The 144,179-nt window shown below is 38.6% G+C and overlaps 1 protein-coding gene and 1 pseudogene across 3 annotated transcripts; one reads left to right on the forward strand and one right to left on the reverse strand.

The window, feature by feature from the left end:
- Positions 1 to 12,113: 12,113 nt before the first annotated feature.
- Positions 12,114 to 12,735, reverse strand: LOC105815363 (annotated as a pseudogene).
- A 35,946-nt stretch (positions 12,736 to 48,681) lies between these two features.
- ACTR3 (ARP3 actin-related protein 3 homolog (yeast)) lies at positions 48,682 to 116,355 on the forward strand. Of its 3 annotated transcripts, none has more exons than XM_012650522.1 (12): positions 48,682 to 49,074; positions 71,837 to 71,892; positions 76,254 to 76,378; positions 86,107 to 86,217; positions 89,764 to 89,859; positions 92,114 to 92,221; positions 97,564 to 97,707; positions 99,438 to 99,611; positions 109,213 to 109,305; positions 109,511 to 109,636; positions 113,871 to 113,954; positions 115,116 to 116,355. In XM_012650522.1, exons 1-12 carry the CDS (start codon positions 49,031 to 49,033, stop codon positions 115,209 to 115,211), a joined length of 1,257 nt encoding a protein of 418 aa, XP_012505976.1. In that variant the 5' UTR covers positions 48,682 to 49,030; the 3' UTR covers positions 115,212 to 116,355. The 3 variants fall into 3 exon arrangements, with proteins under 3 accessions (XP_012505976.1, XP_012505978.1, XP_012505977.1); XM_012650523.1 differs by lacking the exon at positions 48,682 to 49,074 and adding an exon at positions 49,366 to 49,561; XM_012650524.1 differs by lacking the exon at positions 76,254 to 76,378.
- The last annotated feature ends 27,824 nt before the right edge of the window (positions 116,356 to 144,179 follow it).

Raw genomic sequence — 144,179 nt, forward strand, 5'->3', positions numbered from 1 at the left:
GACATGAGTACTCATTTCCTCAGGTCATAGAATGATCCCATTAAGAAAAATCCTTGCATTTTGGGGGATGTCTCTTCCTTCATAAACTGGGAAACTGGGAAGTGAGGACCTGGCAGTTTCACTGACTTAAAATTCCCTCTGCTCTCTTTCTACTTCCACATGGCAAATAGAGTTCACCAGGACTCGGACTATTGGCCTATTTGCTAATATTTTATTTGGAAGTCTTTCATCTTTAATTATCTTTTCTTGTATTGTCCTTGCCCCATCTTTGGGTTAAAGGTAATTATAACTTCATAAAATAAACTACATGGCTTTCCTCCTCCTTCTCTTTTTCCTTGTGCTTTAAAACTCTAAAAACTTTGGATTATCATGTCTTTAAAGGCTTGTTAAAATACACTGTAAAATTGTACCTCCTATCTTTGTAAGTGGAGAGAGGAGGGTTGGAAGATACTTAACTACCCTCTTCACAGAGTGTTATTTCATGTAAAATTTTGGTAATTTTTGTTTTCCTAGAAAATAACTTCAAGTTTTCAAATTTATTGGCAAAAAGTTCTTTATACTATTTATAATTTTCTAAATCTCTTCCACATCTCTAATTATGCCCTCCTCTTTGCTCGTCTCTCTGTCTGTCACATTTTCATTCTTTGTGAATTTCTCTCTCCACTGATGTTTTAAGAAGTGTACATTTTTTTTTCTTTCTTCTCTTTTTTTTTTGAGACAGAGTCTCACTCTGATGCCCGGGCTAGAGTGCCGTGGCTTCAGCCTAGCTCACAGCAACCTCAAACTCCTGGGCTCAAGCGATCCTCCTGCCTCACCCTCCCGAGTACCTGGGACTACAGGCATGTGCCACCATGCCCGGCTAATTTTTTCTATATATATATTTTTAGTTGTTCAGCTAATTTCTTTCTATTTTTAGTAGAGATGGGGTCTCGCTCTTGCTCAGGCTGGTCTCAAACTCCTGACCTTGAGCGATCCACCGGCCTCGGCTGAGCCACCGCACCCGGCCAGAAGTTTACATATTTTATTAGCCTTTTCAAAAACCAGCTTTTGGTGTTGATGATTTTTGTTTGTGTGTTTTCTACTGCATCTATTTCTATTCTTATTTTTACCTTTCCCATCTTTTTTCTTTTGGGGAGTTATTCTTTCTTTTCACTTATTAAATTGAATACTGAATGCTTAATTTGCTTACCTTTAATATTTCTTTTATATGTAAATACATTTTAAAGGTCTATCTCTTGAAATGCTCCTTTAGCTGAAGGCTGACATAGAAGCAGATTTCCTCACTTTGAATTCCAGCTCTTTCACTCACTAGTTATATGATCTTGGGAAAATTATTTCATTGCTCTGTGCCTCAGTTTCCCCTTCTTGTTGTTCAACTCAGCTCTCTTTGTTCCTTCCTGCCTCACCATCTTTACCCACTTTCTATATTCCATCTTTCTCCTAACATGGTCAAATTATAATTTGGGGTAGTTCACTTATCTTAGTCCATTCAGGCTATTATAACAAAATACTGAAACTGGGTAATTTATAAACAACAAAACTTTATTGTTCACAGTTCTGGAGGCTAGGAAGTCTAAGATCAAGGGACCTGCAGATTTGGTGTCTGGTGAGGACCCATTCCTTATAGATGACGCCTTCCGTGTGTCCTCACATGGTGGAAAGGGCAAACAGACTCCCTCAAGCCTTTTTTATAGGGGCACTAATACCATCCTTGGGGGTAGAGCCCACATGACTGAATCATCTCTCAAAGACCCTACCTCTTAATACCATCACCATGGTTTCAACATTGGAATTTGGTGCGGGCGGACACAAATTTTCAGACTATATCATCAATATTCAATGTGAACTGACTTATTTACAACTAAGTAAACACTATTTTCTGCTGAATCTGTTGCAAACTATAGTTATTTTTATTTGCTTTATTTATTTATTTGGTTATTTTTACTTGCTTTTCTTTGAATTATTGAGTTAATTATTGCCTATTTTCCCTATGCTTAGTTATCTTTACAGTTCTCATGAATTCAACATCAAACTCTTTGACAGTTGTCTAAATCTTCTCTCAACATGTTCAGACACATCAGGTACATTTTTATCAATTTTGATCTTTCTAAAGAATTTTCTCCTGGAAACTTCTGGTGAGCTCTGTGGTACATTGATAACAGAAATGGCCAGCAACAATTCCCTTTGCTGGCTCTCTCTTTTGCTACGACAGTGGGTTCGGTCGTCATCTGTGGCAAAGGGGAAATTTGGACACAGGTATGCACACAGGAAGAATGCCACGTGAGGATGAAGGCAGGGATTGGAGTGACGCATCTACAAGCCAAGGACCACCAACGCTTGCCCCCAAACCATCAGAAGGTCAACATTTCTGGCTCTGGGAACAGGGTTCAGAGCAACACCCTTCTGACCGTCCGACATGCCTCCCATTCTTGGCGCTTAGCCAGCTCAGAACTCCTTGTATTCTTCTGACACCGAGAGGAACAGTTGAATGCGAGAGGCGTCAGCTCCCGGATGACAGGAACACCGTTAGACCTGCTGATCCCTGGACCAGCACCCAGCGAGGCGCTGGCACACGGAAGGTGCTCAGTGAACTTCTGTGACTGAGTAACCGATGACAGCAGGACAAGGAGCAGGCCTTGAAGCTGGGAGGGAATCTCTCGTCCTATCTTCAGACCCGCTCCTTTTGGTATGGGTGAAACAGGGCCTGGAAAAGAGGCGGCAGGAGAGGAAAAATGCTGCTGTAGATTCTGTGTACACAGAAGCCAGTGGGCGTGGAGGACATGAGCCGGCCCATCAGGAAATGGACGGAAGACACAGAAACTCGGCACTGACCCTGCTCTCTCAGCCAGCACGCCAGCTCCCACCTGGGAACAGGAGAGCATCTGCCAAGTTTCCTTAGAGGCGCTAGTCACATGACCTCGATCTGGCCAATCAGCAGAGCACATCGTCCTCACACACAGTGATTGGCTCAGGTCTGGGCATGTGACCGATCAGGTGCCAACGGTTAGGGTTTAGGGTTGGAATCTTGGGGGAAGAGAAGGTCTATTTCCGTTGGGTGGCCCGGGGCTGTTGGTGCCATCTTGTCGCCTTGAAGGAAAGCCCGCCTGACAATGCCTATAATACAGAAGGAAGCGGTTAGGAGAGGTAACTCCTGGTGACAACATCCAACACCCAGCTGCAGCCAAGGGGAAGTTGGCTGGGCGTATTGTCACTGACGGTCACCCAGGAATGTCAGCAGAGCAACTCCAATAGTTTTAGTACCCCTAGTTAGCATAATTTGTAGTTAGTATTGTTAATTTGTGTTCCTGGTGAAGTCTTGTAGTTAATGTAACTAGGAGGTCATGATGGGGTATGGAAATCATGAAGACCCTGAATCATCTGAACATGAGCAAGTTCTTTCACAACATTGACACTGGACAGCCTATGCTCGGTCGTGGAGTATGCCAGTAAAGGAGAGCTTTTTACCAAATACACCACCACGGCTGCATGAAGGAGGAAGCCCGAGGGTAGTGCTGGCAAACACTTTCTGCCCTGCAGTACTGTCAATGAAAAAAGACCATCTACCAGGACCTGAAGCCCCAGGACATCCTTCCTAATGCCAACTATAATATAAAAATATCCAGCTTTGGCGTTGGCACCACGTTTTCCAAAGACCAAAAGTTGGGCACCTTTGTGGAATTCCCCCTCATTCTGCCCCAGAATTCTCCCTGGGCCACAAGTGCTATGGACCTAAGGTGGACATGTGGAGCCTCAGTGTTGTCCTCTATGGCATGGGGGCAGGGGCCATTTGTCAAACAGAGCTTTTGGGACCTTGGGAAACAAGTACTTGTTGGCAGGTATACAATTCCATTTTACTTTTTTAATGAACTGGAAAGAGTCATAAAAAAAATTTCTTACTCTTGACCCCAGGGAGAGGCCCACCCTACTGCGACAATGAGGGTCTCATGGATCAAATAATGCCTGGGGAAACTAGGGCCATACATGGAGCTGCTCCCACAATACCAGGACTCCCAAATGACCCAGCTCATGGTGGCCACGGGCTTTGATGTTGAGCACATCAAGGACTCCTTATTAACAAAAAAATATAATGAGACCATGGCCATGTACCTAATGCTGGATCACAGAACACCAGAGGAGGAGAGCTCCATCCAAGTCATCCATGTGAAGCCCCTGACTTCTGGGGGTCCCACCAGTCTTTCCCCATCCCCAAAAGTTCAGTCCACCTTCCCTGTCCCCCCGAAGAGGAGGAGCCTCAGCCAGCCTCATTTTCCACCAGTTCCTTTATTACAGCTGAACTTCTGCAGCCTGAGGAGAACCGGGAGTCTGGACAGAAGACCAGGAAAGTCATAGTACCTGCCAGTACCCTGCCCAGCCTGCAGGTGAGCCCCACCGATCCCAGCACAGTCCCCCAGCATGGCCCCATAGCCCCCCCTCCACCCACAGCACCAGCAGCTGTTGGGGAGACCCAGGGGGAGATACCTGTCCCTAGGGAACATCCTGGGAAGCCAACTCCCTCCAGGTTGGGCAGCCAGATGGGGAGACCTCAGCCCCTCCTCGTAAAAAGAGCCAGGGCCAGCAGGGGCCACTGGGAGGTTTGTGAACTTTAAGAACTTTTTTGCTTCCTGCCACCCCAAAAGACCTTCCATGAATGGACAAATAAGACGGCTCCAATGAATGTGGTGGACAGCTGAGGCAGAGACAGGAACCAAATATGTGGAGCAGTCAAGCTGCCCTCCCTGCATTTTATTTTATTTTATTATGGTTATGTTGATATTATTTTTAATTGACAAGTCATTGTTGTATACATGTATGGAAACAATGTAAAGTTTATATATATGTACACTATGTGGAATGAGGAAATAAAGCTAATTAATGTATCTGTCATCTAAAAAAAAAAAATCCCTGTCCTGTATCTATGCTCCCTTGTTCTGTTACTTTCAGTGCTCCTTTCACTTTGTCTCTGGCCTTGACCACACGACTTGCTTTGGTCAATGGAATGTTAGCAAACATGACGCAGCTGAGGCTTGATGAGTCCTTGTGCTTTGGGCTCTTGGACACCTGCTGCCATGTGATGATCCAGGCTCACTTTCTTGAGGAGAAGGGAAACACAGTCCAGTCATCCCCATCATCTTAGCCAGTACCCAAGACACATGTCGGGTCTTTCAGCATGGACTAATCATAGTTCCCAGAGAAGACTTTATATTCTACCTGGAGGATGAAGATCTAACTTTCAGGGCAGGAAAAGATGGATGTGGCAGGGGTGTCCCAGAAGCTAACATGCATAAATTCATATAGTCCACTATTTTTAGCATAGTTCTCTCACACCAACTGCACTGGTGTTCTTGCAGTGTAGAACCATCTATTTTAGCCCGTTCTGAAAGTAAACCATCACTTTTGCCAGTTAAAAAAGGTGCAGTCTCTGGGATGATGCACAAATCTAGGGAAGAATCTAGGGATCCAATCCAATTCCTCCTAAAGAATACTTCCTAGTAGTCCTCCTTATTCATCCATACTCCTTTCACCCCACTTCTGAAGAATCTTGCTGCCATTAGTTTCCAAGTCTTTGGATATGTTGTAAATCAGATTTGTTTTTCGTTTTCTCTACTGCCTGATTGGACTCAATTTTCTCAAATCTGTTCATTCTATCACTATGTAGTCATCTGTTTTCCAGCTTCCACAATTGTCACTTCTGCTGTCTACATCTATTGGATTTAAGCTTTAAAATATCTCTTCACTGGTAGTTTTACTGGGATTTCCAGAAGGCGAGAGGATAGAAGTGCATATTAAATCTCCTATCTTTACACAGAGCCTGCTTTTCATTTTCTATTTATGTGAGGTGTGTTAATGAAATGACTTCATAATTGAATGTAGCTTATAATTTATGTGTGATAGTTCTAAAACTGGTTAATGAAAGATGGCTCCAATTATAATAGGCTTAAAGCAATTCCTACCTCCTTAAAAATACAGAAAAGAAAAAGTATTTCAGCACTAACCCATGAAGAGGGATACATAATTATAAGTCAAGATTAATATGCCTGGGAGTATTCTTCCCATGCATTTGTATGCTCTTGCTAAAATGCAGATTGCACAAGAGCCTTAAAAAGAAGATTCCTAAGCCTGTGTAAACTTGTGGGAGAGGTACAGTCATACATAATCTCACGCTGAAATCTGCCAAGGCAGTGAATACTACGGAATTCACAACCTCAGTTTTCGTTCCACCCAGTAGCTCAGAGCTTGAAACATATGTGCTTATGAATCTTTGTCAAGTTAATCACTTTTCCCTGTTGCATCAAAAATTTAATACGGGCTTCTTAACAACTGTCACTAGAATAATCTGTTGACTAATCATATGATAAATCACACTCAAGGTAACTTACTGCTGTTCTGTAAGTTAATGTTGCTCTGTTAATTGCAGTCATTTTTTCCAGAGTTGCACTCTCCTGCAGCCTATTGGGGATGGCTGGCTTCCATACTCAGAATTAACCCAAGCAGCAATGCACTGTAACAGTGCAAAACAAAAATAAACAGGAAAGTGTATGGAGTGAGCTATTCTGTCTCCCTCTGAAATGGCTCCTTATTTTCTTCATGAAACCATGTTCTACTCTCCCCACCTTAAGAAAATCTTTCCTTGATTCAGCCACCTCTTGAAAGTTGCCTTTGACCTTCCAGTGGTCTTTTCTCATGTCCATCTTCTTTGATCCCTTGGCAACATTTGCTAAGATGATTTAGACCCTCTTTACTGAAAGACAGCTTACAAAACAACATACACATAGTGAGCCTCCGTAGGAAAGCTTCATTCCCCATCTTAAACCCAAACCTTCCCCCCTTTAACCATATCCTAATGGGTAATAATAAAGGCATATATCAAACAATTATTTAAATATTATGCTAAGTACTTTACATACATTAACTCTTTTCATCATCACGATAACCCTATGAGATATAATCTATTATTATATCCATTTTTATAAATAAGAAAACTGAGTCCAGAGAGTTTATGTAATTTGCTCAAGGAAAAACACTGGTCAGTGGCCGTCCATGTATATAAATGGTACCACCATTCATCCAGTTGCCCACACCAGAAACCTAGGAATCAGCATTAATTCCTTTTTTTCTCTTTCTTTCTGCATACTTACCATCTTAGGCCAGGCTACCACCATTTCTCACCTGAACCATTGCACCAGCCTTCTAATCATTTCCATTAATGTTCATTTATAGACTATTCTCCATAGAGCTGACATGTGAATTGGATAAATATACAATCATAATGAGAGATTTTTAACATACCTCTTTTGAAAACTGACTTCATGCAGATAAAATAGTCATATAAATAAAGAAGATTTATCTTCATTGTATGGCTAACACAATCAACTAACCAAATCTGATGGATTTATGTGGAATACTAAACACAGACAAAAATAGGGAATACACAACAACACTTGGAACATTTTACAAAGATCGACTATGTCCTTTGCCGCAAAGTGAGTCTCAACAAATACCAAATAATCATTGTCTTATAGACACATTCTTTGATCACAATACAATAAAATTACAAATCAGTAACAAAAAGATAGTTAACCTCCTTGTGCTACTTTTCCCTTACTCTTTCCCCTATAAAAAAGGGAGCAATAATTCCTCAGCCCCCTTAGGCTCTGGCATCCTGGTAGTCTCTGCTAATGGGAAACACTGACAGCACCGATTGTAAACTGGGAAGGCAGAAGGGGAAAAGGTGGGATGTTTCCTACATCTGTGGGTTGCTGCTCTTGGCTCCCAGCTTTTGTTGGGCAGTCCCCACTTTAGCTCTAACTGATTCCAGATGGCCTCAGGTGGAATTCCGCGCAGGTAAGGCTATCTCCTTCTAATTTCCCTCCAGACCTAAGAGTGGTGGTGGCAATGGCTTCCTGCTCTTGCTAATCTCTGGGTTGCTTCAGTGGCCCCAGTTGACTTTCCAGCTTCTCTATGATCCATGGAATGAATTCTCTGTATTAAATTTCCCTCCAGTTTAATAGACACACATGTGTGTGTGCACACACATATATACACACACACACACACTATGAGTGATATAACTTCATACATTTGGAAATTACATCTAAAATTCCAAGGGTCAATATTTTCAAATGAACAGCCACACAAACTACATATGAACATTTTCGGACACAGGTAGAATATTCCTCACAAAGAAATTTATATCCCAAAAAGCAAGTCAATTTTGAGCCTCCTCCTAGTTTGGCTGACTTGTTTGGACTGTGCTCACCAATCTTTTTTTCTATCTTTCACCAATTTTGCATAATTCCTTGATTCTTGAAGCATCTGTAGCTCTGTTAGGAGCCTCCACTTGCACTACCCTGCTACCCTGGAAAACAATGCTTCCATTCCTCATGCCTGCCTCATTAACTGCATGCTGGCAGATAAACTCTAGAACACATCTCTCTTGCCCTGACTTTTCCCTTGACCTTCCAACTGCAATTATTTTGTCAAATTTAACTTCATTCCCATGTCTACAGTTATGTACCAGACATCTCCACTATACATTTTCATAATACCAAATTTAACATGGCTAAAACTCAATTCATCATCCGTCTCCCTCTCTCTGGAATCTGTTGTTCCTAATGCTGTGCCTGACCTCATCGCCTTCCCAAAGTCTCATGCCTGAAAACCCAAACACCCTCAGGGTGCTTACTGACTGCATCTCTCCCCTAGCAATGGCTTTTGTTCCAAACACAGAGCCTGGCACGTAATAGGTATGCAGTAAATACTTTTTGCATGATTGTAAGACTCCTCTCTCTTTCTCACTCCATATCCTTTATAATTGTCATAGCTCTGTGATGCCCTCTGAGATCTGTTCTCCTCTTTCTATTTGCGCTGTGACGAGTCCTCTTGGCTGCTCACCTGGAGAGGCAGTGGGGAGGGCTGTAACTCTGAGAGTTAAATTATAACTAATCTGATAACGATATTTAACAAAAGCTGTGTTAAAGGCAAAATGCGTCCTAGCCGGCAAGAGGTGGGAGACCCTCCTGCAATGTCGTGACGCTGTTAACACACTCAGGAAAGAATACGTGGATCAGATGGGGGCGGGCGGAGGACACCGCAAAGGCTAAGGCCAGGAGGGTCTTGTCAGGTTTGTTTGGGAACCTTCCTGTTTTGATTATTTTGTTGGATTTAACTTCTCTAGAACCAAACCTAACCAACCCCTACATTTCGGGCAATCCCACACTGTTCCTTCCTTCAGGGATCCAGGCTCAAAATGTAAAACTGATCACTGACTCTTGTTCCCCTCTATTCCTCATGTCTGGTTGATTGAGCCTTTTTGATGCTTACCTTTCCTTTTTCTCTCTCTTTTTGTGCTCCTCCCTCCTTCTGGCCAACCATAATTTATCAGGTTCTCGTTAAAACGCACCCAGGTTAGTCCTTCAGTTAGATCCCTTTGCTTCTTCCAGAACCTCCCAAGAGTCCTACCCGTGGCCGCCAGAATCTTCATGCTGGTGTTGCCTTTCGTTCTGTAATGACGTAGATCCAGGGCGAACGAGGACTCTTAGGGCCTTTCCATCTTGGTGTTTAAGACAGGGAGCCCCGTGCCTCTCCCCAGCCGCCCGGCATCACGTGGGGCCGGGGAGCTTTATGCTGTCCCCTGAGCAGATCGTGCTCAGACCTGCCCCCTAGGCTTAGAGCTCAGGTGCCCCGCTCGGAGTCATGCTTCAAGGTCCCAGTTCCTCCCCGACTCCTTTGCTGAAATGCCCTGGTTTACACCGATTCCTTCCTGGGTTTTCTTTAGGCCCAAGGACATTTAAGCCAGGTGGATTGACCATGAAGCTAACGAGGCTTGCACTTGAGGGCCCCTTACTTGGACAGTCCCCTCCAAGACTGTGTACCTAATTTTTATTTATAATTTTGTATTTTTAAGAAGATCCTCCAAATTGTAAAAGCCTCAGGCCCCACATAATCTGGATATGCCCCTGAATTTAGACATTTATTTAAGCATTTTCTAATTGGTTATTGTATGACAAACCGTGTAGTGTATAGTGTGCTGATTAAAATGGTCATGGTGGGGTCCCACAGACCCGTGTCCAAAGATCACCTCTGCCATTTCCTAGATAAGTGGCCTTTGGGCAAGTTTTATTTTTAACTTCCTTGAGCCTCAGTTTTCTCTTCTGTTAAATGGGAATGATTATAGTAAAGACCCCATTTTTGCCTTCGTGGGCCCTCTTTCTCCATAAAAAAAGATTACAAATTATATATTTTGTGACTGTGTTGGTAGAAGGACTAATATAATTCAAGGAGATTATATTCCTTTATTTTCCCTTCTGAGTCTAAAAGGAAGAAAAACATTTTTTCTCTCTTCTCCTCTCTTCTCCTCTCTTCTCTTCTCTTCTCTTCTCTTCTCTTCTCTTCTCTTCTCTTCTCTTTTCTCTTCTCTTCCGAGACAGAGTCTCATTCTTTCACCTGGGTAGAGTGCAGTGCTGTCATCATAGCTCACAGCAACCTCAAACTCCTGGATTCAAGTAATCCTCTTGCTTCAGCCTCCCAAGTAGCTGGGACTATAGGCACACACCACAACACTCAGCTAATTTTTCTGTTTTTAGTACAGATGGGTTCTTGCTCTTCTTCAGACTGGTCTCGAACTCCTGAGTCCAAGCAATTTTCTCACCTCAGCCTTCCAGAGTGCTACGATTACAGACAAAAGCCACCTCATCCGGCCAACAAAAACATTTTCATGAGCCCCTAACAGTACCATGGACACAATACATTGTGCCTAGTGAGGCTAATGGATAAGTTGACCCTGATTATGGTCCACACAGAGAAGTCTGGTAAATAATAAATGAGACAATGCATATAAAACATTTGACAAAGTGCCTGGCATATATTAGGTATTCAGTGGATGTTAGCTATTATTATTTTTGTTATTATTTTATTCCTCCTTCATCTCCTTCATGGTGAATAACAGAATATAAATGCTTTTGAAATTGATTTGAATAGGCATTTTTTTTTAAATTTTAATTTTCCAGAAGATGGGGTCTCGCTATGTTTCCCAGGCTGGACTTGAACTCCTGGGCTCAAGTAATCCTCCTGCCTCAGCCTCCTGAGTAGCTGGGACTACAGGCACACTATGCCCAGCTTGAGTAGAGAATACGTTACATTAAAATTATTTGTAGCAACGGGAGTTGGGAAACAGAGATATCACTTTCTTGTACATCATAATATAATATCTATTAGAGCTCGTCTGTGTTTCCAGACTTGGTGCGTACTCCCTATTTATGAGCAGTTATTGCCTGCCCAGTATGTGCTCAGATGCCTTCAACTTGAACTTCCTAGCAAAGGTCCTTAAACACTGGGTTCTCAGACTCTACCCAAGAGATTGTGACTCAGTGTCTCAGGAGGAGGATCTGAAAATATCTATTTCTATAAAATCTTACTCCCAAAGTGATTTTGAAGAGCAGCTGGATTTGTTAGAAACCACCATCATAGACAAGCCCAGTAGAGGTCAGTGGCAGCTGAAATAGTTTTCTAAGGGGGCTTTAGCTTACCTCTTCCCAAACTCCATAACACCCACCCTCAATCATTGCAAATAAAATAGTGTGTCTGCTATGCAAATTCAGCTTCAAAACAAGTCCCTTAGGCACTCCCTTCCCAACCAGACCAAGAACCTCAGCCCCCTTAGGAAAGAAATCCTGGAGTGCCCAACAGGAGAGAAATAATAATCCATATTGTAGCTTTCAAGGAACTTCCAGGTTAGATACCAACACAAAACCAGGATAGCATACTTTAAGACTTTAAGGATCAAGTGAACACTGTAGACATTGAGCATTCATTCAGAAGGGGAAGCAGTCACGATAGGCTGAGTCGCTGGGGGAGGCCTCGTAGTGAAGAATGACTTGAGCTGGATCACGGAAGAAAGAGGACCTGGGGCATGTCATGACAGAAAACAGGAATAGCAGGCTAGCGGGGCCAGGGATCTAGGAATAAAACGGGTTTTGCCATTCCCTAGTTGGGTGAAAATTAACATATGAGAAAATATAAACCTGTCAACATCTATTCCTAACAAAAGAAATCTGGTATGAAAATATTCATACTTGCAAATAGGTCTTAGAAATCATCCGGCAGCTGGACAACTCTTAGATCTTATTCACCAGGTTGCTGAACTGTTCATTTTTCAGAGACCTAGATACCATCCCCAAATTTTCTGATATAATTGTTGTTGTTTTAATAGTCAAGCCTCCAGATGAGACTGCTATGTGTGTTTTTAACTGTTTGGTTTGCTGAATCAAAGCAGCTGACTTTGAAACAAACTCAATGTCATTTCCTTCAAGGCTTAACTCATCTTTCTGGGCTTGAGATACTGAACAAGCAATGGCTGACCTCATCTAAATCCTATGGATGTATTTTTCACCAAGGAAATATTATATTTCAACAAGAGACCCCTTCTCCTTGATAACACATTGATGGGGAAGGGAGCATACACAGACCCCATCTTGTAACGGAATCCCACTGTAACATCCTTGATCATGTTCTGTATGTGACAGTGCGAACACTAGCTACTTTCTTTCTATTTCCCCATCGTTTGTCTGCAGGAGCCCCTTCTTTTTCTTTATGAGGAGACTGAGTTTCTACACTGATATGATTGAAGTCCCTCCTCAGAGTTCCTCTGGGGCCCTTCACAATGACCGTGCGTCCCTTCAGAGCGATGTCCACATTTTCTGGAATGTCAGCAGTCTGATTGCTGGGAATGGTCTTCATTCTCACAGTAGATACTGCAAAGATCTGTCTACCATTAAGTGGGAAAAAATAGCAAAATGCAAAATAGTTTATATAGTGAGCTATTATTTGTGTTTTTAAAATGGGGGAGGAGTGGCAAATATAAATATATGCTTGTATGTGCCTAGAATGAGTCATCGGCAAGCTCTGTGAGTCTACCTTCCGAATAAATCCTGATTCCAACCATAACTCGCCCCTGCATCGCTCCCACAATTAGGAATGCTGTTTACTTCTTGCAGACACTAGGGCAGGATTCCTTCTCACGGCTTTCCTGGCCTCCCTGCTTCTACCCTTCATTCCAGTCTCCACACAGCAGCCCACGTATCCCAGTTAAAAAACAAACAAATCACATCACCCCTTGTTTAAAACCCTTAGAGTGTTTTTCCCCCCAACACGTCAAATAAAACAAGACTGACTGTTCAGCAGGGCCTCTATAGCCTCACGTGATATGATTCTGACCTCTTACTCATCTCGTTCTAGTTCATTCTTACCCCACACTCTTTGGAACTCACGGCCCCTCTGCCTAGACTGCTTCCCCCGATATCTGCCAGGCAGCTGCTCACTTACTCAGCTCTCTGCTCAAAGGCCTTCTCCTCAGAAAGGCTGTGTCTAGATCCTCTCTCTGCACCCTCCCTCTCCTCACACTACCTACTTATCATTGTACCTGACTGATTTTTTCTTGTGGCACTTATTATCACTTGAACTTTAATTATATGTTTAATATTCAGTTGTTTATTGGTCATCTCCCCCAACAGAAGGTAAAGTCCCATAGAGGCAGCCATATTTGTCCCCAAGCACCTAAAACAGTGTCTGGTGCATAGTAGCTATTAATAAATTTCTTTTGAATGAATTAATAAGTAATGAAAAATATACACAGAAAAAAAAATCCAGCTATTTATAGTGGCTGCTTTGGGAAGGGAACCGGGAACTTGCATGTCAGGAGTGGGAGATCAGGAGAGACGGATTGACTTTCACTTCTTTAGGTCCCCCTGTCCCCCAACTCCTACAGCACCCGTGGTCCAAGCAGTGGTTTCCACAGTGCTGCACACCCATGAGGATCCCCTAGGGTGTTGAAGGGAAATGTGAGAACATCTATTTCTATTGACTTTTTTTCTAAGAGAAAGAAGGCATTATAAATATTTAATTCATAGATTTTGAGTACATGCGTATAATTTAGAAATTATATTCTGAATTGCATGTTCAAAGGTTTTTTTACTGACAAGGGTATGCAATCAAAGAAATTTGGTCTGTGAGAGTTTAGTCACAAACTGATAGCCTGTAGGTCTTATAAACAGCAGGCGTGTTTGATTTGCCTCATATAGTTTTAAAATTGTTTGAATCAACTTTAAAATCCAGAGATTTCACATAAAATTCTACACTTCTGGCTTTTTTGAGACACTAGAGGAGCCGGCAATACCAGTCCTATGATTCCTGGAGTCTGTGAACACACATGTATTTAGAAGGTAAGCACACACACATGTGTGTGCATGTTTCTGTGTGTGTGCACAAGCATGCGAGTGTGTGTGAGCATGTGCAAGCATACTCTTGTGCACCGAGGTCTTTTCAATGGCTTCCTGTGGGTTCTCACATTCAGTTCACCTCACTCACTTGTCAGTCTGGCCCCACAGGCATTTTAGTCTATAGACCTTTTCTGACTCTGTCTCTCAACCTCAGACAAATCATTTGTACCCGACAGCAGTGAAAATGCAGAAATTTGCTAATAATATATTTTTTAAAAAAAGATTGATTCCAGAGCTATCCCTACCCTAACACTACACTTTCTTTCAATCTTGAGTGAGAATAATAGGGCACTGTGAATATTTGTTGACACACCAGAAACTGAGCTTAACAGGGGAGTGTGACCTTGTGAATCACCATCCCTCGGGTGTGTCCTGTCTGAGAGCAGGCTGAGAACCGGATCTGTAGTCTACAGTTTTGTACCTTGATATGCTAATTATTTACAGCTGCCCTTTGTTACATACGTCTCTACAGCCTCATATAAATTTCCTGTAAGGACTGCTTTTTGTACAGTATTTCTGAGTTCCTCGAAGTAGCCAGTGCTGGGAATATTTAATAAAGACTTTAGTTGAGTGATTAACATGAAACAGCACAGATACTGCCAGTAACTTATATCACCATAGTTTGCAGAGCTAAATATACAGAGATAGTAAAAGGAATACACACACACACACACACACACACACACACACACACACACAGATGTAGGTATATACAGTAAAAGCAAGAAGAATGTCTCATTTTTGTTTTCTGGGCTGTCCCTAACATCGTTTTCTCATTTAATCCTTACAAATAGTCATATGTGGACAGTTTTTTCTTTTTTATCTTAATTTTATAGATGAGAAAATGAGGTTTAGGAAAGTGAAATAAGTAGTCCACAGACACACAACTACTAAATGGCAGATCCAGGATTCAAAATCAGGTCTAATTCCAAAGCCAATAGACTTTACTAAGCAATACTTCCCCACCCCTCAAAAACCAAACCAAACAAACAAAAAACTCTTGATAAGATGTTGAAATTTCTCTCTCCAATAAATATTCCCTAGGAATCATTTAGCTGTCACTGAGAATAAACTATAAAATCACCATGTTCTACACCAGCAAATGGAGAAACGTTAAAGATGTCTGGAGCCAAATGAATAGAGAGAAAACAAAGGGCACCCCCAGAGCAGAATTCAGGATGGTTTTAAGTATGTGGCCAAGAAAAGTTTAAACCGAAACATTTTAAAAACCTAGCCAGAGGGTAGAGATAACCTTTAAAAATAGTATGCGGTTAGGAGTTATTTGTTTCAAAAATGGGAAGCTACTTCTTGACCACAACTTCTACTTGTTGCGGACAAAATGTAGAGGCTGAACCAATTTTGTTTTTTAATACAAGATCAAACCGCCAGTTTCATTCATTCAGTGGGAGCATGGGAGCATTTCCATCATGAGGGGCACTGCTGGGCAAAAGACTTAGCCCAGACTGGTTTGAAGACTTAGCTCCACTCGCGAGGAGTTTCTCATTCCCTAGAGGAGCCGAGGAGCCTACTGCTGGCAAGAGAGCATTTGGTCAAGTGGGTCCTGCCAGCCAGGCAGAAAATTTTGGACTGATGGCTGTCAAAAAGGGAGCTTTGAGGCCTTTTTGTCACGACAGGGGCCCAATCATGATCTGTGGCAAACATATCTTGCTCTGCAAACCTATCTTTCTCTTCCTCAATAAACCTCGTTTTTGGGTTTAAAAAAAAAAAGGAGCTATGAGGCAGCAAAGAGGGGGATGGACACGCTTGAAGCTCTGACTCCGGTGGGGGGCAAGGGCAATATACGTAACCTAAACATTTGTACCCCCATAATATGCTGAAATAAAAAAAAATTAAAAAGAAATTTAAACTATCCAACTTTAGAACAAAATCAAATAGCACAAATTAAAAAAAAAATTGTAATTGGGACAAATAAACTGTACTTCACGAAGTCTATGTTAAAATGGAAAATAATTATTCAGCATAGAAATCTTTTAAAGACAATAAGTACTAATCTGAATTTATTAATAAAACAAACAAAAATATCTTTAAAAAAAAGACAGCAAAAAATTAAGAGGTTGCATGTAACACCACATTGTGCACGTGCACTGCTGAGAAACAGAGATGTGGCAACCAGAGTCTTCCACAATGAGATAAGATAAGAGGCTCGAATAAATTAATCAGAATGGTTCTGAACAGGATAAGACAAGGGGTTTAGATGAGAGAGGGTAAGGCAGCCGTGTAAGAAGAGATACACACGTTTCTCCATCAGAAGCAGGTTATGGGCTGGGCGTGGTGGCTCACGCCTGTAATCCTAGCACTCTGGGAGGCCGGGGCGGGCGGATCGTTTGAGCTCAGGAGTTTGAGACCAGCCTGAGCAAGAGCGAGACCCCGTCTCTACTGAAAAATTAGAAAGAAATTAGCTGGAAAACTAAAAATATATATATATAAAAAAAATTAGCCGGGCATGGTGGCGCATGCCTGTAGTCCCAGCTACTCAGGAGGCTGAGGCAGGAGGATCTCTTGAGCCCAGGTGTTTGAGGCTGCTGTGAGCTAGGCTAACGCCATGGCACTCACTCTAGCCCAGGCAACAAAGCGAGACTCTGTCTCAAAAAAAAAAAAATAAAAGAAGCAGGTTATGCAATTCAGGGCAGCTTGTATAATGGAAAGGAAAATATGTTACTTAGAAGGAAAGTGGAGAGTCTATATGGGTGTATGTCTGTGGTGGTGGCAGGGGGCAGAATTATAGGTGAAAAGTCAAAGATGAACTCCTAAGCTGGGTGGCAGAGCATTCATGGGGTGATATAAGGGAAAGTTTTTGGCTTACTTTTAAATTTTTTTATTTTTTCTAATTAAACAAATAATATGTGAATATATTTTCCTTGCAAAAATTATTAAATTTACAAATCAAAGTCCCCTTTGACCACCTCTCAACTCTACACTGCCAAATCCCAACACCTTCCTGATTTACACTTTTTTGAAATTTGAAGTACAAGCACATGTAGTATCTGAGCATGATGACAATAAATAAATGAATAAATAAATAAAAAGAAAGAAAAAAAGAAAAGCTTGCCGTAACAAAAACACTAACACACTTTTATTAAGCAGGGGCTGTGCTACTCTGTTTACATACGAGGTATTAGCTCATTCAGCAAATGTGCTGTGAGCAACTACTAAGTGCCAAAGACTGGGAATGCAACAATGACTTCAAAGAGATCGTAATCACCTCAGGCTTGGCATCGTTTGCCACAATATATTGATAAGGAAAGTGAGACTCATAAAAATTATGCAACTTTCCAAGGTTGCTGGAAGCTAAGTGGTAGTGCCGGGATTCAAATCCTGCCCTGCCTTCTTCAAAGCCTGGGCTTCCTTCCACAACTATCCAATGGTTTTCAAACCATTTGTTTTAATTTTTATTTCTTTTATTTCTCCCCACCCCCATAAACCATTTGCTTTAAAAGCAGAAGTCTTTAAAATTTTTTAAATGAGAGTACAATTAAATTGTTACAATGTAGCTCAATGCAGAAAAAAACCTAAAAGTGAAGGCTCTCCGGTTCATTGAAAGCGGCCTGCTAGTAAAGATGAATTTGTTTTCATCGAGAGGAGTGGATGGAATTGCTTATATGAAATATCTCAAAGGCCCAAGTGTCCCATTGTTAAGCAGCTTTAGGGACAACTACCAAACATTAATGTTGGCTACAGATCATCAGGGCCAGTGAATTCCAACTGGAAAGTGCTGGGAATTACAGATTCCTGTCCTCTTCCTCCCACTACTTATGACCTTCTGCTGCTAATCCTAAACTCATGGGGCCACAGCTATCTGTGGTTGTTAAATTTCCCCTTTGGGGACTCTGATGATGAGCCAGGTTTTCAAAGCAGTTCTAATACATTCCTTTTTCCTGCTTAATTCATCTCCTTTAGGGATCCTTCTTCGCCACTTCATCCTCCACCTGCTCTCCTGATCTGGAAATATTTGACCAGACTTGTACAGTAGGGACACTATATAGGATGCCCAGCATTTGTGGATTATCATCCTGAAACGCCTTGCCTTCTATGCTTCTACCTGGATTTTTCATTTCTCCCCACCCTTCAGTTATGAGCTACATAATCCTTTCGCGAATGATGCAGGTCTCGTTATTCCCGGCCCCAATCTTATCATTGCTTCCTAGTTACTGCTTTAACTTCTCATTCATTGTTGGTGAAATTTAAAACTCCCAGGTAACACCAAGCCTATCTGACTCAGCATCTAGGGTCCTCTTTCTGATGGTTGTCCATGGGTCAACTGTGGGCAGTCAAGCACTCAGTGAAAAGAGCCCCTGTACCAGCTGAGTAATGAGAAAGAGTTTCTCTGTCAGATGCACCCAAGGTGCTATCCCCTGAACAAGGCCTTCTCCCTGCTCCACCAACAAAGGCCTGACTTGTAACTTGGGAATGTCCTGTGCCCCACACTCACCTTGCCAATCAAATGGACCCCATCACCTGCCCTCTGACCACTATCTTATGAAAACCTCTTCCCGAACTGACTCCCCTTACCCCCATCCAAGCCTTACCACTAATCTCTGTTGGTTTTGACCTCTATAGGGTCAACCTTAAACATGTTCCACAACTCCCCTGATCTTACCTGAATGGGTTCTTGTTAACCTGAACGAACAGGGCTCTTTCCCAAAAAAACACATTTTTAGGAATTGACTGAAAACAATTAATTGGTGGCAAGCTTTCATATGTTTTGAAATTAGGAGAATCTGAAGTGGGAAAACCCTGACTAAACTGTCAAACTTACATATTGAGAATGTACTACTTGCAAAGTGCTACACCAGATATTATGGAGATTCAGAAAGTGGGAGGTGTGGTTCATCTTCATCTCATTTGGGAGATAAAAGAGAACATAAGAAATTAACAGCATAAATCATATGTAAAAATTTAATATGACAAAACAAGAAAGCACATGGCTGATTGCCAATGAATGATAAGAATAATAACTTCTACACAAGTTCTAGGACCAAATCACTGTGAATTTTTGGTCCAGGAAAGTTCCTAGAGGAGAAGAAAAATTTCAATACAGATTTTAAAGTATAGGCAAGGTCATAGGCTGAATTTTGTCCTCCCAAAATTTAGATGTTGAAGTCTTGACCCCTAGTATATCAGAATGTGACTGCATTTTGTGTATTTTGAAATAAGGTCAGCTATGGTTTGAACGTGTTACCTCCAAACTTCAGGTGTTGCCAATATGATAGTATAAGAGGTGAGCCTTTTTAAGAGGTCCAAAGGCAATCAATTTTTAGATAGGTTTATGGCCTATGAGGTGGTTTAGCACAGAACCTCTGTTCAAATAGGGATACTATCAGGTCAAGCAGATACTATCTCCTAAAAACGTGACACAGAACTGAGAGATTGTGAATAAGTTGAAGTTTTGAGTTATCATAAATGATGCGTGAGCAATTACGAATAAGCAGAAGCCAAAGGTAAGCTGAGAACAAAAGACATTCATAGGAGAGTCGAGAAATCAGTAGAAATAGGAATGGTCGTAGTATAGATGGAGGGATGCTGAGTCACCACATGTATGGGATTCCTGAATCGCCAAGCAGCAAGATGACTCAGATTAGTGAGTCTTCACTGGATGTTTCTAGTTCCTGAGTGAGTTCCAGTGTTCAAGAGGCCCAGTTCAATAGATTTTCCTGATATCCCAGGAGGTCCTTAGAGTCCTTATTTCCATGAATACCCCTACTCCCATTGCCCAACTGAGCCACTGTTCTTTGTAGTGAAATGATCCTAACAAATAACTCAGAATAACATTGGCTAACATTTATTTGATACATATGACGTGCCAAGCACTGAGCTGTTAATTTTACACATTCTAGCTCGTTTAATTTTCTCAACAGTCCTATGAAGCAGGTACCATTATTCTTATCAACTTGTGGCTGGAGAGCCCTAACTTAGAGAGAGCACCTCAACTGCCCGGGTCACACATCCTGTGGGAACACTAGATGTAAAGCAGATCTGCACAACTTTGGAGCTCAAGTGTGTAATTATATTTAACTTCTGTCCAGTAACTCCATTTCTTCGGGATCATTTTGGGAGCAGATAGTGCAAGTCTACTGCTCTAAGTCATAAAGTAAAAAATGTAGCAATCAGAACAAATAGGGAAAAATACCCATTATGATTATTATCCATTATAAAATAAAATAATCATATATCTTATTAAAACTTCATAAAAAAGAAGTTCTAGAAAGTTCCCCCAAAGCAAGAAATGGTGAATGGACATTAATTACTAATGTTAGAGACACAATATGTGCCACGTGTATTGTCTTATTTAATAAATGGTTGAAGAAAATATATATTTCTAGTTTAATTATGATCTTTATCTCCCTAATTTTCCTCATAAAGTCTTACACTTCTTAACAATGAATTCTCCTACAAAGTGGTTTTAAAAATCGCACTTGGGTGTAGAGGAGAGATTGCTTTGCATAAAAAAAAAGTAATGAAACTTTAGAGTTTGAAAAATGTATGTATAGGAAAAAGAGACTGGGGAATATGAAGTGCAAGATTATGACTCTTATAATTATGAAATAATAACTAAAATTTATCTCTCAAAAATTGGGAAATGTAGCAGAAATTTATCTATTTAAAAATGAATAAAAATGTTGACTATATGTTTGCTCTATGAGGGCATAGATTTTTGTGTTTCCTTCACTGCTGGATCCTTAGAAGCTAGAACAGCCTCTGGCATATAGTAGGTACTCAATAAAAATCTGTGAAATAGAATGAATAAATGACTAAATTCAAGAGACTCAGGTTATTCTCTGAATTCTGTCTCTGTAATATATGAGCAAGTCATTTAGCATCTTTGGATGCAAGTCTTGTTTATTTGTGGGATTTCTATTTATTTATTTAAAAGATATTGTAAGAAGATGGAATTTGTTCTGCTAGATATAAAAACTAACAGCATGGTGCTGGTTTAGGAACAGGCAGTAAATCAATGGAATAGACTAGAAAATTTAGAGATAGATTGTGTATATTAAGTATAAATATGTATATTTAGTATTCCACAAAGGTAGAATACAAAATTGGTATATAAGATAAAATGAATTGGTTTATGAAACCTGGCTATTGAGTAGGAGAAAGAATAATGTTAATTCCCTCTCAAATCATATGCCAAGCTAAATTCCAGATAGATCAAGGACTTGAGCATTTTTTAATAAAAAAGCAAATTATAAAACTACTAGGAACAAAATTCACAGAAATGTTTTTATAACCATTTTTAAGAGTAACACCAAACTTAAAACTATAAAGAAAACAGATTAAAATGTAAACAATTATGTACTCTAGAGTGCAGGAGAAAATAAAAAGTGTTATGGAATTAAGAGGAAAAATTGGATGCATGAATATGGTACCACACATTAGGCTAATGACGTTACTTTAAAATATTTCTTAAATTATGAAAATAATATCACATTACCAAAACTTTAGAGAAATAGAAGATAGAAAAATACCCCCAAGTATAACATAATGACTATCATTTTCATTTATTCCTTTGCAATTTTTTTTTATATTAAGATATTTCACATGCCATAAAATTCACTCCTTTAGAGCAGCAGTCCCCAATCTTTTTGGCACCAGGGATCGGTTTCATGAAAGACAATTCTTCCGTGGACTGGTGGGGGGAATGGTTTTGGGATGATTCAAGTGCATTACATTTATTGTGCAGTCAAACCTCTCTGCTAATGATAATCTGAGCTAGCATCACCACTTCAGCTCCACCTCAGATCATCAGGCATTAAATTCTCATAAGGAACACGCAACCTAGATCCCTTGAATGTGCAGTTTACAGTAGGGTTGGCACCCATATGAGAATCTAATGTCACTGTGATCTGACAGGAGGCGGAGCTTATGTGGTGATGCGAGCGATGGGGAGCGGCTATAAATGCAGAAGAAGCTTGGCTTGCTCGCCTACCACTCACATCCTGCTGTGTGGCCTGGTTCCTAATAGGCCATGGCCTGGTATCAGTCTGAGGCCCAGGAGTTGAGACTGTGGCTTTAGAATGTACAATTCACTGGATTTTAGTGTATTCACAAAGACATGTAACCATCCCCACACTTTAATTCCAAAACATTTCCACCGCCACCCCAGAAAAAACAAGCATTAGCAGTTACTTTTCATTCCCCCTCTCTCGGCCCCCAAGTCTGCTTTCTGTTATCTGTGTGTCATAGGCATGTTTTAAACACAGTTGAATCGTAGGAGCCTTCCTTGTTTCATTTAACATTCTATCGGCTTTCCATAAATGAATAAACAGTCTTCAAACTTTTGTATAGAGAAATCATTTATAAAATGTTTGCAGAGGGCAAAAAATGAAAGAAAGAAAAAAATACCAAAAAGAAATAAGGATAATTCCAGAATACTAATTAAAAGATGAAGATACAAATTATTTATTAGCAAGTATACAACACAGGTCAAGAAGTGAATAGTCACTTGGTCAGATTATTAAAGAGGGACATTTTCTTGGGTCCGATGGTTTTACTATTGCGTTATCTTAAAAAATTTTTGTTTTTAATCAAAGCAGTGCATGTATCATTTACAAAAAAATCAACAGTGCGGAAGAGCTTGCTATAAAAGGTAATAATGCTTTGCTGCTGCACTCCCCCACCCCACCCCTTTGTCTTCCACCCAAACCCCAGACCAAGTCTGACTTTTTAACAGCTACAGTTTTTTTTTAAAACTTCTGGGTGGTTACTTCCCTATCTCTAAATAATACAGTCATATCGCCACTTCTTTATTTATCAGACTGACTTTATCTGCGGATTTCCTTCCTATTCTGATAGCTGAGAACATAGCCCACTCTCACCTTCCTCCCTCCCAGTATGGACATCTCATTATTTTTAGTTCCTCTATTGTAATTTTAGATGACTTACTTTAGTTCCTCTTTGAAACTGTCTTAATATATGAACCTTTGCTTCCTGTTCTGTTAACTATAACCTGTATCTCTCAGCTCCCCACTTTCTATAGGTCCTCTCCTCTTCCACTTCCAAAATGCTCTCACTGATGTTTTCTGTAAGATTTCAATAAAAGATGTGAAAAAGTTCAAATGATCAGCACAATGGAATAAGGAATTTCAACAATGACATTTTTAAAAACATTGTGAAATTATTCATGCACACAGGCGAGAATTGAAACTAATATAGGAACACACATCCGTCTACCACTTAGCTTATTCAAATTTTAGCATTATAACGTATTTGTTCCCATTTTAAAAGACAAAGCATTGCCGATCCGCTGAAAGCCCATGTACTACTGACTGACTCTATTTGTCTTCCACCTCAGTGTTTATATTATGTCAAAACCTCTCTCATTAACTTAGTATTTATCATTCGACTGCATGATTTTATATTTTTGACACTACTTTGGCATCCATAAACATATATTAACAATGATATTTTCAAATGTAAAATGGAAGCTACTGGAAATTGGGAAGCACTAATATTTCTAAATTCTCAGATTTTTTGGTAAATATTACTGCAAAGCAAGCGAAAAGTTCCCAGAGCATGACTCACCAGGCACAAAATATACTGAAAAAGGGCAAAAAAAGAATAACTTGGTGGCTTAAGAAGAATTATGAAATACACCAAAGGAGGGAATTAGGAAGATTATTTTTAATTTTGCACCAAGATAGATTTTAGATTGGGCCATCCATGCACAGAAAAGAAGGGCTGACACTGAGGAGGATGCTACCCAGTAGGGTCTCCTCACCATACATGGGGTGGGTAGAGAGAATCAGGGAGTCTGAGGCTGATTCTCATCGTGAAGTGTCGGTACCAAGCACACTGCAGAGAAATGAAATTTAAGGATGAAGGGACCAGCATTTGCGCACTGATCCCACTTTCAGCTTATGCAGAATTTATAGCTAGAGTCTCTAACAGAAGCAGCATAGCTTCAAACTTTCAAACTTGAGTACATGTTGGAGAAGCAGGAGCAAGAGTCAGAAAAGACAGCCCAAAGTTAAAAGAATGGGAGGCAAAGGCAAGCTCAGTGGCATGAAGATACAAATCTAAAGATACTAATTTTTCTTGATGATGAAACAGACTTTAAATTTTTACAAGAATATTTTTTTTTTTTTTGAGACAGAGTCTCACTGTGTTGCCCAGGCTAGAGTGCCGGCCGGGGCGTCAGCCTAGCTCACAGCAACCTCAAACTCCTGCGCTCAACCTCCTGCCTCAGCCTCCCGAGTAGCTGGGACTACAGGCATGCGCCACCATGCCTGGCTAATTTTTTTCTATATATTTTTAGTTGTCTGATTAATTTCTTTCTATTTTTAGTAGAGACGGGGTCTCGCTCTTGCTCAGGCTGGTTTCAAACTCCTGAGCTCAAACAATCCGCCCGCCTCGGCCTCCCAGAGAGCTAGGATTACAGGCGTGAGCCACCGCGCCCGGCCTACAAGAATATTTTTTAAAGTCACCTGTAATTCCCATATGACTGTAGCAATTTTTTCTTTCTTCATATTCTTTCCCAATTTTATCCCCCACATGCACGCACACACGTACACTTACAGTATGTATGCAGAGATCACCTAGTTCTAATCACAGTATGATATGCAATTCGATATGCCACACTGAAAACTTAACATTTTCATCGGCACAATTTCATTAGTTAGACTTACCGTTCTCAATACTGTTTGATATTGTGCCTGTTGTTCCCGGGTGCCTGCTATTATAAACGATGCTGCTGTAAGGACAGTGGGTATCCTTAGCACAAATGGGGCAGGGAATGCTAAGAAAAATCACCAAATGAAAAATTTTAAAAGAAAAAGGTAAATGTGGGTGGGAGATTATAGAAGTTACCTCTAGGAGCCAGTTGATTCAAGAGTATTGGGTACTGTTTCTTGTACATTAGTTAAATATGTTTTAGCCCCACCTGGTAGGCATGTGGTTCTTCTCATGAGAATTTTTTTTAAAATGTGGAGACATTTACAAATGATACAATAAAAAGCATAGATGATAACAAAAAATATACATGTACCCAGAATTAATCAATATTCATCACTTTTATTTTTTTTGAGACAGAGTCTCGCTTTGTTGCCAGGACTAGAGTGCCATGGCATCAGCCTAGATCACAGCAACCTCAAACTCCTGGGTTCAAGCAATTCTCCTGCCTCAGCCTCCCGAGTAGCTGGGACTACAGGCATGTGCCACCATGCCCGGCTAATTGTTTCTATGTATTTTTAGTTGTCCAACTGATTTCTTTCTATTTTTTTTTAGTAGAGATGGGGTCTCGCTCTTGCTCAGGATCATCTCGAACTCCTGAGCTCAAACAATCTTCCCGCCTCGGCCTCCCAGAGTGCTAAGATTACAGGCATAAGCCACCGCGCCAAGCCCATCCCATTTTTTTAAATGAAGGAATATTCCTGAAAAGTTGAAGTCTCCTTTGTACCCCTCTGCAGTCATATGGGTAGCCTCTTAATGATACCAAGGAACAACAAGACAAATTTGTCCCAAAGTAGTTCACATAAATATTGATAAATGAATAAGGGATGGGTGTGATCTATGCAGAAAAACTTAACTCTTTAATAGGCTGCTGTTTCTAACATAATTATAATAATACCCTATGTTGGTACGATGTACTACAGTTTTCAAAGTGCTTTTGTGGCCTACATAATAGAAGGAATGTGAGGTAAGCTTCACCCAAGACTGCCCCACTACCCAGGAGTGGGTATGGAATGGTGAACAGGGACATTTCTGCTACTGAATTTCAGTGATTACTGGACAAGCACAGAAACTAGTCTTTGGCCCAGTCGCGAAATCTTTCTTAGGTGACACTACTTCAGGCTTTCTTCCTGTTACATGCGAGAGGAATAAGTCCCTTTTCCTTGGTTCCGTTTGACATTGAGACAGCTGAAGAAGACACGGGACAGCTTTAAACATGTAAAAACAAAGTGCTCCAGCAAATACACTATTAAGAGGAAAAACTCTTAAGGGCTAACAAGAGAGCAGTGCTGGGCATAGAGCACCTGCGCCAAGTAAAGACAGCAGCACTCTCCAAAGTGCAAACCTATTTGGAAGTTGCTGAATCGCATGGAGCTTTGAAAGTAGTGATAGGAGCTACATATGAGACCACGACACTGGGCCTCTCCAGCTCTCTCTTTTCCAGGGATCCCAGCTCATTGCTGGGACCTATCCTTGTTGATGATGGAAAACTATGGGACAAGGATGGTGAAGAAATGACAGAATGGACAGTAAAGATGGAAGTTTTAGAAAAGAAGAAAGAAGAGTATTGTTGGAATTAACGTCAAAGGGGCGTACATATATAAACAAACACACATGCATATATATGTATTAATAACTTCAGTACACTGACCCCACTTTCAGCTTTTACAGGAGAAATCACCATTTATAGCTACAATTTATAACAGAAGAAGCATGGTTTCAAGGATTTAAGCACTTGAACATTTAAGCTATAGAAGCAGGAGCAAGAGTCACAAAAGAAAGTCCAATATTTCCTACACACACACACACACACACACACACACACTCACACACACATACATACATATATGTATGTAGACTTACATTCACACGTGCATGCATATTTGTGAAATAAAGATTTATCTATAAATTGAAAAGATAGTTAAGAAAATAGAAGAATTAGTACAAACCTGAGCTGTCAATAAACTCCATAATTTAATTCATTGTCACATAATAACTTCTGGCCAGACCCAACATGAAGAGCTAACTAGCATCAGCATTCTGCCTTATGTGATGCTGTCTCTCTTACCCTTCGTTAGAGCTGGCCATTCTCCCTCTAATGACCACAGAGTACTTTCATCTCGGTTCTTTTTTAACACCAACCACAATCACGATGTGTTCCATTGTTTGTTTCATTTGTCCTTCCCCACTAAGCTTTGCAGTGCTTAGGATAAGGACCATGTTCTCCTCGTCTTCACATCTCTGGCATCCGATGCAGTATTTGGCCAGTGTATGTACTCATCCTTGCTCATGTACTCATCCAGCTCATCCTTGCTGAAACTGGACCACTGCCCGTCACAGAGAGAGCAGTTGTGCTATTGAAGCAACTTCTTCCTACTTTCTCATGCAGTTCTCACAGCTCTGTTCTCTCCTTTAGGCAGAGAATCAACAGCTATCTTGTCAAGTTCACAGGGGCTTTCTTTTATGTTCTCCCATAGGGGAAGATCTGTCATGCCTTTTGCACTGAATCTAAGACAAATTCTTCCGATGTGCTGTAAAGAGAAAAATAAAGACTTTTAGTGACCTAAGATTGAGACTGAGTGGAAACGTTTTACTGCCATGAGGGCACAGACAGAGGCAAAGGTCTAGGAGACCCTCAGGGATGAGATTTAGAAGAGAAAGCGGGTAGGTCTTTTAAAGCTGAAACACTCAGTTTCTGTCCTATATTATGAAATTAAAATGAGTGATGCTGATTGGCTGACGATGTTTGGGTTTGATGTTACATAATTCTGGGGCTGACTGGGGTGGTTTGCTGTGCACTGTTGGGGCCATCTTGGGATAATGGTAGGCAGGTGCCTTATGACCTGCCACATGGGGACTGTGTCAGTCCACTTGGATATCAGCAAGTGCTCCTGTTGCAGCAGGCTTGGTGGGCTGTTCAGAGTTTAGGTGTGCACATAATTATGTTAGGGTCTGAGAAGTTCACATCTCGACTTCTATCAAGATCATACACCAGCCTTTGTCTCCTAAGTCGTGGGTGACTCCTCTCTTCCATGAGGCAAGGGAGAGGAATGAACACTCACTCGATGCCTACTATAGGCAGGTACTCTATTGCTTTTAGAATCTTTACAAATGAAATGAAGCAGATACCACCATTTACAGAGGACACCACACAGCTATCAAATGGTAAATCCGGGGTCAAAGCCAGGTCTAATCTGGCTTTAAAACCTTGGTTGATAGCTCCTGACACCCTTTGACAGTGGCTCTCCCACTGCCAATGAATGACCTGGGCAGCTGGCCATGACATAGGAGGCCGGTATTTATCCCAACTCAGACTTTTCTAGGTCTTAGGGGTCTTGTGTTACTCCACTAAGTGAAAGACTAGAATTTGGCAGAGTCAAGAGAGCTGACCAGAAGCATAAAATGCTCTCTCATCAGGAGGAAAGAGAAAGGAAAAACTAAAGAAAAAACAGTATAAGGTTGAAAGTATTCAGGTTATAAGAAACTAATGAACCATGTCCAATGTTTTATTGGTTTTGATAGTAGAACAAGCAGCATGTAAAAACATATGATATACAAAATGCCTTTTATACTAGAATTCACTGAAATTCAAATGAGGTAATACATCTGAAAATGCTTTCAGTGTATAAAGTGCTACACAGCCTTGAGTGATTATTTGTACAAGAAAAACCTTTTACAAGAAGAACTTGAAACATTGGTATTTTTGCCTCCTCTTTAAGAACTAGAGCAGGTTTGAGAGTTGTTCCTTGTTGAAGAAACAACTCATGTTTATTTTCTTAGTTTGGCAGGATTGGGTAGAGAACAAAATTAGCCTTCAGGAGAGGAAATTTTCTGGGACTATATGAGGCTCCATAACCTTCCTCTGAACTGTGGCCAAGAAGGCTGGGTAGCACTTTTTAGGGTATTTTTAGAAAACATATAGTGAGCATGATAAAGCTGTGTAATCTAAATTCAATATTAATAGCATGCCTGGATACTTTGTACTAGTGAAAAATTTCTACCTAAAAAATCAATTTTTATTTTATCTCTTATAGACATTCAATCTGCTTCCATCTCTGTTCTTTCTGCCTTGTTAAACCCCTCCCCAAATTCTCTCGCCCTTTTTCTCTCTAGCCTGATGTCTCTGATAGTACTACTTAGGAGAAAAGTTATTTTACTATTTCTTTCTTCCAGAATTGTTTCTTCGATTCTTTTTTTGTTTGTTTTTTTTTTTTTTTCTTGAGACAGAGTCTCACTCTTTTGCCCGGGCTAGAGAGAGTGCCGTGGCATCAGTCTAGCTCACAGCAACCTCAAACTCCTGGGCTCAAGCAATCCTTCTCCCTCAGCCTCCTGAGTAGCTGGGACGACAGGCATACGCCACCATGCCCGGCTAAATTTTTTCTATATATTTTTAGTTGTTCGATTAATTTCTTTCTATTTTTAGTAGAGACGGGGTCTCGCTCTTGCTCAGGCTGGTTTTGAACTCCTGAGCTCAAACAACCCGCCCGCCTTGGCCTCCCAGAGTGCTAGGATTACAGGCGTGAGCCACCGCACCAGGCCGTTGTTTGTTTTTGAGACAGAGTCTCACTCTATCACCCTGGCTAGGGTGCAGTGGCACCATAGCTCATTGCAGCCTCAAACTCCTGAGCTCAGGTGATCCTCCTGCCTCAGCCTCCCAAGTACCTGGTACTACAGGTGGGCACCACCATGCCCAGCTAATTTTTTATTTTTTGTAAAGACAGCATCTTGCTCTTGCTCAGGCTGGTCTCAAACTCCTGACCCCAAGCAATCTTCCTGTTTTAGCCTCCCCAAGTGCTAGTATTACAGGCATGAGCCACTGCTCCTGGCCTGTGTCTTTGATTATTCAAGGTATCTGATCAAATACTTTCCGTGTGTCTGAGTACCCATTGTGCCTTCTTCCTTTTATTTTTCCCTTTGCCCTACCCCTACAACCTTTTAAGTTCCCACTACAATTTCAAATATAGAATATTTTGCTCTTCTTCCCACTAGAGAGCTTAAAATGCCTCTAATTACACTGTTCTCCCCAGTCCTTCATCTCCTTTGCAATTTAGATGTAGCACAGCAATACAGTTTGCTTGCCTCTCCTCTGCTCTGTCATGCTGTTTTGATGGTGTTCTATCTCACAAGAGTCTTGGTTAAATAATGGCCCAGAACCCCACCTGTGTTTAAAAGAACTGCTTCACAGGCAAAGCAAAAAGGCCACAGAGCTGTAGTCATAGTGGGCTTTGTTATTCAACAGTGCCAGGTTGCTACTCAACTCTTGGTTGAAAAGTAAATTTCAGTTTCATTCACCTAAAATATTTCCTTCTATTTTGTAAGATCGTAAGCTATTACTTCAATCTGGACTTGTTTGCAAATGGACACTAACATAACCTTATAGATTTGCCTGTTTCCACTGGTCCAGAGTTGTACTCGCTAAAGGAAGCAGGGTCTATGCATTTTAAGCAACTCTCCTGAACAATTTCATTAGCATTCCCAAGTTTGAGAGCTACCTGAGAAGCTGTGTTGAGAAAAGAACAACAAATGTATTTGGGCAGACAGTATTTTGAACATTAATTTCTGTTTTCCTCTCCTCTCATCTGTTCTTTCCTGTTATCCCTCCCCTCCCCTCAACCTCACTATTCAGGCAACTAGTTATTTTGCCTTTATTACCTCAAGAAAGGAACAAAAGACAATAGGGTTGATTCGTGATTATTTTGTATTTCAAAACAGACTTTGAAACCATAAACAGAGAAATGTTTAAGAGTCTTTTTGAGGCCAAAAATTAAGGTTTTGCAATTTCAAAGTCAATGCTTTAGGTGACTCAAGGCTTGGGGTGTATACAGCATGGTAGAGCCAGACTTTTCTCCTTCCTGCAGCTAGATGATGGTCTGGATCCAAGAGAGGCTTAGTGGTTTCAGAGAAAGTGGTCTGTGAGGTAGAACTTCCTGCCTGGGAGCAGCAAGGTCAGATGCCCCTAAAGCTGAGCTAAGGTAGCAAGATCCCCAAGTCCCTGTGGCCTGCCAGCTGGAGCAGAAGCAGAAGGAATGTCTGGGGGAGAATTGGGCAGCTGGGTCTCTAGCACCTCCCAGACACGATTCTCAGGAATGGGTGGGAAGTGGTGAAGGGAGAAAATCTTGACTTAATTGATGTCAAGTTTCCACGACCTGGTGGCATTTAAGGTCACACATAGAAAAAGAAAATTATGCATTTACTCCAGTGGCCTGAAATTCATACCCATCTCTACTCAGTAGAAAGAGGAGATCTGAGTTCACATAAAGAGTCTCTTTTGCCAACTGTGTGTGCCATTGGGTAGTTGCTCAGCTTTTGTGAATCTTGGGTTCCTCATCAATAAAATGGGGAAATTAAAATTATATTGAGCATAACAAATGAATATTTTTGTAGGTCAAAAATGGTTGAACATTGGCAATTTCACGTGATTCAACCTAATACTTCACAGGTATAAGGAAAAAAGTAAATATAATATATTAGCAACTGTCCTTGGTATTCAGCAAGTGCTTAATAAGTGCATGATTTATAAAAAGACATGTAAAAGATATTTGTAAGTATGTGATTATAAAAAGATATATAACTATGTAAACCCTTGTGGTCTAATGGTCATAGTATTAATGTAATCTGAGCTTAAAATATCTGCTCTCTACCATATAGCACACGAAACACCTACTGGGGTTCTCTTTCTTCTTATTCTCCTTTTCCCTCTTCTTCCTCCTCCTCCTCTTCTCCTCTTCCTCATCCTCCTCTTCTGCAAGTTTAATTTTTTTAATAGTTAATACATTCTCATGATTCAAAAACCAAAAGATGTAAAAAGAAATACAGTAAAAAATTTCCTATCATATCACTGTTCTCCATCTGTCTAGAGTACTAAGTCTCACATCACAAATTACAAATATGAACTTTAAATGTAAATAACCTATTTTGCTAGGCAAATAGAGCCTTTTTTCCCCTTTGGCTTATGGGCCAGGTCAAAGTACAGTCAATCTTCATTATTTATAGCTTCCATATTTGCAAATTCTCCTACTCATTAAAATTTATTTATAACACCCACAATACCCACAGCACTTTTGTGATCATTTGCAGACATGTTCATAATGGCAAAAAATTTGAGTTGTTGATTGCACATATTCCTAGCTGAATTTGAACAAGGTGACTCTGCCTGCTTGTTTCAGCTTTTATAATATGTATGTGTCCTTTTTCTGTCTATTTAGTGCCATGTTTTTCACATTTTTGTTCTTTTTGGTGGTGATTTTACTGTTTAAAATGGCCTCCAAGTATAGTGCTAAGTGCTGTCTAGTGTTCCTAAGCACAGAAGGCTATGATGTGCCTTATGGAGAAAATATGTGTGCTAGATCAGCTTCATTCAGGTATGAGTTAGAGTGCTATTAGCTGTGACTTCAATGTTAGTGAATCAACAATATAAAATAAATAAATCATCTTTAAACAGAAACATACATAAAACAAGGTTATATATTGATTAGTTCACAAAAATGTTGTGGCCAGAGGCTTGTAGGAACCTAACCCTGTATTTCCCCTAGGAGCAAGGGTTCAGTATTTGCTAAGTCAGTGTTTGCAGCAACTTTATAGATACGACTACCACAGATAATGCGAATCGACTGTATTTTAAATCCTAATACCTGAAGTCATATTTTCCTATCAAGATTTTTAAAGTCCATTTAAGTTTTTTAAAAAATATGATAGCTGCTGAGTGCAGTGGTACATGCCTGTGGTCCCAGCTACTGAGGAGGCTGAGGCAAGAGGATCATTTGAGCCCAGGAGTTTGAGGCTGAAGAAGTACACTATAATTGTGCCCATGAATAGCCACTACACTCCACCGCGGGCATCATAGTGAAAACTTGATTCTAAAAATAAATAAATAAAAATAAAGTAATTAATCTTTTATTGGGTGCAAAAATGGCTCCTAAGTGTATTTTTGAAGGGGATGGACCTAAAAGGCAGCCACTATTAGTGTAAGTGGTTTAAATATATCGCTCATTTCGTAGCCTCTGAACCACTTATGAAATAATGCTGATATCAATAACTTTGTCTGCAGTTCCTTCAAGAATGCTTATATCTTTTATTAGTGTTAAAGAATAAATTTATAGTAATCTCAGCAGAAAAGTATAAGTGCATATCGTTGTATTACCAACCTAGAACTCAACTTTATTTTGCCATTAATAAAAAATGGCAAAATTTTTTTTAATGTTAATTTTTTTATGTTAATTACAACTAAAATCAAGGGTTGCTAAGCAAGTTTTTACTCATAAGAAGTTTTGTTACAATTTATAATGAGCAACAGGTATAATTCCTTGTGATTTGTTAAAATGCAGATATTTTCAGGAGGAACAACATATTAACATTTATCAGTTTCTTGTCATTGTTTTATATCCTTCTGGACCATTGTACATTATAAACAGACAAAGACAGCTTTGGCCACTTACATCTCAGTGAATAAGTTGACTAGATATTTTCCTGACTATAGTTTCTGCCAAAAGACAATATGGAGAGAAATGGGGAGAGTTCAGAAAGAGAGAGTAAGTAACTAGCTAAATGGATTCTTATGGGTCGAATTGTGTTCCCCAAACCCTCCCAAAAAAGACACACTGAAGTCCTAATCCCCAGTACCTCAGAATAAATACAGAAGAAATCAAGTTACAATGAGATCACTAGTGTGGGTCCTAATCCAATGACTGATGATGGCCTTATAACGAAAGTGGGAATTTGGACACAGAGACGCACACACAGGGAGAACACCAGGTGAAGGTGAAGAGATTAGGGTGATGGGGCAGAGGCCTGGGAATGCCAAGGATTGCTACCAACCCACAGAAGCTGGGAGAGGAGGGTGGAACAGATTCTCTTTCATAGTCTTCCATGAGAGCCAACCATCCCAACACCTGGATTTTGGACTTCTAGCCTCCAGAACTGTGGGACAGTACATTTTTGTCATTTTAGCCATCCAGTGTGTGGTACTTTGTTACAGAAGTCCTAGAAAATATATGGACCATCACTGGTTAAAGAATAAAATTAATCCCCTTTGTGCCTTCTAGTTCTGCTCCATTTCAACGAAACCAGAAAAGGATTTGCTTAGAAGCTAGACATGATGAACTCAATCCTGCCCAAGCTCATAAAACCACAGCCTCGCCCTTTCACACCACACGAAAGTCTGATTTTTCAAAGCTATTTCAAAAGATGGGTCACTCCTAGGGCCATTTAGGCCACTGACAACTGTCCTGGACTCACCCACATAATAAGCTTGACTTATTACATGACTTACTACATGCTTTTATGTCATGGGAAGGTCAAATTAGTGCAGAGAGAGTGTTTCTGGTGGGAGAGCAGCAGGAGTCTTTAGAGGAGTGGCAGTGTTGAATGCATTTTCTTACCTACTCTGGGTGCTGATGACAACTCTCTTTTGTTCAGGCAAATCTACTTGGAGCTATTTTGGGTTCAGCGTGGGCATCAGCCTTTGTGCACTCTGCTCCATTCCCCATGGTTTCCCTCTTGATGGGAGATTGCTAAAGAATGAAGATAAGAATTAAATGAAAATGGCTTTAAAGATTTTTAATGACCCTCTCTTTAGGTACTATGTATTTTCAGTAACACGTCCCGTAGTTATTTTATAACTCCACTGGATATTTTGCGATGTGAGCCTTGCAATACCTACATGAATTCTTCTCTGATTGTGATCCTTGTTTTGCATTTTGCTTAATAACTTGCCAGGTGCTGTTACCTCGGTGTATGAGATGGGGTCCAGGCAGAAATTAGAGCCCGTCGGGTAGTTCCGTTGCGGGAAGTTAATATCAGAAATTAGTCATATAAGTGTTGGAAGGGCTGGAAAGCTAAACTGGGGAAGAATGGGCACCCTGGACAGTGGCAATAGCAGGAATCCTCTACCATCCACCTCCAGGGCTGGAGAGACAGAGGAGCTGAGTTAACAGACCCCCAGAGCCACTGCCCAGGAAGAAGAACAGCAACTGCGGAGGAAGAGCGGCCATGGGGGAGAAGCTGCCTGAATCAAAGAGCAGGAGAAATATGTTGGTTTATCCTCTTGTTCTACCAGTGCTGCTACTTTATCTTTTTATCTTTCATTGTCCTGGTTTCTTTTGGGTCTTGGCAAATGAGCCTAAGAAACGGGGTTGGCAGTAACCAGCTGCCTGCAATATAGACAGAATAGGAGAAGGACAAAGAATGAATGGATCTGGGAGCAAGGAGGCAAATGACCAGCACATTAGGGTTAGTGCAGTATGTTGTACTGGGTAGGGGGTAGCAAGAGATGAAAGCAGGTCAGAGAAGCCAGAATCAGGGGTTGGGCAAGGCCAGTGAAGTATGATGGGTATTGCACACAGAATAGAGTGTTGTAAACAGGAGTGAAGTCAATACAGGGGACTAGCACATATACATCACCAATTATAAGTGGAGAACCATGAAACAGTCTCCAGGAGAGCAGGGAAAACAGGAATTTATAGATTTTCAGGATAATTAGGCCGTATCAAGGAAACAGAACATCAACACACACAGGGAAGTAGCAAAGAAACGATAGGCTCAGAGAGGTAAAATTCATTGCCTACATGTAGGAATTCATTCCAAACAACTAGTTTGAGATGTAGACATGAGAATCCAAAACAGATTTTTTTTTCCATTGTCTTAGCTGTTGTACACTTTTTTGGTTATCTGAAATTAACTCTCACATCTGCTTGGAAATTGTATTTTGAAATAGCTGATATTAGTTTTCCTACTTGTCATTGCTCTTTCTCATGGCAGGAGATTATAAAGAAAAGTCATAGCTATTTGAATTTTCTGTTGATTTGAAATGTCTGTAAATAAGATGCTCCTGTTTGGTACTCACAGGGCACTATCTGCAAGGAAGGCAAAGATAAAGGGGAAAGAAACAAAAAGGAATCATCCATACCCTACAGAGTGAAGTAACTTACTTGTCTTACATTTTCTCCCGTACATTATTTGCTTATCATTCACGGTAGTACTACTTTGGGGATTGGATAAAGCCTCTTGTTTATCCCATGCAGCACCATATGTGAAAAAGATAAATAGATACTTTAGAAGTGATCTTCACACTCTATTTAAAAATAATCTGTCTGGATTTGTACAAACTTGTTTGGATAACAGAATTGAAAACTGTTTCTTGTCTTTAATTCATTCAATTGAGAGTTTTTTAAATAATTTTTTTTTTATTAATCAAGAGCTTTTTGGTGGAATCTAAATTAGTTTGTATAGGAGATGCCTGTTTCACTAATTATGCAGACATCTTACAATAATTGATGTTTGGAAGAAAGGGATGCATTTTGCTTACTCTCTTATTCATCACAAAAATGTGCATCTTGGAAAGTAACAACGGAAGCATGTAGAATTACAGGAATACAAATTTATATAATTATCACAAAAAATGAGGCCAAAGGGCTATTCAGATATAACGAGGCTGTGGTAGTTGTAATCATCTAGGTAAATAACAAAATTCATTCACCCAGAAATTGTTAGTGAGCATCAAATATGTGCAGGCGCTAGCCTAGGCTCTGAGAATATACACACAAACAATAGTTTCTGGCTTTGGAGAGTCACACAGACTAGAGAGAAAACCTAACTACAAGGCTATGAGAGATGACTATGGGCAGGGAGCCACAGGTAGAACAGAGGGGAGGTGTCCCCAGGGGAGGGGTGTTCAGCAAGCCTTCGACCTCAGCCTCCCATATCTGGGGCTCTGGAGCTTGGCTAGCCCAGCCCAGCCTTGGCCTCCCGCTGGGCCAGCCCCAGCTAGGTCTCCCACCTTGAGCTAGCACCACGCTGTTTAACACACGGACATGCCTCCTGCTTACCTCTCACTGCCAGTTCCCAACGGCACCCTTTACGAACTAAAATCCATCCCATTTCACTTCCCACATTGCACAGATCTAGTTCTGGGGACTACATTCCTCAGAAGCGTCTCTGAACATTCTCCCACTTTGCACGCCCGCTCTCTTGCTGCAGTGCAGGTGCTTGCCGTTTCTGACTTGCTCGGTCCTAATTGCTCTGCTATCAGATCTCTCCATCTCCCGTTTTGACCTGCTGTGATGCAACTTTCCACTGGCAAAAGAGCCATCTTTCCAAAATACGCTTTTCTCTCCCCCAGTGCCCTGTGATGGATCCTCATTGCGTACACTCGGTGGTTCTCAAACTTGGATGTGCTCTTGAATCACACAAGGACATTTTTTTTTTAAACACAGATTCTTCCTGAACCAACTTTTCAGAAGTGGAGCCTAAGCACTCTGTATTTTTTAACAAGTTCCTCCAGATGTTTCTTTACTAATCAGCCTGGCTTTATAGTCGGGGGACCAGGGTTTTGGAACCACAAGGTAAAGCGCAAACTTAGCACACAAAGTTGTTCACATCGACTCTTCCCTTGTACACACCCTGGCCTATACTGCAGCCAGAGTTGTAACCCATTTCTGAAACACCCAGGGTTTTTTTTAGGCCTTTGTGTCACTGTACTTGTTATTATCTCCAGAATTGCCTTTCACTTCCTTTTCCACCCTGGAAAGCATTCCCTAAGCCTTCTTCTTTGAAGCCTTCTCTGAGCTCTCAGCTGAAATTCCTCCTCTGCTACTAAAGCCCCATGTAATCCCTTTTCATGGTGCACTTTAATTTTTACTTGTCTATTTTCCTTTCTGAACTTTGACTTCTTCAAGGGGTGGGGCTGCGAATTACTCATCTCCTTAATCTTAGCGTCCAGCCTTGTTCCTGGTCCATAACTGGCACATAACATGAATGAACGGGCAAATGAATGAGCAGAGTGCTAGTTACACTATGATAAAGAATCGTCTGTGTATGAGGCCATTTCTCTTTATGAACTGGATAATTACACACCTTCCAATAAAACACTAAATACAGCTAGTACAAGCTCATCAGCATTTGAGACGAAATGGAAACCAAAATAAACAAATGCTACTGCAAAAATATAATGATTGCTTTTCCCAGTGCAGCATTGATGGAATCATTAAGCATTTAGATTAATGTAATGTTTGGCAGATGTCCAATGTTTTTATTTTTCATTTTGCCTTTGTGTTCATTTATGGACCGACAATATAAACACACACACACACACACACACACACACACACACACACACACACAGTATGGCATTTTTTTTTCCAAAGTCGATAATTTTTTTTTTAGTGCATTCCTTTGTTTTCTGGTTCTACATTTTCTTATTCCATGGTGTTGGTAGTTTTGTTTTTTTAATGAAAAGATAATTAACCCCCCCACCACTAAGCAAGAAATTAACACTTAGTTGTATTAGTTTATAGTACAATGTAAATAATTTTTAATGGACTTCCTTTGTTTTTGCTTGCCTTACATTCATTACCCCTCTTTGGGTAATAAACACTTATCTTTCCCTTTGTAAACACTCTTCCCTTTCTGCCCATGTGGTTATTTTTGGTGGGGCTGGTGGTAGGGATGGGGCGTGTGACCCACGCTTGGCCAACTGGAGTCACAGTGTTGTGCTCAGGAGGAACTCACCTGATTCAAGTTAGTCAGAGAGTTCGTCCCAGTGTCTTTGTTGGGACCACTGAGAAAGGTGCCCTTACTCTTTACCCTGGTGTTGGTAAACTGCTAGAACATATGCCATTGTTGCCACCATAGGAGTAAAGCTGCCAAAGAATGAAGCCAACACAGTGACAAGCAAAGCCAAGAGAGAAAAAGCAGCAGATTCTGATGACATTTTTGAGCCTTTGCACCCAGTTATGCTTGATCCAATTTATCCCCTGAATCCAATTTATAACTTATACTTATTTAAGCTCCACTCACTTGAAAGAAAACATTTCTTTTTATGCCTTTTTTTTTTTTTTTTTTTTTGAGACAGAGTCTCGCTCTGTTGCCTGGGTAGAGTGCAGTGGCATCATTATAGCTCACAGCAACCTCAAACTCCTGGGCTCAAGCGATCCTCCTGCCTCAGCCTCCTAACTAGCTGGGACTACAGCACCATGCCCAGCTAATTTTCCTTTTTTAGTAGAGACAGGGTCTCGCTCTTGCTCAGGCTGATCTCGAACTCCTGAGCTCAAGCAATCCTCCCGCTTCGGCCTCCCAGAGTGCTAGGATTACAGGCGTGAGCCACTGTGCCCAGCCCATTTCCTTTCATTCTTAACCTGAGTTTGGTTTCTCTCATTTACTACCAAAAGTGTCTTGACCACTAGGACATCATGCTAGATTTTATAGCATCATTGAATTTGCTATTTTCCAGAAGAATTGTGTGAATTTTCAATGTAGCTTTTGCTTTCTATAAATCTCTAGAGCTATATTTAAGTAGAAGTACTCCACCAGTTTGTTTTAAGATCTTAAATAAGTCATTCAATTTCTCTGTACCCATTTTCTCATTTGCTAAACTACAGAACTATCATGTTCCTTCTGCAAAATTATTATCCTGTGAAATATCCTAGAATATCTAACTGATGCACTGTTAGAGCAATCAACTGCTATTTAAGGATCATAATTCCCTTGGCATAAACACTGTAATGGCACAGAATGTATGCCAGGGGCCTGGGGGCAGGGAGAAGGAGAGGAAAGTTTGATAAACTTCATTTTGGATGAATCCAAAACAGTCAAATAATTTATAATTTATCATATATCATTGCTAGCTTCTATAATGGGAGACTTGTTCCAAAAATGTGAGAACTGTCACAAATTGTCAAATTTACTAAAGGATGAAAACAGACGTGTCAGGAAAAAAAATATTCTCAATCCAGTTTCCTCTCATCAGACTAGAACCAAGTGCACAGTTTTAGATTGAGATGAGAAGCCTTAACATTTTTCAAATGTGTGTTTTGAAGAGAATGGCAAAGTCTGTGACAGAACCAGAAAAAAATGCAGTGACTATTTAAAAATCCGAGCTGCTCTAAACCTAGAACTAGTTTTAATAAAAACAACATGATGTACTACACTAAAAGAAATGTACCCATTGGGAGGTCACATGTTTATACTTGACTTCCAGTTCATCTACAACTAATGAAAGCCACTGCAACTTATTATTTGTGTTTTCCCTCTCAAATCTATACCCTCTAGATTGAGGTATTCATACTTATATTAATGGCCTACTCCAAAGACAGATTGACTTGCTCAGACTAAATTATTCTAAAAATGTCCTCTGCTTATGTTGTGGCATTTGCATTGGCTTTTCAGTCTGCTTAACTTCTCAGCAATTTTCCCCCTACCTAATTAATTTTTTTAAGTTAAAAAATTAATGTATATTCATTTTAACAAAACAGATAATACAGAGTTGTAACAAAAAAGTTAATAATCTCGCTCTCCAATATTACCCCTCTAGGTTTCCATTGTTTGGTGTGTAATCTTCCAAATCATCTCTATGCTTACCCCACATATAAATATGTACATGTAAAGGGCCCACCCTTCCTTGCTTTTCCCCTCCCCTAACCCTTCCCCCTTTAAGGCATTTTTCCAAATATTAGATCATACTACAAATCAGAGTTCACCAACTGATGGCCTGCAGTCTAGATATAGCTGGGAAAAATGATTTGTTTGAAAAACGTTGGGGAAATTTAACTTAAAAAATCGGAAGATCTCCAGGAGTTCAAGATCAGCCTGAGCAAGAGAGAAACCCCGTCTCTACTAAAAATAGAAAGAAATTACTTGGACAGCTAAAAATATATAGAAAAAATTAGCCAGGCATGGTGGTGCATGCCTGTAGTCCCAGCTACTCGGGAGGCTGAGGCAGGAGGATCTCTTGAGCCCAGGAGTTTGAGGTTGCTGTGAGCCAGGCTGACACCACAGTACTCTAGCCCGGGCAACAGAGTGAGACTCTGTCTCAAAAAAAAAAAAAAAAAAAAATCGGAAGATCTCAATTCACAGGCCTACTTGGTAATATTATTGATGCTGCATGGGCTTTCCAATTCAACATGCCCTATTCCCTATTATTTATACCTTGTTCATCCACCTTTCTCTATTACTGGCCTATCACTTATAAACATTTGAGTTTGTACCGTTCTGATAATACTTAGAAACTTGTTTTTTGCATTTAACATTATAACATGGTATTATTAATTAGAATTAGATTCAGTTGCATATAACCACAAACACCAAATTACAGTGGCTTAAACACTAAGGGTTTATTTTTCTCTCCTGTAAAATAAGTCTGGAGGTGGGTAGTCCAGGGTCACGAGGAACCTGGACTCCTTCTATTTACCTTCCTTGGGACATGGCTTCTAGTCTCATGGTCAATTAATCATCCATAATGGCTGAGGAGCTCTAGTCACTTTACCTGTGTTTCAGGCAGGAAGAAAGATGGAGGGTGAAAAATGAAATGGTGCTCCTCCTCATTGAGTCATCCTTCCTTAAAGATATTTTCCAGAAGTTCCACTCAACTACTTCTACTTATGTCATTGGCCATGACTTAATCACACGGCCACACCCAACTGCAAAGGAGATTGAGAAATGTAGTCTTTTGGCTGGGCACATAGGTACCTGAATAAAATCCAGGTACTGTTTACTAAGGAGGAGGCATAAGTATCAGTCTCCACTCTACATCCCTCTGGGTTAACACGGACAGATGGAAGAGATTACTAGTTGCCCTTCAAGATCCAGCTTCACCTCCTTCTGGGCTAAGAGAGCCACTGAGATTAACCTGGCCATAGTGGCACTTGGAACAAAGGATATATTTCTAAATATTTTGATTTTTAAATAATTCTTCGTGATTATAATCTTCTCTCCAATATCAGTATTTTTATTTCTTTAGGACTCACCACAATGGGATGCCTAAGTCTAATATACTTGAGTTTTAAATTGTAATAGATACTGCTGGATAACTTTCCAGGAGGCTATGGCAAGTCACATTCTCGGCAGTGTTCCGCATGTCCATTTTCCCATACAGTTGTCAGCCTTGGATGTTTTTTTCTCTTTTTAAATATTTTCTCCCAATTTATAATTTTTAAAATGTCTTTAGACAGTGGATATTTAATTATTCATGTAACCAATTATTTTCATTAATGGCTACGGGTTTGTTTCTTCTTTAAGAAAGTCTTTCCCACCTTGAGATTATACAAATATTTTTCTAAATTTTCTCCTAATTTTTTATAATAATTAAGTTTTTTCAGGTTTTAGAGACAGGGTCTTGCTACATTGCCCCGGCTAGTCTTGAACTCCTAGCCTCAAGAGATCCTCCCCACTCGGCCTCCCAAACTGCTGGGATTACAGGAGTTAGCCACTGTGTCTGGCCATCTTACACTAATTTATAGGTTTTTTTTATTTTTATTTTTTTCATTCATTTAAAAAATATTTATTGAGCACTTATTGTATGCCAGGCTTTCTTCAAATTCTAGTGGGAGTATTTTCTAGCTGGGAGAGAGAGACAACACACAAATTAACCAATAAATAAATAAGACATTTCCCCTAGAGAATTAAAACATGATTACAGCGGAGAGAGTGAGGCAGGACACCTCAGATTGGGTGGTTAGGAAAGACTTCCCTGAGGAGGTAACTGATTTTGGAGTAACTGATGATCAGGGGGCACGTCCAGGGAGAGGATGCAGATGGGAATGGCCTGGTGTGTGTGAACTGCAGCAAGAACGCTGATGTGGCTAATACATCAGGACAGAAGATGACACAAGTTGGAGAGGGAGGTGGGCACAGACTGTGGAGGGCTTTGCAGGCTACAACAAGGAGTATGGATTTTATTGTGTACTGGAGATTTGTAGTCCATTTACAATCTGTTTTTATGTATAACATGAGATGTGTGTGTCTGTGCGTGTGTGTGTGTGTGTGTGTGTGTGTGTGTGTGGATGGTGTAACTTTTCTTTCAAATTGAGAGTCAAAATTTAATTAAATTATTTGTTCTTTGCAGGCAGTGAGCGGACTAAGGTGCTGTCCCACAGAATCTTATCTTGTTTCAAATGTTGCACAGACATTATCACTGCATAAAACATATTTTCAATTGAAATTAAACATATAATGAGTATTTTATCCTACTTAGTCTGTTAGGGCTGTTATAACAAAGTATAGGTGAAGTATCCCTAATCTGAAAACCCAAAATCTGAAATGCTCCAAAATCTGAAACTTTTTGAGCACCAACATGATACCACAAGTGGAAAATTCCACATGTATTTAACACAGCTTTGCTTCATACACAAAATTATTAAAAATATTGTATAAAATTACCTTCAGGCTATATGTATAAGGTGTACATGAAACATAAATGAATTTTTTATTAAACTTGGGTCCCATCCCCAAGACATCTCATTACATATACACAAATATCCCAAATTCTGAAAAAATCCAAAATCCAAAATACTTTTTATCCCAGCATTTTGGGTAAGGGATACTCAACCTGTACCACAGGCTTCTGAGCAAGAGAAATTTATTTCTCATAGTCTGGAGGCTGGGAAATCTAAGACCAAGCTGTGGGCAAATTCCATATCCGGTGAGGGCCCGAATCTTGGTTCATAGATGGCTGTGCTCTTATTATGTCTTCACATGGTGGAAAGGGTAAGGGAATTCTTTGGGGTCTCTTCTATAAGGGCACTAATCCCATTCATGAGGGATTTGCCACCATGACCTGATCACCTACCAAAGGCTCCACCTCCTAATACATCACCTTGGGGGTTAGTATTTCAACATATGAATTTGGGGGGGACACAAAGATTCAGTCCTTAGCACTCAGGGATATGGCCGTTGAATAAAATCTTTCTAGAATTTCATTCTAAAACCATGGTTGAGGCAGTTTATAGGTTGCATACAAAAACCAGTTTTATTTTTAGTCACACAAAGGTTTTGGTCAAAAAACATAACTTTAGTTGATCAGCCATTTTTTTCCATTGGACGTGGCCCTAAAGAAATGACTTTTGGCCAATTCTCAATATCAATTCTACATATAAAGGGCCAAGGTTTGCCACCAATGAAGACATTTAAAGGCATGTACCGTAGGTTTCTAAGGCAAGTCTGAAGGAGAGCTTCTAAAAATATTTTATACAACGGTATCATTAAAAGAGTGAGCACACAGGCCCCAAGATAACGTCTGTGTCTGTGAAGAAGAGGACAGATTTTTGGATGCTTAAGTCTGTATGTGTGGGTAATAAGTCATTTCTTTATAATTAAACCTCTTGACCTTTAAACCTCTGTATAATTAATTCCTCTTGACCTTGTCCATAATAAGATCACTCTATAATTGATAATATGCTTTCTTAAAAAACTTTAAGCTTTACAACAACCCTATAGGTTAAGTATTCCTGTCAATTTTATAGATGAAGAAACAGAATAAGTGAAAGAGTTCATACTGAATTCAAACCTCTTGATTCCAAAATCTGTGCTGTCTGTACACGCTAAATTAGTTGTCTAAGGCCACACAATTCAAGAAGGAAGAAGTCAGGATTCATAGCCCTTCCTTCTGACCACTAGGCTGCATGGACATCTCGATCAGTTATGTATCTTCTCTTAATCAATGCTCACTGTGGGTTTGCAGTCAAACTAACTGCCAATTTGCAAACAGTCATCCCTGTAGTAAGGACCTCAGTTGATTTTTTTTTTTTTTTTTTGGCTTAAACAACAGAAATTTCTTACAGTTGTGACAGTCAGGAAGTCTAAGATCAAGGTGCCGGCCACTTTGGTTTCTGGTGAGAGCTCTCTTCCTGGCTTGCAGAAAGCAGTCTTCTTGTTGTGTCCTCACATACTGGGATTGGAGTGGGGGAAAACAGAGAGCGAGTAAGCTCTCTGGTCTCTTCTTACAGGGTACTAATCTGATTTTTTAAATAATAATATTTCTCATTTTAGAATAATGGAGATTGAGCGATGTGAATTTCTTGGACACTTTTTTTTTTTTTTGGAGACAGGGTCTCACTCTATCATCCAGGGTAGAGTGCAGTGGCATCATCATAGCTCACTGCAAACTCAAACTCCTGGGCTAAAGCAATCCTCCTGTCTCAGTCTTCCAAGTAGCTGGGACTACAGGCTCATGCCACCACACCTGGCTTATTTTTCTATTTTTAGTAGAGACGAGGTCTTGCTCTTGCTCAGGCTGGTCTCGAACTGAACTCCTGAGCTCAAGCAATCCTCCCACCTCAGCCTCTCAGAGTGCTAGGATTACAGGTGTGAGCCACCACTCCCGGCCATTTTGGACACATTTTAAGATCCAAAGACATTCACTAAATTGGCATTACAACTAAAGAACCCTGAAAAGGGGTCAAACCAGGTTTTGATCTGGACTCTGTTCCTTAGTTTCTTTAAGATACTGGGAAAATCACTCAAACTCTCTGAGCTTCTGTACCACTTAGGGTTCTTAAATTTGATGCAAGTAATAGGAAGTCACTATGGCTAACTTGAGCCAAAGGGGATTGGAAGGATAAATGCTAGATTTGTAAGTGTTTGAAAAGTTGAAAATGAGGTTTAGAAACTGGCAAGAACCAAGGAACTAGCTGACCTGAACTAAAAGGAAATTGGGATGCTATTAGGGAGGAATAAATGCAGCGCAGTCAAACAAATCCCATCCATCCACCATTCCTTTCCTTTTCACTTCTAACAAGATAATCTATAAGAAGCCTTCTAACTCTGACATCCATTGCTTCTGTGTTTGGAGAAGAGTGAGCAAGAGGGTTGCATATGCAAACAGGGTGGTCAGAAATACTACATTTTGGCCGGATGTATAGCTGAAGGCTATGTGCAACTGAGGAAGGCTGGGCCACCACAGCACATAGGCTGATCAATTTGGTAGGCAGCAAACAGGAAGTAGAAGAGATCTTAAGCGAGCCAAGTGTTTGGGTAGACAGATTATGAGGAACAGGCACAAATGACATTTCCAACAAGCATTGGAAGCTTCCAAATGCTCCCAACAGTTACTGCCTTTACAAACACAGGGCAGTGTTAATCATGTGAAAGAGACTGACAGCACTTAGCGCTGACATGAGCTTCATATTATATTTGAAGGGAACACACCATTAAACCATATAGCCTCTGAAATCAAAACTTACAAACTGGCAGCCTACAGGTCAGCTATGGCATGTAGAGAATTAGTTACTGTTGTCATCTGGTTTGTGCTGCTATTAACAGAATACCAGAGACTGGGTAATTTATAGAGAACAAAAGTTTATTTCTCACAGATCTAGAGGATGGGAAGTCCAAGACTGGGGGCCAGTATCTGGTGAGGGCCTTTTTACTGCATCATAAAATAGCAGAAGGCACCACATGGGTGAGAGAGAGGGAAGGGGGCCGAACTCCTTTTTATCAAGAATCCACTCCTGTGATACCAGAATCAATCCATTCCTGAGGGCAGAGCTCTCTGTCCTAATCACCTCTTAAAGGTCCCATCTTTCAATACTGTTCCATTGGGGATTATATTTCGAACACATGAACTTCGGGGATACATTAAAATCATAGCAGTTACCAAAGAGAAAAATGCAGATTTCAGATTTTTCTTGGGGCAGGGGGAAGGGGGAGAGGCTCTGGCAACACCAGCCCTGCATTCCCACATAGCGACTGTTGTCTACTACCTTCTGTTGGCCCGTGGGCTCTCCACATTGCCACACCCTTTAAATGGTCCCCTTTACTTATAACATTACCTGCCTAGACCTGGAAGCACTCACGTTTCTGATCCTTGATTTAACTACTTCCATGACAAGCCCCCAAGGTCAGAGTGTGGGCTGCCACCTTGAAGGCTACCAGTGTGGCCTACTGGAGTGACCTCTGCTCTTGGGACCCCTTTGGTAGGATCTCTTCACTCCCACTTACTACCTGTAACTGCTGGAAACAACCATTTATTGTACCCCTACCACACCATATCTGTCTTTTCCGTCAGAACCAATTTTCAAACATGTATTTCCCCAAATGACTCTAATTACCTGACAGTGGAAGCAACAGCAAAGAACCCTCATCTAGCATCTTCAACTGAAATGTAGGGGAAAAACCGATGATGATGTATCTGAAAGAACTACTTCTGTTTGACTTCTTTCAAGACAACCTCAGGAAAAAGTCTTCCTTTAGGATTATTTAGTGCGAATAGCAGTGGACATGCTGGACATTGATTGATGCTGCTGCTGCCCCTTAGTGAGTCTCCTCTGTATACATCTAATCCCATCTGGATGCCAGCCCTCACATGCTTCCATCCCTGAACTCCAGCACACAATGTATGATACAATGTACGATTCATTGTGGACTTTGTTGGATCCATTCCCTACAAAGGGGCCACATTTTCTTGCCTAAATCTCTTTGACAGCTTCAAGTTGCTTTTAGGATAACTTTAAAATGCTTAGAGAAGTCTACAAATTCTTGCATTGTTTGATTCCTTGTTATCTCTCAGGCCTCACCTCCCAATGCATCTTCCCTGACTCACTTCATTTTGAGCACTTGAGTCTTCTATTTGTGGAAGAAGCCAAGCATGTTCCCATCCCAGGTCCTTGACACTTGCTATTCCCTCTCCTAGGCGGCTCCCCTTCCTCCTCGTCTTTCCCCCATATCCTACCATCATTTAGGCTCGGCTTTTAAATGCCATCTGGTCAGAGAAGTTTTCCCTTCCGCCCTCCTCCCATACTTCCACTCTTCATCCCTATTTCTCAGAGTCCCCTGCTTTCTTCTTTCTATTGCTTTCAACACAAGTTGTCTATTTCTTCTCTAATCTGTAAACTCTGTGAGAGCGGAGACCTTATCTATTTTGCACCCCACCGAATATTTAGAGTCAGCACAGTCCCTGCCATAATAGAGTAGGTGAGCAATACTTGGCTATCAAATGAATGAATGAAAAACCCGCATTCCATGCCGCTGGCCAGCTTAATACCATACTATATGATCTTCTAGACTGAATTGGACATCCTTTCTTAAGAAAAATATTTTTATTTTAGCCTCACATAGTTTATCATAAGCCTGGTGGAAAGTTATTAACCTTCCAGGTTCCTAAAGTGGCACTAGGAACTTATTATAAATGCAAATTTTCAGGTATTATTCCAGACCAACTAATCAGAAAACTTTGGGGGTGTGGCCCAGCAATCTGTGTTTTAACCGCCTTCCAGTTGGTTCTGATACACCCGTTACTTTAGGCTTTGCAGTTTTTAACTCTAAAAAAATTTTTTTATTTGGCCCTTAATCCTTGCTAGTACCCTGATAGTAGAATCGTAGTACTCTAGAGGGAAATCTTTGTCATCATCCAAAGCCTTGAATGAAGGCCTATTTGCGTATATTACGTAGAATACAATCCTGGGAGGTTTGCCTTCCTTGGGGGCACGAGTTTCTCTGGGGGTGGGGTAGGACTACAACCTAAAGTCCTGTAACAATACACAAGTGTAACTGAATAAAACCTCAGAACAAAGGCCGATGGGCCAGGGCGCAAGCCTTTGTTCTCGCGTTCCCCAACTGCTCACCCTTCCTGATACTGCTCTTTTCCATCCAGAAAAGCAGCCACTCAAGTTATAAGAATGGCTGCAAGCCGCGGACAACGCTTTCAATTAGGCGGTTTTCCCCCGGGCACTGGAGAAGATATTTCTGGCTGCAGGAGGCGCTTCCACTCCTCAACCTAGCACAGAAGCAACTGAAACTAACCCAAACGCTTAAAGCGAAATGCTTCTTGCAGCTTCAGAAGTAGAACTGGAAGCTTGGGCTGACTTCCCCGCCTCTACCCTCCTAGAAAACCCGAAGTGGATTTCACCGTCGCCGGGGCCGGGGCCACGGCCAGCGGCCGCACCTCACCGCGCATGCCCTGTCGCCCCTCCCGCTCGGAGCCGGAAGGGGGAGCGCTCCGGGCCTGGGCTTGGCCTGGCCCGGGCGTCGGCACCGGCGGCCATCTTGGCTTCCCGGGGAAAGGCGGCGTGAGGGGTAGAAGTTGTAGGGTGGGGGCAGGAGTGAGGAGGAGGGAAGAGAGAAGGGGAGGAGGCCGCGGCGGGGCAGGGCGGGGACTGCCTGCCTGCCTGGGTTGCGGAAGTGATAGCCGCTGACCGAGCCTGCTGCTTTCTGGCTACTGCTTCGGCTTCTCGGCTCCCCCTCGGACGGTGAGGGCGGCCCGGCTGTGGATGATCAGATAGCCTCTATCTCCCGCCGCCAATCTCTGGCCCCTACCAGCACGGAGCAGACAGCGGCGGCAGCAGCAGCAGCAGGCGAGGAGGAAGATGGCGGGACGGCTGCCGGCCTGTGTGGTGGACTGTGGCACGGGGTAAGGAGGCTGACGGGCCGGGGTGGGGAAACTGAGGCGGAGAAAGGAAAATGGCGGGGGAGGGAGGAGGCCGGGAGATGAATGGTGCGGCGGGATGCCGCCGCCGGCTGTCAGTCTTAGACCCGCCGGCTAGCGAGGGGTGGGGCCCGGTGGAACCTGGGCCTCCCTCGTGCACTCGCTTCATCCTCCTGGGACTGGGACTGGGGCGGGGGCGCGGGTCCAAGATCTCCCTCTCCCTCCGCCCGGAGCAGCTTCCTCTGTGCGACCCCTCCCGGCCCTTCCCCCACTGCGGTGGGCAGCGCCGCCCAGAGAGAGGTGGGGACGGTCGCCTCCCCCAGGACCGCGGTCGCCGTGGAGGTGGTCGCCGTGCCCGACCCACCCGGCTTTCTTTTTCCTCCGCGCCCCATTCTGCCCGTGGGCTTGGGGACCAAGGGGACGAGCGCGGGGACTGGCCTGGCACAGAAGCGAGAAAAGAGAAGTGCTCCTTGTAGGTTTTGCAAGATTGCTGTGACCACACTGCCCAGGGTGTGGGTGGGGAAAGGGAAGGATCGGACTCTGAAAATGGGAACCTCGAGTGGGGCTTTCATTTGACCACCCACCTTCTCTTTTCGACTCCCGGTCGTTTCCATCTCCCTCTTCGTTTTTACCAGTGAACCAAGTCACATTTTAATTCGAGAGAGAAAGATGTCATGTGTTACTTCTCTAGCCTCAAAAAAGTCCCTCAGTGAGCAAGCGCGCTGCAACTTCCTTAGTTTTGTCAAAGCCGCTTCCTGCTTTCAATCTTTTATACCCTTATAAGGTAGTTTTTAGTTTTCAACCTGAACACATCTTATTAGAACTTTTAAAGTTAAACCGGTTTTAAAGAGACTGAGTTACTGGTGCTAAGTGTCAATTTATGTGAACTTAAACTGTAGTTGTGTTCCACGGGGAGAGGAGACGTGAAGCACCCTGGAAAATCAACTAATTTAAGTTGTATATGTTCATTCTGTGACGGTATCTTGAAGCAGGAAGGAAGGTATAGAGGTATAAGGGAATGTGCTTAGTTTGCAAGTAGTTTATGATAAATCTGTAGTGTAGTTTACTAAAATATAGGATGGCTTTAAAGTGGTTGTTCCTTTCGTATTAATAGACACATTTTAGAGAGTTACACCACTCTCTATACTTACATAGAGAATAGACTGCCCATATTTTAATGTAGAATGACTGCTTATTTTGAAATGTTGGAGTTTTTTCTTTTTTTTTGGCCTGTGCTGATTACATCTCTTTGATCCTTAAAACACTCCCAATTTTTTTGAGGGGGAGGGTGGTGAGGGGTGGATTGCCAGTCTTTTATTTTCTTTTATTATCTACCATAGGATTGTTAAAGGATTGTATGTCCTTCAGCCTTTAATTGCTCTATGTAAGATTTCTTCAGTCTTCACTTGTGTTACTTTAGCCAGTGTGGCAGTTTCTAAAATCCCAGTCAGACAGAGGGAAACAACCAACTTCTCAATATTTTCCCTAGGAAAACACTAGGTTAGATTAGCCTTGTAACATCTGTGTATTTTTTTGATGGATGCCTTTTTAGTTTCTTCTTAATCCAGTCTCATTTCCATGAACCAGTACGTTTTTTTCCTTTTCTCTTAGTCTAATTGGTGTGTAGTTTTATATTTAGGGTCAGTTTAAAATTCGATGTAGCCTGTGTGAGTAGGACTTTTCAAGTGTGTTGTTAATGTGACAAATACTGCTACCTAATTAATACTTAATGCTTTAGAAATTATTCAGTTGTCAGTAAAAATAGTGTAAATAATTGTCGCAGTAATAACATAACATCTTAAGTGGAATGTTACTTTTTCTGTCTCCATTTTTCTCCTTTTGAAATAGTTTTGGTTATTTTTGAGTTAGAATACTAGATAGCTCATTGAGGTTCACTGTCCTTAAGTGACCTCTTTTCTGAAAGGGCAACCTCAAATTTAAAACATGGTTGAGTGATAAGTAACTCGGGGAGAGGGGTTCAGTCTATATCTAGGATATTTTTGTTTTAGTATTTCAATTATTACAATATTACATTTTCATGTTATTGCTTTGTTGCAGCCACACAAGGAGAAGTTGTTAACTGGACATTCATTATGATGTGAATGGAATTAGAAATCTTGCCACCTCATTATGTTTTATCATCTGTCAGAATCTGAAATTCCCCCTTTAGAGTTTCATTTATTTTGGTCTTTTTGGTCTTTCCAGTTGCCTGTTAAATGCTAAAGTTATACCTTCAGTTTTATTAGCACACAGAGGATAAATCCTTATGATTGGGTCCTTGAGCTAAGCATCTCTAAGCATGGCCTTAACAGGGAGTTTTACATACTGTGCCCAAATGCAAACTGTGCACCTATAATTTGTGTATTCCTTTATGCTTTAGAGAGGGCATTCACCTCTTCGGTCTCCAAATTACAATTACCCAATTAGTGTAAATGGAAACAAAATTTTTTTTTTAGCAGGATTAATGAATTCAAATTAGTTATTTGATTGTCATCTGGTTAGCAGGTGATTCAACCTGCTGTTTGAACCTAAGTTCTTCTGTATGTAAGCCCTGTGTTCTTTCTGTTACACTATGGGGACTCTTGATCTTGTTTTCAGAACTATACAAGTTGCTTTATTTTTGTTAGTAAAGTTAACTCTATTTATTCCTGGTTTAAAGTAATCTTTAAAAAAAGCCTAGCCTTATGAATTTGATTCAGTTGATTAGAGAAACTTTTCTGTGTAATCTTTCTGACTTGATTCAGGTTTTTTTTCCCCTGGCTATGTGAATTCCTAAACTACTTCCTTGTTACTTTGTTTAAATTTAATCTCTAGAAAAAATTTACTCTCTAGGTAATGTTTCTCAGGAGATAATAATAGCATTTATCAAGAATTATGTCTCAGGCCCTGTGCTAAATGCTTTATATTATCTCATTAACTTTTCACATCAACCTAATAAGTATTATCTTCATTTTATAGGCAAGAAAATTTAAGCTTAGAGAGGTTAAGCTGCTTGCCCAAGGTATTATAGCAAATAAGTGTGACAGAGCCACTCACTATATCCTCCTTATGTAGAGGATAAACTTTTGACATTTGAATCATTTAGATATTTTTGATTTTGGGTGGGAAATTAATTTATGATGCAGTGAAGGCACAAAGCAATGTTAGTAACTTACAGATGACTTGCACTGGTAGAAAAAGTGTTGTCAAATTGAGGCTTCTGATATAATTAGCATTATAATGAAATGTATAACACAATCTACTCTCAAGAATCTTAATCAGAAAAGAGCTAAAAATCATTAACAAATTAGAGGTAGGTAGAAAACTGCATTTAATCAAATGTTAGGATATTTGCTTTTCAGACAGTAGATTAGAAGGAAAGAAAGATTACTGTGGTCAGGAAGTTTTAGGAATTTGAGGTATCCTTTTAAGGATTTGATTAGATGCACAGGAGAGCATTTTACCAAGGGCAAGGAAAAGCAAGCACAGCTGAAAGAGAAGAGTAGTTGCTTTTATGTTTAGCCCTCTTAGCATGATATTTTGCACTGCTCCCCTCCTTTAGGAATTGAGGACCTTGTAATAACATGTGGATCTAGATTTTGTAATGTGAAAGGAAACTCACATTTATTGAGCACCTCCTATGTATCTGGTGTTCATTATATGACAACAGAAGCTTTGATTGCAAAAAAATTTTACTCGATAGGGAATAAATATCCTCTAGTAGAGGAGTGAAATTTTGAAAATAAGGCCTTTAGAATATTTGTAGAATGGAATGCAGGGGGATCGGATATAGAAGAGATATCTGGAATGAAGTTATGGGGCTTGGGTGCATAGTAGGAACTCAAATCTTTGTTGAATGAATGGACAGGAATTAGGAAGATGGTTTTAAAAAACTACATCAGAAACACCCCATACCCAGTGATTTAACATCTCAAGGGTTGGGCCTAGAACTGTTCATTTAAGTGTGCTTTCTAGATGATTCTTAAGCAGCCCACTCAGCACCAGCTTTGCAGAAGTCCTGAAACCAAGTATTGGCAGTGGGGATGGAGCAGAAGAGGTAAGTTTGGCAAAGATTGCTTCTTTGTTTTGCTTGTACCTTTCTTCTGGCAGTTATATTGTTTTGTATTGTTTATTTATGGATAGCAAGGGCTTTGTAGTCAGCTGTTTTTGAGTTCATGATCTATCACTTACTAGCTATGTGCCTTTATACATTTCAAACTCTGCAGGTCTTATTTTTCTCATCTGTAATTTGGAGACCATAGTGTTTACCTTATGGGTTTTTTTTTTTCCTCCTCTTGAGATAATGCATGAAAAGCACAGTGCCTGGCACATAGTAAGAGCACAATACATTGTAATTATTATAATAATCGGTTAGCTCCCTCTTTTTTGAATTGAAGTCCTCAAGGAAAGGAACACAGTGTCTTATGCTTATTTTCTTATCTCCTGCAGGCCTTGGCCTGCCTACCACAGTTCTTTGCACAGTCAAAATATTTTTGCTGATTTGAGAGATTGTGAAGGAGGTGTAGCTAGGACTTGGCAGCTGATTTTAGTGGATTGTAAATAGGCATCAATGAATATTTCAAGATTATGAGCTTGAGTGATTGGGACAATAAGGGAGTTGGTTTTAAGAAACAGTAAAATTGGAATTTGTTGTTATATTTGGAATGATGATCTATAATTGGAAATGTCCTAGAGGAAATTAAAAATACAGGAATTTTAGGAATGAAAGTAGAGACTTGGGAATCATCATTATAATTTATAAATTGATGCTATAATAAATGAGAACATTGAAAGAGAAAAGAACAGAAAGGTTGAATATTAATGTTCCATCTTTTAAAAATTATGGATGTGTGATCCAGCTTCTTGAGCATCACAATAAGAAAAACGAGCACATGTGACTTATGGTTTCAGCTATACCAATCAGCTATGATGTGGCCTTTTGGATCCTTGAGTACAGCCTTTTGACTGAATTCAAACTTTACAGTTAGTAAAGGGATTCATTCTGTGAAGTTTGGTTTCTGTCTAGGGGCGCACTTAGGGACGGGTTCCCCAACCCTCCCAACCCTAGACAAAGGTAGAGCTAAATTACCTTTGTCCAGCATGCTCTCCCTCCTCCAACTTGTAGAAATACCAAATACTTGGGCTAGGGTCAGAAGTGTGGAATGGTTAAAATGTAGCTTTGAGCAACATGTTTCTTGAAACAAAATTCCACCATAATGAAAACGTTTGAATGCTCTCCTATAATTCTACTGGAACTTGTAGGCTTTTTTATGATACTACCTATCTGTGATGGGCATTAACATAAAGAAGCAAGAGCAAAGCAATTAAGTAATAATAGCACTACAAAAATATGTGGTATAGCTACCAAGCACTTAAAACATTCATGAATTTTTAGATGACAGTGTGAGTTAAGGCAAAGTTATTGCATTAGTGTTTTAAATTTGGTTCTTTAAAATAGGATAATGATTAATATTACTTTGTGTGCTGGTTGTTTTATAACTTTATATGGCCTTTAATATCATAAAACGTACATAACTTGACTAATACCAGAGCAAAAAGACAAATAATAGTTTTTCTAAAGGACCATTTTGTAGGATTTTAATAATTTTGTTTCAAAATCTTGAAAATCCTTTCCAGACTGTTGATTTAAACTCATGTCATTCTTACATACTTCTTGAAACCAGGAAAGGAATAGCTTGAATTGTGTAGCCAGATGTATTCTTTTACCCTTCTACTCTTCTCCCGACCCCTAATAACATAGCTCAGAAGAATATTCATCTGTTCTGATGGTCAGCATTCCATCTTTAAACATTCTGTCTTCAAGTTGTCTTGCCCGTTATGAAAATACAATACTCTTGAGAAGAGTGTCTTTATGCCTTTTTTCCGTGTTTGTGTGAATAGGGATTTGCTATCAGGAGGATAAAAGTCCTAGAAGGAGAATTGGGTGCGAAAGACCTTATAGTTTTAGGGTTGGTTTGAAACTATAAAAATGTAAAATATGTTTTTAGTATTGGTCTATTACAGTATTTGCTTATTTAAAGTTTTAGAGATTATTATAATTAAATTTAGTATGTTTTTCTTCTGCTGTAAGCATTTTTAAAATTCAGTTACTTTGAGGGTACAAACATAGCATTTAATGTGGATTTGTGAAACTTGCTTTAGTGAATTAAGGGAAGTGCCTAATGACTCACACAGAATTATAGAGCTAAAAAAGGACTTTGAGAGATAATTTAATCCACGTTTCACTTACAAATGAAATAGAGGTTCAGAGTTGACAAATGCCTTTTGGGGGTGTTCCTAATGATTAATTGGTAGTATTGTTGAATTCTCTTAAGTTTTCTTATGAGTTCACGTTTATCAGTTACAGTAATTGAAATTTCTTCTTAGTTGGAATAAATAATGTGTGTTTTTTTACAGTGAAAATAGTCTTGGTTGAGGCCTGGTATAAAATATGCATCAGAATTCTTTGGTGTTTTGTAATGCAGAGGCATACTCTATGGCACAAATGAAAAACTAATTTTATGTTCCCCAACATAACATTTTAAACCAAGTTTAGAAACAGTTTTAAAAAGGAGTTGCACTCAGTAGATGCCAGAACCAATTACCTTCCTAAAATGAGTGCTCTTTTAAAAGAAATATTCTTTTTCTATTGTTTCAGAGATTTAAATCTTTGGATTTCATTTATTAAAGACTTATTAAATGGGATGTGTATAAATCAGCGATTTCAAGACCCTTTATAAGTTTTGTTCTTGGGATAATTAGTTATTACCTTTTTAGAAACTCTATGAAATAGATACTATTATAAAACCCCCATTTCGATGATGAGGAAAATAAAGTATAGTAATAGATCTAGAATTTGAACCCTGACATAGTCATATTCCAGAGCCCATTGCCATATTGCCCCCTAGTTCGGGTATATTCAATGACAATAGTTGAATTGTTAACTCAATTTTTAAGAATGTTCATCTTATACCTACTTAAAATAAATATTAATCTGTAGAACTACTTGAATTTTAGTAAAAATATGAAATATATAGGGAGATCTTAGTAACCAGTTCATTGATTTTATTAACCTGTAACATATTAAAGTTAAATGATATGGGATTATTTATTAGTTATCTGAATATTGCGGGGACATGTATTATATCTAACATGATAAAACTGACAATTGCTGATTAACTCAGGAAAGCTCAATTAAGAAAATGATGTTTAATTACACAGAACTTCAAAACGAATGCATACATATTTCTGAAGCTTCAATTTGAAAATGAATAATCTCTGCTGATGCCTTATTCTAATTACTTACTCACTGTGCATTGTGTGCTAATTAATGACCACACAAAATAGAAATGAAAGTCAAAAAATAGAAGAACTTAAGGAAATAATTAAGTACTTATTTCACTCTCAGTTTTATGCTAAACACTATGGGATATACAGAAAATTAAGGCATGATTTTTTTTTTTTTTAATAGAGATGGGGTCTTGCTATATTGCCTAGGCCATTCTTGAACTCCTGGGCTCAAACGATTCTCCTGCCTCAGCCTCCAAAATAGCTAGGACTACAGATGTGTGCCACTGCACCCAGCTTTTTAAGGGCATGATTTTACAATTTAGTTCTGGAACTGAAACTAATACAGTAAAATAATTAAGAATAGCTTATTAGTATTTAATTGTTTGGGGGAGATTAATAGGGCTGTAGTGTTTGGAGAATGGTTTATGAAGAAGCTGAACTTGATCAGATCCTTGGAAAAGCATAAATAGAATGTGATAGTTAAATGGGAAGGAAGACTTCAGCAATGTAAGATAAGTGAGCTAAAGGGAAAACTCCATGATTGTGTCTTTTTTGTTCATTTTCTCTCCAGGTGATAGTCTCGTGCATAGTATTTACTTATGCCCAGTAAATATTTTATTGATGAAGGGAAGTCAGGAAGGAGTTATATCATATTTGGGGGAGGGGTCAGTTACAAAATTACAATACCTGGAATTGAGATATTTCTATTGGGCACTATGGGATGGCAAGTAGTGTATGTATTTATATCTTGCCTTATTTCAGAAGGGTTTTAAATGGGCAGAATGGTTGGAATTGATTTGATGGGCGGTAGTACATTGTGTAGATGATTAAGCAGAAGAGTGATAAAAGTTAAATTTATGCAGTGTTAGTTTGGGTTTAGTATTCTATTTTAAATAGCTTTATTGAGATGTAACTCACATACCATAAAATTTACCCTTCTAATGTGTATTATTGAGTGGTTTTTACTGTATTCACAAGATTGTACAACCATCCCCCTTCAGTTTTATTTTATTTATTTTTTTATAGTTGACACCATTGATTAGAATCCAGTCAATTTTAGAACATTTTCATCACCCCAGAAAGAAACCCCTCTACCCTCAACCCTTGGCAAACACTAATTTACTTTATGTCTTTATGGATTTGTCCATTTTGGCCATCTCATATAAAGGGAATCATACAATTTGTGGCCTTTTGTGACTGGCTTCTTCCATGGGGCAAGTGTTGACTGCTATAATCTTTGTCTTTAGTGGTGATAGTTGGACTGATGTAGTAGCAAAGGGGTTGGGAAAACATTGCTAAGAATCTTTGAAGGGATAATTAAAGGAATGCATACAGGTGTAAAAAGAAGGCCTATGGATAGAGGAAAATCATCTGAGGAAGGAAATGTTTATAGAATACTTAGTGAATGCCATGCACTGTAATCTCCTTTAATCCTTATGACAACCTTGTGAATTTAGTTTTATTTCTTATGCATTAGGAATAAAGTCTACAATCACAGAATTACAGGCTAGGAGATGGTGGAACAAGCATTTCACTCATGTCATTGTGATTCCAAGGTCTACGTTCTTTTCTCCCCACTAGTGAAAAGGAGTTAAGATTTTAAGGTTTAGACTTGAAAGGACTGGGAGAATGTTGTTTCTGTGGACACACAGAGGAGTGCAGGTTTTTCCACTTAACGGTCTATCAGTCTTTTTGTGTCAGTTTAAACATTGACTTACATGTAATGAGAAAAACATTGGAGGGAATTGGAAAAGTTTTTTAAACAATTGTTTCAAACAATTTTATAGCTAATACTGTCTTATTCTACTTAGCAAATTTCCCTGTGAATTAGCCGCTACATTCTTTTTCTAAAATTTCCTAATACCAGATTACCTTTTTGTGCTTTGGTATAGTATATAGAAAGCTATGGCTAAACTGAAAATTGAGATATTATGTGAGTAAGCATTGGGATCAATTTGTAAACCTCCATTTTCTTTTAAGATTGGTAATGGTATCTCATGTAAAAATTACACATGACATACTTTATTTTTATGATATGGTTAGGGTAGAAACAGGTCATTCATATTAGGGTAGAATTCTTTCAACTTTAGTGATTGTCAATACTAAGAAATTTTGGAAAATAAGTTACGCTAGATCAGTAAGATTTATTCATCCTAAAGTTCTAGGGTCTTGTATTCATTTTGTTATATGGTTTCAAATTGTTGAAATATTGAAAGTTAAACTTTGAGTGCCATTTGTCACTTATGTATGCTACAGGGTCATATACTGTATTCAGAGTAATAACATGTTAGTTTTTTTCTGGCATGATTTTTATTGTAACTTTATATTCCAGTTTATTTTTGAATTTTTGTTTTTGTTTTTTTTTAGATTCTGTTCCCATTTAGTGGTTCAGTGTTAGTAAACTATTGGTATCTTTTAATATTAAATAGCTTCTTTGATATGAGATATTTTTCAAAGTAAAAAGAGATACAAACCATCGTATTAAGTACATACACAAGGTACACTCTGTCAACTACAGGCACACCTTGGAGATACTGCAGGTTCGGTTCTGTTCCAGACCACTACAATAAAGCAAGTATCCCAATAAAGTAAGCCACATGAATTTTTTGGTTTCCCAGTGCCTGTAAAAGTTATGTTTACATTGTATCATAGTTAATTTTTGAGTGTGCAGTAGCATTATGTCTACAAAAACAAAGTACATACCTTAATTAAAAAATGCTTTATTGTTAAAACATACTAATGATGATGTGAGTCTTCAGTAAGTCTTAATCTTTTTGCTGGTGGAGGGTCTTGCCTCAGTGTTGATGGCTGCTGACTGATCAGGGTGGTGGTTGCTGAAGGTTGGGGTGGCTGTGATAGTTTCTTAAAATAAGACAGCAATGAAGTTTGTTACAATGATGGACTTTTCCTTTCACGAAAAATTTCTCTAGAGCATGTGCTGCTATTTGACAGCATTTTATCTCACAGTAGCACTTCTTTGAAAATTGTAGTTAGTCCTCTCAAACCCTGCCGCTCCTTTATCAGTTAAGTTTATATAATATTCTAAATTCTAAATTCTTATTTCAACAGTGTTCACAGCATCTTCTTTAGGAGTAGAGTCCATCTTGAGAAACCACATTCTTTTGTTTACAGATGAGAAGCAACTCCTCATCCATTGAAGTTTTATCATAAGATTGCAGCAATTCAGTTCTACCTTCAGGCTCCACTTCTAATTCTAGTTCTCTTGCTGTTTCTCCCACATCTGCAGTTACTTTCTCCACTGAAGTCTTTAACCTCTCGAAGTCATCCTTGCCAATTGGAATCAACTCCTTCCAAACTCCTGTTAATGTTGATGTTTTGACCTCTTCTCTTGAATCACAAATGTTCTTAATGTTATGTAGAACGGAGAATCCTTTTCAGAAGGCTTTCAATATGCTCAGATCTGTCAGAGGAATCACTGTCTATGGCAGCTACAGCCTTATAACATTTCTTAAATAATGTGACTTGGACAGTATTTCTAAGTATTTCTTAAATAATATGACATAGAAAATCGAAATGATTCCTTGGTCTATAGAATGGATATTGTGTTAGCAGGCATGAAAGAGAACATTAATCTTGTACATCTCCATCAGAGCTCTTGGGTGACCAGGTGCATTGTCAGTGAGCAATAATATTTTGACAGGAATCTTTTTTTCTGTCTCACCGGTGGGCTTAAGATATTCAGTAAACAATGCTGAAAACAGATGTGCTGTCATCCAGGCTTTGTCATTCCATTTATAGACCAGAGGGCAGAGTAGATTTAGCATCATTCTTGTGGACCCTAGGATTTTTGGAATTGTACATGAACATTGGCTTCCATTCAAAGTAAAGGTTGCATTAACCCCTAATAAGATAGCTAGTCCTTTGAAGCCAGGCAATGACTTCTCTTCTTTAGCTATGAAAGTCTAAGATGGCATCCTTTTCCAGTATAAGGCTGTTTCATCTACATTGAAAATCTCTTGATGATTGTAGCCAACGTCATCAGTTATCTTAGCTAGATCTTCTGGATAACTTGCTTCACTTTCTACGTCAGTACTTGCTGTTTGACCTTGTACTTTGATGTTATAGAGATTGCTTCTTTCCTTAAATCTTTGAAGCAATGTTTGCCAGCTTCCAACTTTTTTTCTGCAGCTTCCTCACCTCTTTCAGCCTTTGTAGACTTGAAGAGAGTTAGGGTCTTGGTAATTAGGCTTAAGGGAATGTCGTGGCTGGTTTGATGTTCTGTCCAGACCACTCAAACTTTTTCCATATCAGCAATAGGGCTGTTTTGCTTTCTTCTTGTTGGTGTGTTCATGGGTGTAGTACTTTTAATTTCCTTCAAGAACTTTTCCTTTCCATTCACAATTTGGCTAACTGTTTGGCACAAGAGGCCTAGCTTTTGGCCTGTCCTGGCTTTTAACATGCCTTCCTCACTAAGCTTAATCATTTCTGGCTTTTGATTTAAAGTGAGAGATGTGCCCGGTGCTGTGGGGTGTGCCTGTAATCCCAGCTACGGGGGAGGCTGAGGGAGGAGGATCACTTGAGGCCAGGACTTTTGAGACTGCAGTGTGTTATGATTGGGCCTGTGAGTAGCCACTGCACTCCAGCCTGGGCAACAAGACCCCATCTCTTAAAAAAAAAAAAGGTGAGAGACATGCAACTCTTCACTTGAACACTTAGAGAGTGTTATTGATGATTGTCTCCAATTCCACTCGCCCTCCTCCCCGGAGGCGATTTCTGTTATGACAGGCGTAACCATTTCTTCTATAAAACTCATTTGTCCTTTGCTATTTCTACTAGTCTAGCTTCCCCCCCTCCTTCCACCTAACCCTGTTACATTTCTACTACTATTCTTCTAGTCTTTGATAGCTTTGATAGCTTTGATAGCTTCAAAAGTGCTTTTGAATTCTTTCCTCTACTTCCCTTCTCTAAGCAAGTCCTTTTCTAAAGTGCCTTACTACTCCCTCAGCCAAAATCAGCATTGTAGATTTTTTTAAATTGCTGTCATAGTCTGAAATTTTCAATATATTTAACTTGCTTGCCAGGCCACAGAAAAACATTTTTTGTTTAGTTTTTCAAAGTGTTTTATTGCCCTTTTGTGTTTCATAAAATTAGATAGGATAGTTTTGCCTTTTTCATTTTATGTCTTATTTTAAACCATTTAGAAAATGACATTTTCTTTTCTCAGTATAGGAAAGTGTAAAGAAATAAGTGGATTCATAATTTGATTACCCAGATAAGCCCAATGACATATTTTAAATTAAAGTAATATATATGCATGTCTATGCATGAAATATCTCTAGGATACCTAAGAAACCTGATAGTGATTGACTCTTGGGATGGCAACTGGATGGCTTTAGGGACAGGCATGGTAGGCAAACTTATCCTTTCGTTTTTTTTCTGTGTATTATCTATCAAAATTTTTATCATGGGCATGTTACGTATTCAAAAATTCTTTTAAATAAAAACAGGTAATACAGGTGAATGGTTAGAAAATTTAAAACAGAATGATGTAAATTTAAAAGGCAGAACTTTTTCTTCTTTTCCTCCTGTTATCTGGAGATAACTACAATTTACTTTTTCTCTTGTTTTTCTTCTAGAAAAACTGTGCATGTTCTAGTATTGTATAATAGAATTGTCCTTGATATGTAGTTTTATTTTTGCTCTACACATATATGTAAATTTCCCTGTTTATAAATTAACACCAAAAATTCAAAAGTATCTTTGAGATATTTCAAGGTATATTCACAAAATATAATTTTTCTGTTTAGAGTTGACATTTAAAAAACACTAGGTTTGAGAGTATTTTTGAGATATTTCAAGGTAATACAAAAATTAATTTAGGCAGTATTAAAAATAAACACACACACAAACCATTAATTAAGGAATAGCAAGTTGGAAGGCATTAGGATTCTACTACTTTTGCCAGGGAATTATGTTATGAAAATCGAATATGTTCTAAAGGAATGATTTTTTCTTTTTTTCTTTTCTTTTTTATTGTATATATTTAAGGTACACAACATGGTGTTTTGATATAAGTATACCCTATATCATGATTCTCACAATCAAGCTAATTACATATTGATTACTTGACATAGTTAACATGTTTTTTTGTGGTAATACTTAAGATCTACCCCTTTAGACAAATTTCAGACAGAATGATACAAATGCAAGTGTACAATACTGTACATTATTAACTATAGTTACTATGCTGTAACTTAGATCTCTAGTACTTATTCATCTTATAGGTGAAAGTTTGTACCCTTTGATCAACATCTCACCATTTCCCCTACCTCCCAGTTTCTGGCAACCACCATTCTACTTTCTGTTTTTATGAATTTGACTTTTCTCCATACCTTGTATAAGGGGAATCATTAGTTGTCCTTTTGTAATTAGATTGTTTTACTTAGCATAATGTCTTCAAGGTACATCCTTGTTGTAGCATATGTCATAATTTCTTTCCTTTTTAGGGTTAAATAATATTCCATTGGGTTAATCCATTCACCTGTCTGTGGACCCTTGGATTGCTTCCACCTTTTGCCTATTGCGAATAATGCTGCTATGAACATGCATGTACAAATACCTGATCAAGTTCCTCCTTTTAGTTCTTTTGGGTACATACCTAGAAGTGGAATTGCTGGATTATGTGATAATTTTATGCTAAATTTTTTTAGCAACTACCATACTGTTTTCCAAGTGGCTCATCATTTTACATTCCCACCAGCTATACACAAGGGTTCCAATTTCTTTACATCCTCACCAACATGTGTTATTTTCTGTTTTTTTGATGGTAGCCATCCTAATGGGTGTGAAGTGGTATCTCATTCTGATTTTAATTTCCATTTCTTAATTATTTTAGTGATGTTGAACATCTTTTCATGTGCTTATTGGCCATTTGTATATTTTCTCTGGAGAAATGTCTAGTTAAGTCCTTTGCCCATTTTTTAACTGGACTTTTGTTGTTGTTGAGTATAGTTCTTTATTCTGGATATTAATCCCTTATCAGATAAATGATGTGCAAGTAATTTCTCCCATTTCTTGGGTTGCCTTTGCATTGTGTTGATAGTGGCCTTCGATGCACAAAAGCTTTTAGTTTTGAGGAAGTTCAGTGTAACTCCTTCCTTTGTTACCTGTGCTTTTGGTGTTACATCTGAGAAACTATAGCCAAATTCAGTATCATGAAGCTTTTCATCCTGTGTTTTCTTCTAAGAGTTTTGTAGTTTTATCTCTTATATTTAGGCCTTTGATCCATTTTGAGTTAATTTTTGTATATGGTATAAGGTAAAGGTACAACTTCATTTTTTAGCATGTGGATATACAGTTTTCCTGCCACCTTTTGTTGAAAAGACTGCTTTCCCCGTTTGAGTAGCTATGACACCCTTGTCAAAAATCATTTGATTATATATGTGAGGGTTTATTTCTGGGCTCTCTGTTCTATTCTGTTTGTCTGTATGTCTGTCTTTATACCAATATCACACCATTTTGGTTACTGTAGCTTTGTAGTAAGTTTTGAAATCAGGAAGTATGAGATCTCCAACTTTGTTTTTTTTCAAGATTATTTTGGCTTCTGTTTCAAGATTCCATATGAATTTTAGGATGGATTTTCTATTTCTGCAAAAAACACTGGGATTTTAGTGGAAATTGCATGAATCTGTAGATGGATTTGGGTAAATAGCTTTCAAATATGAAAGTTTGTCCCAAGTCTAAATTTTTCACTAAATCTAAATGACAAATTTAAGAGCCATTTAGTTCCATTTTTAAAGCTTAATGGGAGAAAATGAGATCAAAGTGTGAACTAGCTGTTCAAAGGAAGTTTTTGCTAAAGGCTATTTAGATTTTGGGGAATGGCCCTGGGGAAGACAGAATGAGTACCTCTTTGCATGTTTGTTCTGTAGTAGTCTGGTAAGTGTTGTCTTTTCAAGTTGCTTTTATAAATGACATTTCTGAATACCCAGAAGAATTTACAGAAAATTGCAAAGGCTGTGAAAAAATAAATTATACTGGTAGGATTTAGGAATTCAAAGCAAAAATTCATTTTGGAAAAGTAAGGTTAAAAATGGTTCACTGTAATATTTGATCAGTATTCTGAAGAACATTATTCTTTAGAGAGCAACATGTATGTGTGCTTAGGGAAATAATATGAAAATAGTTTGATTTGAAATCCGTTTGCATTATTACAAAAAATTTGAACCTTGCATATGAGTGAAAAACAAGAGTTTTTAGTTTAAATATAGTGATTACATCCTTAAATTACAATTTAAAGGGTTGATATATCAAATGTTAATTGTGAGAAGTTTCTTTTAGAGAAAAAGCAGGAGAAACTCTTCTGCCACGTGCTTGTACAAAGTTTCTTTATGGTGATTATCAAGAATCTGGAGAGTTCATAAAAATGTCTTAATCAAGGATAATATGTAGTTATTTCAAGTGTAAATTTTGATAGAATTGTTAGGTGATGGAAGCTACATTTGAACAGTTCTAATTTGGAAATCTTAAATTCAGTATTTAATATCTTTCTTAATAATTTATCTTTTCTTTTTCTTTTAGTTATATCATGTAAAGAAAATTTAAATGAAGTTTTTTAAGCAAATCTCGTATAGTTATACCGAAATCCCCTCCAGTTAACTTGGATGTGCTTTTCTAATATTAGCATATGAGGGCTGTTCGGAAGGTGTCCAGCCATTGTTAATAAAACAAGAACAGTTACATGACTGGATGCTTTCCAGACAGCCCTTGTATTTTGTGTGCATTGAAGTGAAAAGGGTTGAGAGTGTACTATCCCAGCTTATCATTTTGGACTTAGCCCAGCATTTCCTTCAGATCTTCTTAAACTCTTTTCCTGTTATCTCTTCTCTTTTCCCTACTTAAATGTTTTTCATCTCTTCTCTTATGTGAGCATTAAAATATTTTTATATGAGTATTAAAATATGCTTTTTTTAGTCTTGAGATTTCTACAGTCCTGATTGTTTTTAATTCTTGCAATATATTTCCTATATACTCATTCTCTGAACTTTGACTCTTGTAATTTTTTTTTTTTTGAGTGTTTTCAGAATATCAGGTTTTAGTCTGAGATGTCGGTTCTTGACGCAATCATGGCTGAAGAATGACCAGACACGCCGAAGTAAGGCAAGCATGAAAATGAGGTTTATTAAGGAGAGAAAGATAGGATTATAAGGCAAGAGCAAGATATAGGTTTACAGAGCATGGTAAATACGCCACAGATGATGACCAGACCCATTGTTGCAGCAAAGGGAGAGCAAAAAAAGGAAGGGCACAAAAAAAGGGGCTGGTTATGTTCTGCGTCTTGTTTTATAATGCCCAGATTGGGACCTCCTCGTAGCTCAGACGTCACCCTGGAACCACTTTGACTGGACAGTTGGGAGTTGCATGACATGAGTCTTATTGCACATGTAGATCTCCCATGAGCCTCTCTGGAAGCCCATTTGGGGAGGTGGTGAATCACAGCAACACCTACTTTCTCCCCAGGAGACCTGGAATCCCTATCTACCTAACAAAAACTCTTTCAAATTTTAAAGTTTGCTGATAGTATAATGCCAGTGGTTTTAAAGAGTGATACTCTTATTTTTTGTCATTTAGCACTTTGCTTTCTGTTGGAGAAGATGTTGACTTTTTGTAGTTGAGCCATCAAAATCCTTTTTAGATTTTAGGATATGACATTCTCTGTTTTTTAGATTGTATCCTGTACCACAGACATTTTCTTTGAGCCAGGAGCCAAATTAGTTTTTAGCCTAAGCAACTTGTAAAGTTAAGTAAATTAGGACATTTCCCCTCACGTTTCTTAAGAATTGTTCTTTATGATGATTATCAGGTGTTACAATTTAATGGGCTGTATAACCAATATATACAGACTTTACATGATTTTATTCTTTTGAGATATTTAAATTATAAATGTAAGGCGGTAGAACAGTAATTAATATATTTGGTTTTTGTTCCCCCAAATTTAGAAAATTATTTTGCTATAGCATTTTAAATACATTAGAAATGATTAAATAAGTTATGGTATATCCATACAGTTGGGTGCTATATGCAATTATTTTTGTTTTGGGGAAGAGCCTGTTTGTTTTGAATTATGTATTAACTGTTTTGTATTAAGTTCATTAGATCCTTCTTTTGACGTTATTTTGAGAATAATTCGTTGATGAATTGGCTCAACCTAGGGAATTTGATTTTGGCCAGAAATGGAGTCTTGAGTCTTGATCAATGTGGTAAACTGGTTAAATGGAGGTTTCCTAAAGAGAGTTGCTACTGTAATATGGTCCCTACTTCAAATATCTTTCTATCATGTTTAGAAGATGGTATTTCACACATAAAAATAACAATTAGGCTTGGATACATGTTTAGCAAGTGGTTGAAATGAAGAGTTTATTGAAAGAAAGGATGACTAATAGTAAAATGATCAGGAAAGACTGCATGGAGGACCAGCCAAGGCATACTGGGGAAAAATGAGTAGTAAGTGCAATGTGCTTGGATCTGGGTTCATGTAGGCAAGTGGTAGCAGATGCTTGTAAAGTTAAATTGGAGCTGATTATGGAGAACCTTAATATTCAGCTGAAGGAATCAGAGAATTACATAATTTTTTTATCTGGAGAGGAATTTAGGAATTATTTTACAATGAATAATTTTATAGAAATGGGAGCAAGTTTGTACTTATTGTAGACAGTAGAGCATCATTTGAAGATTTTTGAGTTAGGTATTGTGGTATTATAAAATACATATTTGGTCTTCCACCCTGTTTCTTGTCTGACAATTCCTAAAATCCTTAGAAACTCCAAAGTGATACCTTTTGGATGCTACTGAGTTGACTGATGGCTGGCAGCACCAAGGTAGTTTCAGGATGGGGCTGGTCACCTGAAAGATCAAGGCATGATTAGAGTCGCGAGGCTTTCATCCCCATCCCCTAACCTCCAGGGAGGGGAGAGAGGCTGAAGGTTAAGTTGATCACTAATGGCCAGTGGTTTAATCCATCATGCCTAGGCCATGAAGCCTCCTTAAAAACCCAAAAGGACAGGGTTCAGAGGGAGCTTCTAGAGAGCTGAACACATGGAGGGTAATACCTCACCCTAAGCATCTGTTCGTCTGTATCCTTTGTAATGTCCTTTATGATAAGCCAGTAAACCTAAGTGTTTCCCTGAGTTCTGTGGGTTGCTCTAGCAAATTAGTCGGACCCAAAGAGAAGGTTGTGGGAACGCCAACTTGAAGCCGGTTATTCAGATGTTGTGGAGGCCTGGACTTGCAAGTGGTGTCTGAAGGGGAGGGGCAGTCTTGGGGACTGAGCCCTCAACCTGTGAGATCTCATGCTGTCTCTAGGTAGATAGTGTTGGAATTGAATTAGAGGACACCCATTGCAGAATTGATTGCTTGCTTGTTGGTGGGAAAAATCCCTTACACATTTGATCATGGAAGTCTTCTGTGTTGATTGTTGTGTGAGAGCAGAGGAATAAGCTTCTGCTTCCCCTCCCCCTTACAACATTGATTTTTAGTGATATTATTCTGTTCTCTTTTGTAGGAGTTGTAGAATTGGAAATTCTGTTGCATCCTGTTTTAAGGTGTAGCAACTTGAACTGCTGTGGTGACATATGAGAATAAAAGTGAAGGGATTAATATGAAGGGTCAGACTGAGGAATAATTAGGTATTCTTTCACTAAATATTGGTCAGACAATAGTAGACTTTTAGGTAGAGCGTTTTGGTTTAGACAGTTTTAGACTGTCTTGTATTGAGCAACTCTTTATTTCGGTATAGTACACTATTATTCAGTTCCTTTAGTCCGTTGGGGGATGAAAGTATGCTATTCAGTTCCATTAGACCACTGGGGGATGTTGGCCCTAGTTCCTGTCAGTGCCTCTATAGCCTGTACTTTTTCAGGTACTATTTTAATTCTACACTCTTATTTCAGCTGAGTTACTGTTAGTTTCAATGAATTCAATGAGAACAGATTATTCACATCAGTTGATGGTGGTTTTGTGCATTTGAGTAATTAGTTCTAATTTTTTTGTCTCCAGACCAGTGGAGTGTGAGCTATTCAATCATGCTGACCTCCATCTATTATAGGAGTTTTTTTTTTCCACATTTGAAGGTTTTACATGAATAAGAGACTGGATCGGAAGAATAAAAAACACTTGGTAGTGGAAGGGTGATAAAAATAGATAGAAGCTACCATCTGAGAATCTTCTACAGACTGATTTTGGTTTATGAGTAAAGGGATAATTCATATTATAACTGTAATTATTTAAAGTTCAGACATTTGCATGGCTTTTATGTGATTATGGAAGGAATGGAAAATTTGGAGAGAATACGAGTTGACATTTATTAAGTATGTACTTTGCGCCAGGTGCTGTGTTAAGTGCTTTACCTTGTTATCTTATTTAACACTCAACAATCTTGAGTTAACATTTTGTAATTTTATACATGATGGAACCAAAACTCAGGAATTACTGTTAAATAATATTTGTACTTATAAGGACAGAGGTAGTTTATCTGGGGAGGTTATGAAAGTTTCATATAGAGGCTATTGATACTTAACCTGAATTTTGCAGGATAAGTAAGAGTAGTATGGTTGCATTAAGGGTCCGAAGGAGAGCATCTAATGTAGTAGGAACAGTGTTAATCGTGTCTCAGTGGCATGAAATGAGTTGGACTGTTCGGTAATTGCCAACAGTTTTTATGGCTAGGGAGTCTAATGTGGTATCAGGGCAGCTGGGAGAGGTTGTCAGGGACCAAATATTAAAGGGACTTTTGTGTATGCCTTGCAAAGCAATTTTATTTATTTATTTTTTAAAGTGGACAGTGGTGAACCTTTGAAGGGGTTTAATCAATAGAGCAGTATCAGATTTTGAACAGCTTATGGTTTCCTCTTACTTTTAGTGATTTAATCTATTTGGTACACTCAATTCTTAAACTTAGTTTTGGGGCTAAAACATCCCCCAGAAGGGTTTTTTTTTTTTTTTCATTTTATATTAGAAAAAAATTCTGCAGATGTTATTGGAGTCCAAGAGTGTCAACAGCAATTTGCCTGCCTACTGTTTAACAGTAGCTTTGAATATGGAATAATACAAAATATTGTTCCCTTGTCTTTAAAAGCCTGCTCATAGTTAATAGCTTTTTCCACATAGCCAAAAAGTGTCCAGCTATTTCCTAAGTAGGTCCCACATGCTACTTTAACAATAAAGCTTAGCTTTTAATATTAGGTCATTAAATATGAAATGTCCTATTTTGAATTAGAAGTTTAGTATGTCTCAAACAAGAAGTGGTACAATTAATCAAAATATGTGCCTAAACTATCCACATAGTTTTCCACCTTAGCAGTAGCCTGTTTGCGCCAGCCGCGAAGAAGCCTAAAAAGCAAGTGACGATGGAATTGTGAAAGGCGTTTTCCACAGCTTGTTGAGAATTGAGTATTTTTCCTTGCAATGAGTGGTTCAAAGCCTGGAAGAGAAGTGGTAGTCAGTTGGTGCAAGGTCTGGTGAATACCGGGGATGACAGAGAGTTTCCACGTCCAGCTTCTGTAGTTTGAGCAGTGTTGTTTTTTGTGACATGTGGTCTTGCAAGAGGATTGGCCTGTCTCTGTTGACAAATCTTGGCTGCTTAATCTCAAGCATCCTCATCATTTCATCTAACTGGTTGCAGTAGACATCCCTTGTAATCGATTGACCAGGTTTCATGAAGCTGTAGTGGGTAGTAGCAGTGCTGGACCACCAAAGAGACACCGTTAGCTTTTTTTGATGAGTATTCGGTTTTGGACTGTGTTTAGGCACTTCATCTTTATCCAGCCATTGTGCTGAATGCTTGTGATTGTCAAAAAGAATCTGTTTTTCATCACACGTCACAATATGGTGTAGAAATGATTTGCCTTTATGTTGTGACAGCGAAGAAAGGCAAGCTTCAAGACGATTTTCTTCTGACGCTTGTTTAATTCATGCGATACCCACTATCCAGCTTTTTTACCTTGTCCATTTGTTTCAGGTGGTCTAATATTGTTGAAATAGTTATGTCAAATCTTGCTGTTAATTCACACGTAGGTTGAGATGGATTTGCTTCCACCTACAGCTTTCAGCTCATCATTATCCACCTTTTTTTCAGGTCACCCACATGGCTTATTTTCAAAGTTAAAATCACCAGAATGGAACTTGTCAAACCATCGAGTACTGTGCGTTCATTAGCCACATCCTTCCCAAACACTTCATTGATACTTCGAGCTGTCTGCGCTGCATTGGTCCCACAATGGAACTCATACTTGAAAATAACACAAATTTTTGACATATCCATGATTTCACAAAAATTGCTTTAAAAATGAATTTGAAAAATAATCACAAGCCAAAACATGCATTTGAAAGATGGAGGATGTACCTTCACAATAAAAACAAAAACAAAAAGCGTCAAAGTGAAATGTCAGTGATATCAAGTGTCAAACTTAGTACTTAAGGAAATTGGGCATTTCATACTTAACAACCTAATAGTTTCTAATCATTATTTATATTGTTATTTTATTATAAGAATAATAAAAACTCACTGTGGTAAAACATTAAAAAATTATATTTATTTTTGAATAGTAATAGTAATTCATTTGAATGGTGTGAAACGATATGCAATTAAATAATCTTCCTCTCATCCCTGTCCGTCACCTACTAAGTTCCCTTTTCTGGAGACAACTAAAATTACTGATTTGTTATATATATTTGTTCAGAGATGTTTTGTGCCTGTACAATCAAATATATTTTATATGTTCTTACCCCTCATTATTACTTTTATACAAATATATTAATACCATACTTGATTCACTATTCTATACCTTGTTTTGTTCAGTTCATATTACATTTTGAAAATTGTTTTATATCAGTACGTAAAGAGCTTCTTCAGTTTTTTTTATAGATGCATAATATTTCGTAGCATAAATAAAGCTTAGCTAGGCATGGTAGTGTGTGCCTATAGTCTAGGCTACTTGGGAAGCTGAGGCAGGCAGACCACTTGAGCTCTGGAGTTTGAAGCTACAGTGAGCTATGACCACACCATTGCAGTATAGCCTGGGCAACAGAGACCCTGTCTCTTTTAGAAAAAAAGTCTAGATTGAGAATTAAACCTATACATTACTAACAACAGCAGCAAAAAAAACAAATTTAGCATACTTAGTTTCCAGTTTGATGGAAATTTAGGTTATTTCCAATCTCTTTGTTTTATGAGCAAGATTATAACAAATGACCTTGTTTGTATGTTATTTCACACATGTATAAATATCCCTGTAAGATCAATTTCTTGAAATGAAATTTCTGTTCAAAAGCCATGAGCATTTATAATTTTGATATAATTTTGAAAGTATAGATGTTAAATGAACTGAAACTATGGAATTTGGTATATTATTTACCCACAATTGAATCATGCTTGCTTTTTAACAAATGGAAATCTAACAATGAAGTTTATAATTACAAAAATATTAGTGAAATCTTTTATAAAATTCTTTTTGTTTTTCAGGTATACAAAACTAGGATATGCTGGAAATACAGAACCACAGTTTATCATCCCTTCCTGTAAGTATTTCTTCTAAGCCACAAATGAGTGGATTTAAAGATCTCTTCCCTAATAATTAAAGTGAAAGAAATAATAATATTTTGACATTCTATAATATTTAAAGCATGATTTTAAAAAACATGGTTTGCCAAAGTCTAAGTGTGGCCCCATTTCTGTACCTGTGATCATTCATTTCAGCTCTCTGTTTAGCTCTGTGTTTACCAAATCTACTAAATATCTTTTTTAAAGGGAAAAAAAGCCCCAAATTATCTGATAATTAAACAGTTTTCTGCTTTGAGGATATTGCTTTTAACTGTGTGGGTGTAACTAATTATTAAGTAACACATTCACCATCATACACCTACAAAGACTGTTCTTTGGTTTGTAGGTACGACTATTGTTTGCAGAGCCTGTGCCTGTTGATGTCTCTGATGAATGCCCATGTCTCAAAATAAGAACAGCATGTCATCTTCAGAGATTTTGAACTCACCTCTTTTCTAATATCCTATAACCATGCTGTCCTCATACATGATGTCTTTAGAAGACTGTTTTTGTTCTATTTTTGTTAACCTCACTTTAGCTGACCATAAACTGTCTTTCAGTAGTTTTAAAAAAATACTCTGACATTTTGTTTGTTAGAACTCTAGTTTGTTAGCATAGGTTATGTGTTTGCTCCTTGATGGACATACTTTTGTATTTTTGACTTTCAAACAGTTCACTTTTGTACATAATATAATAACATCTTTGATCTACTTGTCTTAGAGCCAAATTAAGACCTGCACATCAAGATGACTAACCTTTTGAGCCTCTGCTTGGTGGTGCTAACTTTTAGTTTAATTTTGGGAGTGTCACTAGTTTTGCACAGTAGTATTTATGTGACAGAATATTTTTTGTATATTGTTATTTATGAAAATAAGGAGATTGTGAAGTGAACATGCAGAGAATATTGAGAGCAGCTTAGGCTTCACAATCAGTGAAGTTGAGAATAAGGTAGGAATTGTTAGGCTTGCTGAAAGATCTCCTAAAGACTGCAGATCTTTAGTCTCAAACACTCATTGGACACAAGCAGCTCAACTGTTTTGTCATTTGCATAGTAGGAACAATATGAAGTGTGTGAAATATGAGAAATAACGTTGTCAAAATTATACCTAAAAGGGGAAATGTATTTAGGGCTTTCATCCACTTTTTCACTTTCTAGAAACAACCTATTTGCCTTTTGCACGTCTAATTTTCTGGTATACTTTTCTAGGAATTGATTATGTAAGAATTTAGGCTACTACCTAAATTTAATACTTTTTAGAAACCTAGAATGGATTTTTTTTTTTGAGACAGAGTCTCACTCTGTTGCCCGGGCTAGAGTGCCGTGGTGTCAGCTTAGCTCACGAGCAACCTCAAACTCCTGGGCTCAAACAATCCTCCTGCTTCAGCATCCCGGATAGCTGGGACTGCAGGCACGCGACACGATGCCCAGCTAATTTTTTCTATTTTTAGTTGTCCAGCTAATTTCTTTCTATTTTTAGTAGAGAAGGGACCTCACTCTTGCTCAGGCTTGTCTTGAACTCCTGAGCTCAAGCAACCCTCCCGCCTGCCTCCCATCCCAGAGTGCTAGGATTATAGGTGTGAGCCACCACGCCCGGCCCCTAGAATGGATTTTAGGTGACACTGATTAAATAGTTCATACATGTGAGTATAGTGGTGTTGCTTTGGTGGTACTATTGCCTTTTAAAAACTATTTTATTCATACATATTTGTTTTCTATACTGAAGAACAGGTTTGCTTTTCTTTATGTTTTTCCTCACATTTATATATCAAAACATTGGTCCTTTTTCTATTTTAAGAATCTAGTGACAAATATTTACTCTTTTTGCTAATTAATGTAGAAGTACTTCTCTGGGCTAGTACTTGACTTTAGGTATGTTTGAGTTTAGTGTTAGACCATTATATATGAGTTTCCTCAGTCTGCTGTAACGAAGTACCACAAACTGGGTGGCTTAAAACAACAAACTTGGCTGAGTGTGGTGGCTCACTCCTGTAATCCTGGCACTTTGGGAGGCCAAGACTGGGAGGGTTGCTTGAGGCCAGGAGTTTGAGACCAGCCTGAGCAAGAGCAAGACCCCATCTCTACAAAAAATAGAAAAATTACCTGGGCATAATGGCGCATGCCTGTAGTCCCAGCTACTTCAGAGGCTGAGGCAGGAGGATTGCTTGAGCCCAGGACTTTGAGGTTGTGGTGAGCTATGATGGTGCCACTGCACTCTAGCCCAGGCAACAGAGAGAGATCGTGTCTCAAAAAGCAAAACAAAACAAAAAACAACAAGAAACTTAGAATTCTGGAGTCTAGAAGTACAAAATCAATGTGTCAGCAGGGCCACACTCTGGCTGACAGCTCAAACCTTCCTTGCCTCTTCTAGCTTCTGATGTTTCCTCAGGATCCTTGGTGTTTCTAGGCTGGCAGATAATATCACTCCAGTCACACAGCTGTCTTCTTGTTTTGTGCCTTCACATCATCATCATTCTGTGTGTGTTTTTCTGTGTCCAAATTTCCCCTTTTTATAAGAATACTAGTCATATTGGATTAGGGGCCACCCTGATAGCCTTATTTTAACTCAGAAGACCCTGTTTCGAAACAAGGGCATATTCTAAGTTAGTGGGGATTAGGACTTCAACATATTTTATGCTTTTTGGAGGGGGGGGGACACAATTTAGCCCACTGCAGTGCTTATTATGTAATCCCTTAATCTATAATCTTTTGTAAGGCATTACATTGTGATTAAGAGTTTATTTCAGGCGATTACTGACGTATTTGCTAACTTTGCAAAATTTGGTTTTGGTTATATTCTTTTTTTTTTTTTTGAGACAGAGTCTTGCTCTATTGCCTGGGGTAGAGTGCCGTGGCGTCAGCCTAGCTCAAAGCAACCTCAAACTCCTAGGCTCAAGCAATTCTTCTGCCTCAGCCTCCCAAGTAGCTGGGACTATAGGCATGTGCCACCATGCCTGGCTGATTTTTTCTATATATATTTTTAGTTGTCTAGCTAATTTCTTTCTATTTTTAGTAGAGACGGGGGGGGGGTGGGGGTCTCACTCTTGCTCAGGCTGGTCTTGAACTCCTGACCTTGAGCGATCCTCCAGCCTCAGCCTCCCAGAGTGCTAGGATTACAGGCGTGAGCCACCATGCCCGGCCTGGTTATATTCTTAAATGGCTGTATTAAGTCTTTGTTGGAGGCCTATAAAATCTTGATCTTTTGAACTTTAGGATCCCATCACTGTTGAATCCATTGCTTATTTCATGCCTCTGCCAAAATATGCAGTCTTTGGGTTTTTTTTTTGTTGTTGTTCTTATGAATTTACAGCATGTTAAAATTCATTTGCCTACTATAAGGAAGCTTTTGATTTTTTTTCCCACCCACCCAGTTTTAATGCTGCAGATGCAGTGTTTATAATCAGCAGATAAAGACATTGCCACTGTTTCTTACTGATGAATATGAGTATATGATCTGGAAAAACTATACAGTTATGGTTCAAAGTTATTTTCATATATCTTTATTTTTCAGGAAATTTATAATGAGCCATCTGGATGTCTATGCACATTATAAATAAATTGCTGGAGAGAGTTTCTAACATATAGAAGACTGTGGATTTAAAATTTTTTTTCAGTTATTTTCTACCCACCTTCTTACGGTATAACTGTTATTAAATGAAACTAACAGTTGAATGCCAGATCAATTTAAGTACATTCAATTAATTATTTTGAATGAAGAACTTGAAAGATTCAGAAATTTATAACTAAATTAAAAAATACATAACAAGTTTAGCTCTGGAACGGTATGCTTTAATGGGATTGTCGTAGATTTTACCTAAATGAATTGAGATTTCCTTTTGTATATGTGATTAAAGTTTAACAGATCCCTGTTTTATTTAAATTACTAGACCACAGTAGTGAATAGCATAGAGATATGAAGAAAGTTTGTTTTTAAAAATTCTCCTTGAAGTTTTTCTTTTTCTTTTGTTAGCGTTTTTCAGTTTTTTCTTTCTGATTGTTCATCATGCATATGTGTACTTGTTTGGATTATAATTTTACTCAGAATCCAGTGAGAACTCCCATAGTTTTAAAAAAATGTAACTGAAACATTCTCACAATATTACTTCTTTTTTTGGCTTTTTGCTTTTGAAGCTTTGTCTCTGAGTGGAAGTTGAGATTTCACTATGTAAAATGAATTTTATCACTGGTTTCTTATGACCTTTGTGCATTGGTTTGACAATTTAAATATACTAGGCCATATTTTGATTTATAACACTTTATAATGGAGGAAGTATAAGTTGAAAGTTTGTCTCATTTGAAGAAAATGAATTCCTTTACATGTCTAAATAACTTATTTTAAAGGTATTGCTATTAAGGAGTCAGCAAAAGTGGGTGATCAAGCGCAAAGAAGGGTGATGAAAGGTGTTGATGACCTAGACTTCTTCATTGGTGATGAAGCAATAGAAAAACCTACATATGCAACAAAGGTATGTTTTTATGATTTGTGTAAATAAATAAGATTTTCTTTCAAAAATTAATTTGTTCAACGATTTTGCCCTCTGTAATTTCACTTTATTATAGACCTAATATCCTCAACCTCTTCACAGTAGAAGTATCTTCTTCTCTGTGGCCTCTTTCCCTGTTGCTTTAACTCTGCTTTCCCCCCACCCCAGGAGGAAAGTTTTTGCCCTTTCAAGTGAGCAGTATTTACTTTTCCACACCCACTGAGGGCCTTCAATGGTGTTGGCTTTCTCTTACCTCCACATTGCTGCGTCTAGAGATATTTTCCTCCCGTCTTTATTCAAACACATACCATTTCTCTTCTTTTTGAAGCTTCTGCCATCTGGAAGTCCTGCTCTCTTTTTTCCTCTTTTTCTTTTTCCCTTTCTCCTTCCTACTCTTTCCCCTCCTTGACTCTTTTCATTGAGGTGTAACTATATACAGTGAAGTATGTAAGTCTTAATTGTACAGTTGGAATGATTTTTTTTTTTTTTTTTTTTGAGACAGAGTCTCACTCTTTTGCCCGGGCTGGAGTGAGTGCCGTGGCGTCAGCCTAGCTCACAGCAACCTCAAACTCCTGGGCTCAAGCGATCCTTCTGCCTCAGCCTCCCGAGTAGCTGGGACTACAGGCATGCGCCACCATGCCCGGCTAATTTTTTCCTATATATTTTTAGTTGTCCGATTAATTTCTTTCTATTTTTAGTAGAGACGGGGTCTCACTCTTGCTCAGGCTGGTTTCGAACTCCTGAGCTCAAACAATCCGCCGGCCTCAGCCTCCCAGAGAGCTAGGATTACAGGAGTGAGCCACCGCGCCCGGCCCAGTTGGAATAATTTTTGTGACTAATCGTAACAGTTAAAGATACAGAGCAAATCTAGTATCCAGAAGCTTTCCTTGTACTTGCTCCAACAGTCACCACTTCAACCTCACCAAAAAGTAAATACTATTCTGACCTTTATCATCTTATTTTTTGACATTGACTTTGCCTAATTTGCAGATATTCCCTTTTGTACTTCTTTTCTTCCCTTCTCTCATAATTTATTCATTAATGATTAACTATCATGTATCAACAACTTTGCCAAACATTGAGAGTACAGTGGTAAATAAGAAAAATATCTTCCCTGACTTCAAGGCTATTATAATGTGGTGGAAAAGAAGACACTGAAGAAATTACAAGTGGGTTAGAAAAAAGGAGGCAGAGGTTGCTCTCGGCAGGTATCAAGAAATAGCTAACCTAGTGTGAAGATTCAGAAAGTCCTTGAGGTGTAAATCTTTAAGCTGAGGCTTGAAGAATAAAATAGGAATTAGCTGGGTGAGGTGTGCAGGCCGAGTTGTTTTAGGCAGAGGCACCAATATGTGGGGATGTTTAAAGTAGGAGGGAGACTGGAACTACACAACCACTGTGCCTGAAGCATAAAGAATGAGGTGGACAGAAGTGAGGCGGCTGGATGATAGGCCAGAAAAGAGCATTGAAAGTATTGTTAGGCCATGGTAAAGAACTTGAACTGTACCCTGTGAGTAATATTAATGGGTTTAACTAGAGGAATAATTTTAGTGCTTGAAAGCACAAATATCAAAGCCTGCCTGTTTGGATTTCAGTTCTGACTGTGCTGATTTCTAACTTTGTGATATCATTCAGTGACTTAACCTTTCTGATTTTCAATTTCTTCATCTGTAAAATGGAGATATTATTGGTGCTTCAGTATTGTTATGAGGCTAATGCGTATAAAGGAATTGTCGGCTGGGTGAAGTGGCTCACGCCTGTAATCCTAGCACTCTGGGAAGCCGAGGCAGTAGGATTGCTTGAGGTCAGGAGTTCAAGACCAGCCTGACCAGCAAGAGTGAGACCTCGTCTCTACAAAAAACAGAAAAATTAGCCCGATGTGGTGGTGTGCACCTGTAGTCCCAGCTACTTGGAGATCTGAGGCAGGAAAATTGCGTGAGCCCAGAAGTTTGAGGTTACAGTGAGCTGTGATGACGCCCCTGCACTCTAGCTGGGGCAACAGAGCAATATTCTGTCTCAAAAAAAAAAAAAAAAAAAAATGTTATACTGTAGTTCTTTGTACATAATGTGTTAACAAATTAATAAATTTGTGTTCTATATTTGTATAGTTCTGTTTGTTTTCTGAAAAGCAAATTAACAAGGCTTATACTTTGGAAAAAGGAGAGCTTTATTTCTTATAAAGGGTAGCAACCTGTTTGGCAGCCATGCCAACAGGTTGGGAAGCAGAGTCCCTGCCAGAAGCCAGGCACATGTACTTCAAAGAAAGACAGAAGGGAAGAGGATTTTATACTGAACGAGGTAGTCAAATATATGTATTCAACAGGCTATAGGAGGAGTTATGAATATTTACAAAGGGAAATCATATGCATGTAATCGTGCTTTATTTCTCCCATCCTGTCACGATTGGGAACTCAGTTTCAAGGTGTTTCTGCTGTCCCCTTGGCCGAGAGTGGTCCATTCAGTTAGCAGAGGGTTTAAGATTTTATTTTTAGTTCATAAATGGATACTCAATATGTCTTGGCTATTTTTATTATTTAGAAAAGATTACTCAGGCTGCAGTGACAATGAAGAGAAATTATTTGGCGCAGGCAAGCATGATTCTGGGAAGACTGGATAATTGACTATTGCAATAGCTAAGGCAAGGGATATTAGTGACTTGGACTACAGTGATGCATGGAGATAAATAAAAAATTGTTTGTGTTATTCACACACACAGACATTTGACTGTACTGTGGGAAACTTAATATGCGAAAGTAGAGACAGGAATATAATGAACCCCCATGTGACCATCACACAGCTTTGGCAGTTATTAACCTGTTGACGATCTTGTTTTGTTGTTTGGTCTATACTCCGCCCTCCCGCCCCCAATTATTTTAAAGTAAATTGTACATACTGTTTTACTTACAGATACTTATCTCTTAAATGTAAGGACTTTTTCAAAAATAATATCATGCCTTAATGTAGTATGCAGTTTCCAAAGATTATCTAATACCTAGTCAGTGCTTAATTTTTTCCAATCATTTCCTATATTTGGTTATTCTGTTTGAATCAAGATTAAAATAAGATCTGTTCATTGTATTTAGTTGATAAGTCTCTTATCTCTCTTTTTATCTATAGATTCTTCTCCCTGTGTGCGTTTTTCTTTTCTTTCTTCTTTCCATTTATTTGTGGAAAAAACCTAGTTGCCTTGTAAAATTTCCCATATTCTGAATTCTGATATTCTGATTATTGCATGCTTATTGTGTCATTTAACATGAGATGGTATTTCCTATATTTACCTTTTTTTTTGTTACAAAGTGGCAGTTAAATCTAGAAGTCTGATTAGATGTTTGTGAGATTTTTTTTCCTCAAGAATAAAAAAGTAGATATTTAAAGTGTAACAGGGAATGATTAATGAGGTCAGTGGAAGCTAGACATATCAATTGAGGATAATTTCCAGCTCCTAAATAGTCTCCTTATCCCTTATCTCCTGAGATTGAGAACATTAAAGGAGAAACCGTTGAAAAATTTTTTTGTTTTTAATTGACACGTAATAATTGTACATATTTACAGGGTACGCAGTGATGTTTTGATACATACAACGTATAGTGATCAAATCAGTAATTAGCATATTTGTCACCTCAAACACTTATCATTTCTTTGTGTTGGGAACATTCAAAATCCTCTCTTCTTGCTATCAGAAAATATATAATAAATTATTGTTAACTGTAGTCATCCTACAGTGCTATAGAACACTAAAACTTATTCCTCTTACCTAGATGTAATTTTGTGTCCTTTAACCAATCTCTCCCTATCCCCTTCTCCCATCTACCTTTTCCAGCCTCTGATAACCACTTTTTTACTCTCTGTTTCTACGAAATCAACTTTTTTAGCTTCTGGATATGAACGAAAACATGTGGTATTTATTTTGCTGTTCCTGGCTTATTTCACTTAACATAATGTCCTACAGGCTCATACATGTTGCGTGAAGGACAAGATTTCATTCCATTGTGTATTTAACCATATTTTCTTTGTCTGTTCAGTCATTGATGGACACTTAGGTCGAGTCCATGTCTTGGGTTTTGTTCCGACTGGTGCAATAAACATGGGGGTACAGGTTATCTCTTTGATATACTGATTTCCTTTCCTTTAAGTATTAATATATACCCAGTAGTGGGATTGCTGGATCATATGATAGTTCTGTTTGTGGTTTTTGAGGAACATCCATACTGTTCTCTATAATGGCTGTACTAGTTTACATTCCCACCAACAGTGTACGAGAGTTCCCTTGTCTCTACTTCTTGCCAGCATTTGTTATTTTGTGTCTTTTTAAAATAGCCATTCTAACTGGGCTGAGAGGATATCTCATTGTGGTTTTGATTTGCATTTCCCTAATGATTAGTGATGTTGAACATTTTTTCATATATTTTGGCCATTTGTATGTCTTTTGAGAAATGTCTATTTAGATCATTTGCCCATTTTAAAATGAGATTGTTGTTATTATTTTACTGTTAAGTTGTTTGAGTTTCTTGTGTATTCTGGGTATTAATCCTCTGTCAGATGTATATTTTACAAGTATTTTCACCCATTCTGTAGATTGTCTTTTCACTCTGTTGATTGTTTCCTTGGCTGTGCAGAAGCTTTTTAGTTTGATACAATCCCATTTGTCTATTTTTGCTGTTGTTGCCTGTACTTTTGAGGTCTTTTCATAGACTCTTTTCCAGACCAATGCCCTGAAGTGTTTCTCTTAGATTTTCTTCTGATAGTTTTATAGTTTTGAGTCTTACATTTCAGTCTTTAATGCATTTTGAGTTGATTTTTGTATATGGTGAGAGATTAAGTTTACTTTTAACTGTGGTGGTGTAGGGAGGAGAGGGTAAGTTTAATTTTGAATAAGTTATATTTGGGGTACCTGTGAGACATCTGAGATATTGTTAGACCATCAAATATGTAGATTTTGGAGCTAAGATACAAGGCAGAGCTGAAGACAGATTCAGAGGTATCATTTATCTCTGGAGGGGATGAAATTACCTAGGGGAGTGTGTAGGAGGGACCGAGGCCTAGGACGGAGCCCTGAACAATGTGCCGATTAGGTTTGAGTAGAGAAGGAAAAGTCTGCAACAGAGACTGAGAAGGCATAGCTAGATTGACAACACTAAACAGGGAGGGGTGATAAACTGTGGAATGCTGCTGAGATATCAGGTAAGCTAGAGCCTATAGATAATTTGCTGTCTTTAGCTACAAGAAGATCATTTATAACCTTAATGAGAATATTTATAGAAGAATAGTTGGGCTGGATGAAAGTAGGGTTGTGAATGGGAGGCTAGGGAAAAAAAGTGACAGAAAGAGAGCTATTTCAGTTTTGGCTGTTGTTGGGCGGGAGAGATAGATGAAAAGACAAGTTGCAGAGTTCAGATGGAAGAGATGTTTAAATGCGAATGTGAAAGAGCCATTAGAAAGAGAGATTAAAGTAATAGGAAAGATGGGGTACAATCAGCGTCTCCGAGAAAGCTGGAGAGATGGGAACACAGATGATCAAGTTGATACAAGGAGTCTCTCTTACATTATAATGGAAATGAAGGAGAAAAAAGGGTAAATGTGGAATCAGTTTTACATATTTGGTAAAGGGATGTTGGATTCCTGACTTTTGGCTTCTGCTTTCTCTGTGAAATATATGGTGACATCATCTTCTGCTCATGGAATGGGGGGAGAAGGTGAAATCAGAGTGGTAGGAGGAAAGCATTGAATAACACCATTGCGGAGAGGAAAGATGAACAGAGTAGGGAAACAGGCTTGCCAGGCAAGGTTAGGTCCATTTGAGAATAATCATTATGAATTCTTAGCTTCATGAACCCAGTTATATATATTTCTGAAGTACAATCAGTATTCTGGGTATTGGCAAGTGTATGGTAGGGTCATGCTGGGTTGGATTTTGGTAAATGGGATAATAGAAGGAAATGTGAATAGTCAAAGCGATAGGTCATAAAATCTAAACAGTGTGTTTATTGAGACTAGGGAATAATTAGAATAGTCAGTGGACTGAAATTCTTAATTGTTATCAAAGGAGGTATAGTGAGGTGGTAGAGTATGCTAGAATAATAAGAGGTGATCAGAGAAGGGGTATACCTGCATTTCAGGGATATAGAGATGATAATGATAAGATGAAATTGGTCAAAATGGAAAAGAGAAACCATTGAATGTGATGAAGTTAGTGAGCTTAGAGGCCAGAGCTCCTCTGCACTGATTCTGTGCTCTCCTTTTAAAAACATTTTTGACTCTTCCAAGTGCCACAAATAAACCAAAACAACAAAACTTCTGTCAAGCTTTATTCCTACCTTTTTTTCTCAGCAATTTAGCCATTGTTTTATTTTCCTCTATTTAAAACCAAACTTCTTATTGAGTCTCAAGTTATTTGGTATGCTTTTTGTAAATTGTATATAAGTCTTCATCCTTCTTGATTTATCTTTCTTTCACAGGGTTACTCTGATGGTTCTCTTCCTAACACAGACTCTTCTTTTTGTTATTTTTTTGTTTTTTGTTTTCCTGGTTCCTCCTCCTCCTTTGCCCACTACTCAAATGTTGCTATTCCCTGAGAACTGTCCTTGGTTCTCTTTTATTCTTCCATTAAAGACTTTCTCTAAGTGATCTCATCCACTTCTTGTCTACAACCACAACCTAGACCTCTACTTCCATTTCCTTGGCCACATCTCCAGCTACCTGTCAACTACTTACTTCCTGGTTCTTGAGTTTAATATAGCCAAAATATAACTTGTTATATATACTTCACTCTTGTTTATTCTAAGACTAGACAAAACACAACTTTTGTGTTTTGATCTATGGATCCTGTTTATCCTGGCCTCAGAGCAAGAAACCTGTTGATATCTCTTGAGTTTTTTCCTCATTCTTATTGACTGAGAAATCTTGAATGTGGCCTGGTATCATGCATACCATAATTGGTCTTCTTGTTCTCTCTTGCTTCGTTCTCTTAAGATTCATTTCAGCTGCTATAATAATCTTCCTAAAAATGTAAGCTGTTCTTGTCATATACTTGTTTAGAAATTTCTACTGATGTCCTCTTTCTTACCAAATAACACCGAAACATAAGGGAAAATTTTGAGATTCTGGTTCCCTTGATGTAGAACTGGTATATTTTTCTACACTCCTTACCCCAACCCTTTTGGTACATGTATTTTTCATTGATACTTTCATTGTTTTTGTATACTGTACAGTATTTGTGTGTAGTTTTTTCTATTTTCTGCAAGTTCCTTGCTCCCCTCCCCACAAGAAAGCAAAACTGAGAAAATTGCTCCTATGAGACCCAGCTTAGATATGACTTCTTCAGTGAAGCCTTCCCATTTTTCCTCAAAAGTCAAGTTGGTCATCTTGTTTGAGGAACTTTATTCTTTAAAAAACCTATAATGTAATTTTTGTTTGTATATATTTCTTTCACTAGACTGAGTTTCTTGTGAGCAGGATGTCCATGTCCCTAGCATTTGTGCCAGTGGTTCACAGTAGATATATAGTAACAATTAATGAATAAATAACACTGAGAACATTTAAATTTGTAAACTTCTAATAGTACTATAAAATGAATGATAATAGTAAAATACATTTTTTTCTTCCCTAAAGCAAACTGGGGAGTAGAAGTCATTTTATAAGTATAATGCCTTAAAAAGTATTGAGGAAGCTATAGTAAGAGGTGGATGTTAGGGATTAATACTACAAGATATTTATAGTTCATTCATTATTTCATTTAACCCTAGGTATTGAATATGTACTGTGTTCATGAAACTATTATGTTGCAGAGGTTCACAAATTTTCTCAGTGCCTTTAATGCCTCAGTAACATTTTTCACAGTGCTGCCTAGATCAAAAGAAATGTCTAACAGTTCTGTTAGTTAAGTACTAGGCTCAAGCAACTTAGCCATTTGGAAAAATAAGACACTTAAATGGAAAATACAAGAATTCATTGTTAAATAATCACAGTTACTATTAGGATGCTTATGCCTGTTAGGCACCACACAGCTTCTCAAACCTTGAATCAGCTTAGACATTGCCACCCTCATTTCTTATTTTATATGGATTCTTTTTTTTTTCCCCCGAGATAGAGTCTCACTCTGTCATCCAGGGTGGAGTATAGTGGTGCCATTATAGCTCATTGCAGCCTCAAACTCCTGAGCTCAAGTGATGCTCTTTCCTCAGCCTCCCAAGTACCTAGGACTGCAGGCGTGTGCCACCATGCCTGGCCTGGATTTTGTTTTGTGTGATACTTGATTCTTATCACAGCAACTGCTAGCAACCCAGTTTCTCAAAGAAATGATATCATCGAAAGGAATATAGTATGATCTAATGTTGACATGGAACTACCTTGACTTGTAGATCATGCAGTGTCCAACTGATGGTTGAGAATAATTGTATGTCCCCGGAAAATTTAAAATACTTTGTGACATCCTTTTGAATTTGCTGGAGTACACTGGGGTGCAGTCTTAGTCCGTTTTATGTTGCTATAACAGAATATCTGAGACTAGGTAATTTATAAAGAAAAGAGGTTTATTTTGGTTTATGTTTCTGGAGGCTGAGAAGTCCAAGATGAGGCAGCCACATGTGATCGGCTTCTGTTGAGGGCCTTGTGCTGCTTCATGACATGGTGGGGAGGAAGGAGCAGAAAAGGACAGAAAACAAGGGGCAGCCTCACTTTGTAACAGTCTACTCTGAACTCCTTGGGGAATTAACTGAGTTCTGCTGAGAGCTGCATTAATTCCACTTAATGGCCTGATCACCTCTTAAAGGTCCTACCATCTCTCAGTACTGTTACACTGGCAGTTCAATTTCAGCATGAGTTTTGGTGGAAGCAAACCACATCCAAACTATAGCAGGACTCTTGGAGCACAGTTTTGAAGCATGATTCTATACAAATGTATACAACTTTTCTTATACAATTTTACATGCTTGATTTTTATGTTTGTTCTAGCTATATACTTAGCAATTGTATTTTTTATATTCAGTACACAACAAACATTTGCTGAGCTAATAAATTAAAAATTAAGGAAACTGTGATGAATTATAATTCTTTAGGCTTAATTTTAATGGGCTAAGTTTTCCCATAATTACAAAGGTTTCAGAAATCTAGAAAGACTAGCACAATGTCCTTCTATCTAGATTTAATAATTTTTTAACATTTTGACATATTCACTTTATATTTCTTATTGAACCATCTAACAGTATGTTGTAGAAGTAATATCATTTATCTCTAAGTGTTTAAGTATGCATTTTTTTTTTTTTTTTTTGAGACAGGATCTCACTGTGTCGCCCAGGCTAGAGTACAGTGACCTCATCACAGCTCACTGCAACCTTGAACTCCTGGCCTCAAGCGATCCTCCTGCCTCAGCCTCCCAAGTAGCTGGGACTACAGGCACCAGCCACCACACCCATTTAATTTTTGTATTTTTTGTAGAGACAGTGTCTTGCTCTTGCATAGGCTGGTCTCAAACTCCTGGCCTCAAGTGATCCTCCCGCCTCAGCCTCCCAGAGTGCTAGGATTACAGGCGTGAGCCACTGCACCCAGCCTTAAGTATGCATTTTTAAAGGATCTACAGTATCATTATAACACCTAAGAAAATGTATCCTCATCTAATATCCACTAATGATCTGATATTCCTTGGGTAGTTTTTTTCTTATTTTATTTATTTTTGATATTAATAAAATTTAATTTGTGTTTTCTTGTTTGTTTAATAGTGGCCAATCCGCCATGGTATAGTTGAAGATTGGGACTTGATGGAAAGGTTTATGGAGCAAGTGATTTTTAAATATTTAAGGGCAGAACCTGAAGACCATTATTTTCTTTTGGTAAGTACAAGTTATAATTTCACTGAGGAAATTTTAGAAGAAACTTAATGAGAATATTTTTATCACATCTGTACTCACTAGGGTATATTGTTTATTAAATTGTCATATTTCTAAAAGATGTTGTTCCAAAGCCGTATCATCTCTAAGACCATCTTGTTATGGCTACAGTAGAGTAGTATGTCAGAATACCAAAGTATAAGCACCTAAGTGCTTTTGATAATTAATATGTAATCTGTATGATAGGAGTAGTAAGTAATGTTCAGAAAAAAGTTAGAAACCTGTGGCATTTTCCTTTTTTATTTTAATAATTAGCCTGATTATCATTTCATTGGTAATCCTTAGTAACAAAAATACAATATAATTTCATTTTTAAGCTTTTTCCTTTTTTTCCTTTTTATTAAAGCAGTGCATGTTCATAGCTTAAAAATTCAAATGCCTTTATAAGACTTAAAACAAAAAATATAGCACTGTCCTTTCTCATCTCTCCCGACCCTTGAATCATATTCCCCAGAAGCAAACATTTTCAGTTTTTAAAAAAGTTTTCCTTGGTAGTAATCTCATAAACTTAAATAATGTTTCTTCTATTTCTTACTGTTTTTTAAAATATTAGGCACTCTTTACTAACTTCCTAGTAGGAAAAATGAAGATTTCCTTTTTTTTTCTTTTTTAATCTTTCTCTCTTGACACAAAATGCCTATTCTTTTCCTTTCTTTGCGTTATAAATAAATCACAATTTTCAGTTAAATCAATATTCTATATTTTATTAAGGTGATTTATAAATATTATTTGTGATTGGACCATAAAGTTGAAAGAACTTTGCGGTGGACACCCATATATCCACAACAATTAACATTTTACTATGCTTGCTTTATGGCATCTATCCATCTGCCATTTCTTTTTTTGAATCACTTCAAAATGAGTTGCAGGTGGGAGTCATTTGACTCCTAAATTCTTCAGCATGTGTATTATCAGTTAGAGTTCATCATTTGTCTGTGATTATTCTTTTTATGTAAAATGTATATACTGTGAAATCACAGATCTGAACCATTCTGTGGATTTTGACCAGGTATTGGCAAACTCTCTAAAGGACCATATAGCAAATATTTTTGGCTTTGTAGGTGATATGGTCTCTTAAGAAACTTAATGAGAACTTATTGGGTCCCTGTCACAGCTACTCAACTGTGCTTTTGTAGCATGAAAGTAGCCATAGACAAAAATTAATAGGTATGGCTGTGTTCCAATAAAATTTTATTTATAAAAACAGGCAATGGGCCAGATTTGGCCTACAGGATGCATGATTTGTTTGTTCAACCTTTGGTTTTGACAGATGTGTCCATCTGTGTGACCTAAACCCTTATTAAGATGTAGAACATTACTATCAGTCTGGAAAGTTTTCTTATGCTTTTTTTTTTTTAAATCTCTGACCCCATTCCTTATAGGCAACCTCTGTTTTGCCTGTATATGTGTTGCATATAAATGGAATCATGCAAGATGTGCTTTTTGGTAAAACTTTTTTCACTCAGCATAATCTTGAGATTTATCCATGTTGTTGCATATACCAGTGATTTGTTGAGTATTCCATTGCATGAATATGCCTCACTTTATCCATTTTCCTGTTGATGATCACCTGGGCTATTTCTAGTTTTTAACTATTATAAATAGTTTGGCCGTTGTGAACATTCTTGTACAAGTCTTTTTGTGGACATACGTTTTCATTTCTCTTGTCTAAATATATAGATATGGAATTGCTGTGTCATAGGGTAGGCACACGATTGGTTTTGTAGGAAACTGAGAACTTTTCCCAAGGAGTTATACCTTTTTACGTACCCACCAATAATGCCTTAATAGTGTGGTTGCTATACATTCTGTCCAGCATTTGGTGTGTCATTCTGTGTAATTTTAGCCATTCTAATGGATGTGTAAGATTTCTCTTTTGCTTTTAGTTTGCACTTTCCTAATGACTAATGATGTTGAACATTTTTTCATGTACTATTTATAAATTATTATTAGCTATTTATATATTTTCCTTTGTGAGGTCATCTGATTATATTTTATGTAGAACTCCTGATTTTCTTGGAGCTTATAATTTGACTGCCTTGGCTTTTTAATTTAATTTTGTACGTACCTATCACTAAATTATCTCTAAACTTTTGAAAATAGTTCTTGAACTGTTCTAAATAAGTTTAAACACAGTAGGGAGTTTAGCTGTTACAGGTTTTATTATATATGGAAAAAAGTCTACTCCTGCTCGGTTTACTTTCTTATGGTGTCTTTTGAAATAATAATAATAATGATAATGACTTAATTTGTAATGAATTCAAGTTTTATCACTCTTTTCCTTCTTTAAATTTAAGGAATCATTGCTTACCTTAATGTCAAAAAGATAATTCTTCTCTATTTCTTACATTTAAAAAAGTTTTGGCCGGGCGCGGTGGCTCACGCCTGTAATCCTAGCACTCTGGGAGGCCGAGGCGGGCGGATTGTTTGAGCTCAGGAGTTCGAGACCAGCCTGAGCAAGAGCAAGACCCCGTCTCTACTAAAAATAGAAAGAAATTAATCGAACAACTAAAAATATATAGAAAAAATTAGCTGGGCATGTTGGCGCATGCCTGTAGTCCCAGCTACTCGGGAAGCTGAGGCAGAAGGATTGCTTGAGCCCAGGAGTGTGAGGTTGCTGTCAGCTAGGCTGACGCCACGGCACTCACTCTAGCCCAGGCAAAAAGAGTGAGACTCTGTCTCAAAAAAAAAAAAAAAAAAATTTTGCCTTGACATTTAAGTATTTGAGATACCACAAAGGTTTGGGTTGTGAAATCAAACTCATAAGAATCAGAGGTCTTAGCTAGTGTCAAGCTATAATAATTTAAATGATTTAAGCGATCATGAGACATAGGGGAAACATGAAGTCCAGGATTGGAGTGCTGTTCCCCAGGCCCTTTCTTGCCTCATTAGAGTGTATTCTGGCCCAGACTTAAATCTATGAGGTTTCTAAGTGATATATGTAGCCACATAACTTAAACAGAAGAGAACAGTGTGAACATCTCTATTTTATACTCAGTAACAGTTAAAACTTAGTATAACATTTTCTAGGAAGTGATGCTATTAACTTTGTGGAATTTTGGCTTATTTATTATAATCCTGCACAGACCAGACATATCCTGCTAAAAGCATACCATTGGTGTTTATCTGGAGGTCTGTCATTACCATGTTTATAGGATTATTCACTGGATCACCTTTTCCTTCCCTCCTTTACTCCTTTCCTCTCTCCCTCTTCATTTCTTCTCAATGTTTAATCCATATGAGTGGTATGAAATAGGGATTCAGTTTCTTTACTTTTTTTATGTGAATGACCATATTGTATTCATATATGTATAGATCCGTTTGAATTCTTTATAGTTTTCCTTTGGTCTTAGTGTCTATCTTTCTACCTGTAAGTTTAATGCATTTTAAATACAGAGTTTGAAGTAAATTCTTTCTCATTTAAAATTGTCTATGAAGTTATCAAAATAATCTGATATTATCTATTTAAAATGTTTTTCAATTCAATAGACTGAACCTCCACTGAATACTCCAGAAAACAGGGAATATACTGCTGAAATAATGTTTGAGTCTTTCAATGTTCCAGGCTTGTACATTGCTGTACAGGTAAGCAAGTTGATGTTTATTTAAGCTTGACTCTTAAAGTTAATCTGGTTTAATTTGCTGCTAAAACATATAATTTTTTTCTTTTTTTTCCCTTGCAAAGGCTTAAACATAATGTCCAAGTATATCATACTTCTCTCCTGAATTGTTAACTTAGAAATAATATTATAGAAGATGGAGATACTTAGAAAAAGAGAATTGTTAAAGGAAGTAAATTAATGAATGATCTTTGGAAATTTCAAGGGCTTTCATAGGACAGAAAAAGGGAACTAGTATTTATTGAATGCTTACTCCATGCCAGGAACATTACATACATGTTCATTTATCCTTGTAACATTCTTTATGTCATTTGTCATAGTCTTTTTGGTTGACTTACTTTTAGGTATGTTGGACCACCTCTCCTTTGTGCCCCTCTGAATCCTGTATATCATAAATATCTGTACTATTTTATTGTACTTAATTTGTGCACGTCTCCGTATGGAACAGCTTCTCTCCCATCTGTCCCACTCCTCAAGATCAGAGCTTACCTCCTTGGTTTTTAACCCTGTAACAAATGCAATACCTGACATATCACGAATGCTTTATGGGTGTATGAGTTCATTATTCTTATTAATTATAGGTATTTTTATTCATTTTTTATAGAGAAAAAAATTAAAGTTTAAAGGTAGCTTATTCAAAGTTAAGTGGTTACTTGTGATGTGAGCTAATGTGTTTCTGACTTTGTACTTTCTTGGGATGAGACTGTGTTTTTGTAACCCCAGGGTACACAGGACCAATAAATGCTAATTATTGGGATAAATATTTTGGCTTGGATAGCAAAGAACTTTTTAATGTTTAATGTAATCTATAAATTTAATGAGCTGTCTTTTAAGTTCTTTATTGCTAAAAAATATATAAGCATACACCTGTCAATTCCTTTATAAAAAGGAATTCAGTCTTGAGTGGGAGGTCCTTTTTAATTCTTAGAATCTGAATAAAGTGAGTGCTTGGGGGAATTCATCTTTTACTTGTGAGTCTTTGCTTCTCATTTTGATGTTAAATGTAATAAACTTACGTTTGATATCGTCTGGTGCTTACTTTAAAACAATGGCACTAAGAGTTTTGTTTCATTCTTTTGGAGTCATAATTTGGTATTGCAGTGATTTCCTTAGTGGCCTCTGGGTGCTCTTGACTTCATCATTTAGTTTCTGTTCTGTTGTGTTGTTGTTCAGTAGTCAATAAAATTTTGTAACATGATGTGCTGGTACATGTTCTAGTTTGGGATCTTAGCTACTTAGAAAAGACATGCAAAAAATGATTGAAGATAATTCCTGGTTGTAAATGATGGTTTCAGACTTAATCTAAAAAGGAATGATACCTCACAATTAAGTGTAAACAGTTTTTTTTTTTTTAAATTAGTGTCAGTATGGAATTTTTCATTGTAAGACCTTCAAAAAATATTGTATAGTTCTGTAACTCGCAATAATTATGTGGTCGTTGTGTTAAAATAGAAGGGTGGCCTAGATACATTTCTGGGTCCCTGTCAGCTGTTATATTGCAGGTAGGTAAAATAAAGCCAGTTTAGGTCTGTTTTTAATTATTAGTCATATACTTTGTTTGAGTCTGGGATTGTAAGAAATTTAGTTTTTAAAAAATAAACTGTGTTAATTTCTTAGTTTTCAACTTAAAAAATTGTGTTATGTTGGCTATACCAAGATTTTTCATAGAAAAATATTCTTATCAACTTTGCTTCCTAATTAAATCATAGTAGTATTTGGAAGTGTGCAATGGCCTTTTCTGTGTGTCACATAGTCTTAAACACATGTTGCATTTAAAAAATTTGAAGCTAATCTTTGTAAGAGTGATAGTTGTTTTTAGTCGTCTAGGTATCGAATAACTCTGGAGGTTGGGTGATCGGATACTTTTTATCCTGTATTATGGTTTGTAACAGGCCAGCCCATGTGAACATCTTTTGCGTTCTGGCAAGTTAGTACTGTACTATTTCATGCTGTCTTCCATGTTTTTGGCTTTAGGAGAAAAATAGCCCTCATAAAATATGTACTTCTAAATATGCTCCTGAAAGCAAATACAAGCCTGTTCTCTTGTCTTAATAAAATGTAGGAAGTGATCAATTTTATTGCATAATACAAAATTAATTTTGTATATTTTCTTTTCACAGATAATACATTTAAAATTGAATAAAGTACTCCAGTAAACTAGTTTTTTCTATTAACTCTTTGTTTTTATATTTTGCCTGCCTTATTTCTTTTTATTCAAGGCTGTTCTTGCCTTAGCTGCATCCTGGACCTCAAGACAAGTAGGAGAACGGACGTTGACTGGTACGGTAATAGACAGTGGAGACGGTGTCACTCATGTCATTCCTGTGGTAAGGATATTTTACAATTACTGAACAGGACATGAAATAACACATCTGGCAAAGTTTTATTAGATGAATTAATACTGCTTTTTTAAAACCTTAAAGGCATGCCTTAAAAATTTGCTGTAATTTCGTGATTTGTTCAGTTACAGCTATACTTTGTTTAACTTATTACAATTTCATAAACAAATTCCAAAATGTTTCTGTGCTATAAGTTTACCCTGCAGTTAGGAAAATTATGAATTGTAATATCTGCAGTTTCTTAAACATGGAGTTCTTTTTTCTAGTTGAGTGTGCGTTAACCATTTGATGGCCCCTCTTATCCATAATTATCCATAATTAACAGATTTCAGACTTGTACAGTTATAAGCACAGGAACTTTAATAGCTTTGAGTATTTTATTGAATAAAAAGCTCAAGTTAATGATCATGGTTTGTATTTAGTAAAACATATTAAGAAAAATGCATCAGAATGGATTATTTGTCAGAGAAAGCATTTTTCAAAATGGCTACTAGAATTCATACTGACCCTTATGAAATAGGTCTATATAGAAATGTTTATCTTTTAAAATCATTTTTATATTACATTGAATATAATTTAAGGGATGAAATTATTTTGAAACTTTTATTTATTCATTATTCTCACTCTGATTTTTAATGCATTAGGCAGCCTCTGTTGAGGATTACATCCTCAGGGTGACTCCCTTTGGATTAGAGTTCCCCTCCACCCCCACCTTCCTGGTGTGTCATAGTAGTTTTAATAATAACTGCCATTTTTTAATGACAGCTTTATTGATATATAATTCACATACTGTACAATTCACCCATTTAGAGTGTACAATTCATTGGTTTTTAGTATATTCACAGAGTACATGCATCTCCACAATCAATTTTAGAACATTTTCATCACCTAAAAAGAAACTCTGTATCCATTAGCAGTCACTCCCCATTTCTCCTTGATACCTTCAGCCCCTGGCAACCGCTAATCTTCTTTCTGTTTATATAGATTTGCCTATTCTGGCCACTTTATATAAATGGAATCATACACTATGTGGTCTTTTGTGACTGGCCGCTTTCACTTAGCCTACTGTTTTCAAGATTCATCCATGTTATAGCATTTATAGTGCTTCATTTCATTTTATTGCCAAATAATATTTCATTATATGGATAAACCACATTTTATTCAGTCCTTGGGAGGTATATTAATCTTGGAAATTAAGATGTGCCCAGTATTTGATAGCTTTTTATAGTTTGATCGGCAGCTTATTTTTCTTAGTGGTACACAAAGTAATTGTTCATCTTAAAATTCAAATTTAAACCTGAAAATCAGTCTGTGATAAAGATTATATTATTCTTTGAGTACCTTAGTTTACTCATTAATAAAATACAAATAAGTGACTTGCCTATGGTCACCAAATAATAGGTTGTAAGGCTAGGATTCAAACTGGTTCTGTCTGACTTCAGTCTTTTCTGAACATCTGTACAACTCAGCAGTAATATCAGTATCTTGGTAATTAAAATTAGAATAGGTAATTTGCAAATAGAAGTTATCAACATGAAAAACAATAAATTTTAGTAAAATTATTAAGAATGGGTATTCTTCTTCATTGTTTTCTCACCTTCTTTCGAATTAATGGAGTATTTTTTATTCTATTTTATCTTCTTTGTTGACTTATTTGCTATGCTGTACCTCTTTGCTGTTGTCATTTGCTTATATTTTGGTGGTGGTTGCTCACAATTTATAGTAAACATCTTTAACTTTTCACCATATAACTGCAAATAACATTTTACCACTTCATAAATAAGAATTATACAATAGTATGCTTCCTTTCTAGCCTTTGTGCTGTCATTGCCATTCATTTTGCTTTTATGTGTTATAAACTAAATAATACATTAATTTGTTTCATTGTAAGTAGTGTATTAGCTTGCTAGAACTGCCATAATAAAGTACCGCAGACTGGGTGCCTAAACGATTTATTTTCTCTCAGGTCTAGAGGTTAAAAGTCAAAGATCAGGCCCGGTGCGGTGGCTCACGCTTGTAATCCTAACACTATGGGAGGCTGAGGCAGGAGTTTGAAACCAGCCTCAGCAAGAGCAAGACCCTGTTTCTACTAAAAACAGAAAAATTAGCTGGGAGTGGTGGTACACACTTGTAGTCCCAGCTATTTGGGAGGCTGAGGCGGGAGGATCACTTGAGCTCAGGAGTTTGAGGTTGCAGTGAGCCATGATGACGCCACTGCATTCTACCCAGTGATAGAGTGAGACTCTGTCTCAAAAAAAAAAGTCAAAGATCAAGGTTTTGGCAAAGTTGGTTCTTCTGAGACTCTCTCCTTGGCTTTTAGATGACCATCTTCTTTCTGTATCTTCACATGATTTTCCCCCTGTACACGTGCCTGTGCCCTAATCTTTTCTTATAAGGACACCAGTCATTCTGGATTAGGGGAAATGACTCTACTGACATCATTTTAACTTAATTACCTCCTTACAGACCCTATCTCCAAATACAGTGACATTCTGAGATACTAGGGGTTAGGCCTTCAACATATAAATTTGGATTGGGGGGAGAAAAGACATAATTTAGTTAATAATAAGGAGTCAGTCATCTTTAAAAGAGATTTTGAAAAAGAGATAAAACTATTTTATATTTACTCACATACCATTTACTCACATTCTGGTACTCTTATTCCTTTCTGAAAATCTAGATTTCTATCTAGTATCATTTTCCTTCTGTTTGTCTAAATGATATCCTTTAGCATTTCTTACAGTGCTGGTCTCCTGGCTACGAATTTTTTCAACTTTTGTACACTTCTTGAAAAAGTCTTTATTCTTCTTCATGTTTGAAAGTTATTTTTGCTTGGTATAGAATTTTAGGTAGACAGCTTTTTTTGTTTGTTTTTTGAGTTTTTTTTCTTCTTTTAGATGTCACTCTGTTGTCCCCTGGCTTACATTGTTTCTGAAAATAAGTCAGCTATAATTTCTGCATTTGTTCTGTTGTATGTTTCTTATCTGTTTGGCTGCCTTCAAGATTTTCTCTTTATTCCAGGTTCATTGGTTTTCAGCACTTTGATCGTGACATACCTAAAGGTTTCTTCACGTTTCTTCTCCTCGGGGTTCATTGAGCTTCTTGGATATATGGATTTGTAGTTTTCATCATCTCTGGAAAGTTTTTGTCCATTATTTCATTACATATTTTTTCTGTCCCTCATTTTCCTCCTTATATTTTGGGACTCCAATAACATGTATATTAGGCTGCTTGACAGCATTTCATAGTTCACTGATGCTCTGTTCATATTTTTTCCTATTTCTTTTTCCTTTTTCACTTTGGATAGTTTTTATTGCTGTGTCTTCAAATTTACTATTCTTTTTTTCTTCATTGTCTAATCTGCTGTAATCTCGATCTACCTTTTTTTTCCCCAGATACTGTATTTTTCTGCTTAGAAGTTTTATTTGTGTCTTTTTATATCTTTCATTTCTTCCTTCCTCATGCTCATTGACCCTCTTGATCATGTGGAGTATATAGTTACTGCTTAAATATTCTTATCTACTAATTCTATCATTTTTGTCATTTCTCTTTCTTTATTGATTGTTTTTTTCTCCTGGTCAAGGTTGTGTTTTCCTGCTTCCTTGCATGCTTATAATTTTTGATTTGGTACTATGTATTTACATTGTTGTGTCCTGGATTTTTTGAGTCCTTCAAATATTTTAGGTTTTTTTTTTTTTTTTTTTTCCCTACGACACAGTTAAGTTGTTAGGAATCAGTTTGATCCTCTCAGAGACTCCTTTTAAATGTTATTACGCAGGTCCAGAATAGGCTTTTGTCTATGGCTCGTTTGTCCCTACTATTGAGGCAATATTCTTCTGACAACTCTTTCATGTATTGTGTTTGAGAACATCTTTCAACTCTGGCTGATGGGAACATGAACTGTTTCTGGCCATGTGTGAGCTCTGGAGATTATTCTGTCTACTTTTTTCTAGAGGTTTTTTCTGTGGCCTTGATGATTTCCTGACATGAATGTGCTGATGAGTAGCCAGCTAAGTAGATAACTGTCTTCACATCTCCAGAGCTCTCGGTCTATAAAGCTCCTTCCCCTCCAGGCCAGGCGTGGCGGCTCACACCTGTAATCCTAGCACTCTGGGAGGCTGAGGCAGGCGGATCGTTTGAGGTCAGGAGTTTGAGCTCAGGAGTTTGAGACCAGCCTGAGCAAGAATGAGACCCCATCTCTACTAAAAATAGAAAGAAATTAGCTGAACAACCAAAAATACATAGAAAAAATTAGCTGGGCATGGTGGCGCATGCCTGTCTGTAGTCCCAGCTACTTGGGAGGCTGAGGCAGAAGGATCACTTGAGACCAGGAGTTTGAGGCTCCTGTGAGCTGGTCTGATGCCACGGCACTCTAGCCTGGGCAAGAGTGAGACTCTGTCTCAAAAAAAAAAAAAAGCTCCTTCCCCTCCAGCACTGCGGCCTATAAACTTGAGTCACTTTAGTCTTTCTGAACTCTAAATTCTACTTGATGAGACCACCAGGCTCTGTTTGGGTGCTCCTTCCCATTATTGCTGCCTGGTAACTCTCCCCAGATGGTGAGATAGGGTGTTGGCAGCAGTCACCTTATTTATTTCCTTTTTCTTAGAAAGGATCACTGCCCTACTTTGCTGAAAATTTTATTTCATATGATTTTTCCTTTTTTTGCTTTAAGTTGAGAAGGTAAGTCCAATCAATCCCAAGTATTCTTTCATGGCCAGATGAAGATGTCTTTAATATTCTTTCTTAATGAAATTTAATTTTGCTATATTATTTGTTATACTTCTGACCTTTATCAGTAAATTTATGAATCTATTCTATAGAATTTAGTTATTTGGCATTATGGTGCATGGAAGGCCACAGGCTTTTGAAATGGGCCCTTACTTCATTAGGAAAATGATGGCCACTTTGCGAGTTAATGATCAAATTTTCTACAATGCAGTCTAAATTTTTTACTGAAATTATAAACGATTTAAAAATAATACCCTCTCTGATGTAAAGTCTGCTGTCTAAATCATTTGATACTTTTGAAATTCATCATTTGTGTTGTTGGGTCATTTTAGTCAGTTATAAACTGTTAATGGAGGAATAAATTTTAAGTTGGTGGTCGTTCTTGTTCATAATTTTTGTGCAGTATTTTAAATTCTACGATAACATACAGTATGAGGAATACAATTGAGGAATAAAGATTAATTCTCCTGGCGTAAAGCAATACTTCAGAATATAAATACACTAACTTGAGAAATTGGTCTTTAGTGGTTCATTTTTTTAGGTTTTCTTAATTTTCAAAACACTGCAAGTAAATTTCACACCTTTTTTTCCCTCCCATCTAGGCGGAAGGGTATGTGATTGGCAGCTGTATTAAACACATTCCAATTGCAGGACGAGATATAACATATTTTATTCAACAACTGCTGAGAGACCGAGAAGTAGGAATACCTCCAGAACAATCCCTGGAAACAGCTAAGGCAGTAAAGGTAAAAAGCAGTGATGGAAGAGAAGTGTAATTTAGTTAAAAATTAAAATCACATTTATAACATGTACATGTAAAATTCTTATGTGAAGAGTAATACTTAAAATAATCTTGTGAACCATTTATAAATCATTACTCTTAATTATATGTACGTTTTCTCTGTAATTCTTACAAGAAAATTATTGAGATTATCAACCCTTTGCCTATTTTCTCTGTTTTACACTTGAGAGGACTAACATAGAAGAACACTTTACCATATTACTGTAACATAATTTTTGTGATTATTCCCTTATTAGGAATAAATATTTCACTATGGAGTTTTTGCATCTCAGTTTCTTCACTGAATTCTTTATTTTAATACTAACAGTTTGTTGTAAAAATTATTTTGATGTAATTAATTGATTGTGCTATAGTATAGAGGCAGTATCTGGCTCAAGTGATATGACACATAGAAGAAAAATGTGAAGGCTATGTAAAATATTTTATTAATTTTTCTGCCATATGAGTCTTTATTGCACTACTTTGTGGAAACTATCAAAATGCTTAGTATTGCTTTTTAAATTTATTATTTGCCAGCATAACTAAAAAATTTCAGTGGGTCTCTCACATGTTTTGAAAAGTAGAACTACCTTGGCAAAAATAACTTTAATTTATTTGCCTCTTCTTGCATATTTGTAGGACTTCCATTGCCCTTCAAAAGTTGGAAATGAAAACGAATCAACTATTTCTTAGGTAGTAAAGAAAGTGCGAAATGGAGGCCAAGAGTTACCACAAGTTTGTGGCATAAAAATTAAATATGTAAAAAGTTAATGTGACTACTACTATTTGAACATCTTTGGAAAATTTGTGAAATTAAAACAGAACAAAAAAGCACTGGGAATTTAAATCTATTCCAGGGAAGACTGATGCTCAGTTTTATAATGTCTTTTAAGGAACACCATTTCTATGTAATTCCCATTTCTAAAGTTTGGAGAAAGAAGACCTCAAATAACATAATGAAATGTTCTTCATGTCTAGTATTTTTTCCCTTTATCTATTTTTATCATCAATAATAATATTTGTAGCTATCTTGGATAGAGTGCTTGATGTGTAAAAATATGGGGAAAGTATGCTTTTCTCAAAAAGGTAAATATGAGGCTGGTCGTCAGGAGTCCATAAATTACAAATAGGATGTTGTAACCTATAACATTTTTCAGTTATGTTTTTGATGAAAACTTTTACGTAGGTCTTATAACCAAATATGCAACAAAATAAAGTAGTTTATGTTTCAGACTTCTTTCTTTGCTCATTTACTCAGACTATATTCAGTTTTGTTTCAGATAGGTATTAGGGATCTAGATGATTTGTGTGGTCATAGCAATTATTGTTTATTCTGCCGTTCTGTGTGTACTTTTTCTCCTTTCTAGATCACAATATTTATTATTACTGAAACAAAATGTTGGATGAAATTAATGAATATTTTAGAAAATAACATTAAAATAGCAGAAATTGACTCTTTAGTCTCTCAGATCTTAATTCTGTTTATCTATGAAGAAAATACTTGAAGGAGATGAGCTGTTTATTTGTACTATGTATATAATATCTTAACATAAATTTTTCTTTCAGCTTAATTTCCTAATTTTATTTTCTGAAGATACTTTTTTCATTTGATTTTAGTTTACTGAAAATATGACATCCTTTTTTACTTTCCCTAAAACAGGAAGAAAAGCTACTTTTGTTCTTTTTGTTTTTTAGGAGCGCTATAGTTACGTCTGCCCAGATTTAGTAAAAGAATTTAACAAGTATGACACAGATGGGTCAAAGTGGATTAAACAGTATACTGGAATCAATGCTATCTCAAAGAAAGAATTTTCCATTGATGTTGGTTATGAGAGATTTTTGGGACCTGAAATCTTTTTTCATCCAGAGGTAAGTTTTGTTTTTTTCTCCCTCCCATAGAATTGTTTCGAAATATCCGACAGAAAATACAAACTAGAAGGTAGATATTTAGAGAGACTTAATCTCAGAAACTTTCTTTGGTGTATTAAAATACTAGAGGAAGTCATTTTTTAAGAAAAAGTTGCTTTTGTTAAAATAGGCTAAATTGTTATGTTTTTCATACATGTAGAAAAATAACTTCTGTCTCTTTAATATTTGTGGCTTATGAGGGAATCATGGGACCTAGGTGAAGCCCTTAAAATTTATGATCATTCAAATAAAATATTTTGAGCAAGGTGCTTAAACCCACCTCCCCCACTTGTATAAAATGACCATTATACAAATAACCTTCAATTGACTATCAAAATATTTAACTGGTAGCAAAATAGCTTTTTGTCTCTGTGAAATTTTAATAGTATAAATTGTTTTAAATTATTGAAATTTTTAATAATGAAAAATTCTTCTAGTAACTTAGTGTCAGAAATTTAACTTTATTAATAGAATTACTAACATTAAATACCTACTATGCCTATTCATCATTAGGAATGGTTATTTTTAAATCTTATTCACTCAGCAAATGTTAAGTGGATGATTTTTGTGGCCTCAAAGCATTGGGTATTCAAAAATGAAAAATTATTTTATCTTGCTCTTGTTGAGCTCAAAGAATAAGAGAGATAATATTTAAACAGGTATAGGTCCTTTAATGAATGCATATATTTGGCGAGGGCATACGAACAAAGAATATCTAAGTCTGCTTGGAAGAACTGGGGAAACATCTCAGTTGGGCTGAGCCTTAAAGGATGAAAGGGTATTTATTTGTCAGTCAGCTGTGTTAGGAGAGTATATTTTTGGCAGAGGAGATAAGTTGGGCAGAGGTCTTAGACACGAGAAAGCTAGATAATAAAAGTATAAAGAAGAGAGTGGTAGGAGATGGATCCGTGTAGATATTCATGGACTAGGTCTTATGGGACAAATATGCTATACAAGGGAGTTTGCTGGATTCTGTAGTCATGCAGACATTTTCAACATGGAAGTGACACAGATTTATGTATGGTATTAGAAAAGTTACTCTGGCAGCACTGGGTTGAATGGATGGAAACAGGTGAGTTTATGGCAGTTTTTCAGGTGAAAGATGAATGTCTATAGGTCAATGAGAATGAGAAAGGAGGTAAGAGAAAAAGAGCCAACATGACTTAGTAATTGCTTAGATGTGAGAAGAGTATGAATATGAAGAATCTGTGGTAAGTGCCATTCATTGAAAGTAGGAATAATGAAAGGGAGGAGTAGGTGAGATAGAAACACGTGAGTTTATTTTATGCATCTTATAAAAATGTTCAAAAACAATTGGGTTCAAACTGGGGTGGGTGTCCTGGAGTGAAGATAGGTGTGAAGGCATCACCATATGTGGGGCAAAGGAAGAAGAACTTGTCAGAGGAGAGGCTGTGGAGTAGAAAGGTGAAGATTAGGGCCCTAAGTGAATACAAACGCTTTATGGACAATGTTCAGGGTACGAGGGACCTGCAAAGAATACTGAAGATTACAGAGAGGTAGAAGCCAAGCCCAAGGAGTATGGTCATAAAATTGAGAGAAGTGAATGTTTCAGGGAGGGAGCTTAAAAAATGCCGGTTACTGCAGTAAAGTAACATTAGAGACCTGAGAAGTACTTGTGGGTTTTTCAACATCAGGTTATTGGTGGTCCTAAGGAAGCAATTGCAGTGGAATGGTGTGTTAGAGGCATCCTGTTCCATCAGTGAGAAGTGAAGGCTTAGAAATTGGTAGTGGAGGTGGCTGTGAAAGAAAAGGATAGTTGCTACTGGAGACTGGTAAGAAGTCAACTGCAAGAATAAGGCTGAGGATAATTTTAATTAAGAGGGTTACTCAAGTGACAGGAGGGAAGGAGGTAAATATGGGTACAAGAAATTGTGGAACTGGGAAGGGTAGAGAAGCAGGTAGCTAGTTGAGGAAGTTCATCATCATATTACATATTTTAATGTTTTTTCTTAAAGGAATGAAACTGATATGTTGGGGGAAGGGAATTAAACATAAAGTTGAGGTCTTATAGAGAATAATTACTTTCATGATACTACTGAGGGGAATTGAGAGGGTAACTAGATAGCACATATTAATAGTAGTGGGGCACCCATTCTCTGCCCAGAGTAGTGAGGTTAAATACCCAAAACTTTTAGTAGAATAATAGTGTTTTTTCTCCCAGACAGTTGGGGGAAAGGAGCAAAAGGTTTTGACAAGACAGAGGTTACGTAGAGGAGAGAGTAAGTCCAGAGGTCAAATTACTTAGTGATAGTGAGGGATGGAGACAGGAATCGGAGATCATGATAAATTGGCATATAACTGTAAATTGGTAGCAAAGGAGTGAACACCAACAGGATAAGGAGTTGTTGTCAGACCAATATACCAGAGTTTGAAGGTTTGGGATGGCACATTGTCTTTGCAATTTTTTAAAAAATAAAAATTAGAAGTATATACACAGTTTTAAAGGTCATATAACACTGACAGGCTTAAAACAAAATTGGCAGCTCCTCACCCTCTGCAGTCTTTGTGTCCTGCAGAGCAAACTGCTAGCTCTTACTTAGCCATTGTTCTTGGTAATCATCTTCAGGTTTCTAAGGACTGTGATGGTATTGCTGTTTCTTAATATGTCAGTGTTAATAGTTTATCTGCTAGTCTCCTTTTAATTTTTTTCTAGCCTCTCTTTTCCCCTAGCCTGCCCATATATTAGGTTATTGTTATTAGGTAAATCAGTGGTATTATAATATTTATAGTATTCTACCTATGACTGTTGTTCACTTTTGAGGCAAGTAGTGTAATGTGATTATTTCTTTTTCTCTTAAAATTTAGCTTTTCCTAAACTTTTGCTTTGTTTCTTCATTTGTTTCTGAAACGCCATTTGGAGGATAGGAATTAGAGAATTATGGAAGATCCTGAACCAAAGTTGCAGATGAATAGGATCATGACCACAAGCTAGATAATAGCATGGAAGATACAGATATCTGGGCTTCAAAGGAGGATGCATTTGAGTGGAATACTCTTCACAAATGAGCTAAGCTAATGTCTTGGCTGTCTTAGAAACCTTGAACCATTAGATGTGTAAATAAAATGTGTTTGGGTTGTGTTATATTGCTTAGGCAAGGGATAGTTGGCTGGATGAAAATATATCTTGGTAATGTTTCATATATCATTTTTTCCATTAATTTATATAACCCTTACTGTTTGATATACCAATTTTTTAAATTAATTTTTTAAACTTTAAACATCTTTTACTTTTACTCTCCATGGCTTTATGTTCCTTCTAAGTAATTTCTTCTATGAGAAATCTGTTTTGTTTTCTTTTCTTTAAAAGTTGTTTTTAAAAATGACTTATATATATGCATATCGTTTAATAGGATTCTACAAATTCTAACAAAAACTAGGAGTGTCCTGCATGTTTCTCTCTGTTTTCTATTCCTAGAGATAACTACTTGAAACTCGTTTTAGTGGATTCTTTTGCTGATTGCTTCCATAGCTATGAATTACTTGGTTATGTTGCAACTTCAAATTTAAGAGGGAGGATTGCCTTTTTTATCTTTCTTTTGTTCCCACCACAGACCGTACCTTCCAATCCCTTTTCATCCCAATAGTCACATTATAATTTCAGGTGGATTGCAATTCAGTGCTTTATTTTTGTGACCACAAATTTTGTTCAGTTTTGAGCCATGTAGTTAACCATGAAGTCTTTTCCTGTCCTTGAACTTTGTTTTCCTTGGGATCATTAATAAGTTGTTTGCTTTGTTTTAAAATAATTATTAATTTACCTCCAAACTCTTTCCACTAGTTTTATTCAGATGCATGGGGTTTTTTCATCAGTTTAAATTTCTGGAGCATCTAGCATGTTCCAGTCTGAGCCTGCTTTCTTCTGAGGTGGCACCTTCTAGAGGTGCCACTTTCCTTTATTATCATTCCAGGGATTCCCTTTGCCTCTCTCTTGTGTTGGATCCCTTTTTCCTATATCCTATGTCTCTTTCATTCTTATTGTCCACTTACTTATTTTGGTGGAGATCGTCTGCTAATAGTTAATAGGGTTCCTGATAAAGGGTGCATGAGAGAGGAAAAATTTAAGACCTTACATGTCTGAAGTGTATTCATTTTATCCTCACAGTGTTTGATAGTTTGGGTGTAGAATTCTAGTTTGGAAATTATTTTTCTTTCAGCATTATGAAACCTTGCTTAATTGCTTTCCATTATAACTTGAGGTAAAAAACCCCCTGATTTCTACGTATAAGACCTGTTTTGTTTTTTCTCTTCTACAGAGGCTTTATAGAATCTTTACTTTGTTCCCTAGCATTCTGATACGTTCTCTGTGTTCTTTGCCTTTTTGTTCTAATCTCTAGGTGATTTCTTCAACTTTACTTACTGAGCCTTCTGTTGAATTTTTTATTTTTGGTAACATTTTTACTTGTTAGCTTCCACCACCCTCATTTTTTGAATATTCCTTTTTTATTCTGCCTTATCATATTTCATTGTTGCCTATTTTCTGACTTTCTGAGGATATTAATCATATGTTGTTTTTTTTTTAAATTTTTTTAAGTTTTCTTTTTTTCTGCATAGTCTCTTCCAAGTTACTTTTTCTCTGTTTCAATTCATATATTTTTCATGCTAGAGTCTTTTGCAGACCAGTCATTTAAGAAGGGAACACTAAAAACCTGATGGGAAATCTGAGCTTTGTGGGTGGGGCTTATTGACTGTGTCCTTTTCTTTTTGGGACTGCCCTATGTACGTTGCTTTGTGATTGTGTTATCTCCCTTGCCAGGTCAGTATCTATGTGTGTTTCTTTATGTCTTTTTGAGTAGTCCAGTTCCCAGAGAAGACTCCTGCCTGCTGGGTAAAGGCTGACAGCCATATGGGGGAAGAGGACTAGCATGAGTGTGTGTAAGCAGCAGGCTGTATACCTTCACTTAAAAAATCCCCGTTTCAGTACTTTCAGATGTGTGGAAGAGTCCTGGAAACTCTGTTTTCTTCTCTTAAGAGAATAGATTATCTACTTTTCTCCTTGGACGAGGAGGAGGCATTTGATGGACTTCTTTGGAGAGAGGATCTGGGGCTTTAATAGCCTCTCAGAGGGACTTTCAACCAGTTTGCCATCCTTCTACCTCAATTTCAAAGCTGCCAGGGGCAGTTAGTTCTTTGGGGGATTTGTGATATAAAATACCTTGGTTCTTGACTTGGTTTGTATCACTCAGGACTTAAGTGTTTTGGTGTATCTGCAAAGTCTTGTCCATCTGCTTACTAGCTTGCCAAATTTCATTGCTGATTTTCCTTTTCTCTCTACTTTTTGAATTATGCCTTTTTAAAAATTATCTTTACTGGTGCTTTCAGTAGAGTTTTGAGAGAGAACAAAATTGGGTATGGTGTTTTAGTTCACCATGTTTTCTCAGAATAGACCTGTTTTTTGTATTATTTGAACTGTGTCGCTTCCCAAGTGGATTTTAAGATTCTTTTTTTTTTCTTGTAATTTTAGATACTTTGGTGTCCTAGTTCCTCTGGCATTTGAAGGATTCACTTAGTGTTTTGTTCTGGCAAGATGAAATTGTGGACATTTGAACCGTCCAGTACTTGAATACTGAAGATAAAATGTATGAAACAGGCAGGAAATTTATTTTTGTACGGTTAAGTTCATCACAAATACTGGAAAGAGTTTTTTTAGAAGGTGTGGGTTTGGCTTGTACATTTTTTTTTTTTAAAGGAAATTAAATTTTCTGACAAGCCATCCTACGTTTTTAAAGCTTGTATAGTAAATTTCCAGATACAGGAAAGATTGGGACTATGTTTACTTGTGTATATTTGCTACTCCTTACATTTTTTAGAGGACAGAAAAGATAGAGAGGCTTCCTTGTTAGTCTCTTCTAATGTTCTCAGTATCAGTAATCTTCAGATCAGGGAGTAGTTAGAGGCAAGACTGACCCTTTTTCTAAAAGTGAAAGAAAAGGCCTAAAAATATTATTAGGGACCCTAGATTGAACCTATTATTATTAAAGTATTAAATAATCTCTATCAATTTATTGTTAATTTGTTTATTGTTAATTCTTTTTTTCTTAATTTATTTACTAAATATTAATTGCTTGCTGCTTTACTACATATTCTTCACCTGGTTCTCACTTGGGGTTCTGCTGCACAGTGGTCCTTATACTTTTTCCAAATATATGCTTAAGTCAGACTTCATTTCTTTCTAAATCAGAATTTCTGTGGTGGATCCAGAGTGTGCAAATATTTAAAGGTTCTGTAAATTTCTTTTTGTGCATTGGTAATTAACAACTACTGTGAAAAGGACACAGATACAGGAATGAATGACCCTTTTCCTTCCTTTTACTTACTCATGGTGTAGCAGATAAATTATCATATAGGTAGGAGAAGGATTATGGGAAGGCTTATTTGTATGTGTTATTATTTTAGGTAAATACTGGAGTATGGCCAACAAAGAACAATACAGAGATTTTACACGTTCTACATTAACAGTTGATTAGATAACATTTTTAAAAATGAATGTTATAGAACACATTATTATCAAATTGTTAATATTCTCTGTCCAGATTTGGGGGAAATTAAATCTCTTTTTTTTTTTATAGTTAGAGCAAATGACAGATTCTCAGGTTTAAGTGTCACTATGGGATCATAAACACATAATATTTTGAGAATTAAAGGCTCTTTAGAGATTTCACAGTCTAAAGCCATGAAAGGTTGTATACGATCATGAATGTAATCATGGAAAATAAATTTTTTAGGATTCCAGTTCTGCTTTTCCACTTAATCTGTAACTAAACCATTCTCTGCCTGCACATGAGCTTGTTTTTAAATGACCTGTAGAGCCAGCTGAGTTAAGCTATATTGTTCTGCCGTATCCCTGACAGATAAGACATACCCTAGTCTGTAGGTTGGGCTATCCAGGCTCAGTATGAGCCACACTTCCATACCACTGTATATCCCTCACTCCTTAGCATGCTTCAAAAAGATAGAAAGATAGATTTTGGCTGCCAGTTTCTTTTCTTTTAAATGGTAATAGATGTTAGTAGAATAGTGATATTTTGCTTCATCTAAATTAAAAGATTTTATATCATTAGTCTTCGCTTTGGTAACATTGTATGCAAAGGCTCTAACTAATTTAAAACTAATCTTAAAAACTGGAAAAAATTGACACATGTCTATAATAATTATCAATACATTTATAGAATCAGTTTAATAAACAACGGAATATTGTCTCTCCCATTAGGGCGAGACAATAAAAATGAGAGGCTGAGAGATGTAGACACTATTTTAAGTTTTATTCATTTTAATAAACTACACTTTATTTTTGACTAATTAGAGCTAGATTTTGAACTTTCATTTTTATACTAGGAAAAAGCCCACTAGAATTTCCTTTTCAATTATAAAGAGCAATGCATGGCAACTTACATATATGTTTGGAAGCTACTAGTAAAGTGAGATCTTTGTTTCAGAATTTAAGTTTAATTCTCAGATCTAGCATTTGAAAACTTTTCAATGTTTTCCTCTTTTGTAGTTACTCTCAGGAAATATTTCAGTATGGTTTAGGAGAGGCATACGTGTGCACATAAAAATAAATGATCGGGAAGAAAGGAGGCCTTCTCTAATATTATTTCTCTGTGTATAAGACCTCTTTATTGTAAATATTAATGTCCATTAATATTGTTTTTATGTCCATTCCATAGTGCTTTTAACTGTCAAATAACTTTCTATCTCAAATCTACCTACCTAAACAATCTGTTTAAAAAAAATATTTTGGCTGGACGTAGTGGCTTACGTCTGTAATCCTAGCATTTTGGGAGGCCAAGGCAGGAAGATTGCTTGCGCTCAGGAGTTCAAGAGCAGCCTGAGCAAGAGCAAGACCCTGTCTCTACTAAAAACAGAAAAATTAGCTGGAAGTGGTGGTATACACTTGTAGTCCCAGCTACTTGGGAGGCTGAGGCAGGAGGATCGCTTGAGCCCAGGAGTTTGAGGTTGCAGTGAGCTATGATGACACCACTGCACTCTACCCGGGGGGCAACAGAGCGAGAGTCTGTCTCAAAACAAACAAACAAACAAAAAAATTGAAAGTATGCTATAGAACACATATGTACCTACATGACAAGTAAGCACATGCTAATATTTTCATATTTCTTGTTAATGAGTTTTTCTGTTTTTAAGAAATAGTAGTATCCCCAGACCCTTTCCTTTTTCTACTTCCTTTTCATTCTTTCTCCTCCTTTCTCTTGAGGAAGAAGAAAATTTACTAATGTGAATTTGATGTATATATGGTCCATGTTTTTACATGTATCCAAAAAGTATATATTTTCAAAGATTAAAATAGGTGGAATCATTCAAGGTTTTTTAAAGTTAGTTTTTTAAAAATGAGTTTTCTTTTGAGTATCACCTATTTGAAAATATGTATGTTTATTTAGACTGTGGTATGTCATCATGAATGTACAGTTGAGTCTCTCATCATTGAAAGTAGATATTCCATAAAGTCCTCAAGAACACTGAATTAGTGAATACTGTACCATTGCTCCTGGTGAAATACAGGGTTAGATTTCTGCGAGCCTCTGGCCACATTTTAGTCATCCCATTAATGCATAACCTTGTTTTATGTGTGTTTCTGTTTTAAAAGCAATTTATTTAGTATGTATCATTCATTTATTAGCATTGAACCAACAGCCAAAGCACTAGAACAATGCCTGAAGAAAGCTATTTATAAGATAACTTTGCATTTTCTCTGTAAGACACATCATGGCCTTATTGTGCTTAGGAACTCTAGACAGCACTTCATCACTATGCTTGGGAATCATTTTAAACAGTGAAACCACAAAAAAAATGTGAAAACTGTGGCACTAAATAGACTGTGAAAAGGGCACTTATTTACAATATGAGAGCTGAAACAAGAAGGCAGGGTGTCACCATATTCAACCTCAACTGGGAATGTGCACATCGGTAGACTCAAATTTTCATTGCTCTACACAGGTACATGTACATCAATGACTGCATGTTGATTTTGGGGTTATAAATAAGTTTTGACAAGTAGGCAGATTTGCAAATATGGCATTCATGAATAATGAGGATAAACTACATAACATTTATTTATTTCATTCCTTATTGATGGATTTATGGGTTATTTTTGCTTTTATCTACAGGCTGTGGCAGATATTTCTTCAGGGTGTGTTCTAAGAAGTGGAGTTAGTAGTATGTGCATTAAAAATTTTATTGGGTATTGCCAAATTGTTCTTTGAAGTGATACTTCGATGTATACCCTCATTATCAATTAACAGGAGTTCCCATTTACCCAGATTTTTACCAGCTCATAGTATATATGTGACTTTACATGTTTGCTATTCTGATGGTTATGAAATGGTATGTATCATTGTAATTTTGTTTGAATTTCTTCTGAAATCTCTGATTTCAGTGTCTTTAATTTGAATGTGTTAGAGACCAGCATTTATAGTTTCTAAAAGTTCTCTTGTTTTTAAACTGAAAACACTTTTTCTTAACTTTTTGTTGTATTTACATCAGCAGTGATCTGATCTCTAACATAAATCCAACTTGACTTATTTTTCAGTTTGCCAATCCAGACTTCACACAACCTATCTCAGAAGTTGTAGATGAAGTAATTCAGAATTGTCCTATTGATGTCAGACGTCCCCTCTACAAGGTCAGTATTTATAGCAAAATTGTTATTCAAGGTTATACTTTTAAAAAACTTTATTTTCTGTCCATTGTTAAAATTAAACATTGTCAAATTAAACATTTCTCTTAAAAAGGATTTAATAGAATTTTAGTATTGTTTATTGTGTCTTTAAATTTTTCTTTCTTTTTAAATAAATGTCATATTTATTTATTTATTTCCACTAATACAGAATATTGTCCTCTCTGGAGGTTCAACCATGTTCAGAGACTTTGGACGTCGCTTGCAAAGAGATTTGAAAAGAACTGTAGATGCCAGGCTGAAATTAAGTGAGGAATTGAGTGGTGGTAGATTGAAGGTTGGTTTTCTCATTTATTGGTGGGAAGGTTAAGGGTGCCTGGATTATTATAATGGAGATGGGAAATGTTCGCCAACATTTGCTCTTATTTAGGAAGAGCAAAGGAACCTATCAGGTATTGTAGTGGAAAGTAGTTAATTTTATAGGTTCATGTCTATAATATTCTGGGTCATTTGATTCTTGTAGGATATTGTCTGCATTTCTGGAAAATAATTGTTAGTATAGTGGTGAGAAAGATTTTTTTGACATCTCTCAAAATGATCTATATAGTAGATTTCTTTGCATATTCCAGCAATAAGATTCATTATGGATCCACAAAATTTTAAATACCACTATAGAAGGACAACAAAGCAGAATTGAGAGAGACACTGATGTTGAGTGGTCAAGCCTGCTTTCAAAAACTGACTCTAGCTCCCACGTAGCAGCTTCATGTGTGCAAATTGGTGGTTTAACAAAGCAGCCTTTCTTTTACATGCCCTGGACCTTTGGGCTTGATGTCAAAAAATCAAAATTAATTTTAAATTCTCTTATATCTGCTTTCTGTATCTATGAGACAAATTTTCAGTAAATATTTTTTCGTCCTTGTTAAATATTGAAACAAAACATTGATTCAGAGACTAACTTGCTAAATAAAACACATGTCATTCTTCTTAGAAAATTACCAAGAATCAGAGCTCCATCTGAGACTACCACAATTATTCAAAATTACCTCAAAGTTAAAGTATAACACTTTTGAGTTTGCTGCTTGTTGAGAAATTGCATGACAGGTGACTGTTATCTTAAATAAATCTATTCCTAGAAGTGTAGTATGAAAGTGTATGTTTTGGGTGGGAGGCAAAGTATTATCGAGCTGTATGCATAATGGCATGACTTCACACTTGAGGCAGTCTGCTCAGGTAACAGAGTTTTAAAATGTTGCCTTTGTTTTTGCACCCCTTTCTCAACCAGCTCACCCACCCATCCATCCATCTACCTACCCACCCACCCACCTATTCACATGCCTATCCACCTACCTATCTACCTAAAAAAGAAAGTCAGTGGGTTTAACAAGTGCAATTTTAAATTCTCTGTACTGGGAATAACACTAATTGTGTTGATTATGTGAACGTGGTGGATGTTGTGAGTTTTTTCAGTTCTTTGTTAGAACACTTAAAAGATTAAAGTGAATTAATTGTCTTAATAGTCTGGTTGTAGATATAAGTTGTTTTTAATGACTTATTATAGATAGATCAAATGAAGAAAACAATGCTGTATGTTTTTGTGTATAGTATTTTAATAAAGTAAGAAGGTTTAGGCCAGGCGCGGTGGCTCACGCCTGTAATCCTAGCACTCTGGGAGGCTGAGGCGGATGGATTGTTTGAGCTCAGGAGTTCGAGACCAGCCTGAGCAAGAGCGAGACCCCGTCTCTACTAAAAATAGAAAGAAATTAATTGGACAACTAAAAATATATAGAAAAAATTAGCTGGGCATGGTGGCGCATGCCTATAGTCCCAGCTACTCGGGAGGCTGAGGCAGAAGGATTGCTTGAGCCCAGGAGTTTGAGGTTGCTGTGAGCTAAGCTGACGCCATGGCACTCTATCCCGGGTAACACAGTGAGACTCTGTCTCAAAAAAAAAAAAAAAGGAATGTTTAACATATTTTCAAGCTTCTTGTACATTTGTAAATAAGAACTGAATTTCCCTAGTGATGTCAGCACTGTACTGGCATATCTAAAGATACAAATTGAGTATGCCTTGCCAAAAATGCTTGGGACCAGAAGTGTTTCAGATGGATTTTTTTTTGGATTTTGGAATATTTGCTTTATATACCGGTTCAGCATCCCTGAACCAAAAATCTGAAATCTGAAATGCTCCAATAAATATCTTTTTTGAGCATCATGTCAACACTGAAAAAGTTTCAGATTTTGGAGCATTTTCGATTTTTGGACTTGGGGTGCTCATCATGTATAGGAAAAACTGTATTCTGGAGGACTCTGCCTTCTTCACTCTAATTTTACTTGATAGAAACGTTTAAGGATCTTCATGTCTTTACATATCTGTATCTATATCTCGCTTTATTCTCCTTTAATCTATAGTTTTTGATGGCCGCCAAACAGCTTTTTTTTTTTTTAAATAAAAGTACGTTGTAACTTTTTATGAGATGTGAGTTGTAAAAATTTTTATTTTGAAATAATTTCATACTTACAGAAAAGTTGCAAAACCTAGGAATTCTCATACACCATTCACCTAGATTCCCCAAACGTTAGTATTTTACCACATTGCTTTGTCATTGTTTCTATAAATGTGTGTCTACACTTGCGTGTGCATACACAGACACAGAATAATTTGAAAATGTGATGGTTCATTACCCCTAAATATTTAATATATTTCTTAAAAACAAGAACATTACAGTTAGCAAAATCTTGAAATCAGCCTTGATACAGTACTGTTATCTAGCTGTAGAACTGACTGAAATCTTACCACTTGTTTCACATTGATATTGTTTATAGCAAAAGAAAAACAAAATAATTTTTTTTCTGGTCCAGGATCCAGTTAAGGATCACATGTTTCATTTAGTTATTGTGCCCCTTCAATCTGGAACAGTTAGTTACTCATTGTTTGTTGTCTTTCCTGACCTTAACATTTTTGAACAGTACAGGACATTTATTTTATAAAATGTCCTTCAATTTGGGTTTGTTTGTTGTTTCTACATGATTAGGTCCTCATTATGTTCTTTTGGCAGTGATAACCACAGAAGTAATACTGTATCATTTTTAGTGCATTGTATCAATAGATGCATGATATGATTTGTCCCATATGTTAACTTTGAGCACTTGGTTAAAGTGTTTGCCAGGTTTATTTAATATATGTTATTATTTTTTACTTTATATTTAATAAAAATCTTATGGGGAGAAACTTTCAGTAACTGTCCTTTCTCTCATTAAACTTTTTTTTCTCTTTTTTCTCATTAAACTTTTAACCACTGGTTTTAGCATCCATTGTCATTCTTTTCTAAAATAGTTAATTATTATGGTAGTTGCCAAATGATATTTACAAATTCCATCATTCCTTCAGTGTGTCTTAGTTTCATTTTACTGTAAGGGTTTCCTCCTCTCCCACATTCATTCTTTCAGTAATATCTGTATGAACTGATTTCTCATTATTTTATGAGCTATATAATTAATATAATTGTGCTATCATAATATCACTAATATCATTAATATCATTAATTTTGATGCTCAGATTTTTTTCAGACTTGGCCAGTGGAAGCCAAGTGGCTCTTATGGTTTTTTTTTTGATGCAGCCCCACTCTTCTTTGTGTACGTCCTTACTTCCTGGTACAGTAAGATGTTTCAGGCTGATCTTGTACTTTCTTTCTGGTTCTGAAATCAGCTCCTCCTTCCCCCCACCCTTTCCCCCAAAGACACCCTTGTTCCTTTTAGTGGAGAATGTTATGAAGAAACCAAGTTTTGGGCACTAAGTATGCTTATTGTTATTGGGATATCACCATATCTAGGCCTTCTTGGTGGTCAGAGGTGGGATGTGTGTGTGCACATCTATACCTAGTTTTCTGTATAAATGAAAACCCATGAATTTATAGTGATGCCTCCAGTTCCAGAATACCAGAGGGTTCATTCTAGCTTTCTGCCTTTCCATTTTGTAATACCCTTCTCTGACGGTGAGAAACCTGGCTCCTGTTCCACAATAGCTTTATGTTTTTGTTTAATCCTGAAATATGTATGTAATAGTTCCAAAATTGTTAATCCATACCACTGTGAAAAATAGACCTACTAACTAGAGTTCAATATTGTCATAGTTGTTATCTTCAGCCTGAGGGCATAGAGTCACAACACTGTATTCACAAGTGACTGGGGATAGTCTCTTCCCTCACTTCAGTGTGGTCATGTATTCACAAAATATAATTAGTTTATTTATTTCTATTCTGTTTTGCTTCATGCACATCCCCTTCTTTTAAAGTTTTATTTGTTTTTGAATATGTAAAACATGAGCATGGTTCTAAAAATTTGAACTGTATAAAATATGCGCTCGTTATTATTTTCCTTCCTTCCATTCTATCCTACTCTCATCCTTGTCTTTTCCAGTGTTCCCAGTTATTTCTGTTTTATAAGATGTCACCTGTATTTAGTGTAAATATTATTTTTGTGTATGTACATTTAAGGTTAAATGACAAATTGCTCTTTGAATTTACTACTGAAATGATCTTACTATGTCTTTTTTTTTTGTTTGTTTTTTAGCCAAAACCTATTGATGTACAAGTCATTACACACCACATGCAGCGATACGCAGTTTGGTTTGGAGGATCAATGCTGGCTTCCACGGTGAGTGTAATGAATCTTACGGCTAAATTATGATTTTTTTTTCTTTTTTTAGGTAGATGAGTCCATCAGTACTTAGAGAAAAACATAGCATGTTCTTTTAAATTTATTAAAATATAGCATAAGAAACTTTTAAAATTGTATACATATGTACATAGTATTTTAAAAACTGGAAGTCATTTGAATTTAATTTTCATATATATGTTTTAGCTCACTAGACATTATTTTAGAGGGAGCATTTTATACCATGTTTTTAAATTTATCTATAGGGAAAATTTCTTTAAAGCTGTGGTAATTTAGTTATCAGAAGGGCATTGTTTTTTCTGTGCAAATATTTAAAAACATTAAGGTAAAAGTTATGTTTCATTGCATAGGAATTAGGATGTACTAAACTAAGTAAAGGGAATTGTTCTAAGAACCCTGTACTCAAATCAAAACGTCTTTAAAGCCCCCTTAAAAGGTTGTTATAATGTCATTACCCTGGTAAATACTGATGCATTGTCCTCGTTAATGCATGGAGTATTAAAATGAAGGAGCTTTTATCTGAATTATTCACTTACACAACTTTCAATGAATTTAAAACCATTTAAAAATGGGAGGTAAAATTTATTTTCTTTCTTAATTTTAATCATCTTCAATTGTGCCATATAACGTAGTTGAGTTTGTAACTTTGCCCCGAGAAATGAGGTAATACAGAGCATGGAAGCCTGTCTTTACCAGATCTTGAGTGAGGAAAGGCAGATGATCTAGCAATTTTTAGAACTAGATAAAAATTAGTCACAGCATTACTAGGAATAGTTTATCTGTACCTTAGGCTAATGCGGCTTCTTTAGATTATTGGTTCCATGCAAAGTGTGGGAAAGTCTCAGCAATACAGTCTGGACATTTGAGAACCTTTTATTCCTCAGAATTTCAAAATCTTAGGGGGAACAGGTGTTGGAGAGGAGGAGGGGGAGGACATGAGGTAAATGCTCTTTTCCAGTTCTGATAAAGATTTATAGCTGATTTTAAGTCATGGCTGCTAGAATTTCTAAGCTTTAAGTAACATCAGTGGACTATTAATAAACATTTTAGATTTAACATCTACTTTTAAAGCATCTCTTACAGTGTACTAAAAGATGATAGATTTTTAACCTTCATAAAAATATATATTTTTGTTTTCAGCCTGAGTTCTACCAAGTATGCCACACCAAAAAGGATTATGAAGAAATTGGACCTAGCATTTGTCGTCACAATCCAGTGTTTGGAGTCATGTCGTAAAATTGACTTCATAGTTTTTGGGGTTAGGGAGGTGGGGAAGAGATAATCTTTCTGATTACCTGTTTTGTCTGGATGGCTGGTTTTGAGGTTTTAAACCTGACTTGAAATAGTAAGACCAAACATTATTATACAGGAATATTTTAATAAGTGTATCATCATGAGATGTAGAAGAGAGTGAAAATGATTGTTTTTCTTTAGATTGAATATTTGAATCTTATGTGTAACAAAAAAGTGGGTTTTAGTTCTTTCTGTGCCCTAATATTTTGTATATTAATGAATTATCCAAGATTTGATGGGATTTATCAGTGTGTAGATAGCTCTATAATGCTTGAATTGTATACTTTTAAGTGTGCAATGCAAGAGCTTGTTTATATTTCATACTTTTTATACTTTGAGGAAAAAAGTCAAAGTAAAACTGTAGTATTTGAGGGGGAAAAAAAGTGACCAAGCAAAGGATAAATTAAAAAAATAGCCTCATGAGACTTGGCATACACCCTCATAGGATTCCAGTTATTATGAAGTGCTTCCATCCCCCTCCACCCCTTTCCCCCAAAAGGTTTTCTTTGCAAGTGCTTTTGGAATTAAGAGCTAGTATCTTGGATTAACTGATGCCTGCTAATGCTTTCTGATTACTCGCATTCTGTTTCTTGCTTTAAAAGGAAAGTAAAGACAAGACTGTTGGACCAGTATTGCAGTTCTGTAGTGTCATTTCTTATTAAAAAAACAAAACAAAATGATAATTTGATTACCAAAATTGCCATATTTAAAGCCTAACTACATTCTAATAAAGGCACAGATTTCTTTTTAATACTTGTTTCAAGTTCTTTAATCTCTTTATAAGTTAACTAATAAATCTATTTTCTTCAAACCTCTGCAATAGTTCTTTAAAATCACACGAGTTGGTTAGCAAGCTGACTTTTTTATGTGCTCTATACAAATATGTGTGAACTTTTAATATGTTGAGTGCTTTCATTTTGATAACTGGATCTCCATTTGATATTTTCATTTGTATAACTCATTTGCAGTCTGAAAAGATTTTTTAGTGCCAGTCCCTGACATATCATTGAAAGTTAATTTTCTTTGCATTTTAAAATATCTGGATCATGAAGAAAAAGTGATGAAAATAAATTAAAACTGAATTACCTTTTCTAATGGTTTTTTTAAGCAGTGTAATTCTACTTTGTGTTTATGTATTTGATTTCTATTTCTGTTGAAATATGGGAGTCATTGAAATCTCTATAATGTATATGGTAGAAATTTCTTGTGAACTTAAAATTTTACCAGTTATTTATAGAAGGGTAAAATGGGAAATGTTTTATAGGCTTTTTAGCAACAATATCAGCGAACAGTTGAACGCTGTTATTTATGAAAATAAAACATTAGGATTAGAATGTCTTTATTCAAAAGTTAAAGAACTCTGAAATGTTTTTGTTGTTTGTTTATACTGTAAAGGTAGAATTGGGGAGTAAACTTTAGCTTTTGTTTAGAGTGAATCTGAATATTTAAAATCTTATTAATCATTTATGTGAATCTTAATTCTTTGAGTGTGGTAGTAAAGGACAAACTGTCCTACGGTAGCAATAGTAGCAGCATCCATCAGTATCAATGATCTCCTTTTTTACTTGAAAAATTATTTCGTGAACGTTGTAAAAAACTATTCCAACAATACCAAAGAGAAGATAGTAAAAGCAGTTTTCTTTCCTACTCTAGCCTGTTTCATTTTCTCATCATTACACACGACTAGGAATGTCTTATATATCCTTGTATTTTTCTGTGCAGATAGAAATAAACATATAGCTCCCTTATTTTACACAAATAGGAACTCACTGGGTATGTACTGTTCTACCCTTTGCTTTTTCAAAGATCTTTTGATACAGAACTACATTGATAAGCAGTAAAGATGTGATCCTCATGGCCCATTAAAGTATTGTTAGTGTTGTCATAAATAGGTCTTTTCACCTAGGATGTTTGGGTAGTAAATGAATAAGCTAGAAAGACATGTTTATAAAGCCAGTTGATTACAATCTCAGGCGTACACATATAGAGTATAAGTATTTCGTGTTTAATGTGAAAACATGAAGGTCAAAAACTTCTTTAAGCTTATACTTATTTGGGAAACAAGAAAACTCCAACCTTTCTTGTGTCTTTCCTAATATCCCTTTTGCTATGCTTTTAGAGGAGTGAACTATAATATGATAGAAGAGCACTCTTGTTTGTTTTTATCTCTCTTTTGATTGTGTATCATTTTTTCAACTTATAGCAACTTCAGTTGTTTATGTGTAGAGGTCAGCCAAGATGAACTAAAATCTGTAACAACTGATTAAATGCCAAGCAACATAAGCATGGTACCGTGGAAAAGCGCCAACTGAGGCCAGTGATTGAAATATTTGGGTTCTACTAATTGATGACACAGCTCCTTCAACTTTGTTTTTTGTTAAAACATGGAAAATACATTTGTATAATCTTGGACAAATTCTTTGAACTCTCTGGACCTTAATTTATATATAAAGTGAGGTGTTATACTAGATTATACTGCAGTTTCTATCAGTTGTAAGAATATAGCCTAGCTTTTGTTTTTTTATTAGCAGGCTAGGTGCAAACCTAGCCTTTTCCATTGATTCATAAAGATGTTGTCTAACTTATCTTTTTTAATAGGCAGGGCTCTGATCAATTAGGAAATAGTAATGGACAGAAATAAAATTGCTGATCATTACATAACTTGATGCCTACTTTTTAAAATGTAAGCAATTTTTGACATCTTAACCCTTTAAACAGTAATACATGGCATATACCGTAAGTAATCACCCTGTTCTGACCTATCTTCTTTTCTAATAAGAGATAAGATGGTTATCTATTCAGGTCCCCAACCCAATTTTTGGTTTGTTTTCAAAGCTACTTAAACAGGTCAAAATAACTGCTCTTGCAGATATTTCTAGAAATATCTTCAGAAATAATGTGACATATAGGGATAGTAGGTCATTATGCTCTTTATTCTTTATTTCTACAGAGAAGTCCTAAAAGTTATATAAATAAAAACTTTCTTCCTTTTTCAAGTAATCCTAAAGATGGTGCCAGAGTATTTGTAAAATTACTGAGAAAAGTTTTGTAATATAAAAGCTTATTTGTACCATGGTAGAGAATGTTTTTGTTCCTCTTCATACTGGGCTAATCTGTCGGTAATAAAGTCCAGTGTTTTTCTGCGTTTCTTACCAGTCCAACTTTGCCTCCTGTGACCCATTCTTTCTGATCTTTTGTAGTTTGTAATCACCAAGCATGAGTACCTTGGGTAGCCCTCTGAAGCCTTTTCTTTAACTGTTAGCACCCAGATTCCCAACTCAGGTCAATAGGCACTAAATATATCAGCTAGAATACATACAATCTGAAATATATGCAAACTCTGGGTGTGAAACATTTTCCCACTCAGATTAGAATCCTGTGTCTTAGAACATATTTTGGTGTAATAGCACTTGGTATATACAGTTGGCCAAGGATAGAGTTGTTACCGACAAGTTATGTGGAACTTTCACAGCAAGTCCTGAAAGTAAATACTTCGTTTTTGTATTAGATTCATATCCTGAGTTGACCTTCAGCAAGAATTTTTAGATGTAGGATGGTTTTTGGACTTAAGTGAAAAAAGATTTCTGTTACTTATTGTTGATAACTCCTCAATACTGTATAAATAGTCCTCCCTCTTCCACATAATTTGTTGTCTAGTATAGCAGAACTTTTATTATAACTTGCTTTGGTCTTGATAGAATCTTAACAAAAATAAATTAAAATCCGTGGTTGTCTGAGATATTCTCCATGCCATAATCCAGTTTAGCTGATGCAGGTGGAATTTGGGAGCTGAAATTAAAACCTTTTTGAGTTAAGGATTGTATTATTGTTGTTCCAGTAGGCACGGAAGTAATAAAGAAAAGGAACAAGGATAGAAATAAATGATTTAGGAAATAAGGTAACCTGAAAGAAGAAAATGAATAATTAGAACTCTATGGTATTCTGTTTATTGTGAGTAAGCAAATTATTTAATATTTTCCAGTGTACTATCATTTTTGGTGACTTTTATAATTACATTAAAATGAAGATGCTAAATTGAAATGAAGTTTTACTTTTGTTCAAGCACTGATACTCACTCACACTACCTGTATTTGGCATCAAGTTTTGGGCCCTCAATCCCGGAGGCATTTATTGACTGCCTACTGTGGTTCAAGCACTATGCATAAAGATAAATGTTTTGTCCTGAGTTTAGAGGCTAGTGTAGTAATAGTAAAGGCACTCTTTGAAGAGTGAGGAGTATTTTGCCCAGATATAATTTGAGAAATATCGAGCTTAGAATTTCTCTTCATAAAGATGGTGGTAGTAGTTCAGAGAGAGAAATCCAGCTGGGTAATAAGATGAAAGCTATAAAGTAGGGGTATGGGATGGGTGTGGTTGGTGGCTTATGCCTATAGTCCCAGCACTTTGGGAGGCCAAGGCAGGAGGATCACTTGAGGCCAGGAGTTTGAGACGGTCCTGGGCAATACAGCAAGACCTCATCTCTACAAAAAATTAAAAAAAAAATTAGCCAGGTGTGGTGGTGCATACCTGTAGTCCTAGCTGCTCAGGAGGCTGAGGCAGGATTGCTTGAGCTCAGAAGTTCAAAGTTGCAGTTAGCTATGATTATGCCACTGCACTCCAGCCTGGGTGACAGAGTGAGACCCTGTCTCTTAAACAGGCCTGGCATGGTGACTCATGCCTACAATTGTAGCACTCTGGGAGTCTGAGGCGGGAAGATTGCCTGAACTCGGGAGTTTGAGACCAGCCTGAGCAAGAGCAAGACCCTGTCTCTACTAAAAATAGAAATAGAAAAACTAGCTAGGTGTTGTGGCACACTCCTGTAGTCCCAGCTACTGGGGAGGCTGAGGCAGGAGGTTGCTTGAACCCAAGAATTTGAGGTTGCAGTGAGCTACGATTATGCCACTGCACTCTACCTGGGGTGGCAGAGCAAGACTCTGTCTCAAAAAATAAATAATTAAAGGGGGGCTATGGTTTAAAATTAGTATTTTGTGTGCTCCTGAAGTTTTTACTTAGTGATAAATGTTATACTGAACAACACATGAAGAAAGTATTATAATTCTACAGTAGGACCTGCCTTATTCATTTGGTCTTTCCAGTACCTTCTTTTTTTTTTTCCCCCTCACAACTTAACTCCTAATCCAGTGCCTTATGTAATGCCTGGCATACAGCAGCAGTTCAGTAGATGTGTTTGATACATGAATGAATGAAAAAAATTTTTCACATTGAAATTAAAAGTTGAATTGTGTGAACATACAGCTTTTGTTCCTTTAAAATATCTGTATTTGTCAAAAAAGTAAGACAATATTAAATTTCTTTTCCACTAGTTTCTGTCTTAAAAATAATGGAGGGAGAATTATTAGGTCATTAAATATGAAATGTCCGATTTTAAATCAAGTTTATTATATCTCAAACCAGACGTGGTACAATTAAAGTATGTATCTAAACTGTTGATGCAGTTTTGCCATCTTAATAGTAGCTTGTCTGTATGCCAGCAGCAAAGAATCCTGGAGAGCAAGTGGCAATGAAATCGCAAAAGGCATTTTCCACAGCTTGTTGAGAATTGAGTATTTTTCCTTGCAGAAAGTGGTCCAAAGCCTGGAAGAAGTGGTAGTCAGTTGGTGCAAGGTCTGGTGAATATGGTGGATGACAGACTTTCCAAGTCCATCTTTCATAGTCTGAGCAGCATTGTTTGTGTGACACGTGGTTGAGCGTTGTCTTGCAAGAGGATTGGCCTGTCTCTATTGACAATAAGCATCCTCATCATTTCTTCCAGTTGGTTGCAGCAGACATCCGCTGTAATCGATTGACCAGGTTTCATGGAGCTGTAGTGGATAATTCCAGCACTGGACCACCAAACAAACACCATTAGCATTTTTGATGAATATTGGGTTTTGGATTGTGTTTTGGCGTTTCATCTTTATCTAACTATTGTGCCGAATACTTAGGATTGTCAAAAAGAATCCATTTTTCATCACACATAACAATACAGTGTAGGAATGGTTCACGTTTTATGTCATGACAGCAAAGAAAGGCAAGGTTCGAGATATTTCTTGGCTGACGCTTTTTAATTCTTGCAGTGCCCATTCATCCAGCTTCTTTACCTTGCCCATTTGTTTCAAGTGGTCCAATATCATTGGAATAGTAACGTTAAACCTTGCTGCTAATTCACACGTAGGTTGAGATGGATTTGCTTCCACTACAGCTTGGTCTCAGGTCACCCATGTGGCTCATTTTCAAGATTAAAATCACCAAAACGGAATTTCTCAAACCATCAGTGTACTGTGCGTTCATTAGCCACGTCCTTCCCAAACACTTCATTGATATTTCATGCTGTCTGCACTGCATTGGTCCCACGACGGAACTCATTCTTGAAAATGACACGAATTTTTGGCTTATCCGTAGTTCACAAAAATTGCTCTAAAAATTTTTTTGACAGATAATCACAAGCCAAACTGTATTTGAAAGAATGAGGATGTACCTTGGAATAAAAATAAAGGAAGAAGTGTCAAAGTGAAATATCAGTGATATTAACTTTCAAACTTAGTACTTAAGGAAATCGGACATTTTATACTTAATATTGAGTGATCATAACTTTTATGAAGTGGGTCTTAAATAGGTCTTTGTCTAGGTCTTCAGTCTGTTTCAAATCTCTATATTGTCAATGATCGTGGGCTCTAAATCAGAGCGTTGTGTAATGACCGTTGAAATGCTCTGAAATGTAACATTTAACATCAATAGTAGAAACACTAATTTCTAGCTCTTGTTTTTATTAATTTTGATTTTCTTTTGTCATCCAGATCCCATTTTAAACCACTAGATTTAGAGATGACAGCTTAATTCAAAATTTTCTCCATTTTTTTATGAATAAGATTCAACGATATGGTAGATTATTAATCTTATTTGGAGTTTTATTAGAAACTTGATATTGGAATTGGAACCACAGATCCTTTTTCTTATTGGGAGTACATGGGATCTTTTCCCCACAAATCTTGAGAATCCGCTGTTCAGAGGATTGCGCAATAAGAAAATCTGAGACTTGTTTTTTTTGTGCCATAGTGCTTAGTTGAGATATCATGTACATTCATGAGATGAGTACAGCACTTTTTAAGACAGTTTCTACTGCAATAGACTGATTTTTCTTCCCCAAGACCTTGAAAGATAAAAGTTTTGGGGATGGAGAGTAGGTGGGGAAGGTGTTTTAGGTAAGGAAGAAGCAGCCTGAGTAACAATAAGCAACTGGGGGAGGGACGAGTATGTTGTACTGTAAGCAAGTTTGGAGAAGGGCAGGGGAGATTGGAGGTCATCTGCCACCCTCAGGGGCTGAAAAACTTGAAAATTGGTGCAGGTAAGGGTGAAATCACACGTGCACACAGTTGACACCAATAGCATTGTAGAATTTTCAGTACTTTGGTCTAGTTCAACTCACATTTTACAGTAGAGGGAACACTCAAATATTTTAAGGGACTTGGCAAAGGCCACGTAAGTAGGGGCAAAATAGAAATTATTGGCAATGAGTCTTTTTTGGTTCATTTTATTGAATAGCATATGGTTTATTAAATGCTTTTATTGAAATTGATTTGGCAACATTTCTTAGCTTCTCTGACCCATTCTGTTGGGAAAGCTGATAGCAACATTATTGTGCTAGATGCTGCTAGAGGGAGATATCAAATGATCACGTCATGCATGATGCTATAGTTACGAGGCTAACATACTGAACTAGTAGCAAGAGCCTAAAACTCAGCAAGTCTATTTGAGATTGGATTGGAATAGCAATGAGCTCTTTTTTAGAAAAAGAAGAGAACATCCCATATACAGAAAAACCATTGGGACTTCAAACTGCCTGATCTAGGCCAAGAGGCACACATACTTGAGCTCATTCACATTTTGGCTGTAAGTAAGATACCTCCAAATTGGTGCTAAATTTGTGTACTTCATTTCTGAACTCACTAAAATGAAAATTTAATTTGACAGTGATATAACTGGATTTTCTATGAGTTAGAAAGTACCTCAACTGGCTTCAAAGACTGGGAAAGACTTTTTAGGCTACAAATAAAAGTGAAGTTTGTGTTAATGTTATAAAATACAATGTTTGGCGTGTGGCAGATGCTCATGTATTTGTTGAATGAAGTTACCTGGATCAAAAAGGACTTGTGGAAATAGTTGCTATTTCCGATCCTGTCACTGTTGTGGTCCCATAATTAAAAGAGAATACTTACAATATAGGCAGGGTGATATCTATTTTTAAAATAGGTCATATATTTGGAACAAATTAAAATTCTGTTTGCACATCCATTTATAGCTGTCTTAAAATTCACCGCTTTTAAGATGGTGCATTGAAAGAATGGATCAGCACTTATATGTGTAAGTGTTTTTTCTTTTTTTTTGAGACAGAGTCTCACTTTGTTGCCCTGGCTAGAGTGAGTGCCGTGGCGTCAGCCTAGCTCACAGCAACCTCAGACTCCTGGGCTCAAGCGATCCTTCTGCCTCAGCCTCCCGAGTAGCTGGGGCTACAGGCATGCGCCACCATGCCCAGCTAATGTTTTCTATATATTTTTAGCTGTCCAATTAATTTCTTTCTATTTTTGGTAGAGACGGGGTCTCGCTGTTGCTCAGGCTGGTCTCGAACTCCTGAGCTCAAACAATCCGCCCGCCTCGGCCTCCCAGAGTGCTAGGATTACAGGTGTGAGCCACCGCGCCCGGCCTGTGTGTTTTAATAAACTCATGATGAAGGATGTGCTAGTGATCTCACATTCAGATTACATTTGAGTTGAATGTCTGTATTCACCTGCCACTGATATATATCTCAAAAGAAATAGGGTTATTTAGTCTGAACAGTACAATTTTTTCCAATTTATTTATCTTTCTTCACCTTTATAAACTGGTAAGTTGCAACTCCGGACATTATTCCTCAGGGAACTGGAAGCATGAGTGAAAAGGTTTTGTGTACTTTTTTTTCCCTCAAGGAGAAGGAAATGACTTCTTAAACACCAAGGAGAACCTTTTTCATTCCGTCATTAGTATTCTAGTATTCTTGAAATTGAAGTAGCTACATGCCTTTGACCTGTTTCATGAAGTCGACAAATGACTTTTTCAAAGACATTTAGCAGGAGACAGGAGTCGCTGATCTGGCTTTTGAGCTTAGTCCTTCAGTCCATCCACTAGAGGTCTCTCTTTTCTCCCCTAATCCAGAAATGAATATATTTCAAACAGGTTTGCTGCTATCAAAAGCAAATTGGATCTGGATTGTGGAAATAACACATTTCATTTTCCCATTTAAAGCATGTAATTTTCAGCAATATACTCATGACTTCAGTGAAAACAAAGATGTTCTTTAGGCTGTGATAGTAATTCATAGTGGGATTTATTTATAAGTAGTATTGATTTGGAACATTATGCTAAACACTGTTCAAGGTGCTGGGGATATAGTGATAAACAAAACACTTGGTTTTTGCATCCTGGAACTTTAAAAGGATATTCAGGCCACAGCAAAATATGTTAAAATTGGAAAATCAGAACCAAAATTTTTTACATTTTTGCATTAAGGAAAGGCAAGAGAGGTAAGGGATTGGGTAACATTCTAAGATTTTTTTCATCCTTCAAGTTCTTTTTTCATGGTACTTGCTAATGTTCTCTATGCTTCTTTAAGATTAGATTTTGTACAATTTCTCCAACGGAAAAGAGGCAAAGTTAATTGCAAAGCCTACTAAAATGTTTAGATATTTCCTTTCCTTATTAAATTGCACAGACATAATTGCCTTTGATTCATTGTGCAGATTTGAGACACTCTTAAACTAGGCCCCACATTTTGTCCATTTATAATATATATGCTATAAATGAAAGTTTCTTCTCCAGAAAAGAAAGTTCCAAAAGTATTTATTTCCCTATTTGCAAAATGTGATCTAGAACCACATAAGTGTTTTACATGTATCAAACTGAATCTAATTGATAGCATGGATTAGTTTAACGAGTTGCTTTTTTGTTATTTTAGCCTAGAACTGACCATTGGCATCCTGATTCCAAGATACTTTTCTAAGGTGAGCTTCAGCATGGCAGAGGATTGGGATTTTGGTTTTATATTCCAAAATATATTTACTCAAGATATACCCTCCTTTGTATCCTAATAACTTAAGTTGGGTAGTTATTTCCCACAGAAAATATCAATAACTTTTTTTTAATGATCAAAGTCATAAAATTATATCAAGAACTAATTTGAAATTTACAAGACCAAAGCATTGTGTGCTCTGTGTCACTTATAGCCTTGGCTGGCTCATTTCCCTTTTTCAAGCAGCTCTCCTTGGGTTTATTACAAACTCAGAAATGAACAACTATAGCAGAAGGAAGTTAAAATTCCATAAGTGAGCGAAGGTGGGCTGTTTTAGCTTAACTAGCAAGGAAAGGAACTCAAGTTGTACTTTATCAAAAAAGCAAGCGTCTTCCTTTCTTCCATGTGCTGTTGTTATATTCTCCCGGAGTATCCTTGTAAAACCTGCAACATGGACTCAAAAAAGATAGCATAAGACTAAAGATAATCCCTAAAGAATATCTTCATCCCAGGTTTTTGTGAGTTTGGGGAATGGCACTTCCGATTGAGATAAAAGCTGCCTAAACTTAAATACAAATAAGGGCACGTTAAATATTTTGAAAAATGGAATAAACACGTGTTCCGACAGTGCAAAAATATTTTAGGTAGGCTTGAGTTATGTTAGAGAGAGGGAGCTTTCCCTCTGCATCTCAAATTACGCCAAGTAGGACTTCTACTTTAGCATGTCTCACACCCCTGGCTCTAAGCAGCAGTGGTAGGAATGCATGTGTGATGTCGCTGCTGGCCTCAAGAGGGGGCTGCACACATGGAGTAAAGACAAAGCAGTCGTTTAGACAGGGCTTCCTGACATTTGTCATCACCATTGCCTTTGAATGTGTGTCTTATGTGTCATCTCTGAGATAAGGGCCAGTTCTGCCAGAAGTGGCTGATCAACAGGACGTGGTCAAATACTCAGTAAGGAATGCTCTTTTAGAATGGTTTTCATGTAGTAGTCAAAATCTAGTTTTCATTTTATGATCTAAATGTTGACCGGTGAACTCTTGATTAAAATGTGGTATACAGAGCAGAATCAATATCAGATTGGGAAGTTTAGTCTCATGTTGACCAAATCCCAGTACATTTACCCTAGAATTATTAAATGCATAGAGAGATTCTAGTTTCATATCTTTTACTCTTGCAAACAAGAGCTTTTTGTGCTGTCTGTCCTCTGGTTTACACCCACTCAACCAATTTACAAACAACTCCTTGCAGTGTGTTAACATTTCATGATGAGATGAAGTCCTGTGACACAAAAGCCCTTTACTTAAGGGATACTGCGGGGTTAAGAACAGTTTTCCACTCCAAATGGTTTCATTATGTTCTCTATAATGGGTGCAATTGTTTAATATTTGAGCTGAGATGATTGAATATACATTATTCAAGCCATAAAAACTCCATAGGCTATGCCTTTTAAAGCAATTAATGTGTGCTTAGGGGAGGATAAGACAGAAAGAAAAGGCTGATTGTCATCTATAAAAATAGCAAAATTTAAAAGATGCGGATTTGAAAGTATCACGTTGTTTATGTAAACAGGATTTACACAGAAGACTGTCCTGCATATATAGCTGCCTGTTTCCTTTGAAGAGTTCCCCTTTCAACTTTGTTGAATGGATTCCTATTGAAATCCTATTAAAATAATGTTTCTTCCAGAAGAGTGGGCTTGCCTTCAGTTTTGCCAGTGGAATCTCTTCTAGTTGTAGAAGGGCTCCCTAACCTGCCACTGGACTTGGCCTAACCTCCTTAGTTTCTTGGGGGCCTGATGTGACCTTTTTGATGAACTTGAAATATTGCTGCTTCTTGGTAATCAGATTCAGTCCAGAAATTTTTTATGAATATCTACCCCATGGGAGACACTGGTAGACCTTGGTGGGGATACAGAGCACTTTCTATCTGTAGCCTAGAATGGGGACAGTTCTGAATATTACTAACCAAAATGCAGGGCGGTGTTGAAATAGAGGTGAGAGAGTAAAAACCAGCTCAGACTGAGAAAGTATAAATCTGCCTTGTCCCTCATCACACAGTGAAAGCCAGGAAGCAGTATTTCTCTCAGGGACATACCGCAGCTATAGCTTATCATACTGCCTTCTAGTGACTACTGCTTTCTTTCTCACTGAGAAACTTCGTTCTCTAAAATCATAGACTATGAGAAATTCTACCGTTTAAAATTCTATCAGTAAGAATCAAACATCCCACTTTTACATAATTCACTTTGACACAGAGAAGTGGTCTCGATTCCCAAAGGAAGTGCAGAGTTTCAGATAAGGGGTTCTGGGACACACACTTCACATCCGTCTTAATTTTATAGTTTCCAAGGATACAGGAGTTGAGGTCCACTTGCACACCAGACCTGACGTTCAGCCCTTTATACACAGCCCTGCTTTGTTCTGAGCCTGAGGAAATATTGATTCATTTAAATTTGACCCTTCCCCCAAATTTTATAATTTCCATGGTTCATCCATGTACAGTCTCCTTCATAGTAATGGATCATTTTTGTAAGACTATAGGTTTGTTCCTGAAGGTCTTGGGCTGATTATGCTAGGACAGAAGTTTATTCCAAGTGTGAAGCACAAAAGGATAGAGAGACTGATTTCAACTGAGTATTCAGGAACACTTCAAGAAAGCAGTGGCATTAATAATTTATTATTTGGTGTCACTATTTTTAACAGTATTTGATATTGCAGATAAGAGACCAAGAAAACTATTGATTTTTTTATTCTGATAATTCTCAATTTAGCATTAAATACATTAATATATGTGTGTATTTACACAATATATATTATAACATATATCTCTGCATCCTGTTTTTTCACTTTTAATGGTTTTGTGTGTAGAAGTTTTTCTTCCACAAAGTAATATCTTCCTGGAGGGTGGAGTCCATGCTTAAATTCCACCTGACTTTTTTCATTGTCTTGGCCAACGTTGGGCACACAGTAGATGTTCAATAAATACTTTCCGCATTGAATCAAAGCAGCTTTCCATCTTAGCTATTTCCGTGAGACTTTTCCCAAGTTTGAAACCGATTGTTTCAACTTGGCATTGTCTGTGGCATCCTCTTCATCACAATTCCACCTCCGCCTAATAAAGCACAAATTACTCTCAGGCAATGAGGCCCTGTGCAATTGGAGCCTTTTATAGCTCCATTTGTCTGCAGTCACCTACATGTCAGTGGATAGATGTGTTTGTCACAATGTGTGGTAAGTGCAAATAAGCCCCTGGTTAGTAGTATCGTTAGAGATGAAATAGATGCACAGGAACTGAAAGATGTCATAAGCTGTCAGGTTCTACTCTAAGGAAATATAGAATGTCATTCGCACCTGAAAATATGCAGAAGTAAATGCACAGTTCCTTATCCCAACGTAATTTGGTTTTCAAACCTTTGCATGTTTATTATGTTTGTTTATCCACTAATTTGGTCAAGCCATGGGAAAATAAACCATTAATAAAAAATAGTTCAGGAAAATCACTAATCAATAGCAGTATAGAAAAAGCAGCCCCAGTTCACTAAATGTGCCTTCAAGGTATGCCATGCCCTTTAGGTAGAGAGTTGGTGAAGAACAGGAATCTCTGCTTTTCAATGGCTGGAAGTGGATCTGTGTCATTGATCTGCCTACACTGACACTTTTCCTTAGTTGAAACTTAAGTATACAGTGGCCTCACCTATTCATAAAGTCTATAAAAGTAGGAAGTAATAGAAAAAGCCTTTTGAGTAGCTAAAAAGGATTTGATACAGTCTGTATTCTAAATTAAACCACCTTCTTTCCATACAGGTTTCTTCAGTTCGTCCTTGCTTGGCATAAAGTTCTGAAGCTTTCTTGTCTGGTATTTGGTCCCTAATGGATGTCGCCATGTTATATTTTGAGCTAGACACAAAGGACTTACCTGTATTCCTGTGCCCACATCCCTCTAGGCTCTACTGGTTTGCTGGAGCAATTTCACCTCAGTGATGTACACACCGGAAACAGTTTTGTTCCCCCACCCTCAACTCATATGAAGGAACCAGGAGGGAGACAACCCCAGTCTGCTCTGTTAAATCCATTAACACTATTTTGTGTTCTAATCAGGTTATTAAAATTGAAGTCTCAGGTCATTTCAGAGCTCCTGTCCTTCACCACAAGCTCACCTTAGGCAGGGCTGCTCCAGCAACTTGAGGCTACGAGGCCCAGAGCCTGACCCCTCTCCTCTCCCCTCTTCCCCACTCCTGCTCCACTAGGGTTGAGGGATTGGGGAATTTGCTGTCTGCTCTGTGATCACTTCCTGCCAATCTGGTTCCTAATCCTATAAATTTAATATAGCTAGATGCGGGGACAGTGGTTCCTGCTGACCATGGAGCCAGCCTGGGCTCCCCTGACGGTGGTGAACCTCCTGGAGGCATCCGCCCCACTGTTCTCTGAAGCGCACATGGCTCAGTCCTGCCATGGCAGCCCCACGCGCCTTGCAAAGCCCCATGTCATTTATCTTCCATGGGCCCAACTCCGAGGCTGGCCTGACGTTCAACTGGTGGAGAAGAGACATCTCCAAACATCTGAAAATATCCTCTTGGAGTCCACCAACCTGAGTGGGAGTTTGGGGACAAATTGAACACTTCTCTTTGTCCATGGAAAGGAGGGAGAGAAACCACATCCTTGGGAAGAAAATCATTGTGAGGTGGTGACACTCTATCCCTCGGCAGCCATCCTTAGTGGCCCCAGTTGGGAGCCACTGCTTTATAGATCACCGTCTAACGCGTCTGCTGCTGGAGTCTCCTGTTGCAGACACATTCCTACCAAATGCCTCCAGGATGCCGTTCTTCCTGGCTGGGTCTCTTTCTACACCTTCTGCCAAGTCCTGCCTGCCCAGTCTCTCTCCAGGGAGTGGGTCTAATTTTTAGGACCAGATGTATTGCCGGAGATTCTCAGACCATTTGAGCTCCTTTTTTCATATTTGACAGGAAGAATCTGCACACTTCAGCAAGCCCTGAATGCTGCAGGTATGTTAAATTAAAAATAACTAAGCTTCCCAGTCATGATTTTCAGTCTGGTTTTGATCACTTTTCCACAGAAAGATTAAATTCTTTAATTTATTTAAGATAAATAGGGTTTGAAAATGATGAATAAAAGAAAGTTCTTAAAGGAATTTATCTGGAAAACAAGGCTGCCAAATAGATGTAAATATATAATTACTATCTATTGAGCACCTAGGACACGTCAGAAAATGTTTTAGATACTTCACATTTAATTGTTGCCACCGTCTCATGAATTGGGCATTACTAACTCCATTTACAGAGGAGAAAATTGAAGCGTAGCGAGGTTGAAAGATGTGGCCAAGGTTACAGAGTGCATTTGTTAGATCTTTTTGGTACAAGTAACAGAAAAATGCGATTCAAATGGACTAATGAGTAAGGATGTCATCTCACATCACAGCAGTCTACAGGTGAGCAGCGCCCACCGGCAGCATCATGGGCCCAGTTTTCCTGTTTTCTCTGCCATTCTCCGCGTGGGGGCTCTGTCCTTGGGCCATCTCCTCTCTTGGCTGACACATGGTGGTTGCTATCTCGGGCCTCATAATCTAATCTGGGAAAAGAAGAGACTCTCTTCCAGAGTGGCCCTTTGTAAGAAAAAGGAAATTTTCCTGCAAGCCTACCGGAAGAGTTCTTATGTCTCAGTGGTCAGGATTGCACCATGTGTCCATCCTATGTTGAATGGATTTCAAAGACTGGCTAAGTGAGAGACCAAGTGAAGAGCGGCCTACTGGAACAAAACTGGCTCTCTGTTTGGAAGAGGTAGAGGGGTACATGTTTATTGTTGCTTACGCACGCAGCAATGTCTGCTACACCAGAGCAGAGCAGCAACTCAGACCCAGTCTGTCTCATCCCAAAGCCTGGGTTTGTCTCGCTTGTTCCCCAAGCTTACATACTTATGAGGGTTTGAAAACATGGTTGGAAAAAATCCCAGCGTTTTAGAGATTTGCATGTTTATATTTGGGTTAGATGTATATTAGAATTTGTTTACTTTTTCTGAACAGGGCCAAGGAGTGTGTGGAACAAGTATGTTCTTGCAGAGTGTGACTTCCTAGCAGCAGAGAGAGCATTTAAAACTTAATCCCTTCTGTTTGGTGTTAATAGTCTTTTTTATATGGTGTCCCTCTCACTTTCTCCCCTACTGAGGAGTGGTGGCTAATGAATTTGGAAAGGTAGACAGACAGAGGAGGCCCTTGAATTTCACGACAAGGGATATCACTTTTCATTTTCCCTAAGGAATAGGGAATCATTGAAAGTGTTAGCCAGAGAAAGATATCCTCCAAACTATGATTAGGAAGATTAGTTTGTCAGAAGTGGAGGAAAAGAATTGATTGAGAGAAAAATTAGAGACATTTACCTTTGTAGGGGATGTGACTGTCAGTCAACCAAGTCTGGTGTGCAAGAGATGCCCATTCCCTAATTTTCTTCAGGTTGAGTTTCAAGTTCCATCCTTCTGGGCTTGGAGGAAACTCCGTCTCAACCATGATTTGGTGCTCCTGCCTTCCCAACGATGCTCTCGAATTTGGAAAGATTACTAGGTGTCTGGGAGTCCTAGGAAGGACTCCCCCATCTACTCTCTATCGTGGTTGCCACTGACATCGCTGAAGCCCGGAGACCTCCTGTGGCTTAGAGCATGGGGAGCGTGGCCAGGCTGGGTCCAGGCTCCCTGGAGACACCACACAGCCATCTCCTCTGAGGTGGCATCGCCTCTCCAGGGTGCTGCCATCAGTAAGGCCTGGGGCTTGTTCCCTTCACCCGCTCCCAGTCTACGACCTCTCTTTAAACTTTGCATTCAGTGAAATTTATAGACCTTATGTGTAGTTTGATTGAATGCTAATATAAGCACACCCCAATCAAGATATAGAACATCCCCATCACTCCAGAAGCTTCTCCTGTGCCCCCTTCCAGTCAATCCTCTCCCTGCCCCGAGGCAGCCACTTTTATGGGCTCCATCCCCATAGATTAGTTTGCCTGTTCTAGAATTTCATATAAATAGAATCACTCAGTACATGCTCTTTCGTGTCCTGTTCCTTTTACTCAGCATTGTGTATGTGAGACTTAATCCATATTGTTGTATAAATCGATGGTCCATTCTATTTTGTGTTTAGGATTACCTTTTTGTTCCTAAATAGTATTCCACTTCCCTGATTTTTAAGACTTTTCCTCGCCTCATCTTTCCTTTAAAGGCATTCTCTCCCTCCCCATTTTGTCCTCACTAAGTGTGCTTTCTTCAATAGAAGCCAGGAAGCCTTTCCCTGAGGCCAGGCATGCACAAGGTGCTCACTTCTTCATGGATTAGAGGAGGGAAAAGGCAACACAAAGAACACAAGTTAGTATCTCAGTAAATTGGCCTGCCACACTCAAAGAGGCAGGAAGGCCTGCACTGGGAAGTGGGGTGAGCTTTGGAACGGGGAGGAGAGTGTGGTTATTAGAAAGCCAGTGCGGTGGTGGCACCAATGGCATTTATACATAATTAGACCTGGGGGACACAGAGGAGGAAGGTCAGTGCTGGGTTGTTTAGCCTGGGGGTGACCGAGGTCACTGGGGTGGGGCTGGGAATGGATGTTGGTGCCAACAGTTGAAATAGGAGAAGCAGCAGATTTAGGAAGAAAAACGATGAGTTCAGTTTGGTGCCTATTGATTTTGAGGGCTGTAAGGAAGATAACGATGGAAATGTCCACTAGGCAGGTGGAAATAGAGATTGCTAGCTCAATAGTATCTTTAGAACTCAAAGTGGAGATTAAGCATACATGGAGAGGTGAATGCTGAAATCACAGGAAGGGAAAGAAAGGAAAGGAGGGAAATAAGCCAAGGTCAGGGCTTTGGAGAATGACATGTGGGGGCAGGGGAGGGTGCCCAAGAAGAAGAGGAGTCAAGGGAGGAAGGAGGGGTGGTCACAGCATTAGGATGAGAGTCAGAGAGAGCAGAGTGTCTGGGGAACCAGGAGAGGGAAGGTTGTTAAAGAAACGGCTGGCAGAAGTGCCAAAGGCTGCAGAGTTGACAAAGTTGAAGACTGAATAAAAGGACGTTCCATTTCCACTGGAAGATGCCAGTGGCCCTTGAGGGAGCAACTGTGCTGGCAAATGGGAATTGAGGAGGGTTGGAAGGGGCTGCAGAGTAAGAGAGGGTGATGAGACAGATCCTATCATAGCAAATAGCTTCTTTCAAGAGATGTGTACTTCAACAAGGGGAGAAAAGGGCTCAGTGGTCACAGGAGTGTTGAAGGAATGGGTGGTTTGGGTGTGTTTACCTGCAAGCCTTGGGCACCCCTGTGGGCTGAACTGAAGGAGGCAGGAGTGAGGGGGGTGAGTTTCGACTCAAACTCCCAGAAGAGGTGAGAGGTGGTGGGATGGAAAGTGAGAGAGGGGTGGGTTAACTCTGGAAGACTGCAGGGTCGTCTTCCTCAAAGCAGTGAGGAGGAGAGGATGGGCGATGCATTCCAGGGTGAGGAGGGAGCCGTCCCAGCCCTGGTTGTCCTCAGCATGGCTCCTCAAGAGCTATTTTTTTTGTATATTTACTCTGAATATATGAGGTTTATAAAATGTCTCTGTTAGGTACCAGGAAGCTGAATTTTGAAGCAGCACATATAGAGGAGGCCTTTCCCAACAGCTCCAGGCAAGATGGTCAAGACAATCCCCCCAAGAGTCAATCTGCAACCACTCCATTGTGTTTGCGGCAAATGGCAGCAAGCCCTAGGTTAGGGGCCGTGCTATGATGTGTTAACAAGAGGCACTGGGCACACATCCTTCGATCAGATCAATCAGGGACCAAACTACAGGGCATTAACAATTGAGATTAGCATTGGCTGGGTAGCTTGGCAAGGCAAAACTGGGAAATGGCAGACTTTGGATACAGAAGCACTTCTTGTTTGCACTCATTTTCAGAATTATCTCTGCAGCACAAAAGGGACTCCCAGCAGATTGAATAGGCTTTGCAATTAACACGATGCGTGCGAACATACGGTTCGCTCAGGCTACAATTGTTCTGTGCTTCTCGAGTGCACACCCGTTGGTGGTACAGGGAGGCAGTGATACCGCGATGTTTTCTACCTGACCTCCACCTTCCTTCCTGATTATGGGCTGAAGGGTTGAAGTTGCTATAAATCTGACTACCTCTTTTTTTTTTTCTAACACAAATGAACCGGTGGCATCTGCCTACCTCTTAAAGGGATGTTGCCATTCTTAGAAATTCTGGCAAGTGTTCTCAGTATCCCCAGTGTAAAAGGCCAAAATGTGAGGGCTGGTCTGAAAGTATCCACTCACTGTTAACATAACGATAACATATTACATGGCTGGGTATTTTCTGGACAGCCCTCATATACACCAAATATATACCTCAGTAGCCCTGATGTAAAAGGCCCAAATATACACCTATTGAAACATGTGTGAATGTATTTGTTGACCTTCTAGGTGGAGGGCACTGGTCCAAAGCTGCCCCACTCATTCCCATCATGGTGCCTTCTGTATTTGGTATTGCAGATTTTACCACTGATGCCTCTAGGGGAAAAAATGGCACCTCCCACCTCCCTTTCCCCCCTGTGGATCTTAAGAATTTTTGTCAATTCCTTCTCTTACCACGTTCTAACTCTAAGCCGCTTGTAGCGGGCGCAACAGGTGTTAACATACAAAAGAACAAACAATATATCTAGGATGCTTTCTTCTTTCTGAAAGATGACCATACTCAAGGACACTAATTTTTAAAAAATATTCAGAAATTTATTTCTAAAATTCTATCAATGCAAACTAGGTGGGGATAATTCAGATGCTGAAGGCTGCAACAGTTTGTCTCCTTCCAGCTTCTGTCTGTCTCCCTTCCCCTCTGCCACCACGATCCTGGTCTTTTTCTGCATGTAAACTATCTCTGCCTGGGGTTGGACAGGCCCCGTGCTAAGCCCCTGGGAGGAGATGTGCGCTAGGCCTCCAGGAACTCACACTCTGTGACAGATGGTGGCAAATTAAACTGGCAAATGAAAAAGCCAGAATGTTTCCAGAGCCGCTGCTAGAGAAGTGATTTCGGAGGGGAAGAGTCTGGCGAGATGAATGGCTGGAAAGTGGCCAAAAGCATTCTGTGCCCGACATCAATTTGGTCAACAAACACTTCCTGACCAGCCTGAGCAAGAGCGAGACCCCGTCTCTACTAAAAATATAGAAAGAAATGATCTGGACAACTAAAAATATATATAGAAAAAAAATTAGCCGGGCATGGTGGCGCATGCCTGTAGTCCCAGCTACTCGGGAGGCTGAGGCAGTAGGATTGCTTGAGCCCTGAAGTTTGAGGTTGCTGTGAGCTAGGCAGACGCCACGGCACTCCCTCTAGCTGGGCAACAGAGGGAGACTCTGTCTCAAAAAAAAAAAAAACAAAAAACAAACAAACAAACACTTCCTGAGCACCTGTGTAGAAGCAGCTATTCCAGACCCTATGTGCACGCACAAAGATGAAAGACACCCGCATTCTGTCCTGTAACCTAGTAAGACTGTCAACACATTGAGGGAAGCAGAGACAATTCTAGGCCGGGCAGGAGGCGGAACAAAGGCTTATATGAGGATGAGGATGAACCCACAATTATAGCTGCCACACCGTGGAGTGGAAATGTGTGTCGATGGGTGGGCCTCAAATGACATGATAAGGATGAGAGAAAAAGAATCCTGGGGCTGGATGGGCCCCCGGGGATGGTCTGGGCAAGTCTCTCCATTTCAAGATGAGGAAACGGAGACCCCTCCCAGCAAGGTGAAGTGATTTGTCCAAGGTGAACATCACTCAGGTATGTGATGCTCAGTGATTAATAGTGCAGATAATACTACCAATGGCTAAGATGATCAAGCACTTACTGTGCACTTAGCCACTATCCTAAGTGCTTCAGGTGTAATACATAGATTAACTAATCGGATCCTCAGGGCATGTTATTTTCATTTGACAGATGGAGAAACTGAGACAGAAGAGGATGAGTACCTTGCCCAAAGTCATAGGGCCAATAATTGGTGGAAGTGAGAGTCACATGAGCACTCAGGCTTCAGGGCCTGCGCTCCTCATCTCTGAGCTGCACAACCATGGGGCCTCTGGTTCCTGGTCCAGTGCTGCTTGTCCTTGAACTGGGCATGTAAGGGCTTGGGAGATGCTGCCCTCTCCTGAACAAGGCAGTGGTATGATGAAGGTGATATTTAAAGATGTTTAGTGTGGCTGCAGGGGTCAGAGTGGACTAGAGAAGGAATGGAGAGGGGAGAGCAGGTAGAAGATGGTCTAAATCCAGTTATGATGAACATCTGGACTGCAGCAGGAATGGAGAAGGTTGCCTTGGACTGGAATGATTAGTTAGCAGTCATTTACTGCATAGTATGAATCAGTCTGTCCCGTTGCTTATCCTTGGGGAAAAGAAAAACTCTAACTGAAGAAGGAGGGAATGGAGAGAGGGTAGAAAGCAAAAAAGAGGGGAGGAAAAGGGCAGTAAAGGGAAGGAGCAAAGGAGCAAAAGTAGAAATGGAACAAATGTTGATGATGACTTCACAGTATTTCTTACGTAGGTCCTGGTCATTTGGGGACAGTTTAATCTACTTTAGATAAATGTCAGCGTCAATTTCTCACTGAATGAGGGTAAGAAGTAAGAGAACAGGAATGATGGCGTCTCCTAGTGATAATGAGACCTTAACAAGGGAGAAAAGACCATGTCAGGAGCCCAGCTGGTTTTCACAGGTGGGATCCCCCACAGGGAAGGGCTTGTCACCCCACTGCTGGGATCCTGTCAGCAGACAGCCTTCAGCTGCCAAGATCCTCCTTGCCCAAGGTCTATGACTGACTGACACAGAAGGATAAAGACGAGGCCATTCCCGCCCAGCGTGGGCACTCCGTCGCGCAGACCGTCTGCATCATGGAACACGATCTTTCCTGTCGAGAAAGGCTGCTCTTCAGCTGGGCCAGAGGTTTAGCTGCCTCCCTTGCTAGAACCTTCACACAGGCTTGGGACAGGTTGGTTTATCTCACCGTTGACTGCAGATGTTACATGGAGCAGGGGATCCCTCGGAATTTTTTTTTTTTTTTGATTAGAAGCTATTTTTCATTTCTGAAAATGAAATGAGATCTGCATGCTCAAGCTTCTGCATCTGCTGATAGACGTTCGTCGTGTGTGTATGTGTGTGTGTGTGTGTGTGTGTGTGTACGTGGGCACACGTGTCTTTGACTGTACGTCACCGCCAGAGCCTGCTTCAGCAGCACAGGGCCGTTCACTGTTAGGACACGGAATGACTCATGAAGTCCAGGCCACAGGCGGGAGCGTCTCTCCAGCTCGCTCTGCTCTGGGCTGGCACTTGCGCTCCGCCGGCCACTTGGCTGCTTCTCTGTGCACGAGGCGGCAGCAGCCGGCCCCCGAGCACTGGGTCCGCCTCACTGCGGATCTGGCTGCGCTAGTTCGTGGTCTCCCAACCCTGGTTCCCAATCCCGGGAGAGCAAGAATCTGCCTGCCGGCCCAGCTCGAGTGAGATGGTCACCCTGCTCCACCACCTGCGGCTGGGGGACTTGTCACACGGACTTAGCAGACTCTCCCCCACCCCCCACTTGGGGTGCAGAGTCTCAGAGAAAGGGGCTGTGGGGTGCAGAGGAGATGACCCCACTCAGGGTCAATGACAGCGTGTGGAGGTGCCCAGGGAGAAAGTCTTTGGGTGAGTCAGGTGTGACTAGATTTCTCAAGAAACTACTACTCTCATAGATAAATGTCCCCGGCACAGAGGAGCAGCATTGTGCCTGGGGAGAGAGAGAATAGACAATGAATAGCTGCTTGAATTAATGGTGACCGGGACAGACTGTAAACAGGGAAGGCGCTGCTCGATGCTTCTCATGGGTTCTAAGAATAGCTGTTGGTAGGTAGAGTCACATCTGAGGGAATGGGCCGGTACTGAACGTGGAGCTCTCTTCGGTCCTGGAGGGACACCCCCACTGGCATTCTGGTAGGCACACTGCTCTCAGACGCTCATTTTCAAACGCAGGATGTGAGCAGTTTCGCAAATATCCACCAGATGGTACCTTCTGACAAGAAATCAGGTCTCAGGTTGTGGAAATCCAAATTGTTTTTCCGCCCCACCGACGAGCTATGGAATTAGACGCTTGCACTGGCTGCGGTCGAAGGAAAGAAAGCTGACCCAGGAACCGATCCCAGGGGCAGCTTGCAGTGTTTTCAGTCTCGAGAATATGAAACAGAACTTGGAGTGTTCTTTTTGTGGTGGGGGGAGCCACTTGTAGATGAGTCATGGAAAAGGCCACGTGTGAGGGAAAGACTTTGAGGTTATCTCTTGAGAGGGACTGGTTATAAAAGGCCTCAATGAAACCTTTGTCTTATCCCACAAGTTGCCAGATACTTTTGCGTCTGTACGCACTGCCGGGATGCTCCGAAATTGTAGCTGGCTGCCTTATAAAGGAAAGCCTTTGTCGCAGAGATGTCCTCGTTTGTATGGTCCTTTGGATGCTAAGCCTCGAGCCATGATGTCCTCAGGTTGTTTAGCCTCCTCAGACTGGGGACAGTAACTCGTGTTTACCGCGGGGTGACCGTCTAGTCCTGATTTGACACTTTCCTGCTTCAGCGCTGAAAGTCAGCAGACCTGAGCGCTGGCCATCCTGGCTCACTGAACTGCACGCACCAGGGACAGGGCTGGGTCCTCATGCACGGTCAGTGAGCTGGGCCGTTTGGGGCAGTGGCATGCTATTTTCAAATTTTTAATCATTTTTTTCTGGTATTTTCTTACCAAGCTCCCTTGCCCTATTTTGCCGCTGAAGCATTTGTCAGGAAAATTAAAGCTCTGGAGAAAAAGGTCTTCTCTTGGCTTTTGAGTTTCAGAAGTTTAGGCCATGCAGAGGCAAACCCCCAGACTTGGGAGAACATGTGGTGAATAAATACAGCTTTCCTGGGTTGAGGAGGGAGAAGGGAGTGGCCTCGGGGCGGATGAGGAGAGAGTGGGTGCTGGTGAGCTCTGAGCAGGGCTGTCTCCTTACTCTGCCTGCAGCCGTACTCCCTGGGGAGGGCAAGATTTGTGGGTCTGGGGTGGGGACCTGAGCCTCCTCTGCAGAGTAAAACACAGGAAGGGTGTGAAGATCCCAGAGCAGAGAGGGCTGTTCCCCCGCCCCAGAACAGAGAGGCAGAGGGATCCAGGTGACTTTGAGAGGCACAGAAGCAGCAGAAGAAATATGTGGGCTCAAAGGTACCTCTCAGTGTGCTGCGTTGAAAAGTGTCCCCTCCAAATGTGTGCCCACGTGGAACCTGAGAATGTGACCCGATTTGGAAATAGGAATTTTGTAGATATAATCAAGTAAAGGTGAGGCCATTCTGGATTAGACTGAACCCTAATCCAACGACTTAGCATCATCATAAGAAGAGGAAAATTTGGACACAGAGCCAGATACACAGAGGGAGAAGCACGTGAAGATGGCGGCAGAGACTGGCGCGATGCCGCCACAAGCCAAGGAACGCCCAGGGTTGCTGGCGACCAGCAGAAGCTACAAGAGGCAGAGAGGGTGTCTTCCCTACAGCCTTTGCAAGGAGCATGGCCCGACTGACACCTTGATTTTGGACATAGCCTCTGGAGCTATGGGAGGATCCACTTGTGTTATGCTAAGCCACTGAGTTTGTGGTTCCCTGTTACAGCAGCCGTGGCAAACTGACAGGGACAGGGAGGAGGATGACGGAGGAGCGGTCAGTGTGGGCCACACCCGAGGAGCAGGTGGAGACAGATGATGCCAGTGCAGAGGGGGAACACCAAGGGCTGCATGGCCCGCCTTGACGGGGCCTCCTGCGGCAGGAGTCCTGACTCTGCGAGATTACACTCCTGCCATAGGTGGATTGGGCTTGGACCAGAGATTCAGCAAGAAAAAATAAAAGTTACATTTTCTGCACCCTTGAGTTTGCAGACTAAAGTTGAAAACCAGCTACACACCCACTCCCTTATTATGTAATTCTCTAAGAGTAAGGACCATTATCCACATTCGGTGGTCAGGAGCCGAGGCCAAGGAATCCAGCCAAGGCCGCCATGCTCCACTTTGGCAGTGGGACTTGGGCTCACCTCTGCCCACTTGCCCAGCCCTCCTGCTTCTTGTTACTGCTTCCACTCACTTCCTGCTACATGCCTGATGTGCCAGCTAAGCTCACCTGGGCCCTGGGCCCTAAACACAACCCCGTACTTCCTACTGGGGCCCTGGATCAGGTGCATCCTTGACAAATAGGCCCTTCATTTAGTGTTTGCCTGTCAAAAACCTACCCCTTACTCCAGGCCCAGCTTATGACACCTTCCCAAGTCCCCCAAACCAGCTGTCATCTCTTTTTCAACTTTGGTAGTTTTGGAACATTTGTGGGAGCTCTTTGTGTGTGTGTGTGTGTGTGTGTGTGTGTGTGTGTGTGTGTGTGTTTGAGACAGGCTCTTTCTCTGTCACCCAGCTAGAGTGCAGTGGCATCCTGGGCTTAAGCGATCCTCCTGCCTCAGCCTCCTAAGTAGCTGGGACTACAGTTGCATGGCCACCACATCTGGCTAATTTACCCATTTTTTTTCTTTTTTTGTAGAGACAAGTCTCGCTCTTTCTCAGGCTAGTCTCGAACTCATGATCTCAAGTGATCCCTCCACTTCAGCTTCTCAAAGTGCTAGGATTACAGGCGTGAGCCACTGCACCTGGCCAGTGGGAGCTCTTTGAAGGCAGCATCTTGTACTACTCTGTGGCCTCCCCAGCAGTAGCATGGCAGCCCCCCGTGGCAGGTCTCAGAGCAGGCCTGTTGATGTGTGTGGCGTAATCACTGCTAAAATACTATTGTATTCCACAGTGCACTTATAGACAGCTTCCCTCCGCTTGTGACCAAAGCGGGCCCGTTATGATTGGGGGAGACAGCTCTCACCCAGGCTGCACTGGCTAGCAGATAGAAGGCTCTCTGTCATCAGGGCTGGAATGTCACAGCACCTGTGGGGGTAACCTGCAGTCCGGGCTGCTCTGTGTCCCTTGTCCACCCAAGCTGGGGGTGGCCCCCAGCCTCCCTAACAGAGCAGAATGGGATCTGCAAGCTTCTTAGGTGGCACAACTTCAACACCTTACTGACTGCCTGCCAATCTGGTATCTTCCTCTGTCTGCTGATGCCTGAAATCCCTTGAACTGGCCGCACAGACCTGTGTTCTGGAATCGGAGATAAGACTTGAAAGGCAAGATTTCCTGGGACAGAAAGGAGTGATTTAAATTCTCACTGGAGTGTAAGCTGCTTCTTTCCTGGGAACAGGTTTCAGCTAGGAGGAGGAGGTTGGGTAGGGAGAAAGCAGGACACTGAGCGGACCTGTGGTCCAACAGCGGGGTTGCGGGGAGCATGGCCGGGCAGAGAGCCTGGGGACCAGGGGTGAAGGGTATCTGCCCCCTCGGTCAGGCTCTGATTCTGACCTTCCACGCTAACGGGTGGAAATTTTGATTTCACGAGACTAAAAAAGTAATTTTCTAGAAACATTCTGGAACACCAAAAGGTTGCCACTATTTATTTGATTCCTTAAGAACATGAAAATAAACAAACAAGCACAACAAAAACTCTACCACCTGTAGTCTCCATCATTCATAAAAGAAAAGATATTTTAATGACAAAGGAGTGGGAAAGACAATCTCCAAATAAAAGCTAGTCCTTTACATTGAATGACTATAGCTTATGGGAGAAAATGACTTCCTTGGTCCTTTCTACCTCCCTTTGCTGTGACCCTGTGACAATGCTGGCAGGAACTGGCATGCAGATACCACCTGGTTTTGTGAATCCCTGTTCCACGCGGATTGAGACGCCCCGACCAATTTATAGTGTGAGACATGCTGCCCCCTGGTGGTCCAAAGGAGTTGCTGTCGCTGCTCAAGGGGCCTCTGGAAATATTTAATGCATACGGCCTCTTCCCGCCCCGCGCTCTGTCTTTATTGAACACCCCCTGTGTGCTAAGCACGGGACCCGTGTGGGGCAGGGCACAGGGAGATAAAGAGAGCCAGCCCCTTGCTGTCAAGGGACTTTTTTGGAACACTGGTGTTTCAAATAAAAGTTAGCAAGACAGTCTGTGTTTGTGGGTTGAAATATCTCTTCCTTCAACTCCCCGCTTCACCTCGACACCACTGCTTGCTGCAGGCACTCACGTGAGGCGTCAGGGACCGCGCTCAACCTCTCAGTCTGAGAGTCCTGTAAGCTTAGGGCCAGCCGGCCACTGTCAATTGAATAGCAAACAGAGAGGCTCGCTAAAAGAGAGATGTTAATACTTACGTGGGAACAGGCATCGCCAGGGGAACAGCGTGCTATGTGCATATTCTGGGAGGTAAAGGAACACTACATTTTTTAAAGGGAAAGTGAAGAGGATTTACATAATTGTTTCGAAATTATCCTTGGCTACAAAGATCAATAACACGGGTGGTGCCAGTCTGAGTCTGGACAGGGAGTTGCTGGGCAGATGTCCTTGCGGAAGTATTTTTTGTGTAAGATTGCAGTGGCTTTTGTCCAAGGTTGTGGTTTCTGCAGAGTCTTTTGTGACAGTTTTTTATCAGGCATATGAGTGTGAGAATCCTCTCTATATAGCCTTCCCCAGCTCTATTTGTCAGTTGTGTGTGTGCGCGCGTGTGTATGTGTGTGTGTGTGTTTTAAAAACATTAGTGACTCCTTTTTGATTCTGACAACTTTCACACCACGAAGTGCTTTATCTCCAGCCCCGCAGGGAAGGCTGGGCCCACAGACTCTGACAAGCTGGAAAGTGACCTCGCAGACTAAACACGGGCATGTGTTTCCCCAGGGCATGCCTGTTCTCAGCCCTTCAAGAGTCCGAATCCTGCTTACTGGGCTACCTCCAGGCCGGGCAGGCCTCCATCCCCCATGTCGTCCTACCATGACTACTCCAAACCCGCAGTGGCCTCTGTATCCTCAGGCCGATTCTCTGCCATCCTTTTTTCTTATTTTATTTTCCAAGTGGAGGTGAATTCCCTGACGGCCAAGGCTGCGTTTACCAGTTTTCTACCCATCCCTCCTTTTCACATTATATCCCAGAGCTTCCAAATTTTTTCTTTTATTATGTACAGGAGCTACCTTCTTCCTTTCTAATATTGGGACTACACTTAGGCCTCATCAAAATATTTCCCCATCAAAGAAGAGAACTAGTTACGTCAGTATAGGCTAAGTTATTTGGCAGTAACAAACGATTCCCAAATGTCTGTGGCTTAAAATAACAAATTACTATGTTACTAATGTTACACAGTTACTATGGGTCACTTAAGGATAGGGTCACTGGATTTTGCAAAGAAAAATCTGAGACACCCAGTTAAACTTGAATTTCAGATAATCAGCAAATTTTCAGATAATCAGCAAATCAGTGTAAGTATATCCCATATATTGCATACTAAAAAATTATTTTTTTCTGAAATTCAAGTATAATGGGGCATACTATATTTTATCTGAAACCCTTCTTGGGGGCTCTCCTCCAACGTGCCCACTTGGGAACTCAGGTTAAAGTTGCCTCCACCATGTCAGTATCTCGGAAGAGAGAAAAGGAATGTGGGAATTTGCACACTGGCTCTTGAAGTTTCCTTTTGAAAGTAATTTACATCACTTCCCATCACCTTTCTTTCGTCAAGGCTAGTCATGTGGCTATTCCCACCTGCAAAGGGATGGGGAAATGAAATCCTTCCATGTGCTCAGAAGGAGAGAGGACCAGGTTATTAGTGAACAGCTCGTATCACACCATAGTTAGGCATGTTCTGGTAACAGCTGGTAAGAAAATGTTATTTCTCCGTATTATTAGAAGAAATTATATTAAACATAATCTTCACCTCTGTAATTTCTAATGATTTACTATTGAATTCTAGCAAACAGACAATGCTTTCC

Source organism: Propithecus coquereli, unplaced genomic scaffold, assembly GCF_000956105.1.
Source record: "Propithecus coquereli isolate 6110/MARCELLA unplaced genomic scaffold, Pcoq_1.0 Scaffold33, whole genome shotgun sequence".
NCBI lineage: Eukaryota > Metazoa > Chordata > Mammalia > Primates > Indriidae > Propithecus > Propithecus coquereli.

Bases quoted from the DNA above. Each gene is read 5' to 3' on its own strand.
- ACTR3 (XM_012650522.1), top strand. From the start codon at position 49,031: ATGGCGGGACGGCTGCCGGCCTGTGTGGTGGACTGTGGCACGGG. The intron at 86,218-89,763 runs GTAAGTACAAGT...TCAATTCAATAG, and splicing joins AAGACCATTATTTTCTTTTG to ACTGAACCTCCACTGAATAC. The intron at 113,955-115,115 runs GTGAGTGTAATG...TTTTGTTTTCAG, and splicing joins GATCAATGCTGGCTTCCACG to CCTGAGTTCTACCAAGTATG.